General features: G+C 56.4%; 7 protein-coding genes across 9 annotated transcripts; 6 read left to right on the forward strand and 1 right to left on the reverse strand.

The window, feature by feature from the left end:
- Positions 1-8,229: 8,229 nt before the first annotated feature.
- On the reverse strand, positions 8,230-29,465 carry CEND1 (cell cycle exit and neuronal differentiation 1). Of its 3 annotated transcripts, none has more exons than XM_026110682.2 (2): positions 29,329-29,465; positions 8,230-13,080 (listed from the first exon to the last, which is right to left on the reverse strand). In XM_026110682.2, exon 2 carries the CDS (start codon positions 12,902-12,904, stop codon positions 12,500-12,502), a length of 405 nt encoding a protein of 134 aa, XP_025966467.1. In that variant the 5' UTR covers positions 12,905-13,080; positions 29,329-29,465; the 3' UTR covers positions 8,230-12,499. The 3 variants fall into 3 exon arrangements, with proteins under 3 accessions (XP_025966467.1, XP_025966468.1, XP_025966466.1); XM_026110683.2 differs by lacking the exon at positions 29,329-29,465 and adding an exon at positions 29,163-29,264; XM_026110681.2 differs by lacking the exon at positions 29,329-29,465 and adding an exon at positions 27,780-27,906.
- Positions 28,704-47,410, forward strand: LOC112989499 (NACHT, LRR and PYD domains-containing protein 3-like). The gene is given in 8 exon segments (XM_026110684.2): positions 28,704-29,171; positions 40,207-40,509; positions 42,100-43,813; positions 44,460-44,630; positions 45,079-45,251; positions 45,983-46,154; positions 46,998-47,086; positions 47,089-47,410. Coding segments are annotated over 7 exon segments (2,742 nt in total). The 5' UTR covers positions 28,704-29,171; positions 40,207-40,226; the 3' UTR covers positions 47,229-47,410.
- A 6,529-nt stretch (positions 47,411-53,939) lies between these two features.
- LOC135328581 (deleted in malignant brain tumors 1 protein-like) lies at positions 53,940-58,623 on the forward strand. The gene is made up of 9 exons (XM_064513461.1): positions 53,940-54,027; positions 54,674-54,994; positions 55,167-55,481; positions 55,624-55,932; positions 56,160-56,474; positions 56,775-57,092; positions 57,171-57,497; positions 57,765-58,151; positions 58,589-58,623. The coding sequence occupies exons 1-9, from the start codon at positions 53,940-53,942 to the stop codon at positions 58,621-58,623; spliced, it is 2,415 nt and encodes an 804-aa protein (XP_064369531.1).
- A 7,153-nt stretch (positions 58,624-65,776) lies between these two features.
- LOC135328582 (antigen WC1.1-like) lies at positions 65,777-71,934 on the forward strand. Its single transcript, XM_064513462.1, has 13 exons — positions 65,777-65,864; positions 66,512-66,832; positions 67,005-67,319; positions 67,464-67,772; positions 68,000-68,314; positions 68,614-68,931; positions 69,010-69,336; positions 69,604-69,990; positions 70,267-70,404; positions 70,749-70,844; positions 71,105-71,188; positions 71,492-71,620; positions 71,810-71,934. Exons 1-13 carry the CDS (start codon positions 65,777-65,779, stop codon positions 71,932-71,934), a joined length of 2,952 nt encoding a protein of 983 aa, XP_064369532.1.
- A 7,955-nt stretch (positions 71,935-79,889) lies between these two features.
- Positions 79,890-85,863, forward strand: LOC135328583 (scavenger receptor cysteine-rich type 1 protein M130-like; the record flags this gene model as incomplete). The annotated part of the gene is made up of 13 exons (XM_064513463.1): positions 79,890-79,917; positions 80,437-80,757; positions 80,927-81,241; positions 81,386-81,694; positions 81,934-82,248; positions 82,548-82,859; positions 82,938-83,258; positions 83,532-83,918; positions 84,195-84,332; positions 84,678-84,773; positions 85,034-85,117; positions 85,422-85,550; positions 85,739-85,863. Coding segments are annotated over 13 exons (2,880 nt in total), but the record flags the coding sequence as incomplete, so codon positions are not given.
- A 6,989-nt stretch (positions 85,864-92,852) lies between these two features.
- LOC135328584 (antigen WC1.1-like) lies at positions 92,853-101,461 on the forward strand. The gene is made up of 15 exons (XM_064513464.1): positions 92,853-92,919; positions 93,469-93,789; positions 93,960-94,274; positions 94,416-94,724; positions 94,967-95,281; positions 95,581-95,898; positions 95,977-96,309; positions 96,580-96,903; positions 97,143-97,280; positions 97,626-97,705; positions 98,671-98,794; positions 98,984-99,104; positions 99,637-99,767; positions 100,636-100,754; positions 101,234-101,461. The coding sequence occupies exons 1-15, from the start codon at positions 92,853-92,855 to the stop codon at positions 101,459-101,461; spliced, it is 3,243 nt and encodes a 1,080-aa protein (XP_064369534.1).
- A 5,467-nt stretch (positions 101,462-106,928) lies between these two features.
- On the forward strand, positions 106,929-117,605 carry LOC135328585 (scavenger receptor cysteine-rich type 1 protein M130-like; the record flags this gene model as incomplete). Its single annotated transcript, XM_064513466.1, has 16 exons — positions 106,929-106,959; positions 107,511-107,828; positions 107,988-108,302; positions 108,448-108,756; positions 108,974-109,288; positions 109,588-109,905; positions 109,984-110,319; positions 110,588-110,965; positions 111,251-111,388; positions 111,734-111,829; positions 112,506-112,634; positions 112,816-112,936; positions 114,912-114,973; positions 115,670-115,984; positions 116,283-116,669; positions 117,559-117,605. Coding segments are annotated over 16 exons (3,615 nt in total), but the record flags the coding sequence as incomplete, so codon positions are not given.
- Positions 117,606-119,937: the final 2,332 nt, after the last annotated feature.

Below are 119,937 nucleotides of genomic sequence, written 5' to 3' on the forward strand. Positions count from 1 at the left end.
ACAGTCAGAGCCTGTGACACTAGAATGTGCTGGAGAGAATTAGTTGAGGGAGGAGAGTGAAGCAGCATGAGCTAATCTTTCTGCTGAATTTTCTGCCCACCACCTGTCTTTTAAGAGAAATACCATTGGAAAACCTGCCTGAAAGCTTACCCAGGAAAGCAGCTCAGCAGCAAGTGTGATTTCCCTTGGGGCTTTATTTTTACTCCGTTTCTGCTCATGCCCTGCCTGGAGCTTTGTATTTCAGTATACTTCTGGTTCAGGTGACCAGTGCCTATGCCATTCAAATGCTGAGTGTCTCCATGAAGAAAACTACCACCATCTCCAAACTTTATCAGATTCTGCATTCAAAACAGAATGAGAGATGTATGTGGAGACTTTTTTTTTTGCCTGTAACTCAAGTCTGCAATAGCAAAAGACTGTGGAAAATCAAGTGCAAATGACGTGGGAGAGAAAAATGACCTAATGTCCTGCATTAATTGAGTGTTTAAATTGGACACCATTGGATCTCTGTTTTCTACTTTTGCGAGGCTGCAGAGTTTATTCCACTTGCAAATACAGCTGTTAGCCTTAGGAAAGGAGGTTTAGTGGTGAGGACAAAGCTTTGGTTTCCTAAACAATTTGTCTCATATGGGTCTGCACACTTCACCTCAAAAAGTCTGTGAAATTTTTTAGCAAATATTCGTGCCATTCAGAAAACCCACCCTGCTCCAAAAGTAAAATGAAATTGCCCTGCACACAAGGGCTTAAACAGAAGTTTGGAAATACATTCGAGACTTGCACTACAATCTGTAGCTCCTTTTAAGGAGAGTGCTAGGCCAGATGCTAAGCATTGGTCTTACCAAACCCAGGAGAGGTTCGCAGTGGGAGCATGAATATGATTTTAAAGCACCTGTACCCTGTTTCCTCAGGTTACCTGGTACCTGACTGCTTTGAAGACACCACTTAAGAATAGCTTGGGACTTTAAGATGCACAGATGATAATACCCATTACAGCACCTAGGAAGTGACCAGTCATTCCCCTTGTAGCTATTTCAAAGTCTGGGAATGAGGCAATTTGGAACCTGCTTTTCCAGCCTGACACTAACTTAGAAAGTCTCCCTGCTGGGAAAGCCCCTTAGTTAGCCAACTTCTGTGACTGCTAACATGTTTTTTTCATTGCCAGAGAAAGACTGGAGCCAGAGGCTGAGATCTAGCCCTTTGTGAAATGGAAGAGCTTTCTTGTCTAGACGACTGCTGAAGCAAACCAGTTTCTCACCTTCATTGCTACCAGAAGGCCCTGCTGAAATGGAGACTCTTTCAAAATGATCTGTAATACATACAGTGGCTGAGGGCCATTTGCTCTAGAAAGAGGTGTTTTTCCAGCCTTTGCTAGTAGCTGGTCAGCAATCCCAGGAAGCAACATGCTACAGATCTTAGCACGTTGTACTCATTGGCATCAGTCACATCTTTTTAATTTCCAGTTGCTGTGAACAACATTTGGAAAGTTTCACATATGTTATAAGGCCACTACTTTAGATGCTGACAGCAGGGGCTGAGAGCCCCTAACATGGTTAAAAATGAGTTCTCAGCATCTCCTTGACAAAAGTCAGCTGTTGAAAGGAGGACTTCTCTGCCTCAGATGAGTTTGCCCACCCCTTTAGCCAACAGTGAATCATCCCAGCCAGAGAAAACTGTCAGGTGTTCTGTAAAACCAGCTCTACCATAGGCACCTTCAAATTATACAATGCTATAGATTATTAATATCCTGTGTATGGACATGCTTTGCATGTCTGCAAATAAGCTATTGCAGGATTGTACCTACTTATTGGGATATTTGGGACCAAGCAAGAGCATTTCTGATAAATTTTTTCACTCACTGTGTATTTGCCAATAATGTTGCTGCCTTCCTTGGCAGTGAGGAAGCATTTTTGTTTAAAGAAGAAACAATGGGATTCTCCAGGCCATTCTTCCCCCTCTCTGTAGAGCAAGCAGCACTGTTTCATCCCAGACTGAAGAGGACATTTTGGGCAGGTACCTCCACTCATTTCAAACTATGGGGAAGCCTTGCAGATCGGAGCATCGCTTCTCGCTGCACCGTCCCTGCTGCCTTTCCAGTCATGTCTGCATACTGTCTCCTGTTAGGAGAAGTGTGAATCTGTCACTGGAAAGGGGTGAGCTTGCCCCAGCCTAGTAGTTGAAGAGTCTCAGTTCCTTTGAGACAATACTCTCTCCTCACTCGTATAAGGCAGGAGAGATTTCCATCTCCTCCCGCATGGCTCATCCACTTGGTCACATATATGCACTGTTTCACGCACCCCAACTGGGGCAGTGGGGAGAAGCAGGCATCCACCTATACCAGCTTCTCAGGCTCAGGATTTGGACTCAGACAAGAAGAATCTGCTTACTCTGCTTCCATGAATATTAAGACAATCTAAAACTTGAGTCCTTAGCTGAGTTTCTACAGCAAGAATCTCACATATTTAAGGCTTTGGCAACTAAAAGCTGCCCCTTTTTCCTGACCCCGAAGGGGTTTCCAATATTTGTCTTCCCCATTCCTAAGAAATTCATTTCCAGAAGCCTGCAGACTTTGCAGAGACCCCATTCACAGCTGGTACAATGTAACGGCAACTCTTTTACTGTGACATGTGCTGCTGAAATCCTCCTCCCTTCTGTCTGGTCAGAAGGGAATCCTCTGGCTCTCACTGGTGAGCAGAGAATCCTACATTCATCAGTCAGATGCTCAAGGGACTGCTTGCTCCTTGTGAGGATGGACATTCCTGGGCCAGTTAAAAATGAAAGCAAGTAAATCAGAAAGCACTCTAATTTGATGAGTGAGGGGTCATCATTTTATACAACAAATAACCATGCAGCAAAGCCTGGAGACTGGCCTAAAAAATGAGCGATCATTGGGATTAAAAAGGGTTTCCTGTGTGACTCTGGATAAGTCATTTAATTGCTCTACACTTGAGTTCCTCTGTGGGAATAATAATAATCATCCTTGGTCTGCTTTACTTCAGTAAGTTGGAATTTATTTGGGGCAGGGGCTGCTTTTCACTACAGTTCTTACTGGGATCTCTAATACTAGCATGATAGTCAGCCTGCAGGAAACATTTTCATGACTAAGGAGTGAGGGGAAGAATAGCCGTTTTCACTTGCACACCCAAATACACGAAGATGCTTACATGAGGAATTATACAATATATCTATGTGTATATATATATCTATATATAGTTTATTTCTCACAATCCTGGTAAGAGTTACAGGTGTATTGGGAATCATTTACAGTTTCACAGCATATGGAGTGGCCATACAGCTTCTGATGTGAGTAACATACAGTGTGTAGAGAGCACACGTTTCCAACCCATCCACCCACCATTCATACAATGGGTTTTCAAAGCTAATACTAGATTCAGCTACGTAGAAAGCCTGGAAAATGTTAGGGTACAGCGTTGGGTGTCATACAACACTGTCAGTCACAATGGGACAAGCTAAACTACTTTAATTTTCAATCTAGTATTTCTAGTCTACCTGCATTATTGCATTTATACGCTTTTTTTTTTAAATTAAAGTAAATAGAGTACTATATGGGAAAGGAAAAATTCTTGACTATTTTAGGATTTGAGCTGCAGCCCATACAAAGTGTCCATAGAAGCATAGACAAGATTATAAATTCAACAAGGTATAAATTAGCTGTATAGCTTTGTGTGTAGGTAGGTGTCCATTTCCCTCCAGGAAATGTATCTAGCAGCATATTGTTTTTGAAAACAAAAAAAAACAAACCTGTATGTTGAACACAGGTTCAAATATGTGTAAGTGACAAGCAGGTCTGCTTCTACAGGGAAGAAATCAAAGTGTCACTCTGAAATACTATTTATTGGAAAACACGTTCAGGGTCTGATTCAAAACCCACTGATATCAGTGGAAAGATGCCTGTGGCTTAAAACATGGCATCAGGCATTTCCCCCTAATAATATCTGAGCCTTTCCATTTGACTTCCAAAGGGCTTTGGATCGGACCCTGGAAAAGTAATAGAATCAAAGCAAAACAAAAGAAAAAAATCCCCTGTAATCTGACCTTCGAGTTCCCTTTCTACAATTTTACTTTCTCCACAAGTTTGTAAACAACCTGCACCTACCACAAGAAGAGAGTTGATTTTTACTGGAGAGTTGAGACTGCACCTTTAAAAGATTCCAGTTGAAAGAGTCCTAACCAGTGACTCAGGAAAAGGTGCCAGGGTTAAGATAGGCAGCTCAAAAATTAATAAAACCACATGATTTGTTTGTTGTTTTGGTTTTTAATATGGGAAATCTGTATGACATCCTCCTTCTTATCAAATTGCCCCAGAAACTTGACTGCTCGAAGCTCCTATGTCAAAACCAGGGATATGATGCAGGTCTTTACTGTTGCAAATATAACTAAACATTCCTCTCTTCCTGCTGAGAATTTTGGTACTGTAGCATCATCATGCACAGACAGGAACAACCAAGAACCTCTATTGTTGGGATCCTGGCCTGGAGTTTTGCATTATGAGAAACCAAAGGAGAATGGAAATGACTGCAAATTTCAAGGTGGGAGCAACGGAAGAAGAAGTGGGAACAAGAGAAACATGTAAAAATTCTGTTCGTCCAAATCCTATTTAATCCAGATTCTGTTTTTCAGCAAAACCAGATCTAGTTGGTCAGAAGAGCATAGCATCAAACAGCAGAGAGCATGACTCCCAGTGTGCTGCATATCAGGGCATCTGAACAGGATGAACACTTTACAAAATAGCAAGCAGAGCAATAGTGCAGGGTAGAGCCAAACTCATGTATTTGGAAAATCAATGACTATGATCAGTCATATCACCTGCGTGCTTGGAGTATCAACTTATCAGCAAGATTAGTTGAACGAGGCATGGATTTTCATGGCCCAGCAGTCTTGCGTTACTTTACTTTACGGAATGGTAACACTTGAGCAGCCCAGTCAAATGGAAAAATCCTTGCATCTCCCGTGCCCTCGATCCTGCAGCTTATGGGGAATAAAAGAGAGCTGCAGCATGTTCCATGCCCATACGCTGATTCTTTAAGGCCCACTGAAATGCCAGTCATTGATTTCAGCTGAGAGTAAGCCATTAAGTGTTTGAGAATCTCATTTCTGTGTTTGTATGTTTGCTGCTCCAATAACGGGAGGACCAAAGAGGCACTCGTTTCAGCCACATGTACTGTATGCAAGTACTGCATCAGCATCTCTTGAGCAGCCTGGCCAGAATACCTTACACCTGACTGGCAGGCACCCTGCAGGGCTTTGATCTTGAGCAGAGCTTGTGACCTTGCAGTGGTTCACTGATGCGGAAAAGCAAGGACAAGAAAGAGACCTGCCAGCTACAGGTTCAGTGCTCTCAGGTGCTGAGCTTCTGTGGCAGAGGAGAGCACTCAGCATCTTGGAGCCTTCAACCCTCATACTAACTCAAGAGCCTTAGCAATTAGATCAGATGAAAACCACCTATGTTCCCTGGTGCACTACAGTCTCTGCATTCCCCTGGGTGCTCAGCGGCTGAATGTTTGCTCTGTCTTTTGGATGGGGCTACCCAAAATCTACCCCTGCATTGGGGCAGAGTATCTGCCTAGTTGTGGAGAAGCCACATGTGCAAAATTGCCTTAGAAAAAAATAGGGAAAGGAAAGGGAATACAGTTCAGTAGTTGAAGAAGCAATAAGGTGCAAGCAAAGCAATGACTCAAACAGATCTTCAGAAACCAATGGAGCCAGGTAGCTTATACCAGTTGAGGATCTGGTATGGGCAGACAGTCTAGGAATCTGGGCAGAGAAAGGGAAATTGGTCACATGTCTGGACTGTTGATCTAAAATAGAGGAGGAAAAAGTCCTCCTTGTAAAAGCCCTTGCTCAAGGCATGAAAGCACTGGATTAAACTTCCCATTGCCAGTCAACCAAGGCAATGTGAGCTAATCACAGGAAGATGCAGTAAAAGATTATGAAAAATGATGTTGGAACTGCCTTAGCCAAGTCAAACTGAATGGCACAGAGTGCATGTTCCAAGCTAATGTTTCTCAGACAAACTGCAGTACCATCAATAGTACCTGTCATCAGCACTTGTACTGGTGAAATCAAGATATCCTAACCTAACTCAAGGAGAACAACGTTCTGTACACCTACAGTCAGTTTGATGAACCTTAGATTAAGCACCATCTCATTTTTGCCACATGTTCACCATGAGAGCTAAGATGCCTTATTCTGTGCTCTTTGCCCTTAATGCAGCATAAAAAATAAGTTCCCATAATAACATCAAATATTTCAAATAGATGAACTTTGGGAGAGAACTAAATTCCAATCCAAGCTGAGACAGAAGAGGTTTGAAAGAGAGTGAGAAGCCAAAAAGAGCCATTGCAGGACAAGTGCTTAGGGATAGATTACAAACTGAAAACAGAGCAGCAATATTTAATCCACAGTACTAGGCAGACAGTGTTCACATTGTCCTCTTCTGGCTTCTTTGTAATCCACAGAGCATAATTTGTGAAGTGAGCAGTACTGTATACCCTGGCCCAGAAGACTGCTGTACTCCGCAGTGGAATTGTTGTCAAAGGAGCACTGGTCATAAGACCTAAAATGTACGGACAGTCCAGGTCAGCTCTTCAACATCAGTGGATTGCTCCATGAAAGAATAAAGGACCAAATTCCTCTGGTGTAAATGTCAGGAAATGTCCTGATTCTGGGCCTGCAAAACTGAGAACTTAACTGCTAATTTAGATACAGAATTTTGATTATTTATGTCAGAGCCAACCCCCTTCACAGACGGAGATGCCCAACTTCTAAGGCAGAACCATGGTTTTTGTTTTTCATAAAGCCTTTAGCGTTCAGCAGTGCTAACAAAAATGCATTTGGAAAAGCCAGTTAGCAAAGTTTAATGGCTTATAAGGAATTGGTCATTTCTGCTTTTGCCTTAGGAAAAAAATAGAAATGGATAGGATATAAAAACTAATGTGTCCTTAACAAAATTGTTAAGATAATGATGTCATGTATTTTTTCTGCATTTCTTTGCACTGTTTTTCATATCCTCTCAGAAGCACTGAATTGAAGCACTGAGTCAGCTGTAGAGCTGATTCAAATTCTTGGAATTTCATTTTTTGGATATGTTTTTCATTGTCTTCCTTTTTTGTTTGTTTTTTGAAGGATAAATTTTCTCTTAAGTCTTCAGGATTACTTTTGACCAGTTTGAATAGTCAGAAATGTTCAGTGTTCTAAACCTCAGTGTCATTTCCAGAAAAGGAAGGGAATTTTTAAAAGACAAGAATCTTTTCCTCTCACCAACTCCAGTTTTTTTACTTACACTGTTATTTATACACAAATATTAATGTAGGTGTTAGCATGGCTATGAGCATGGCTGTCTCAGTTAATACCCAGAGAAGACTTCGTTTATATACTCAGCAGAAGGACTAAGAAATATTTTTGTCAGTTTAAAAAAACATGCCATTGAAATGGCTTTATATTTTACAGTGACCTGCAATCATATCCCTGGTGCCCATGATGTCTTAAGGCCTGACCATGATATATTGAAACCAATGGAAGAATTCCCCTTGTTTTCAGTAGCCTGTGGATCAGTCCCTAAAACTTTGATTCAGCAAAGACATTAATACATTTTCCATTTATCACTGAACCTAATGAATCTATAAAGTGCTTAACGGTAAGCAATTGTTCAGTGCTTTGTTAAGTTTGAGCCCGAGAGGTGATCAGCACCTACAAGAATGCATTCTTACCCTCTTAAAAATGCTGTTATATTATCCTTTGGCTTCCAGATTCTTCTGGAATATCATATCTTTCTGCAGAACTGTTAAGAATAAGAGGACTTATCCATAGCCTGTTAAATCAGTAGAAAGAGGAAGCAGAAATGTAATCCATTTCAACTTTCTTAGAAGCTTGGAAAACCTCCTACTAAGTTGCCCAAGAGGCCATAACAATGTCTTTGTATTAGATTAAAACTTACAGTTCCTTAAAAACAGATTGAGATCAGGCGTAGTAATTGAACCTATAGTTTTAGTGTTAAGCTGCAATGTCTGTGAAATCAGTTTTTCAAATTTCTAATTTATAGACTTTATCAAAAGAGTAAACTAGCAATCTAGATCTCTTCAAATCCCAAGTGCAGAATCTTATCAATTTTAAGCATTAATTCATTCTCCCGATGGAGATATCACTAAAAGGACTTCATATCACAAACACCACACAAAGAATAACATCAAGCAAATAACGGCATGTGCTCAGTACGAGAAAAGACAACTATTTATTTAGCACAGCGAGTTCAATCATTTAAGCCTTCAATCTCACTTTGATCCTGAGAGAGATGAATTTGCTCTTCTCAGCCTACTTCTCGCTGGACATTTGTTCTCAAAATGAAACCACCACACGGCCTGGCACATCAAGGCATAACAGGAGGTGTCTGCTAAAAACGGGTGTCATTTGCAGGTCAGGACTGAAGTGCATTGTCCCAGCTGCGTGCTTAGGAGCTTGTATGGCATCTATGCTTGATCTACCTGACTCAAATCAACACTAGACCCACACTTCGAAAAGCGCTACAACACAGTCCAGTATAGTTCAGTATAGTCTAAAAGAGGTGCCTTATTTTAAAGCAAGTAGCCCACATGACTATTGAGGGAAGAGAACGGTAATTTTGAGCTTCTAGCACAATGGGGACATTGTACATTCAACAGTTCACTAGCCGTACATTCTTTGCAGTGATAAGAAACCAGGATCAAAAAGAGAACTCAAGTGCTGCATGGCATGAGGTGAATGGCACAAAAAAGACATCACGAATGCTTTGTATGAATGCAGGGGAACAAATGAAGGGTTGTCTCCAGGTCCGTTTTGCTTTTTCCTACAAAGAATGTGGCTTTACCCAGACTGCAGTAGTATAAATATATATATTATATGTATGCATACATACATACATACATATACAGAATAGTCTTGAAGGCAGGGTTGTGTATATACACATACACACACACACACGTAAACACAGGTGTTTTCCAAACCACCAAAAAGCTCGGTTCCAGATAATGACTCTGGACAGCAGACAAAAATGTTAAGTAGTCACAGTAAGTGAAAGATCCCTTATGGGCAGGACATACCATGTTCGCTGCCTAAGGAGATTTAGCATATGGTTACATTCCCAGATGATGAGCTGCAGTCCCATCACCATTCCTATGGTGTGTTTTCAGATGAAATTACTGGCCTTGCATCTGACTGCTCTAAGAAGGGGGTCAGATGTGAACAGAAATAGTTAAGGTCTTGGCCCATGTTGGCTGAGAACTGTTTTTCCCTCTTCTGTTACCAAAGGTTAAAGCAAAGATATAAAAACGCTTTTTAAAAAAAAAGAAAAAAAAGAGACTGAAGTGAAGCAGTGCTTCTCTTTCCTCCCCTTGTCTCTGTCTATGCTGGTCTGTGCAGAGTAGCTAGATGCTACATCTGTAATGTTACCACACACTGCTAGAAAACTCGTACACCAAAGGCTGAGAGGGAGAGAGCAGACAGGGCAGCTAGGAGCATCTCGTGAAGACAGGACTCCCTCTTGAAAACAGAAGTCACTGTCTGAAAATCACCAACCCTACATTGACAAAACATGAATCAGAACAGGGGTAGCTGGATTTCCTCCCTCATGAGCAACATAACCAAAATTCCCCTGTAGCCGAGAGCCTTGTGCTTCAGAGGTCCAAGGGAAGGAGAGCCCAGGAATGGGTCCCTCGTAGCTGGTTGCAAGTACACCTTATGCTGTACCCAGGGGGCACAAGCCTCACAGTTGTATAGACCATGTTCCTGGCTGGACTGCGCTGCAGTTGGCTTCTTGCTTGTGTACCCAGGTTTCCCTTGCGGGGAAACCAGGACACACAGTTCAGGGTGCAAGTATGGCCAGGGCACTGCCAGGGTTTGGAGGCTTTGCAGCACCCCCAGATGCCTTAGTTTAGACGCAGGGAGGTGCAGCGGCCTCACTGTGTCCTCTCTCAAGGCTCCGCTGCAGTCGCAGCCAGGGAGCCATGCTGGGACTGCTTCTGAGCTTCTCTCTTTCACAACTCTGCTTTCCCATCACCTTTCATACTCCCTTTTTATTGTTTGCCCTCTCCCCTCCCAATTAACCTCTGAGCATTTGCAAAACAGGATGAAGGAAAATCAGTTCTTCAGGCAAAAATGACATAGAAACACCCAGCCATGGATCCCTAGTTCAATAACAAGACGTTTTCCAGGCTCTAGATGATACACAGTTACTAGGAGATACATTCAGAATACAGGCCAAAAGTGCTTTAAGCTACCAGGATTTCACCTGTGGCTGCTAGCACTTAGTCCAAAAACAGTGTGAACCCAACATTTGAACCCATTCCCTTTGTCTGTACTGATAAAGGTAGACATAGACCTAAAACTTTAGTTGTGTGCAGTCTGTTGTTCATCTGAAGACAGCATCAGATACTCCCAGAGGCTGCATACCTTTGGGAATATTTTAGGAGCCTTGGGAAAAAGAAGTAGATGACAGATCTCACCACAGGAATGACCAGACTGCATCAAAAGGCTTTGTGTTTTGGGAGGCCATGTGTATCCAACAAACCAAATTTGGAGGTAAATAAGAAAGACATAAGCCAAGAGAAATACTACCAGATTGGGTCGTACACATCCACCATCCTATCCACTAATCTTGCCAGAACCAGATATTGCAGAGGCAATACCTGAGGAATGTACACCTTTTTTTTTGCCTGGTACGCACTGAATATATACATCCAGGCTCAATTAAACACATATCACTTAGGCCCTTTTACTAATCTGTACTGATCTCACTCCCTCCTCTTGCAGCCTCTGCTAAGCATCACTCCCACACCTTGCCTGTTAGCTGGGACTGCTGTTGAGCTCCCAGGACTCATTCTCTGTGGTTCTGACCCCATCCCAGCTCTGACCCTATTTAAAAACAGTACATAAGTTAAAGACTTTTCCTTGCAGTAGCACAACAACTAAAAAAACCTAATATAAACCCTCAGAATAATGAGATCTGCCCACTGTTCTTGGTGTTGTGGGAAGGGCATCAGCCAATGCATTAAACACTCCCTCTTGCCATCTGCCTTCCTTCTCTTCCTCCTCACAAGGTCTGGCTTTAGATCTGAGATACTCACCAATGAAACCAGTCTGTTCCTGAGTGCTGGAAAATTGTTTCCAACTTCAAAGCATGGAAGAGTCACAAATCCCTGCTACTGTCATAGGAAGGAGGACAGAGATCCCTCTAGGATAGATGGATTTCCAGTGCTCTTGAATAGGGTTTCCCTGATGCAAAGCAGGTTTCGTGAGGTCCCAGCTATTCTCATGGGGTCCTAGATCCTGTCTGCCCCTAAAACCAGGTCTTGTCCCTTTTCCCTATCTCGTCATGTACAGAGAGGCCACAGTCTTTAGTGGGAAAACATTCAGATGAAGGGCCTGATCCAAAGCCCCAGGAAATGAACAGAAAGAGTCCAGCTGACTTGGAGTTTGGGCTGAGGTCACAGCATCCTGCAAAGCGCAGCCTAAATTTGGGAAAAACTAGATCCGAAACAAAGCCTCTCCATAGCTGAACGATGCCCATCCAACCTTGGCAAGCCATGAGATACTGAAGGCGGCCTGCCAGCATGCAAGAAACTAAGCAGATAGCAGCTGCTCTCTGTCTGCCAGAAGTCGGCATGGGACTTAGCCAGATATCTCCATGCACTGCTGACTGCGCTGTTGGGCACAGTACGGCCGCCTTTGCTCATTCTCCAGCTGGCAGCTCAGCCAGCAAAAAGACTTCGCGTGATGTCCTGAGATGCATACTCGGCTCTACCATGATGCAATCTCAGCCTCCAGCTACAGCCAGCTTGTGTTCTCTCTGGGGTGGTTTAGAGTTGTTTTTTTTAAAGTTGGGATGATGAGCAGCAGGTACATAAGACGTCTATTAGAGATCACACTTTACTGTTTGGGTCAAATAGCTGCCTTCTCCTGTGATTGCCCAGTGCTTCCCCTGCACTGGGTGGGTGCTGGATGAACACCAGCCCAGCACACAGTGACAGGAGAACCAGGTCTTAGCACTAGGCTCCACCTCCCCTTCCATCTTCTTTACCACAGCCCAACTTAAAAACAAACCATACAGAAACCAAAACACAAAGTGGGGACTCTGGATGGGACGAAGAACACTTTGGAGTTGAAAACAGGGGACTGCAAGAAAGATGGGGGTGTCTCCCAGGGAGGACAGCAGGGGAGGGGAGGGGACACCATCATTTACACTGATCAGGAGAAGCTGTAATCTATACACAGTGGTATAAGCCAAGATATATTACATGAAAGAACACACTGAGTGCATGGAGTTACCCACATTGGGTCAAACTGGCACAGTTGTCCTGAACAAGACTCTTGGATTTGCAGTTGGTGTTGGTTGTTGACCTAGCTAGCTCACTCTATATATATAGATATGTATAGAATTTTCTGCATGCATTTGTCTCAAAAGGAACTGTACAGCTGGGTTGGGTTTCTCAGCCCCACCCTGTCTCCGTCTTCATTTTTTCCGGGCTAGGAACGCCACTCCCACAATCACAGCGAGTGCAGCCACTGCCACTCCTCCAACGATGATCAAGGGCTTCATGTTGTCAAAGATGCTGCCTGGCGACTCCTCACTGCTGTTTCCCTTGTTGTCAGAGTCAGGGGACTGGCCGGTGGCCTCTTGTGTCTCCGTGGCAGCGGGACTGGGTTTCAGGTTGCTGTGGTTGTTCACAATGGCAGCATCCCCACCTGCCTTCTTGGTGGTAGAGGTGGCAGCGGCAGGGGCAGGCTGCTCTTTGGAAGGGGTTTCCTTCTTGTCTGCATTCGTGGCAGGCCCAGGGTTGGGCTTTTCTGCCTTTCCGGAGCTGGGGGCCTTGGCATCAGGTTTGTTTCCGCTTCGGACGTTGCCTTTGGAATCCATCCCTACAAATGCTGTGGACAGCGACCTGACGTCAGATGCTCAGTGCCAGCTCTTTTCCTTTGCCCCGCTGCTGGAGAAGGCCGAGGAGTCACCTCAGGTGGACGACTCAGCCCTTTGGAGCAGTTGCCTTGGGATGATTCCGACTGGTAGTGTCCTACCTGGACATGATACAGCACCTGGAAGAAGAAGCAGAGAAATGAGATGTGAGTGAGGAAGAGACAGGAAGCCAGTACTATTCCACTCAAAGGCAACAGGGGAGGAGAGAAGATAAGACTGGAACTGTTGGCTCTTTCTTTAGGAATTGTGTGCTATGTGTATTCAAAGCATCTACTGCAGTGCCTGCCCTTGAGGGAACAATAAGCAGTTCAGACTGACTGTCATCTTGGGCTGCCCCAACTAGAACCAGCATTGGCAAGCCTGGAGAGTGAATAGTCTAAATCGGTTGTTCACTCTTCAGCTTAGCTTAGTAGGTCTTGGAGTTTCTCTTTGGACCCCACAGTAGGCGCCCTGAATACAGCCCCATATTTTCTTCCTTGGGTATAAAATGTTCAGGGAAATGTGGCTCCTATTCTCACAATGGGACTCTTAAGCACAATTGTAATAAAAGAATAGAGAAAAGGCAGAAGGAAAGAAAGAAAAAGAGCATAACCTGATCAACAGTACATGTTAGCACCTGACCAGTGAAAGCAGGATGGGCCCGCAACCAGCTGTGCCATTGTAAGCAAATCCTGGGGCAGGTGCTTCATCAGGATTTTACAGAGATTTTACACTTTTTAGTCATGACAACAGAACATTCATTGCTAGTTTCAACTAAGGCTAGCTTATAGCCACAGAATAAGGCTAAAACCTTTTTTGAGTGTTGTCGTCACAGTGAGTGTGATACGTAAAAACTACAAGCCTACCCATTGGACCAGGATACTTGGCACGAGCAGTGCCAGCATTTATCAGGCAGACAGTCTCTCCCAGTTGCTCTCTTCTCCCCCCCCCCCCCCCCCCAGTTCTGGCTTGCCTTGGTCTCTGTACCTCTTTTACTGTAGTTCCCTCCCACCTACACAACTCTCCACCCAGTGACAGCTTTCACACTAGAAACAACTCAGTATGGCTGGAAGCCAGGGAATACACTGAACTACAATGGCACTTCTGTAACATCTCCTGTATATCTGCCCTCTACCATGATGTGGGCAAGTTCAGAGTACAGACAGGTTTAGGTGGGGCTTCATTTACCTGATTTTTCATTACCAAAAGGACTCTGCAAATACAAATGTCCACGTACTTTCTGTTCAGTTTGCACGTGGGGTATCCTACTACCCTACCCATATAAGCAATGACATTTGACAGTGACAAGATATACTCATTTCCAACCAAATAAAGCTTAATTTTCATTTGCTCACCACAGCTGCCGTCTTCCTAGGTAAAGGAGAGAATATTTTGTTACATGGAAAAGCAGATCGTTAGCTTCTCCCCTCCTGTAACTCACTGTCTACCCTGTTTGTTTTGCAGCATTATCCCAAGCTAAGTTTAGGGAGTGGTAAATGCATGATCTTGTCTAACAAACATTCGCCATCCAGATGGGTGCTGTAGAAAAAGCAGGGATTAATTCCATGATTACCATAGATATCAGAGCTACAAGGATTGTGGCTGTCAGTGTTTTTGGTGAAGCTACTGGAAAATAAAGCAAAGGCCAGATCCTCCGCTGGTGCAAACTGATATAACTCCAGTGCAACTGCGTGGATTTACCGTAAAGGGGATCTCACAGTGATTGTGCAAGGACTGGCAGCCTCACTCCTCTCTCCTCCTTGCAGTGGTTAGCTGGGCTTGCCTGCGGTGAAGAGCACTGTCAGATGTACCACAGGTGATTAGCTGGAACCATTTTCACCAAGGAACTGATGAATGCAGTTAACAGCATGGATGGATCCAGAGAGTTCAGCAAATGGACAAAGTGGGCTTCAAAGGATTATAAAAGCACAACAAAAACCATCACCGATGCAAGCCCAGCTAGACAGAGTCTGGGCAGGGTAAACTAGGAGATGGAGCTCCCATGGCTACAGTATCACTGCTACCCAGAGGAAGAAGAAGAGAAGTGGCCATAGGGCAGCTTGCTTGTTGGGTCTCCAGCAGCACAGCACCATGTCAACTTAGTGCTTGGAAAATAATGAGTAGACAGGAGGCAGCTGTCAGATCGGAGTGACCTGCTTCATTACCTCCCTGCTGACCTTCAGCATTGCCAGGGGCCTGCCGAGAGCTTTCTGCCTGCTAAATGAAATATGAGTTTATTAAATGTCTGGAATTAGAAATAAAGAGGTTCCTCAGAAACCTCCATAGCCAACCAGCGTCTATGGATAGATGTTTGCTCCAAAATGGCTCACAGGGTCCAGATCACTCCTTTAATGATAGACAGGGAGAAGGTCCCAGGCTTGCAACAATGGTCTGTGTGGCTGCCTCTTCCAGGAAACAAACTAACAAATGTTCTGTGTTTTAATTTCCATCTGGGCAGAAAAGCTGGCCTGGAAGAAACACACTCACAGAAATACAGGGTTTGGGTTCAGAGGGAAATAGAGCAACAGCTTACTGCTTGGTATGAGATAGAAGCTACCCTTTCTCCTGCTGTCGCTTGTGAGCCATTTCTCGTCTGATGGCCACCATCTTCACCAGTGCCAGGCACTGACTGGGGGAACTCCAGTGCCAAAATCGTGGATATCTATAGCTCACACTGCATCAGGCTTGGTGACCATGATACTAGTACATCATATACTTCCTCTGAACAGGAGAAAATTTTCCTGTTCAGGTAAAGCCCTTAGCAGTCCAGATCCCAGTCAAGTCAGCGCCTCTCCATCCTCCTTCCCTTATATAAGAACTGATGTCTTAGCCAACACCAAGAATTTAACCATTAATTTGCAAGGAGGTGTCTCTTCTGCTTGAAGTAAAATTAAAATCCATCTGAAGAATGAAGTTCTCACTTTGTCAAAGGGGGATGCAGAACACACCTTGACCAAGAGATCTCCATTTGCATCTCAGTGGAATTTATTAACATGTGCTAAGCTCTAGGCAACAGTAGCTGGACGGCTTCCAGTACATGAGCCAGCTTGGGTATCCCTGGCAGCAGTCAGACATGTAGACATGCTTAAGCCATGCTGAAGACATCTCCCATATAGGAATCCTAGTGAAACCCCACAGTCCCCTCCTATAGATGTTGAGTCTCCTCTCACTCAGCCATTTGAAAGGTAAGCAATTAGCCTAGGAGAGTAGTCTCATCTCCTTCCGTAGCATGGGGAGAGAACAGGCACTTCCAGAAGGCATTTTATCTGGCCTACCTTAGACACCTCCCTTTAGGCAGATGAATTGTCCAGCCTTTAACTGGATAATATTTGGTGAGATGGAGCCTGAAGTCTCCAAAATGCACTAGATGATCCAAGCTGGCCAGTTTTGAAATAAATCATTGAAAAGTGAGACGCTGATATTCCTCCCCCAGGGTTTCATAGCCAGCTTTAAATAAAATAGTCGCTAGTCTTCTCTTAGATTTTCAATTCAGTTTAGTTCCAGGCTCCTCCTGCTGAGCAACACTTACTTACATTGCTGAGTATGTGGTATTAAATGGTATTCTGAAAAATGAAAGGAGGAAATGATGTTCTCTCCTGCTACTGAAAATCAGAACCTGAAGATCTCCACTTTGAAAACTGAAGTGTCAACACCCTCCTCTCATTCTTCACTGAGGATGGATCATATGATTGGGCATCTTGCACCATTCAGAAATGCAATCCCAGATGCTCACCAAGCTTAACACTTTCTCTGTGGTCTGGGACTTGATAGATAAGCATATGGTCCTGGCGAAGTACAAAAATATTCTTCCCCCCCCATCATTTTGCAATGTTTCTGTAAATACCATCTACCCCACCTTTTCCTTTCTACTGCCTCTGAAGAGCATTCATGATGCTCTGCCTAATAGAAAACTTGCGTACATTCAAGGCCATATTTCTATGTGCTAAGACTGCATGCTGTCACTTGCAGGGCACTGCTGCTCTGATTTGGTAGCAATTTATCCTCATTTTACATCTGGTGTAACAATGACCCAGAACACAAAAAAATGAGTGGGGCTCAAGACAGAAGCAGGCTTAGAGGTTAAAGCAGGGAGAGTCAGATTCATCATATCATAAATATTGAATTACTTGTCTGGTGGCTTTGATATAAATTAGCCAGGCTACTCACACAATCTGTAGTCTTCGTCCAGTTATACTATAAGATCCTAGTGCTAAACTTCCATTGCTTTCCCTAGGAAGGCTACATGTAGCCTAAGGTTGTGTATAGAGGTGGTGGAGTTAAATCATGGAGCAGGCACACTCACCTCTTTGCTGAGATATGGGGACACTGCGTAGCCCAAGGTACCTCAGCTTACCTATATCGTCTCTCCTCTACACCCTTGATTGAACAGATCTGGATACCAGGCTCCTTGAAGCAGAAAAGCTGTGTTGCTGCTCGTGACCTACGCTGCACCATGTGGGCTTGTCCCATGGCTCCACATGGTACTGATGCAAACAGTTCTTTACAAGAATTTCTTGGTTTCTAAGTGAGTGTCACTAAAAGCAATGCAAGCTCCTTATGCAGATTAGAAAAGGTTTTAAAAGATTTGAAAACCAAACTAAGCTAAAATAAATATCTACAGTTCTTAAGTGTCCACATGAAAGGGTTTGCCATCCATGGTTTTCCATCAGTGAAACTAGCCATTAGGAAGGTTTGCCTCCCAGTCCTTGCTTAACTGTCTGCAAATCAACCCATGGGACTTTGCTGCTGCGTTGCCCTTTACATACTTCCAATACCTGCACGTTGATGCTGAGTCTTGTCTAACTGTGAACTTCACTACATTTATTTTGAATTTCTGTCTGTGTCAGCCAAGCCAGGCCGCAAAAGGAGTTTGGTGCATTCTGCAAAACTCGTCCCAAAGTTGTCATTATTTATCTGAGCCATCAATTTCTTCTCTCAGCTTTCCTCCTGCCAGTGAGCTGACTCTCCTTGTCTAGTCTTATCTGCTTGTCCAGCCAGGAGAGTAACACAGTACTGAGCTAACACATATGGCCTCTTGCAATGCATGGGGTGCTGATTTAAAGAAAACCCTTGAGCCTTTCTGAAACCCAGGGAATAAGAAAGAAATCTCATCCTCTCTCACCCTCCCCTATGGCACTTCTAGCTAAGCCTGCACAGAAGATTAAAACCTGAGTCACAGAACTGCCCAGCATCTTTCCAAACCCTGAACTGGGTTCACAGCTGGCGCTGTGAAACTCAGCACCCGAGCAGCTCAAGCACCCTTCCTGCCCACAGCGGCTGCAGCATAGCTAGCAGAGCTACCTGCTGCGGTTAGCGTGCTTGCTTGCAGGTATCTGCGCTGCCTTTCCCCTCCTGGCTCTCAGCAGCGCACTTAACTCTCTTTCATACCTAGTCTGCCAAGCAGAACATCATCTCCTTGAACACCATCTCCTCTTTTCTTGTCGCTCTCCTTCCCCTTTTCAGTCCCATGCTTTGGAGGGCACGAGCACGTGCTTATCTTTAAGCATCTCTGCAGCCCACTTGAGACTGAAAAGAAGGTGCTTTTCTGGCTTTCAGAAACTAAGCCTGTGTATACCGGTGTGAGGCTTTTTCTCCCCAGCCCTTTGTCTCCTCCTCTTCCCTCATTCATTCCATCACAAAGAAAATTTCTCCCTAATGGCCTGTTTCTCCACCTTTGCTCTTTCTTCTTTATAGCTCATTACATCTATTTATTCCTCCCTTCCCTCTCTGCCTCAGCCTCTGCCTGCCTACCCAGTCCTTCCCCTTCCAGCTCCCCCTCTCTGCCTCCCACACAGACAGCAGCACTTGAGAATAAGGTTTTGTGAGAAAGCGGCTTCATTCCCTCCTTCCCCCCATGTTGTTTCTTTGTTTAACAATCTGTGCCTTTTCAGGGAGGTTTTCACTTGCCAGCAGCTAACCAGCTCCTTCCCAGCCTGGGAAGAGGGAGCAGAGATAATGAAACCGGTGATCAAGAAGAAAAAGGAAAAGAAAAGCCCCCCAGATTCCTGCCACTGTGAGAAGCACACAGATACTACAATCCTCCTGGGCTGCTTCTGGCTGCTGCAGCTCTCAAGGTCAGTGCAGTAGGAGCCACCCAGTGCAACTGCTCCACAAGATAGCCCCAGCCAAGGCAACAGGGCCGACGTAAGTAATACAGCTTTCTCTGTCTCCTTGAAGGGCACTTTTCTGCCGCAGCCTCCCCAGCAAATGCATCTATTCCTCCATCTCCTGTGGGTGCAGATGAAAGCTGCATCAGTCCTGCACTGAATGGAACAGATGAGTCATTTCTAGTTTTATTAGGACAGAAGGCCTGTCCTCTTCCCTCTGCAGTGACTGGCCCCATCCCCGAGCCTCATAATCTTCCTGTTACTGTTTCAAGTTAGCAAGAAAAGGCAGCAGCTTTGCAAGATGGAGCAGCAGTACTGAATGTGGGATCTGGGCTGAGGCGGGAAGCTGCATCCCACAGATGTGCACAGGGTCACACACACCCAAAAATAGGGTCCCCCCTGTGAAAAGCAGGTCCTCAGATGCCACGCTGGCAGAGACTGTTGTGTTGTGTCAGCAGGCAAGAATTCGGCCGACACAGTGGGATTGTATATCAAGCCATGGGAAGAAGCACAGTCATCACAGCAAGATTTGGGCTATGCCCTGGGGGGAGTAAGACCTCCTTTCCCCACTCTCTTCTTCTGGGGCCCAGGCATCTCTATCCTTTCCCTGAGCAGGCAGGTAAGGTCCGAGTCCCATCTGGCCCCAAATCTCCCCTGTGCTGCCCAGGCAGGAGTGAAATGTCTTTCATATCAGTGCTATTTACTTATTTATCTGAATTTATACTTGCAACAAAAAAGATCCAGCCACAAATTCCAGGTGTCCTCCACTTGAAAATACCGACCTTAGAAATAGCTACTGGCCAGGTTTGTAGCAATGTCATGTAGTAAGAGCCATAAATTAGCAGAAAAGGCCTTAAAAATCCTCAGGTCATCTTCCTTCATCCCTGCTTCAACTCCCCTACAGTTCTTAATCATTCTCAGCAGTCTGGAGAAGAAATGCCCTAAAGGTTTGTCTTTTTTGACCTAAGAGGAGCATGTTACAAGGACTCAGGCCCCATCATCCTGAGTCAAGTAGTGCGACCTGCATTGGCTTTTGGGCAAGAAATTAAGTGGGTCCCTATTACTAGGCAAGCATTAATGCTTCTTCCTGCCATGTCTCCACTGTCAGCCCCTGGACACTTTGGCCTGAAGCACCTAAACTGTGGGGAAGACCATGCAGCAACTCCGCATTGATTGGCCCAGGGATGGGCAGCAGTCTGTGAAACTCCCACAGGTTGGGGAAAGAGGTCTTCTGCAAAGGAACGACATATGTCACCTAGCCTGCTGACAGTTCCTCTTGAAATTACATAGCTGGAATTCAGTGAGAGTTGAAAGCACTCAGCGGTGTTGGAGGAGACAGCCTGTGCCTCGCAGGACCCAGCCCCCCTTTTCTGAGGCTAAGAGAGGGTTTTGTACCTGAGAACATGACACCCAATGCGGTCCTCATCATATCCTTCAGTCAATTGCTCTTACACCAACAGAGGAAGAGGTTTTCAGCTTCACCAAGGAATAACAGATGCTGAATGCCAATTAATTTCAAGAGCTCCCCAGATCCCTTAGGCAAGTTTTGTAAGTCTCAGCTGACATGCCTGCATTTGGTCACTTAAAATCAAACCAGCTTTCTAAGGCATGGAAAAAGGCCCTCTTTCAAACACACAGCTTCCCTTTGGTGAGTGCAATTTGCACCTGCCAAACTGGCTCACAGGATTGAATTACCGTCACTGATTGAGGCACCGGCTGGTAGGTGAAGAGCAGGTAATTTTAGACTGAAGTCTGCAGATTTTGTTCCTGCAGCAGATTGTGCACATAAACAGGGAAATTGGGATTTGGCCACTTTGAATAGGCTCCTGAAAAGAAATAACTTCCTGAAAAGGAAAAAAGAAAAAAAACAGGAAAAAAGCATTGTTTTGACTACAGCCGATAAGGCAGCTATGAACTGAAAGTGCTGAGGGACCAGGCTGTTAGAAACTAGGGCTGTTAGAGGGGAGAGCCAGTGCTGCCACAGGCTTCCTGTGTGACCTTTGCATGCGTCTTAAGCTTCCTTCTTCAATGCCTCATGAAAATTGAATCAATATGATACAGGAGGCTAAACTCACCAATATGAGACCCTCAGGTGGAAGAAACTATAGACATATGAAGTATTACTGTTGCTAAAGAGGTCTTGTCTGAGGTGGTCAGAGGAAAACTGGAAATCAGCTGGAGCACGTGGGTAAGGCCACTTGCTGATGTGCTGAGGAAGATGCCAAATAAAAAGTAGTCTGTCCTGACAGCTGAAGGCTTCTCCAAAGAGAGCTGAGGACATGGCTGGGCTACACGGCAATGCCGGTTCATTGCCACTTTTGTTTTTGTGGCAGAAGGAAGAAATAGGTTGCAGTCAAGCACATTGCTACAGGTGAGCTGGAGAAGGGATTACTTCAGAGAGCCATGGGAATAGTTTGGTGTGTCACTCCTAAGATCCTGAAGCTCAAGACCATTCTCACCTCCCTTTCTTCTCCCAAAGACAATCCATCAGCAAATCTCCCCATGCACAAGCGTATCCTCCTGAAGGCTTGATCATGGGTAACAGATTGACACATGGCCAACAGCAGGAAGGGTCACGTACAAACTTCTGGCTCTAGGTGGAAAAGGCCAGCCCTGGACTTGTGACCATCAAGAAACAGGAAGATGGAAGGATGTGTTCTGCAGTTCTCTGCTTGCCTATTTTTCACACCATCCTCCCAGTTCCAACCCTCCTTAGCCCTCAGATATCTGGGACATGGTGGTGATCTCCCTGAGGTAAAGACACCATTGAGCTTCATGGCAAATGTGTGCCACTGCTATTTCCATATCACAATAACATGGATGACCACCATGCTGCAGACCTAAGTGCTCTGCAGCAGGCACTCTGTCACCTATAAAGCTGTCCTTTGCACCTCCCTGGGCCCCAAAGACAGCTTGGAAGTGAATGAAGAAAAGAAGGGACTAGAAGCATGGGCTGCACGAGGGAATGTACTCCTGGCCAGCTCAAATGCATGTCACATAAGAAACCATAAAAGCCCCATCTTAAAAATTATGAGCATTTGTCCCTCCACAGCTGCTACCAGAAGACTGGGCCGAAATGTCAGACTTCTGGGAGTTATTTTAGGGTAGGAATTAGAATTAACTTTCTGCCTCATGGCCAAGTTAGCCCTTTTTCCCGTGGACCTTAAAGAGCTCACTGACTTGAACGCAGCACCTCCACTGTCCTCTGAGGACATCTGTTCATCAAATAGTTTGTACCATCCAGCAGTCCATCCTATTGCTTCTGGAAACTGAAGGGGCATCATCAGTCAATTGTGTCTTTTCATTTAAGTAGTTCTGCTTCATTTTAGTAGCTCTACTATCCACCCAAGCTGTTCAGTAGATTAGCATCCTACCATCCCTCTTCCTTCATTTTGTTTGGCCTCGGAAGCCCAGTTTTCCCAGTCTGTGCTCCTGAGATTTGCTCTTCCATTTTCCTGATTACTTCTGCAGCCCTGCCTCTGCCCCTGCTCCAGGCTGAACTCCTCTCCACTGTATGGGCCTGGCCAGACTTGAACTCAGCATTTTAGGTTGAACATCCACCTACCTCTGCCAGAAATAATCTTGCCTGAGATATCCTGGGTTCCCATTTACTTCTTCCACAGAGGCAGCTCATCGTTAGCCTGCAATCAAGCCAGATGGCTGGTGCGGCATTGAGAAGGAATAAACAGAGTGATTGATTTGAGGGAGGCTGAGCTCATGCAGCAGCTGTGCTCAGTGGGAAGCAAGAAGGCTTTATTTTCCATCTTGCCCATTAACCAGTGCTCACAGCAAATAGGCCTTTGCTCTCCTTAAAGAAATACCACTCAGCAGCACAACCAAAGGTGGCTGACCTGTTTCCCTGGCATGGTGGAGGAAGATCCTTCCCCAAGGCTCTGCCCATCCTGCAGGTTACAGCCAACAGTGATCGGTGTTGACCTGTCACTGTGATGCCAACCCTGTAGGGAGGACCAGAGATGCATTGCTCACATCACTGTAAGTCAGCTGAGCTGCGACCTGTATCAAAACAGGGACTCTGGGATCAGCACAGAGCAGTCAGGTCATTATGGCTGGCCACATTAGTGCTGGATCAGTAAGTCCCCAAAAAGGCTTGGATGTGACGTTACTGAAAAAACTGTCAAAGATAGGCATGGCCTAATTCTGTTCCCGCTGAAGTTGAGGCTTACTGATGGCTCCAAGGGGTCACACTTGGACTCTTGACCTTTCTGTCTACTCCCTAAATAATGTAACCTGGAGGACTGTGCACCAGGCTGCTGCCTAGGTGCCTCTTGGAGAGCCCCTCCGGGGTCTGTGCCTCCGCTTCTGCTGCCATACAGAGGAGGAGAGGTTCATCAGGACTGGGAAGACCTGGGTTCTCTTCCCTGCCTCAATCCAGGCTCCTTCTGTAACTCTGAGCAGCTCATTTGGTTCCTCAGTGCCTCAGTTTCCCAGTGTCTGAAAGGGGCAAATAACATTTCCCTCCCTTTCTGAGCTGCTGTGGGAGTAAACGCTTTAAAGGCAGTGAAATGCCATAAAGCATCTAAGAGAAGTGACGGCATAGTGTGACTAAGCCTTCTCCCCATCTTCAAGAGCTGCTGCAGAGACAGATGAGGTAATGCAGCACCTCACAGTATTACCATAGATATTATAACAGCTTTACATAAGGCATTTGTGTTGAGTTCAGCTGCTGTAGGCAACTCCCCAAGGAGATTTTCAGCTACCTCCCGATCTATTTTCCTCTCACCCCCACCTCCTTCTTGCATCCTCCTGACATAATGCACAGTAAATGTGATAAAACACAAAGCCAATGCAACTAGATCAGGAATCTCTTTTCATAGAACCCTTTTAACAGCCCCAGTGCACCGTGATCAGGCTGTGCAGGGAGACGGCTGTGTTTGCCAGCCCTCCCAAAGGGAAGGCTTGGAGACAGCAGCACCAAGCTGCAGCAAATATTGTTGACCCACTTTGCTGTGATGAGCTATTTATGAAGCCCTTTCCCAAGCTCTTGCTTGCACCTCCCCACATTCCTCCTCCCTGGCCCTGCGTTAAGCATTTCCCTCTCAGACAAGCCCTTTGAAGCTTAACAGGGAGAGCGTCAGATAGCTGAAAGTGCTTTCACAGCTGCTTCAAATCACTGCCACGGGGGGAGGCTTGCTGGAGAAGCTGCTGCTGTGCGGCTGCGTCAGTCCCGCTGCTGCACTGAGACCCGGTGCTCTTGTCGCTTGCCTGGCGTCTTTCCTGCTGGCATCTTTCCCGGGGTGGCCAAAGCTGCAGTGATCATCTGCCCATCGTCCCGGAGCATGGCAGCCCTTGCAGGACCCTACCCCTTGCTCCCTGTGCTGCCAAGACACATCACCTCTCCCCCAGTTCAGGGGGAGGCATCAACTGTGTTCAGTGGTTATGTTATATACGGCACCAAGGCTGGAGCCAGGAATACCGTGATCCTGTGTAGCCCTGCAAAACTGGCTTTGCCTTCCGTTGCCACATCGGAAAAGTGAGCGAGGGGCAGCTGCGGCAGTGGGACTCAGAGTCTGGGCACCCCTGTGGGCCAGCAATAGCGAGAGATGGGGCAGAGAGCCCCAGCTTGCGAGGTGCGTGCTACCACCAGCAGTCCTCCCCTGGTGTGGCCCGGCCGCGCTCTCCATGCGGCTGACGCAGCATTTTGGGGCCCAGTGCAGCAGCTAGCACCCTGGCAGGCAGCCCCGATGCGCTGAGCACCAGCGGCTGCCCAGGAGCTGCCTAATGGCCTTTTCTGCCCTGCAAACCCATTTCAGCAGGGGATGAGACCCGAGCTCGCTAAGAGCAAGCCGCGCTTGTCCTGTTCCCGGGGCTTTCTCCAGGGTGGGCAAAGCAGCCATTTTATTCTCGGAGAGATGCCGATTTACATTGCAAAAAGATGCACACCATACTCCTTCCTGAGGCTTTACTTGGTTCTTGGTGCTTTTTTTTTTTTTTTTTTTAATAGTCCAAAATACAGCTCTCTCTAACCTACGCTGTTGAGGTGCTCTGTAGAGTAACGCCACATTTTTTGCTCTGTTATCTTCCCCTTCAAGCCATGGCTCCTTTGAGCCATTCTGTGCAGCAACATGGGCTAAAAAGCGCTTGCAGTTCAGTTCGGCTTCATTCCCACAACCATATTCAAAATATATAGCCTGAAACCAAAAAGATCCCATGAAACCCACTCCTTTACGCCTCCATCACAGTATTCACCACGCAAGGTCCCAAAGGGACAACTAATGGTCCAAGTTTTTCGCTGCCTGGCACCCTGCACTGATACAAATGCAAAAGCGTCATCAACCCCTCTTTCTAAAGGTTTGCCTCAGTCACCCGAGGACATGGTTACCTACGGCAGAAATATGGGAAGTGTTACCAAATCAGCCCAGGGGAGTACAGGGTTTTGTCTCCAGCTCTTCCGTAGTGCAAATTATCTGCTTTGACTGATGTCTGTAGGGGTCAGCACTGAATTACACCAGGTGTGGATCCAGTCTTATGTCGGCTGGTCACACGTGGTGAAGTTACAGAAATTGCACAGTCAGCCAGCCCCTCAAGTGCCATCAGCCCTTTAGATGCAGTTGAGCCTGCTGCTCTCTCAGCCATGCTTCACAGCAAAACCATTTTTAGCATTACAGAGAATCTGCAAATACCTTGCTGGGATTAGGTTTTAAACATCCCTTCTGCTGTAAAGCCTGCCTTTTCAGGATCATAACACTGTGCATGGGCTTCCAAAGAGAGACGGCGATAACTAAAGTCATTTCAGAGCATATCACTTCGTTGTGGTCTGTCTTAGCTTTAATTCTGAATTCTGGAGACGTCCTCAGAAACAGAATCAAATATTCTGTTTCCCACTTGATAGCTCCTTTTTCCTGTTGGTACATGACTGTAACTTTTAGCCCTTCCAAATCACAAGGTGTTAGAACTTAAGCCTTTTCTTGACCCAAGACTGAACGTTGCTCACTCTAAGGCAGAAATTAGGGGAAGCAAAAAAGCAAATATTCAGCGAGGATGACTTTTGTCAGGTGGCAGCTATTTGGCAGGGCGTCACATTGAAGCATTGGGAGTAGATTGGTGATGGGGGCAGTTTTGCTGGGTGAGGAGATGCAGTCACAGAGGCACAACCAGCACGTGAGCTGTGCAGCCATCCCCCCCCGCGCGATGTCTCGCAGGCAGGCACTTGGTTGCATGTTGCAGACACGTTTCTGGCTGGATCCCGTGGAGACTTGCACCTCAGGGCTGTGTAATTGAAGCCTGTGGCCCAGACCTTCCTGCCACCCCCCTGTCCTGCCCTGGGCAGCTCTTAGTGCCTTGGCTTTTTGCCATGCTCTGTTATACTCAGCAGTTTGCAAGCTCATTTTGTTTTGTTTTGTTTTGTTTTAATAATGCTTTTGCAGCTCTCTTGGAGCCAGCAATTTGATGGCGGCAGCTCTTTTACACTTGGGGGGGGGGCGACTTGCTGTGCTGCAGAGAGGGGGCACCTCCCTGCCTGGGGAGCAGGGAGCGACTCCTGCAAGGTCTGTTGTGCGAGCTTCATCTTCATCGTTCAGCACCGGTGCCACCCCCTCCTCCTTTGCTTGCCTGGTCTGCTCAGCCATCCCCCAGAGCGCGGCTTGCTCCAGTAGGGAAGGTTAGCTGCAGAGACCCCAGCACTAAAAGCTCAGGTCTCTGCAAGGAATAGATATATACAGGGCCTTTGCCAAGAGGGCAGAGGCTTCCAAATGGGGATGCTGCTTCTTCACAAGGCAGCAGCTAGAATTCAAATACAATGGGCTCATCTCCTTTCTAACAGCTCACTCAAGTGCATTAGGATCCTCATGGCCTTGCAGCTCTTGTCTGCTTTCTACTTTTTGTGGTATGCAATTTTGCTGGGGGTGGGGGGAGGCAAATTTCCCTTCTAAATGATATTTTTAAGGCCACTTCCAGGCCAGCTAGTGGGTCCTTTCTCTCTCTCAAAAGCAATAGTCACAAGCAAAAAAGAAAAGAAGGGAGGGTCGTCTCTGACACAGTAAAATAGTAGCCCCAACCACTGCACTAAGCAGCAGCAAATTTGACAGCTCTCTTCAGCGTATCGGCATCCTGAAGGACCTCTCCCCTGTGTCTGATCCAGGACGGCACCAGGGTCTCACCATGTCACCAGCAACCCCCAAAGCAGCATGGCTGGGGCAGGCAAAAAGATTACAATGCAAATTTTGCAGGCACAAAGCAAGGTGCCTAATCTTACATCCCGCAGATTTGCAGGCGCCAGCTTTGCAGCTGAAGTGGAAGAAGCCACTGCAGCCAGACAAGGGGCCAATTCAGTGTGAGGCGATGACCTTTCAGAGAGAAAAGCGTGGAGGCCTCCAGCATGCTCCTGGAGAAAGCCCCTTGCTTACCTTGTGCAGCAAACCCTGAGCACTCGCCCTCTCTGCCACGCACAGGAGGTTGGGGAGGATCTGGTAAAGGATGCTCAAGCACCAAAACGTTTGCACGGAGAACTGCCCTGCCCCTATCCGTCCCCCCTGCAATGCCTGCCTGCCCTGAGGCCCAAGCAAAGGTGGGTCCGGTGCACGCTGGAGCTCGCCAGCCCCCAGTCCTGGCAGCCAGCCGGAGGAGGGGTTGGTGGCAGTGGACTAAAGCTGTGCGTTGGGGGAGAATTCTGCATTTTCTCCCTTGTATCGCCACAATATCATGGGGTTAGAGGCTGGCGCTGGGCGCCACGGCTGAGAAAGGAAAGGAAAGAAGGAAAATGCTGAAGGTCAAACCTGTGAAGGTCAGACTTTTAGAGGTCAGTCCTGAGATCCAGCGGAGAGCTCAGTTCGGCATAGTCCATCCTCCCTCTCCCGACAGCATCCTGGCCAAGCCCCACCCAGGAAAATGGGACTGCGGTGGGCAGGGCAGCGCTTCCTCCTATCGCCCCACTGCTGAAGCTTTCCCAGGCTGACCTCCATTCAAGAATAAAAATCCTCTTCCTTCTGCCCTCCCCCCTCAGAAGCCACCAGACGGATCACAGAGCACTGAGGCAGGACCAGATCAACAGGTCATTGCAAACACACAGGGCACAGATGCAAACAGATGTAAACTGGAAGGCAGGAATGTCATCAGACTGAAAAGGCTAAGACATGTTTCCCATGCTTTTCATTCCTGGAAACACCCGCCTCAAAACAGGAGCCCTGGTCTGGTGCCCCCTCCCCATCCTCCCACGCTGTTGGTGCAACTTCTCCTGATAGCTTAAAGGAAGCACTATTGCCTCTGCCGTCTCTCATTCCTCCCCACCCCACGCGCTTCTTTTTGGCAGGTTGCCCTTCATGAATGCCTTTCCAGCACAATGTCAGCTGGGGGAGAGGACAATACCAAAGGATATTCCTTGGATATCAGAGCCCCCTTTCCTACCAGAACAAGCCTCAACTTGGAAAAGGCCAAGAGTAACAAACAGGGCTGCTGGCTAGTCCTAGCTGCGGCTGGTTGCTTAGCTCTTTGCCTCAGAATTGATGGCAATCAGAGACGTAAAACCAGCAAGGCAGAACGAAGGGGAAACAAATAAGACTGTGTAGGCAGATAGGAGAAGAAACTTCACAGCTGGAACCCAAAGCAAAACCTTTCTGGGGGCGGGGGGTGTTCCCATTTTCCTAAAAAGATCAAAATATTTTAGCTAGTGATGCAGTTTATCCCTCCTTCCTCCTGATGGTATCATTTCCGGTATACAGTCAGCTCCGGTTTTATGTAGGCAAAGCCAGTTCTCTGCCTCTACAGCGCTTCTGCAACATGATATTCCCAACCTCCATCCTAGGGCTGATGCCTCCCCCCCCAGCAGCAACCCCAGCTCTGATTAGGCAAGAGCAGCATATCCTGCAAAGGCAGCAGGGGCAAAAAGCCGGTATGCTGAGGGAGGCAGGCGAGCTGGCTCTGTGCCACACGCTTGCACTTGTGACAGTGCCTCCACTGGCTGCCTGACCTTCAGGGAGCAAAGAGGAGAGCTGGGGCGAGAAGGCAACCGCCCCCCGTCCCTGTTCTCGGTGCTTTGGGCAAACAGCACCGGTACCAATCAGCCAAGACAACAGCGTGGCGAGGTGGTCTCGTTCCCGAGCTGGCTGGCCTGTCATCCCCTGTCCTCCATCACATGCAGCTGCAGAGAAGCGGACACTCACCTTGAGCAGGTAGATCGGCAGCTGGCTATATTCCTCGGTTGCCCTGAAGGCGAACGGCGCGCATCTCTCCACTGCTCGCTAGGCAGCCCCGTGCCACTCAGCCCCCCGCGCTCGCCCCGGCCTCCGGTGCGCCCGGAGGTGCAGCCGAGAAAGCGGCAGCCCTTACCTTCGCTTCTCTGGCCCTTCGCACAAGTCCCACCTCGGGAGCCGGCTCTTCTGCAGAGAGGAGGGAGGCTGCGGGGGGCGGGGAGGGAGGATGCAAAAAAACTTGGGAGTTTCCCACAATGCATCAGTGAGGACTGCTGGTGAGCCGGGGAGGGGGAAGAGGGGAGTGGCAGTCCAATCCAGAAAGAAGGGCTGGTGCTCTGGAGCGGGGCAGGCTGCCAAGAGGGGGGCCGCCAGGGCGGTGAAGGCAGGCCGGCCCCGGCGCCCAGTCCCCAGCGCTCCTCAGTGGAGGGTCCGAGTTGTGCTTTGCTGCCTCGGCGATTAGGGACTGTCTGTGCAATGTGGCACCAAGCATCCTGCCTGTCTTTCTTTCTTGCTCCTTCTTCCAAATCTAGCTTGCAGCGCATGCAGCTGCAGAACAGGGAGAGAAATGTGCTGGGGGGTTGGGAGAGAGCCAGCCTGACAAATTGCAATGCTTCTGTGTGTAGACAAGGGGGAAAAAAAAGGAGTGTGGGGCTCCCCTGCTCCAGGATAAAGGATTTCTGAGTACGAAGACCCTAAAGGAGTGGGGTGGCAATTTGTCTTGTGAAGGGAGGGCGCTGCTTGATGGAGGGGGGGAAGCTAAAATGCTGCGTAATGGGGTGGTTTTGTGCCAGCTCTACTTCCTTTCTTCCTAAATCCTCCCTTGGCCCAGCGAGCCAGGCTGCGACTCCACTCCCCAAAATTCCCGCGAGGCCAGTGAGGGACTGCAGGGAGACCGAGGCCGGCTCACAGCCAGGCAAGTGGCCTGGGGCCTGCTGCAGAGCACTGTGTCAGACCGCTGGCAGGGCTGCGTGCAAACACACAGCCTTTCCCTTAGCTGCACCAGCGGTTCACAGCGCGTGAGTTAAAAGCAGACACGTTTCCCTTCACTAGCGCGGCCTCCACCTCCTGCAAAGGGGCAACGTTCTCACAAATGCACAGCACTCAGGTCAAATCTTGCTTTTATCCCAAATTCCTGCCCTGCCCCGTAAAGCGTAGCCAGGCAATGTCTCAGCTGCAAACGTACTTGGTGCAATAGGCCAGACTGCTGGAGGTAAAATCAGTAAAAATGCCCCTTTCTGGTTCTGCTGAATTGCCCTGGCAGGAGAGCCAAGCAAGTGTGTGTCCAGCTATGCCAACATGCTTTAAAAAACACGGAGGCTGTACAGAAAACATTCTAGCCGTGTTTGAAGCAAACACCGCAGGAAACACTGGATGCAGGACCCCAAATCTCCTAGGAAAGGCTGTGCTTGGAGAGGCTGGCACTGCATGCAGCTACCAATACTCCCCTAGAGCAGGGATGAGCAAGGGCATCTTGTCATTCTACTTGGCTTCAGGAGGCTGCTTGGCTCCCTGGAGAAGGTGGCACAGACATAATTAGCTGTGGCTAAGGCTAATGTCATCTCTGCTGCCCCGGTCTGGCACCTAGCCCGAGCCCAGCAGCATGAGTCCTCCCTGCCCTGCCCCATTTCAGGGACTTGTGGCAGGCACAGCCAAGATTGCACAAGGTTCATCCCTTTTCTAATACAGCTGCATCCCTTTTCTGATGCCTTCTGAATCTGCTGATCAGACCCATAGCAGAAGAGATGGAATAAGTTGCTGCAAAGCTTGTGAAAACCTGTGATTTAATATAGGTGAGACAAATCGCTGTCCCTGGGAGATGGGCAAGGGATTGTACAAAATCCTTATGCCACCTTTACATCAAGTACAAGTGTCCCTAGTATCTGCACCCTCCCCACTGTGCTGCAGGAGCAGAGGGAGGGAGTTGCCTGCAAGCGGAAATTGCAAACAGCAGTCCTGTGAGTCTGGGAGAGCTGAGGCCAGGGTTTCTGGCTCTGATTCCCCCATCTTCACGCGCTCTGCCTCTGTCTTAAGAGATAAACTGCCTCACACAGTGCATCCATATGACTCGGACTTCTCCCAGATTTGAAATCAAAAATTATTTTTCTTGGTGTTAAAAAAAATTTAAAAAAGAATCAAAAGAAAGGAGCCATGAAACCAACAGCCCTGACCCCCAATGTCAAACACAAGAGGAGAAGCCAGGCAAGCAATGCTGGAGCAAGCTAGCACACAGAAAAATCCCCTGGCTCTGGCACAAAGCACGGGAAGGGTCTTCCAGCTTGCTCTGTCTCCTGCAGTAAGTGGGTCACGTCATCCCTATCCCGGTGCAGATGAGAGCTGGGTGCCGGCACCTGGCACAGGCACAGTGGGCGCTGCCTGCCACTCACAGGAGGCATCGATTCAGCTCCAGACACAGCAAGGTGAAAACAGCTTCTTCAAGGTCAGCCAGAGCCAGGCATCTCAAACCACACTGCTTCTGCTGCTGGGGCTGGAGGCTGGGTGGCAGTGCTGTCCTGGGCAGGAGCACGGCATGTCCTGGGAGCACTCGCTCCTGGTTGGGCTTTCAGAGGCAAACAGTTGTTCTCATTGCAGCCTGCGCCTCTTTGATTTCCCGCAAGCCCAAGGGATGTGACCATAACAAGCAGTGGTGTGGGCAAAGTTCCCTCCAACCCAAGCAAGGCTCGTTTCCCTCAGTGCCAGCTGCGCCAAACCCGTTAGCCCCTCCACACCTTTTCTTTGCCCTCGTGCCTGATTCAATGGCCAGTCCCACGCTGGGACGCAGCGGGACAGAGGTGCCAGCTCTGGGGTGTTTGCATGGCAGAGGGCCCTTTCGCTGTCGCCATGCACATGCTTTGCACCCCCCCCCCGGACACCTCTGTGCATGACCATGCTCACTGAAGAGCTGGCTGGCAGCCTCCTTGCAGCTTTCCCTTGTGCACAACAGGGTAGCTTATAAAAGCATGAGCAGAGAGTTATAATTAGAGCCCCAACCCCTCCCTCTCTTCCGTTTTTGGGAGGCCTCCCACCAGCTCTGTTCTGCTCCAGGCAGCTGTTGAACAGCTGGCTGGCAGACAGCAAGCCAGTAACATAGCCCTTGGGCCTGCATTCAAGGAGAGGGAGACCACGGTGATCTTTTTGCCTTGCCTTCGCAGAGTTAACACTGGTTGCTGCCAGGGCAGCAGAGGAGAAGGAGAGCACAGTCCTTAAAACTGGAAAACCGATTTACTGCAATCTCATCCCCACCTCAGTGCATCAGGCTACTCAGTGTCCAGCATCAGCTATCCCCAAGGGAGCATCTCTCCTTTCCTCGAGCCTCAGTTGTGAGTCACCCTGGGTCGGGAGAGGGAGGGAAAGGCCATGCTGCAGCAAGCACCTGTGGCCATTTGGGAAGCAGCCATCTCCCTTTACCACCACATTTCCAAGGAAGTAGGATGAAGGACATTTCTCATGGTAGAGCAGCTTGTGATGGCAGCCAAAGCAGGTTTACAGTCACAACAGCTGAAGTGCTGCCTGGCTTGGTATCCTGCACAGAAAATTTCTGCATTTCTCTTGGAGTGAAAATGCAAGCACAGTGCCTTTCTGGTCAAATTTGAGAGTCCCCTGTTACCCCCTCAAGGCAGGCTAATGCTTGTAAGGTCTCTAGGCAGCTTTGGAAGTGCACTTGCCCCCATGAGCTGCAGCAGCAGTGATCTCTGACAGCTCAGTCAAACCTCCTCAAACCATAGCCCTGCTCCCCTGTGCTCTGCCCTATATGTCCATGTCCTCCCTGAGCCACTAACAGGCCTTAATGGCCCTGATCAACCTCACCCGGGGCCTCTGCCCAAACCCTCTGCCCAGGGGCTCCATTTAAGCTCAGCCCCAGGCCTTCAGTCCCTATCTGGGCTATGGTGTAGGAGTACTGGTCTCCGGCCCTGTCTTACGCTACCTCCTGTATGGCCCTTATACTTATATTGCAGGTAGTTTGTCTCCTGGTTGGACCTCTTAGAGGTGTTTTGCTGCTAGTCTTCACCCCTGCTTGGGGATGGACCTTGGACCTATGCTGTAGGTAGCATGACTCCAGTTGCATATTGGGGGATGGACCTTAGACCTACACCATAGTCTTGTCTCTAGTGTGTTTTTGGCCTTGTATGGACCTTGGACCTTTTGTAGCCTTGTTTCCAGTCCTATCTCTGGCTTTATCTCCTGCTATTTTTGGCTGAGCCCCCGGCATGGCCCCTGGACCTGTCTTCCCCCCTCACCCTATCAGGGACTCCTGAGATTATTATCCTGTCCTCTGCACCCAGAGCAGACCTTGTGGGATGGTGCCTGCTAGAAAGGGCACTGCCTCCAGTGGGGCCCTCCTTGCTCGCTGCTCACACATAACCTCTTTGGCCTCTGCTTTCCAGTGACTGTTTCTCCATCCACATCTGCAGGTACCTACAGTGCTTGTTCACATGTACTTACCCAGAAGAGGCTTTTCTGACATCTCTCCTCATGTCAAAACTATGTTGTATTTATGGTATTGTTAATTTCTATTCATAGTTTACATAATCACTAGTATTTCATTAGCTCTGTAATCATATTTACTTATGAGCATTTTAGCTCTATAGGATATTATAATTATCATAATTAAAAAAACCATATATGCAAATACAATTAACCATGCAGCAAGCTTCGTTAAGAGGTGCAGAATAGTATTTCCCTTAAGCTCCTTCCTTCACAAAGCAGGCACATCTTACAACACTGTTTTGTTATTAGAAAACCTGATATCATTGCCAATGTATCCCAGGTATACAAATAGTGCTATTCCCAGGCATCATTGAAAAAAGTAATGTTTAATGGCTTGATCTTGCCCAAAGTCTTCAGCTAGCCTCTCCCTGCTTTTGCCCTGCTGCCTCTCCACGCAGGCTGAGCCTTGTGTCCTCGGGACAGGAGAGCTGAACAGCGAGGAGGAGGAGGCAGTGGGGTGAGGGCTAGCAGGGGGATTATTCACATTATCAGTAGTTACATTTAGGTATAGACTTTTACCATTCTTTTTCCTTCTTATTCTTCGAGCATTGCTGGGCTTACTGATTGAGTATTGGTTATTGGACAGATATAAGTATCCTCTATTACCCGTCCATACTGTCTTCCTTCAATGTTACTTCTATTCATGACTTGGTCATGGTATTTCATTATTCTTTATCCCCTCTCAGGCCTTCATATTATATATATACACACATTTAACCCACAGTTAATTCTCTCTCATTCAAGTACTGGTAGCACTTAGTTTCCCCTCTGTTTCAAAGCTTCCCTTCTCTTTCCTTTCTTCTGCAATTTCCCATCCCCCCTCATCCTCCACTGCCTCCTACATTTATACACTGGCTTAGGAGACCGTTACTGAATTCAGCAAATCTCACTAGGTCTAGCTGTGTCTCTTCAAATTGTTGTCACTTGGAGGATTATCCTGTAAATGAATAAAACCACCAAGGTCATTAGGTTATTATCATTCTAGAGCATTTTTGCAAAGCTTTAACTATGATTCCACACACCAGCATAATTCTCAATGCTCCCTTGAGAGCTGTAACAATTTTTATTCTAGGATCCTGAGTTATTATTATGTTAAGTAGTTAGACCAAACTGAATAAGACAACAGCAGGCCACAGGCTAAATATCTAATAATGAAAAAAAAATGTAGGAATTATTGTTTACTCCAGTTAAACATACCAAAACAAGGAAAACAAAGCTGCAGACAGGCAAAATCTGACCACCGAGGCCTGTATAGTTACCTTAATACAAAACTTTTGGGCTGGTTAGCAATAGTAATGCCATGAACAGATAGCTGTTCCCTTTCTCCTTTGGTCAGCTGCAAATCCCAGGTTATTACTCACAAATCCAACAAGGATGCTGCAAACCCTCCTGTGACTCAAGACTGCAGCTACTAAACTGAGTCAGCTGATCTCCTTGCTCATTAAACTGTCTCTTAGTATTGTTTTCAGTCTTCCTGTGTGTTTTAACATGCATTGCATATATTTTATTTCCACTCTCTTTCTGAGCTTGTATAATAAATCCCTGGTTTTCTTCATCTTTCATCATAAGCTTTCCATCCCTCTTTCTCCAACCATACCTCCAGTATTTTATTCCATTATGAATGTGGTCAGTATCCTTAAAGAGATGTAATGGGTCCTGTTTAGATAGATATAATTCAAAGACTTAAACTATGATAGGCTGTGCTCCTGCTATTTGGGGCGATCCTTTTTTAGTTTCCCCGCTATTTGCCATCCTATTCCATTAATAGCTATATAGAGGACTATATTTTTCCTTGCTCATATCCTTGAATTAATGAAACATACCTTCAGTTTATGACTGGGTTCCTTAAAAAGGACACCCATACCAATTTCGGTTTTCCTTCACAACTGGTTTTTGTTCTCAGCAGTGATCCATACCTTGTTAACCTTGGTATTTCTGCAAAATCACACCATAAAAATCTAATAAGAGTCCATGCTCCATCATCCAATCACTTCCTAAAATAAGGAGATCTTCCTAAAAATAAGGGGATCTTTGCTATTATGTCCAAAGCTCGCTGCCCTATTATGAGATTCACAGTACAATATTTAGAGGCTTTTTCTTCCTTCCTCCTAAGAAGCTACCTTCACATCTCCTTGATGAATGCATTCCTTAAGGAAACTTCTAAACATCCCAATTGATGTTCCTGTGTCCAGGAGGATGCTATGCGTCTCTTCTCCGCTTTGTACAAAACCTCAGGGTCACCCCCCAGGATCTCAATGTATTTGCCACACAGGCACCTATCTGTTTGGGTAATGCCAGGGCAAAGCACACCACCTTACGTGTGCCTTTCATGATCCAGAGGTGCTGGAGGTGCACTCACTGTGGAGTGTGGGAGTTCCCATAACTCATCTACTGTGCCTCACCAGCAGTGGATTGTTGGTACATAATATTATATGTAATATCTGAACAATTCCATGCTCATTCATAAAACATCATCCATCTGCTCCTGGCTTATGGCTTGATGTTGGTGCTGCCAGCTGCTTTTTTTTCCTTACCTGTTGGGCAGTCTGACCTAAAGCACTCACTAAGGAGGTCATACACTGATCCTTTAGTGCCCAATGCACAATCTGAGTAAAAGCTGGTATAGCACAAGCTCTAAGCAGCTTACATATTTTGTCTCAATTTAATTCAAATTTTGAAGCCATTTCTACAAGAGCCAGTCCACAATCAAGCTTTCTTCTGTGACCCAAAACCTGCAGCTCGCAGTGTCCACTGGCATCACTTCTGTTATTGTAGCAGAAGCAGTTTGCTCTGCTGCTTCTCCCCACCTCAGCAAGGCGGCCCTAACATGTTGTATATGCTGCTGTACCCTGTTCCTCTTTCCTTACCCTTTCATACATATCATCCCAATAATCATCTTCCTATGACAGCTCCCAGTCTAATTCTCCATCACTTCCTGCAGCTATAGCAGCTAATTTTAATTTCCCCATCCTAATCTGCTTTTGTGAGCATCTAATTTTAGTTTCACATTTCCTGCTATCAGGTCCCCTTGGAGGTCTCCCTTGCTCTAGGGCGAACACTACAGTAGATATTAATCCCTCTGCTGGCTTCTGCAGGTTTTTTTTTTTTTTTTTCTTCCTCAGTTCACCTGAATCTAATTCCAGCTGGATCTCCTTACTATGTTTCTGAGCCACTAGGTGGTACTCTTCTAAAGACAAATTTGTTTCACAGTTCTTAGATTTCCTTTAAGACATGGATGGGGTAGAGAGAAAGATGGAGCTAGACACTTCTGGGAAGTGCACAGTGATTTAGCAAGGGGCATCAGACACAAACTGCATGAGAGAAAATTCCAGTTAAATATAAGAAAAAATACCTATGGGGGTGGCCAAACACTGGAACTGGGGCTTGGGAATCTGCATCCTTGGAGATATTGGAAATTCAGTTGGATGCAACCCTGAGCAACCTGTTCCACTGGGCCCTGCTTTGAGCAGGAGTTTGGACTGGAGACCACCAGACATCCTTTCCCAGCTGCATCCTTCTGCAATTTGGTGAAGAGGAGAACTGGAAATGGGGGTGAGAATAAAGAGTGCTGGGAGAAATAAGGAGTTCCCAAAGCAGGAAGAGAGGAGACAACCTGACACTTCTTACAAGAACACATCTATCAAAAGGCTTGGGGAGTCAGAGCAAAGTGAAGGTACTTTGGCAGAGTGACGAAGTGGAAGTTTCTTCACCTTCTGGCTTGACCTGGGAGCTACCTCACTGCTATGGACTTGCCTGGTGATCTGGGCTCTTTGCTGACTCCTGTCTCTGTTAGTGGGCCTGCTCTGCCTGGGTACCGTGGGGCTGTGCCCCGTCAGCGAGGCCATTGCCCTGCCATCAGCCTGGCTGCCATCGGGGCGGCAGCTCCTGCAGCTCCTCGGCACTTCGTTGCCAAGAGTTAACATTGCGAGCTCAGGGCGCCGGGGAGGCAAGAGGAAACCGCAGCGCCTGTGAGGGCGAGTGCACATTCACACACAATGCAGCATGTTTCCTGTGGGATTATTGCTGGGAGTCCTTTAGCTATTAAATCATCCATCCAGGTGCCTTTCTCCTCGCCCCTCAGGCAAAGAAAACTTCCGCAGAGGAAGCATGAATCCTTCCCCGTGTGGCCACTGCATGCAGCGTTTGTCCCAGTCCGAGTACCCCACCGCCACCCTGCTGCAGGACCCCGGGGGGCTGGCAAAGAGGCCGCGAGCTGAGCCACGCGGGGAGGCTGAGCCCTGCGGCAGGCCAAGGAGGAAGGAGGAAGGGTGGGCCGGATGTGGAGCCTCATTTCAAAACGGAAACGCTGCCCGTGCGGGGAACTGGGACTTCGAGCAGCCCACCAGCACCTTCTGCAGTGCCTCACGTAGCCCCCCACCCCGCTCAGCTGATGCCAGAGCACTGCAGGGTGAGTGTGTGGCTGCATGGCTGCCCAGCATCCACGTCCAGCACGGCATGGCACAGCTGGGGGGTGCAGGGCTTGGGCCCCGTGCTGCCCCAGGCCGTGCTCCTCCCTGGGTCTGGGGCCATGCGGGACAGGGAGCTGGCCAGGTGAGTCCCTGGGGGTCCAGCCATCCCCAGGGCCAGGCAGGCTGCGGGGTCCGAGAGGGCTGCGATTGCAGGGCCGGACTCTGCCCCATCAGTTTAGAAATCCCCAGGCTGACCATCAAGGCCCCTATTTTTTCTGGTGCTTCCCTCCCTTCCGTGTCAGGCAGGAAGGTGCTGGGCAAGAAAACCTGCTAACTCTGCTATCCTGGGGGTAAAGACTGGAAGACCCTTGAGATGACAGAGGATACCCCCTCCCCCACCCATCTCTGTTAGCAGAGTAAATATCTGGGTGGTATAACCCAAATGACAGAAGCAGTGCCCCTTGCAAGCCCAGCACCCTGTCCCCTCCGGATATGGCAGGGGAGGTGCACAGTGCCCACACGCCTGCTGCTTCCCCTTCATTTCCTCCCTCCTTTCAATTCCTGCCCCAGCTGTTGCTGTGCCTCTTGGAATCCCCCTGTCTGGGCACCTGTGGAAGGAGTGCAAGGAGAATGTCTGCAAAGTATAAAGCAATTATTTATTGGCTGACAAGCAGTCAAGTCAGCTAGGACTTAATGGGCTCCTAGGCTAAGTACTAGTCTGCTCGCCACTTTGCTAAGGCACCTGCAGAGTGGTGAGCACCTTGCTGGCCAGGCAGTCACCAGTCCGGCGCGGACTGCGGGATCGACCTCTGCGGGAATGATCCTCTGTGTTGCTCTGTGGCAATGGTGGCATTGGCTGACTGCCCCCCTGCCCCGGTTAGGATTTTATGCCTTTTGGTGTTGGTATTCTTCCTCTTGAATCTTTGAGCTACTAGTAACCCCCATCTCAGCAACCCTCCCTGCACCTGTAACTTGACCTGCCTGGTAACTCCTGCTGTGAACGAAGTTTGCACCCACACCCCTCACCTGGCATTTTCTGAAGCACTGCTTGCCGCTGTAAAGGCCATTAACAGGCTTTAATTTTAAATTATACTTTCCTTTAAAAGGCAGCCATGCAGAATGAGCTGTTTCCTGGTGCTGTTGTGAGCCCCACAGGGATCAGCAGGAGGAGGGTCTCATGCTGCCCAGCTCCAGGCGCTAGTGGAATAGGTGCAGCAGTATGAGGCTGTTGCCCACTATGGACAGCCATTACTGCAGCAGGCTGAGGCATGTGCACACCTTGCCAGAGGCTTTTCGGGCTGATTGCTAGGTAGGAAATGGGGCTGAAGCTCAGGACTGGTGAAAGGATTGTCCCCAAGCAGGATTTCCTGGCTGCCAGCTTGGGAATAGCCTGGCCCCAAAAAAGGCCATCCCCCTGCTGCGAGCCCTGGCATGACAGTGGCTCTCAGAAGGTGCAATGGCAGGGGACATGCAGCTTGGCCCCTGCTCGCCCTGCATGGAGCAGGCTCAGGCGAGGGAGAGGACAGCAGAGCACTAGCCAGACTGCCGGTGCATGCTGTAGCACACTTGCAGCAGGCAGGAGTTCTGTGTTGGTTTGTTACAAAGCTCAACCAAGCTTTGCTCAGCCATAGGAGAGCTGGGAAATTTACCTTTTGCTTGGCAAATGTATGCAGATGTGGGAAAAGATGCATGTTCATGCTGAGGCCCTCCACTGAGTTATGGTAGCTCAGCAAAAAGTCATGGTCTTAACAAGGCATCTTTCCCTGTGTAACCTTCCCTGGAAGAAAAAAACAATTTGTGGTCAATCTTGCCCAAACTATCACACTTGGCAAATCTCTTTCCTGTGCAGTTTCTATCTAAAAGGTGGCAAAATGCAAACTGCCAACAAAGTGTGACGTGGGGAGGTGTTGGGCAGCTTGATCTTTGTGCTCTGCCATCTGAACTACATGCAAACAAACACTGGCACCTATGTCATTGTAACCCCATCAAGTATTGTTGTGTATAAGACTGTGTGAGCCCTAAATACCATACTTGTTGGACTTTGCTGTGTTGTTTGTGTGTTCCCAGGGATTTCCTGTAATGATAGTAGGAGAAATTTCATTCTTCTTTGATATTTTCAGGTGACTTTTCATATCCTGTGATGGCAGGAGAAAATTGTGCAATAGATGTCCTCTTACAAGCACTGCAAGACCTTTTACCTGAGGATTTTCTAAAGTTTAAGAATAAATTATCATACATTAGTTACAAAGAAAGATGGAATATCCCCAAGAATTCATTGGAAAAAGCCAGCCATGCTTACACACTTGTCAACTGCATGAAAGAGCACTATGGAGAAGACATTGCAATGGAGATAGCAACTGGTGTGTTTGAAGAGATGAACCGGAGAGACCTCGCTGATAAAATCCAAGATGAGAAAGTCAAAGGTAGGAAGCTGGACTAAATTTTAATTTTCTTAGTCTCTTTTCCCTTGAATGTTCCTAGAGATAGGTGAAAGTCAGTAAAAAAGCATATTTCAGCTCCCGGGAGAGACTGGAAACATGAATATGTCCCACTGTGATCCTGTTAGCATGGGAGGCTAGCAGTGACATCTCCTCTTGTTCTTCCCATTTATGTACTGCCAGGCTTGCTATTCTCTCTGGAGATTTCCCTTGCTGTAAGGGAGGCCTGCAGCCCAACCATCCTGGGTGCTGTCTCCCTCTGCCCTCCCAGCTCTGTACCTGCACCCGGGCTTACTGGTACTTGCTGGCAGCAGGATCTGGCAGCTCAGCAGTGGTGTAGCTCACCTAAGGGCAATGCTGCACAGTGTAAAGAAGCCCTTTGTCTCATTGCAGCCTTGAAGGCTTTGAATTAGCCAGAGCTTTCCAGATCCTTTTTTCTCATGGTGAGGATTAGGTACACCTCCACAGGGCCAACAGTGTTGCATGACTGACTCTGCCCTGCCTTGTGCCTTGTGTTTGCTAGTGCGTGTAGAACACCTACCTGGGGATATCGTATTTGTCAGATTTGTGTGGCAGTGCAGAGGTCTTGTTTGGCAACCCTTTGCACCTGGAGGCAGGAGCCCAAGGACGGTGCCTTTGGCCGCAGGAGCAGAGGGGGATGAAGACTACAGGCACCCCTGGACAATTGCATTTGCTTTGTCCAGTCTTAGGCAGAGGACTCAGCAAGAGGGTGATGGGCCAGGGATTAACAGCAGGCAGGAGATGTGAGAAGGTAACCAGAACAGCTGAAGGGTGAAGAATTTTTCATCAGCCATTTTCCCAAACTCTCCTCTGGATTCACCATCAGGTGGTACTTCTGGGGCTGCAGGGCAGGGCATCCTCCATTTTCCCAGGGTGAGTGAAGAGGCCTGAGGATTGGAGAGTAGCTAAAATGGGTGCTGATGGATCAGTGGGAGGTAGGGGCCTGGGAGAGATGTAGGACTCCGTAGCTGACCACAGGCCCCATGAATTTCTGCAGGCACCATCCTTCTCAATTGCCCTAGTCTTTAGCTCTGTGAGACGAAAGAAAGCCCTGAGCCCTTCAGGAAATCACTGATGCTGAGCTTCCCCTTCTCCAGGGGACTGTGTCACACTCCTATGATAATACTCATGTTCAGTTCTTGGTTTACTTCAGGGTTCAGCTCAGGTTTGGGCCATTTAAAGAGAAACAGAAACAGAGCACAGCTGAGCAGTTATTGCAGCCATGAGACCAGGGTTCACAGACCTCTGCCTACCAGGAGGATGCAAGGGACAGCTTGGGCATGATCCTGGCAGAGCCTGAAAGAAGAAGGTGGACTTGATGGGTGACATGGAGGATACAAGCTCCTAAGGAGCAGCTGGTTGTCCCACTTTGCCTCTTAAAAGGCTAGAGAAGGCTATTTCCTGAGCTTGGCTGCATGGGTTTTGGGAGTTCTCCTTAACAATGGTGTGAAACAGATGTCATGTAGCATTGGAGAGCTGTAAGAGGAGTTGTACTGATGAGGAGCTCCTAAGAAATCTAGCTTTATTTGGAATTGACTTTTCTTCTTGGTTTAGAGTACAAACAGAAATACAGAGCGCACGTGATAAGAGAGTTCCTTGCGTATAAAGAGGTAAATGCTTGTCTCGGTGAGAACCTGACCATAAGTAGCCGATACACCAACCTGATGATTGTTATAAAGCTTCACACCAAAAGGGAAGAACAGGAAACCAGTGGTGTAAGCCAGAGACATGCAGACACCAGCAAAGAGCAAGCTAACACTGCTGTTACTGTGGCACAACTGTTTCAACCTGATGAAGAAGGACAAGCACCACACACCATTGTGCTGGTGGGAGCTGCAGGGATGGGAAAGACAATGACAATGAGGAAGACTATGGTGGAGTGGGCAGAAGGAGTCCTTTATACACAGTTTGAGTATGTTTTCTACCTCAACTGTAAAGAAATTAGTCTGACTAAAGGAATGAGTGCTGCAGACTTTATTTCAAAATGCTGTCCCCATAGAAGTACACCAATTGGAAAGATTCTGAATAGCCAAAAAAAGGTCCTGCTCCTTATTGATGGCTTGGAATACCTGAGATTTTCTTTGCTTCAGCCAGAAGATGACCTGAGCTGTGATCCCAGGGAAGAGAAGCCACTGGAAACCACTCTGACCAGTTTATTTAAGAAAATTATTCTCCCTGAATCCTCCTTGCTGATCACTACGAGGCCAACGGCCCTCCAGACTCTGGGGCGGTGCTTAGAGGGCAAGCATTATGCAGAAATATTGGGCTTCTCAGCAGCTGCAAGGGAGGAATATTTCCACAGGTTTTTTGACACTGATGATAAAGCAGATACAGCCTTGAGGTTTGTCAAAGGAAACAAAATACTTTTCACCATGTGCCTTGTCCCCATCATGAGTTGGACTGTCTGCACTGTGCTGAAACAAGAACTTTAGAAGAAGAAAAATCTTACAGCAAGTTCTAAAACAACCACAAGAATGTATGTGTTTTACCTTTCCAGATTACTGAAGAGCAGAGCAGGTGACAGCAAACAGGACCTGCAGCAGTTCCTGCGCAAACTTTGCTGCTTGGCTGCTGATGGGATGTGGATACACAAGGTGCTGTTTGAGGAAAAGGAAATCAAGGAGCGGGGCTTAGATCAGCCAGACCTTCTCTCCCTCTTCCTCAATGAGAACATTTTAAAGAAAGGCACAGACCACGGGAATGTCTACAGCTTCATTCACTTGCACCTCCAGGAGTTCTTCGCAGCAATGTTTTACGTCCTAGAGGATGAGGAGGAGACAGTAGGCAACTCGGGGACTCATGCGAAGGACATAAAAATCTTACTTGAAAACTATAGCAAATCTAGAAAGGATTTGATGTTAACAATGAGTTTCTTGTTTGGTCTGGTAAATGGAAAATCCATAGAATACATGGACCAAAAATTTGGGTGTAGACTTTCACCAAAATTTAAGGAAGCTATGCTGAGATCAATTCAAACAAGGCCTAGAGGAATTTCACCTCCAGGTAAAGGGACAACAAAGATTGAGGAGTTGGCTATTTTTCACTGTTTGTTTGAGATTTACAAAGAAGACTTTGTGAAGCGTGCCTTGAATTGTTTCACTGGGATAGACTTGCATGACATCAAGCTGACTCCATATGATCAAATGGCTCTTTCGTTCTGCATCAAGCAGTGGACTGGACTGGACTCAGTGACTTTCAAAGGGTGCTCCTTTGAACAGCAAGATTTCGAGGAAAAGTTAGTCACAGGCGCCACACCAGAGTTATATTGGTAAGTACTGCCCTGCCCCCCACTTTAGTAGGTGAAAGTGATGGAAATATTTACCATGCTAAAACCTTAATGAACTAGTGCTATGATGTGCATTCTTCGCCACAAAGGATGTTTTTAAAGGCATTTGCACTCCCAGCTCCCTTTCATCCAAGCCGTTCTTTCCACTAGCAGTTACACTCAGCTGCTCAGCAGAGGATTTTACTTAGGCTTCAGGAGAACTGTAGAATGAGGGTTGTGCAGGCTCCTCCATCTGCTGTGTACAGGAAGTTCGAAGGAGATATAGCATCTTCAGCTTAACTTGCCGGGTGTTACAGGGCAGCTTCCCCTTGTTCAGGGCTAGAGGAGCAGCACACCAGCAGCAAAGTAAAGGTGCTCAGGTAAGATTGGTCCCTGAGGAAGGGTGGCAGGGCTGTGGGGAGCCCCTCCCCTTGCACCCCATTGGCTGCAGTGGCCCTGTGCCGCCAAAGCTCCTTTTGGTCTGTCCTGCCAGGGGATTGGCTGAGGGTGAGGCTGGGCTCCTCATTGGCCCATGAGTGGGTGTGGTCCCTCCATGCTCATTGGCTGTGCTGCAGGCAATTGGGTTGGGCAGAGCGGGGACAGGAGTGGGTGTGATGAACCTGTCATTCTCTGCTGCTGTCTCCCACAGGTTGCACTGGTGCGGCCTCACAGAGGGCTGCTGCGAGGACCTCGCCAGGCTGCTGGCCATGCACCCCAGCCTGGACCAGCTGGAGCTAGGTGACAGCAAGCTGGGTGACAGCAGTGTGCGGCTGCTGTGCGAGGGGCTGCGGCAGCCCGCCTGCCGGCTGCGGGCCCTGCGGTGAGTGACGCCAGGCCATCCCCGGCTCCTCATGGGGACTTTTTCTCAGTGGTCCTCTGGCATCTCCTGCTGCTGCAGTTTCAGTTATTCAAAGGCCAAAAGGTGCAAGGTGGAGCAGAGTGCTTGGGATGGATGGGAAAAAGTCCTTCCAGGGCATGATCATCCCTTTGTCCCACCTTCTCAGGGATGCGCCATCCCCTGCGAGCGTCAGCTCTTCCTGACACAGAGGCGCCCAGGGCGAATAGCTTAAAGGCAGGAACCCCCTGCAGTGCCAGTGGTGTGGAGACTGTCACCTGCTAAGGTGCAGGGTGGTTGTGTGGGTGGCATGGTGTAGCATTTCTGCTCCTGATTGTTGCTGGGTGGCCAGGAATGGGACTGGCCCACGGGACTTCAAGTTGGAAGAGCTGTGATGAGCCCTGAAGGTCTTTTCTGCACATTTCTTCTGCAGGCTGTGGTACTTCTGCTTCACAAGTGCCTGCTGTGAGGATCTTGCCACTGTACTCAGCACCAGCCGGCACCTGATGGAACTGGATTTGTCCTGTAATGATGAGCTGAGAGATGCGGGCGTGCAGCTGCTGTGTGAAGGGCTCCAGCATCCCGCCTGCCAGCTGCAGACACTGAGGTAAGGGCCACAGGGCTGGGCAGTGCCCCATGAGACAAGCTGACCTATTACAGTGAAGACTGGGGCCAAAAGAAAAAGAATTGAAATACTGAGGAATCTTGATATTTTCTTTTGTGGATCCTCTAAAGAGAAAAACTCAACTCAGTCATCACAAGTCCACGAGTGTGCATTTCCCACACTGTGGATGGCAGTGCCCCAGGTGGCCGTGGCTTGTTCTGTAGCAGGGTCTTGGGGAGGCCTTGTGCTTCTCAGCAGGGCACTGGGAGCCAGGGTGAGCTTGAGAATGGGAACAGCAGGATTTGGGACTCTCAGAGCAACAGCCTGGCCTGTTCTGCCTGCTTTCCTATAGAGCGGGAAGGTAGTACTGCAGAAGTTAGGAGGCCTGCAAAAGGGTGCCTAGACCCAGTGGAACAAGCAGGGCCTTGCATGACTAAAATGGCCAGCTCTGCCAGCCCAGCCCAGTCACACCCTGGGAAGAAAGAGGAGACTGTAAAGTCGTGGCCCCTCCAGGAGCCCTCTGCCCTCTCTGCTCTGGGGCCAGATGTGCCAGGTAAATGGCAGGGAAGGCAGCACTTGTGGCTGCTCTGGACAGGTGGGTGACCCCAACCATGCTATTTCTCTCCCTGCACAGCCATTTCTGCATTTCTAAATGTGGCACCATGATCCCTCACTCCCATCTTGATAATCTGCCAGTAGAGCCCTATTGCTTTGTCTTTGCTTTGGTCACATGGATTGGGGAGCTGTCGCCTCACTGGCACGTGCTGTGGGGACTTGGCTGCTCTGCTCTTTGTCAACCAGAGCTTGACCTGCCTGGATCTGAGTGATAACGAGCTTGGAGGTGCTGGGGTGCAGCAGCTCTGCCAGCTACTGAAGTATCCTGCCTGCCAGCTGCAGAGAGTGGGGTAAGGGATATGGGGCTCCTCTGTTCATTCCCCCCCTTGGCCTGCCATTGGGCCCTAAGGAAAAGCCCCTACTTGGACTCTTCCATCTGGGCTGGACCAGAAGTGCCTCTGCCTGGAGCCAGCATTGCAGTCGCTCCCCTGGCCTTCACGGTCTGGGTGGTTTTTTCCAGGCACAGCCCACATGGAGCCATAAGCCACCTGGGCCCTGCATGGCCAATGCCTTTTGCTCAGACAGCAAGCAGGCCCTGCAGCGTCCTAGTGGGATGCAAGTACGGAGTTGTGCTCTCCAGACTTGTGCAACCCCGACTTTAAGAGAAACCTGAAACGAGAGCTCAAGGCCCCTGTGACCTGCTGCCCCAACAAGAGCCGGCACAGAGCCTGGCTTGGGTCAGAGTGGTTTGGGAGGGCCCTGTGGGACTCCTCCCATGTGCTTAACCCTGGCTCCCGTTCCCTGATTCAGAGCTGGAAAGCACTGAACCACAGATGTGGTTCACCTGAGCAGACACTGAGACAGGACAACCACAGTGTCCCTCTCTCGCTCACGCTGCTCTGGGTGCACCATGGCTGCTTGGAGGCCAGTTTGGCAAATCCCATGAGCTGCAAGGCTCTGAGCCCCTTCTGCTCCCTGTCACCCTTCCCCCAGCAGCCCCAGGACAGTGAAAGCCATGGGCAGGGAGTGGGCATGGCAGCAAGGCTGTGGCTGTGCAGGCTCCCTGAGGTCGGATGCTGTGGGGCTGGGACAGTGTGTCACCATCGAGGTCAACCATGCCCTGTGGTCTCAGGCAGCAGTGAATACCTGGGGTCGTTTTAGCAGTTCTTCTCTTTTTCTTGCTCTATTGAAAGATTGAACACATCTGGACTAAAGGAAGAAACACAGCAGGAGCTGGTTGCGCTCAAGAGAATAAAGCCCAACCTGAAGATAGGGTATTTTTTTAGCAAGATGCCCTGCAGCCAAGGCGTATGGCCCAGTTGCCCTCTCACCGGGGAGTCCTGTTAGGCAGAGGTGGAGGAAGGGCCGGGAAGCTGTTTCCTTCTTTTATGGGAGATCCTTTTTACAACAGGAATAGTTTCTAGCATGTATTGTAGGGATTTGATCAGTGCTCCTGAAAAGGATGGGAGATGTCCCTGGGATTTGAATCTTGTCGTGCATGATGGAAGCTGCAACATGGTCCTGTGTGGATCTGCTGGGGATTTGGGGCAGAGCAACTATGCAGGGGATAAGGCCATGGATGAGAATGCAGGTGAGTCCGGCGGCTTTCTCCTTTCAGTCTGCTGGGGCAATGCAGGGGTGAGTTGGGGGGGGGGGGGGAAATAGGCCTTTGGATCCAGCTCACAAGATTTATATACTCATGTATTTCATCCATTCACTGGGATTTTTGTATTTCTGAAGGCTTCTATAGTTATTCCTGATTCCACAGTTAGTGGGAGTGTCCTTTCTCTCTCCCTTTTGACCATGCACTTACCTGTGAGTATTTGTGTTAGTCTGCTGAGGCCCAATAAAGGCTCTGGGTCCTGCCCCAGAAATCCTGCAGTGCTGTGGTCTTTCCATTCCTTCTTGCCATTGCCTTGGGATGCCCTTACAGGGCTCTCCATGCCCAGAGCCTCCAGGAAGGTTTTCCATGAGTGCACCTCCCACTCTGTAATGCCCAAAGGAGGATCTGACTGGGCTGCAGAAGGATGGGACTTGCCGGCTGTGGAGCCTTGCTTGCTCGGGAAGGGGATGAAGGGCTGCTGGAGCCAGGAGTGCAGGGCAGCATGAGCAGAAGACCTGGGCACAGGTCCTGGGAGAGGAGCCTGTGGGAGCCACCAATGGAGGGAGTGGGGGAGTGAGATACGGCTAACGGAGCAGGCAGCAGAAGGAGAGCAGCATGCAGAAACCACTTGTGCCAGCAGGTCACATCACCCTCAGTGGGCCTCAAAGCCAATGAAAGAGGTGAGGCTTAAACATCCTACTGTTGCTGGAGGGGAAAGCAGGCAGTGGCCTACCAGCAGCCTCTCCCCTCCAGGGGAAAAAACCTGGGCTTTGCTTTGATCGTAGTTATGGTTCAGCAATTAGTTTCCAGCTGGGGCTGCTCTTTTCTCCCTTTCTTACGGAGCCCGAGCAGACTGTAAATCAGCCATGCAATCTCCTCCATGCCAGGGCCATCGCTTTGGCATGGAAGCCTCGCTTGTGCATGGAAACCACTAAGGCAGCACTGAGGTGAGCCTGGCTTCAGCCTCCCTGGGGCATTTGCTGAGGGCCCTGGCCCCTTGCAGGGGCCTACAGGCAGATGGAGGTGATGCCCAGCTGCCTGCAGGTGTGTGCCCCACAGCCCACAAGGCCCCATGGCAGTTGCGCTCACTCCCGGCAGCAGAGCTGAGGCAGGAAGGAGGTGGTTTCCACCCAGCGCACCAGCCCCTGGGAGGAAGCGGCTGTGGCAGCCCGGGTGCTGGTTTGGGGCAGTGCAAGGTGCAGCCCCTGTACTGCTGCCCCAGCACACGTGTCTGCTGGGCCCACCAAACAGCCAGCATCTCACCACCTGCTTCTGCTCAGCCAGCTGCATTTCAGACTGCTGTAATGACTTCTCAAGTCAGCCCATTCTGGATCCTCATGCACTACTGGATGCTCCTCTCCTGCCTGAGCCCTTTCCCTAAATGCAGTAGCCTGGGAGACCTTGTTGGCAAAGCTCCTCCTCCCTTCCTCCTCCTGTACATGCCCTTTTTCACTGGAGCTCAAGCCAGCTTAGCCAGGCCACCCTCCTGAGGCATCAGCTCATCTCCTGAGCCTTGGGACAGACCGTTCCTGTGTTCGGCAGAGGCTGTCCTTCATGCCGTGCTGGCTGTCCTGCACTTCAGCAGATGCTGGAGAGGTTAAATGTGACAACGACAAAGAAGCAGCCCTACCAGTGACACCACCCACACAGAGCAGTGTTAACCCAAAGGATATCCCTAGTCCTTCCTGAACAGTCCACTTGACCAGCAGGCTCAAGGGTACCACCACTGGTGTCCTGTGTCCCTCAGATTTATCCCCAGGGCTCCTGGATTGCTCTGGATTTGCTCCAGGCCTTTGGAATATCTCCAAGGATGGAGCCTCCAAAACATCTCTGGGCAATCTGCTCGAGGGCAGCATCACCTTCACAGGAAAGAAGTTTTGCCTTCTGTTCAGATTGAACTTCCTGTGTTTCAGTTTATGCCTGTTGTCCTGTCCCTGGGCACCAGTGAAAAGAGTCTGGCCCCATCCTCTTCACACACTCCCTTCACATATTTGTACCCATCAACCTTCCCCCCCCCCCCCCCGGCTTCTCTTCTCCACAGTTCCCTTCTCCACAGGCCCAGCTCTCTCAGCCTTTCCTCACATGACATATGCTCCCGTCTCTTAAGCATCTTGGGAGCCCTTTGCTGCACTCACTCCAGGAGCTCCATGTCTCTCTCATCTTGAGGAGCCCAGAACTGCACACAGCACTCCAGACGTGGCCTCCCCAGGGCTCAGCAGAGGCACAGGATCACCTCCCTCCACCTGCTGACAACACTCTGCCTAATGCAGCCCAGCATACCCTTGGCCTTCTTGGCCACAAGGGCACATTGCTGGCTCACGGTCAGCTTGCTGTCCACCAGGCCTCCCAGGTCCTTCTCTGCACGGCTGCTTTCCAGCAGGTCAGCCACCACCCTCTACTGCTGCAGCGGGTATTCCTCCCCAGGGGCAGGCCTCTGCACTTCCATTTATCCAGCTTCACTCTGTCCCTTCATCCACATCACTGAGGAAGAAGATGAACAGTACTGCACCCAGCAGGGACCCCTGGCAGACACCGCCAGCTACAGGCCTCCAACGAGACTTTGTGCTGCTCATCACAATCCTCTGAGCTCTGCCAGACAGCCAGTTTTCAAGCCACCTCACTGCCCATCTAACCCACACTTCCTCAGCTTGCCTGTGAGGATGTGATGGGAGACAGTGTCCAAAGCCTTGCTCAAGTGAAGGGAGACAACTTGCCCTGCTCTCCCCTTATCTACCCAGCCAGGCGTCCCATCCTAGAAGGCTCTCACGTTGGTTAAGCACCCTGCACCCTGCTTCTTGCCCTCTTGGAAGACTGGAGTGGCACTGGCTTTCTTCCAGGCCTCAGGCACCTCTCCTGATCTCCAGCACCTTCCAAAGAGGACTGAGAGGGGCCTAGCAAGAACCTTGGCCAGGTCGTCAACACTCCTGGTGGCATGCCATGAGGGTGCATGCACCTGTGGATGTCCAGTTTGCTTCAGTGATCCCTAAGTCCATCCTCCTCCACTGAGGAAAAGTCGTCCTCTCTTAAGGCTTTCTCCCTGCTCTCCAGGGCCTGGGATGTGCAGAGGGCCAGTCTTCATGGGAAAGACTGCAGCAAAGCAGCATTCAGGATCTCTGCCTTTTCCGTATGCTTTGTCACCAGGGCCCCTGCCCCAGTCAGCAGTGAGCGCACACTTTCCCTTCTCTTGCTCTGGTTATCGATAGATTTAAAGAAGCCCTGCTTGCTGTACTTCACATCCGTCAACACATTAAACTCCAAAACACAGAAGGTCTACATGGTCGACGGTTACGCTACATGAGTCCTGTATGCTGCTCTTGTCTCTCTGCAAGGCCTGCCAGCATTTGTATGCAGCCCATACCGGAATGCTGAGGTCTGACAAGCCCCTGCCGCTAGTCCACTTCCCGACAGCTTCTGTTGCTGTGACCTGCTACTCTTTCAACTAGGGAAGCAAGTGGCTATGCACTGAGCTTTGCAGCCAAGGTAGGATGTGTCCTGCGAGAGCCCTGACTCAGTTGCTGGTCTGCACCTCGTCCCTGGTGTCTGTACACAGTGGGAAAATCCCCACGCTGGGGCACTGGAGCTGTCTGTTGTGCTGCAGCTGGGGAAAAATGTCCCCACATGGCAGCTGAGCTTGCCTGGGCAGAGAATGATTCCCCCAGCTGTGAAGCAACTGTGGGCAGGTGCTGGCCACCCTCGTCCCTGCCTTGGAAGGGGGTTCCGGGATGTTGGATGGAGGGTGCATTCCGAGGTGGAGCGAGGTGCTGGGAACTGCCCTGCCCTTGGGTGGGTGCTGCTGCCACAGCTTAGAGGTGGCCCGAGAGACCTGCAAGGCATTGCTGGGCTGAACTGCTTTGCTGGTACAGCCAGCCACGAGCATAGGTCCCCTTGACAACCAAATCCACCTAGCTACCTACTGCAGACGCTGAAGCAGCCACCCTTCCAGGCGTTGTGTGGGAGGGAAACAAGGGGGCAGGGCTGGGGCCGTGCCTGATTCACTGGACCTGAAAAGGGTACAGACTGGAAGTGGCATCCTCCCATGTTCCCACTGCAGTCAGTGGGGAGAAACAGGCCGTACGGGGAGGGGGGGAATGCAGGTGCAGGCTGGACTGAACCATCCCAGGCACTGTCTCCCTCTGCCCTCCCAGTTCTGCACCAGCACCTGCACTAGCAGGGAGCAGGGCCTGGCAGCTCGGCAGTGGCATTACAACCTCAGGCCAATACCACACAGGGTAAAAAAGCCCTTTGTGTCAGGAAGGCCTTGAAGTGGCCAGAGCTTTCCAGATCCTTTTGCCTTGGGGTGACGTTTCAGTGCATCTGCACAGGGCCGACAGCGTGGCACGACTGAAGCTGCCCTGCGCTCTGCCTTGTGTTCACAGAAGCACAGAAGCACACAACGGCAGAGGTTGGAAGGGACCTCTGGAGATCATCGCGGCCAATGCCCCTGTCCATGAGGGTCATCTAAAGCCCATCGCCCAGGACCCTATCCAGACGCCTCTGCAATGCCTCCAAGGACGGAGACTCCACGACCTCCCCAGGAAACCTGTTCCCGGGCTCTGTCACACTCACAGGAAAGAAGCTTTTCCTGCTGGGCAGACGGAACTTCCTGGGTTTCAGGTTGTGCCCATTGCCTCTCATCCTATTGCTGGGCACCACTGAAAAGCTCTTGTCACCCTCCCTTCAGATATTTATGCCCACTGATAAAGGTCTCCCCACAGGCTTCCCTTCTCCACCATGAACAGGCCCAGTTCTCTCAGCCTTTCCGCGTGTGACAGATGCTCCCATCTCTTAAGCATCGTAGGAGCCAAATGGGCTTTGACATTCCGAGCCCCATCCTTGCCTGATTGGACAACATCCCTCCATTTCTCCCACATTTCCTGAGGCTGGCTCCACACCAGCCCTTCCTCAGCTTTTGGCAGTTCTCCTTAACCATGGTGTCAAACAGGTGTCACACAGCATTGGAGTGCTGTTAGAGTAGCCCTACTGATGAGGAGCTCCTAAGAAATCTGGCTCCGTTTCGAAATGACTTTGTTGCTTCTTCGTTTAGAGTGGAAACAGACATGCAGAGCACATATGACAAGAGAGTTCCTGCAGGCAGTCATGATGCTCATGCACTGCTGGACCCTCCTCTCCTGCCTGAGCCCTTTCCCTAAGCACAGTGGCCTGGGAGACCTTGTTGGCAAAGCTCCTGCTCCCTTCCTCCTCCTCTATGTGCCCTTTTTCACTGGAGTTCGGGTCAGCTTATCCAGGCCACCCTCCTGAGACATCAGCTCATCTCCTGAGCCTCACGACAGACCACTCTTGTGCTCGGCGGAGGCTCTCCTTCATTCCCTGCTTGCTGCTCTGCACTCAGGCAGATGCTGGGGAGGTTAAATGTGATGATCACAAAGGCAAAGCCCTGCCAGGGATACCACCCATGCAGAGCAATGTTAACCTGGGGGAGGTCTCCACTCCTGGCCAGACTGTCCCCTTGACCAGCAGGCTCAAAGGAACCAACACCGGTCTCCCATGACCCTCAGATTTGTCCCCAGAGCCCCTCGGATGCTCTGGATTTGCTCCAGGTCTCTGTGGCAGTGGCACTGCAAAGAGATACTGATACACAGAAGCCTAGCGTTATCGTACTCTGAAATGCAGCTGGCTGAGCAGAAACAGAAGCAGGTGGTGAGATGCTGGCTGTTCAGCAGGCCCAGCAGATGCCTGTGCTCTGACACAGAGCAGCACTCAGGCTGCCGCTGCTGCTTCCCCGTGGGGGCTGGTGTGCAGTGGGGGAACCACCTCCTTCCTGCCTTAGGGCTGTGTCGAGTGAGTGTGGCTGTGTGGGGGCTCACAGGCTGAAGGGCACAGACCTACAGGCAACTGGGCAGTGCCTCCATCCACCCACAGGCTGCTGCGAGGGGCCCAGGAGGGGCCCAGTCCCTCCTGCCAATGTGCCATGGAGCCTGGGGCTGGGCTTGACTTGGTGCCACGCTGGAGCTTTCTAGCCCAGGGCCAGCCCCAGTGCCTGCCCCATGTGGAGGGCTGCAGTGCGGAGGGACCTGGTGCCAGAGGTCAGCCCCACAGCAGCAAGGAGGCTGCAGCAGATGCTGCCCCCAGCAGAGGACAGTCCCTGTCAAGGGAGGGCTCTTGCCGGGCCCCCTGGCATAGCGTGCCACACTCAGATCCACACAGGCTCAGGCACAGGGAGGGCCCGCACACCCTGCACCCACTGCAGCACCCAGGTGCGGAGTCCTGCTCAGATCATCATCAGGCTCCCCACGGGGACAGCCAGGCAGGCACCCACCCACTGGTGGGGAGCGCGTTTTGCCAGAAGTGGAGCCGAGACGCATATATGGGCATGCACGGGGATGGAGAAGGTTATTGGAGGCTGGGGCTCCGTCAAATGGGAGATAACCCTCCTGATAATGTCTCAAAAGGTGCCTGACGCCGTTGATTGGCTCCCCTGGCAGTGGGGCCTGCACCTCTGCCTATATATTGCCCTCCCCACCGCAGCAGTCTCTGGTGGCCCAGGAGGAGAGCGGGTGCTGGAGATTGCAGCATGGGGCAGGAGGTGTTTGGGATGGCCACTACCAGCCAGCTCCTTGCCAGCGCACTGGGGCTGCTGCTGTGCGTGCAGCTCTGCAGGGGTGAGTGCCTGCGGGCTCCCCGGGACTGGAGCTGCCTGCCCTCATGCCGAGAGTGGGAGGCAGCCCTGGGGATGGGGAAGCCACAATGGGCCTGGGGTGGCCACCATGGGTCTGTGTGTGACCTGCTGGGCGAGCTTCCCAAGCAACCAGCAGAGACACCCTGCCTGGGCAGCCCTTGGGGACTCGCCGTGCCTGTGTTGCGCTGGGGACAGGGCTTTTGCCAGTGGGGCCAGACACTGAGCACATGTGGCAGGACATGTCCTCGGCCACCTCCACCTTGCATCGGGTGCCGGATATTCAGGGTCTGTATACGGCCCTGCTTTTCTTCACATCTGAGCATATGTGGCAGGATGCATGCCCCGCAGTTTTCCCCTTGCGCCAGGTGCTGGACATTGAGGGGCTGGATATGGCCTTGCCTTTCTTCACAGCTCGCATCCTGCAGTGCCCCCAGGGCTTTTCCAGACACACGGCCGTACAGTGGGACCCAAAAGCCAGGCCCACAGTGGGGAGTGGAGGCCATCAGGGCAGGGAACAGCTGTGGGACAGAGTCCCCCAGCCAGCCTGGTAGGGCAGGCTGTGCCAGGTGCCCGTGGCACCATGCTGGGACTCCATGTCCTCCTTTGTGGTCCCACATGGGCACCCACAGGCACCGGGGAGCTGCGACTGGTTAACGGAGGCAGCCGCTGCGCCGGTCGGGTGGAGGTGAAGCACGAGGGCCAGTGGGGCACCGTGTGCAGCTATGACTTCGACTGGGATGTCCGTGGGGCCTCCGTGGTCTGCAGGCAGCTGGGATGTGGCACCATGGCCAGGGCCTCCCCATACATGCCGTTCGGAGCAGGGGCTGGCCGGATTTGGCTGCAGCCCTTCTTCTGCCGTGGCACCGAGACAGCACTCCACAACTGCCCCCACTTTGGCTGGGGCCAGCACTACTGTGACCACAACTGGGATGTTGGGGTGACATGCTCAGGTGAGGTTTTGGGTTACCGTGCTGGGGGGGGCAGCCCCTTGGCTGCACGCAGTTGGGAGCCAGCATGGGTATGCCCACGGCCTCCCCACCGGCGGCTCCTCGGGCACACACGGAGTGCAGGAGTGGGGCTGCAGTGCACCACTCTCATGCCCTGAGGGCACCTCTAATGCAGATGCCGTGGAGCTGAGGCTGGTGAATGGAGGTGGTCCCTGCGCAGGCAGAGTGGAGGTGAAGCTGCGGGGCCAGTGGGGAACGGTGGCAGACAACAGCTGGGAAATGGAGGACGCCGAGGTGGTGTGTCAGCAGCTGGGCTGTGGCTCGGCCAAAAGCGCACACGGCTCAACTCGCTTTGGGAAAGGGTCTGGACCAATCCATCTGGCTCTGGTGGACTGTCGTGGGGACGAGTCTGCCATCTGGGAATGCACTGTGCAAGGGTGGGGGCCATACACTGGCCGCCATGACTGGGATGTTGGCGTGGTCTGCCAAGGTAAGAGCTGTGGTGGTCACGGCCCAGGCTTTCTCGCAATTGGGGCCGTCTGTGCCAGCACCATGGCTCTGGTGGCAGCCCCTCCACAACCCCCCAGCGTGTCCCAGGGACCCCCAAGAGATCCCAGACTCTCCTCCGGCAGGGTTTGTGCGGCTGGTTGGCGGAGACGGTGCCTGCTTGGGCCGCGTGGAGGTCAGGCAGGGCCGAGCCTGGGCCACCCTCTGTGAAGCCCACGTGGACCTCAACACCGCCCATGTCATCTGCAAGGAGCTGGGCTGTGGAGCAGCTCTGGCCATCACTGGGGCGGCACGCTTTGGGGCAGGAGCCGGGCCCATCTGGGACGGGGGCTTTGAGTGTGCAGGCAACGAATCCCTCCTGTCTGCCTGTGCCCGCAGGCTGCCCCATGGCCAGGGCTGCACCCACACCAGCGATGCCGGTGTCATCTGCTCCCGTAAGAGCGTGGGGTGCGGGGCAGAGGTTGCAGCAGGGGGCGCAGGAAACGGGCAGAGGAGACAGGGATGACCTGGGCAGGGACGGGGCAGGGAGGCTGCGGGCTGGCTTGTGGCAGCCCCCAGGGGTGCGGGAAGGCAGCAGGGTGTGGGAGGCAGAGGGCTGCCATGCCTGCATGCCCCCACCATTGCAGAGCAGGGGACATGAGCACCCTTTTCTCCCTCCCAGCCTACACGGGCTTCAGGCTGGTGAACGGCAGCACAGAGTGCACAGGGCGGGTGGAGCTGGAGGCACGCGGCACCTGGGGCTCCCTCTGCGACGCCGGCTGGGACATGCCCGACGCCCAGGTGCTCTGCCACCACCTTGGCTGCGGCTTTGCAGCCTCCGTGCCCCGTGGAGGGTATTTTGGGACAGGGAGTGGCCCGCTGTGGCGGGACACGTTTCACTGCAGCGGGACCGAGTCCCACCTGGGAGAGTGCCCTGCCATGGCGCTGGGGACCCCTGCCTGCTCGCTGGGCCACGCTGCCGCAGTCAATTGCTCAGGTGCGTGTGGGGCAGGTGGCGTCAGACAGGAGGGCCTCCTGGGGAGGGGGGACCCGGCACCCCAAAAAAGAGGGGTGCCCCTCCCTCCCACTGCCAGCAGGAGCTGTGGGGCACAGGGCCCATGTGGGGAAGCAGGGCCATGTCAGGGCAGGAGGAGGGCTGAGCCCAGGCACAGGGCAGCAGGCACATGGGCAGGAGGAGGGCAGTGGGGCCGTGCTGTCCCCCAGCATCCTGTGGGACTCCTTGGCACCCCGCGGTCCCCACAGTGCCTCAGGACATCTCGCCTCTGTGCGGGGACAGGTGGTGCTGAACCCCTGCGGCTGGTGGACGGGGAGAGCCGCTGCGATGGCCGCCTGGAAGTGGCCCTGGGTGGGGCCTGGGGCCGAGTCCTGCCACAGCAGTGGGACGTCAGCAGTGCCAGCGTGGTGTGCCGGCAGCTCCGGTGCGGCACGGTGCAGAAGGCCTACACCGCCCCAGTGCTGCAGCCAGGCTCGAGTCCCCTGGGGCTGAGCGGGCTCCGGTGCACGGGCACAGAGGCTCGCCTGGCCCAGTGCAATGCCACCCTGCACAGCACCATGCCACCGGGCCACACCGAGGAAGCAGTGGTTGTGTGTTCGGGTGAGTGTGCCGGGAAGGGCCCCGGTGCGCCGCGGGGGACCGAGCGGCTGCCCCATCCCGGGCTGTCTCTGGCTGCAGGGAGCCGGCGGGTGCGGCTGGCGAGCGGCCCTGGGCGCTGTGCTGGGAGAGTGGAGGTCTACGTGCAGGGGACCTGGAGCCACGTCTGCGAGGACGCCTGGGACCTCTGGGACGCCACCGTCGTCTGCCGCCAGCTGGGCTGCGGCGAGGCCCTGGCAGTGCCCGGCTCGGCCCACTATGGCCGGGGCTCGGGGCCAGTGTGGCTGGGCACCGGCAGGTGCTCCGGGGCTGAGGCAACGCTCTGGGACTGCCCGGCCCCGGCCCCGGTCCTGGCCCTGGGGCAGCGTGGTTGCAAACAGGGTGCTGGCGCAGCAGCCGTTTGCTCAGGTCAGCGGCATGCTCCACCGGGGCCAGGGAGAGCGGGGCTGTGGGACCGGCCGTGGTGCCAGCCCTCCCCACCGGCCTCCCTGACCAGCTCCCCACACCCTGGGCAGTACGGGAAGCGAGACGGCACATTTGCCCCACTGCCCCAGCGTGTCCACTGCTTGGGGTGCTTCTCCTGGTGCCCCGGGGAGGTGGGCAGAGTGGCCAGGACAGTGGGGGTGTCTGCCCACGCCTGCCTGAGCTGTGCTTCCCCATTCTGACCCCTTGCAGAGCTCACAGTCCTGCGGCTGGCGGGTGGCAGCGGCTGCACTGGGCGCCTGGAGGTCTTCTACAATGGGACATGGGGCAGCGTGTGCGCCAATGGCACCAGCCCCGCCACAGCCGCCGTGGTGTGCCAGCAGCTGGGCTGTGGAGCCACGGGACGGCTGGCATCTGCTCCGGCAACCACACAGGGCTCAGGCCCTGCGTGGCTGGCTTGGGTGCAGTGCGAACTGGGGACCGACTCCCTCTGGCACTGCCCCTCGGCACCCTGGCACCTGCAGCCCTGTGACTCCCCTGGCGATACCCACATCACGTGCGACGGGGACCCTGGCGGCACCAGAGTGACTCCCACGCCAGCCAGGGCAACTGGATGCCCAGACGGCACAGCTTGCACAGGTAGCTTTGCCAGCGCAGTGGCCCCAGGGACCCTCCAGCTCGGGCTGGCGCAGCCCAGTGGAGGGGGAGCAGCTCTGCCAAGGAGACCCCAGCTGCCCGGGCACTGTCACCCCTCGGCTTCATGCAGGGGTTGGCCCTTTGGCCCAGGGGTGCCCTCCTTGGCCTCCCTGTCCTGCCAGCCACTCCCCTGCATCCCCCCATGCATCCACAGTGATGCAGGACGGGACAGGGTCCCCAGCCTCCCTCCAGCTCTGCCGTGTTTTGGTAGCTCTGCCTGCGCAGGGCAGCGTGGTGGCCCCAGGGATCCTCCAGCTGGCGCAGCCCAGTGGAGGGGGAGCAGCTCTGTCAAGGAGACCCCAGATGCCGAGCACTGCCCTTAGCTGCACGCAGTCCCCCCAGGCACAGGGGTGCCCTCCTTGGCCTCCCTGTCCCTCAAGCTGCTCCCCTGCATCCTCTCGTGGGTCCACAGTGATGCAGGATGGGACAGGGTTCCCGACATCCCTCCAGCTCTGCCGTGTTTTGGTGTCCTCACAGGTGCCCACAGGAGCCCCGCGGGGGGTGCTGGGGCCATGTCGGTGCCCACCATCCTCTGCATCGTCCTGGGCACTCTGCTCTGCCTGGCCCTGGGGGCCCTCGCCATGCAGGCATGGCGCGCCATGGCTCGGCACAGAGGTGGGTCGCACCGGGGTTCTCCGGGGCTGAATCTACCAGGATGAGGGCCAGGGCAGAGCCAGTCAGGGCTGGGGCTTCTGATGGCTCCCGGGACTGCCTGGCCATGGGGCCGCCCAGCTGCACAGGCTGGGGACAGGCACAGCATTGGAGGCCAGGAGGCCAGTGCCAAGCGAGGGTAGGACCCGGCGAAGCACGAGGGCCAGGCAGGGGCACCAGAGCCACTCGGCAGATGGGGCACAGCAGTGGAGCTGGGCCACAGGGATATCGGGGGCACAGCTGGTGACCCCCACCATCCCACGTGCTGTGCCCATGGCCTGGGGTTATGGCTGCCCTTGCTTTCCAGGCCCTGGCAGAGCTGGGGACACAATCTCTGAGGCCGTCTATGAGGAGCTTGACTACACCCTGACGCCGGAGTACCAGGAGGTGCCCAGTGGCTCAGGTGTGTGCACCCTGACTCCCGTGCTCGGGTCAGCCCAGCCCGGCACCTCTTCCCGGGAAAGGAGGTCTCTGCGCTGAGGCCCCCACACACCCGCTGCAGCAGCTGTGCTGGGAGCCTGGCCTTGTGCTGGCCACGGGCAGCTGGAGTGCAGGGCTGTATCCTGGCCCCTCACAGTCCCCGCTGTGCGGTGAGGCTGTCCTGCCCAGGGTGCTGGCTAGGCCGTGGGACTGGGCAGCCTCTCCTAACGCCCCATCCCCCAGGCTCTCCATCGGAAGGCTCAGCTACAAAGCTGCCGTATTACACCAGTGACAGCGTGGAGGTCAGCAGCCCCGCGACAGCAGCAGGTACGGGGCCGGAGTGCAGGGCCGTGCTGCAACACGCCCAGAGGTGCAGCCCTCGTGCCGCAGCCAGTGCCAGCAGGGGCCTCACATGGTGCCTGTGCAGCATGGCCACGTGGCCCGCGGTTATTTTCTGGGCCAACACTCATGGCTGGGGATGAGCCTCTGGGCTGCTGGCTCCATCCGAGAGCTGGCAGCCCCATGCAGCAGGCCTGGCCCCCATGTCGGCACCCGCAGCTCCGTGGCCAGTGGGGGCTGGCACAACACGTCCCTGCCCTGGCCTTCGTTTCACTGCCCTGTCTGTTGCAGACACCCCTGCCCTGCCCAGGCATGGCCCCCCGGACGGGTATGATGATGCTGAGGCTGTCCTGCACCCAGGAGAGGCCGCTTCTCCAGGGTCAAGCAACGGAGATGTTTCTGAGGTTGCAGTGCTGGAAGGTAAGAGGTGCCGCAGCCTGCACAGCAGCACTGGCATTCCCAGCACTGTGCCATCCCGCCGGGAGAGGTGGCTCCCCCGTGCTCTACTGCGGCGGTGGGTGGTGCCTGGGCATGGCGGGGACCACTGGCCTGGACCTGGCAGCCGGGGGATGAAATGCCCCCTAGAGGCACCGGCCATGCTGTCTGCAGCGGGGAGCCGGCCCTCGCTGAGCCACCCGGAGCTGCCAGGAGCCACGACAGATGCACCAGCTTCAGCGCCCCAAGACATGGGCTACGACGACGTTGGTGTCAGCGGCCCTGGGACCTCGCTGTGAGCACGGCAGAGCCGCACTGCGGCAGTCCCTGAGGACACACACGGTGCCATGGGGCTCTGGCCCCACGAGTCACAGGCCAACCACAGCAGGCATCGTCTGTCTCATTAACGGCCCACTCGGGCTGGCCAGGGACTATGGGCACCATGGAGATGTGCCTCCATCATCCCTCCCGCGCAGCCCTCCAGGCGCTGCCTGAGTTTGTGCTTCCACTGTGCATTTCTCTCTCTTCTATTAAAAAAAATTAAAAAATGTTTGGAGCCTCGGCCCCAAGGTGAGGCCTTTGGGCACACTGCTGTATCCTCAGGGGTGGATGGGGAGGACAAGGAGCACGTCCTGCTCAGAGTGAGCTCTGTTGCACATAGCCAGTAACTCTCCTGCTGGCCTGGCACAACTCCAGTTAATCGCTGTTGCTGCTGCAGGTCTTTCGCCCGCACTGTCCTACACTGGGATGTCACCACGCACGGCACCCTGACTACTGTGGCCCTCATCCACCCCAGAGCAGCTCTGCACCAGGTCGACATTTGCCATCGCTGGTGGTGCACACTGCCCATGGCAGGGACTGCAGTGGAGCAAGCGCTGCTCTATAGAAAGAGCCAAGCATGGGCAGCGCTGCCCGATGCAGCAGTGGTGGAGCAGCTGGCAGGCTTCCTCTCCTCACTGGAGGTTTCCCTTGCTGTAAGGCAGGCCTGCAGCCCAAACACAAGGGCAGGACAATAGTGTGACAAGTGGAGATGTCTTGGAGGGAGGCTATGGTCTGCCTTCCTGCCTGCCACCTAGTAAAAGCCCCCATCTGGGAGAGCAGGGCAGATGCTTTGTCTCCTTGATTGGGGGCATCATTGGGGACCACTGAAAGCAGTCTGGCCCCATCCTCTTCACACACTCCCTTCACATATTTATACCCATCAGTACAGACCCCCCGCCCTCAGGCTTCTCTCCTCCACCATGAACAGGCCTAGCTCTCTCAGCTTTTCCTTGTATGATACATATTCCCATTCCTTCAGCATCTTAGGAGCCCTTTACTGCACTTGCTCCAGGAGCTCCGTGTCTCTCTTGTCTTGGGGAGCTCAGAACTGCACATAGCACTCCAGACGTGGCCTCCCCAGGGCTCAGTAGAGGCACAGGATCACCTCCCTCCACCTGCTGACAACACTCTGCCTAATGCAGCCCAGCATACCCTTGGCCTTCTTGGCCACAAGGGCACATTGCTGGCTCACGGTCAGCTTGCTGTCCACCAGGCCTCCCAGGTCCTTCTCTGCACGGCTGCTTTCCAGCAGGTCAGCCACCACCCTCTACTGCTGCAGCGGGTATTCCTCCCCAGGGGCAGGCCTCTGCACTTCCATTTATCCAGCTTCACTCTGTCCCTTCATTCACGTCACTGAGGAAGAAGATGAACAATACTGGACCCAGCATGGACCCCCGGCAGACACCGCTAGCTACAGGCCTCCAACGAGACTTTGTGCTGCTCATCACAACCCTCTGAGCTCTGCCAGACAGCCAGTTTTAAGCCACCTCACTGTCTGCCCATCTAACCCACACTTCCTCAGCTTGCCTGTGAGGATGTGATGGGAGACAGTGTCCAAAGCCTTGCTCAAGTGAAGGGAGACAACTTGCCCTGCTCTCCCCTTATCTACCCAGCCAGGCGTCCCATCCTAGAAGGCTCTCACGTTGGTTAAGCACCCTGCACCCTGCTTCTTGCCCTCTTGGAAGACTGGAGTGGCACTGGCTTTCTTCCAGGCCTCAGGCACCTCTCCTGATCTCCAGCACCTTCCAAAGAGGACTGAGAGGGGCCTAGCAAGAACCTTGGCCAGGTCGTCAGCACTCCTGGTGGCATGCCATGAGGGTGCATGCACCTGTGGATGTCCAGTTTGCTTCAGTGATCCCTAAGTCCATCCTCCTCCACTGAGGAAAAGTCGTCCTCTCTTAAGGCTTTCTCCCTGCTCTCCAGGGCCTGGGATGTGCAGAGGGCCAGTCTTCATGGGAAAGACTGCAGCAAAGCAGCATTCAGGATCTCTGCCTTTTCCGTATGCTTTGTCACCAGGGCCCCTGCCCCAGTCAGCAGTGAGCGCACACTTTCCCTTCTCTTGCTCTGGTTATCGATAGATTTAAAGAAGCCCTGCTTGCTGTACTTCACATCCGTCAACACATTAAACTCCAAAACACAGAAGGTCTACATGGTCGACGGTTACGCTACATGAGTCCTGTATGCTGCTCTTGTCTCTCTGCAAGGCCTGCCAGCATTTGTATGCAGCCCATACCGGAATGCTGAGGTCTGACAAGCCCCTGCCACTAGTCCACTTCCCGACAGCTTCTGTTGCTGTGACCTGCTACTCTTTCAACTAGGGAAGCAAGTGGCTATGCACTGAGCTTTGCAGCCAAGGTAGGATGTGTCCTGCGAGAGCCCTGACTCAGTTGCTGGTCTGCACCTCGTCCCTGGTGTCTGTACACAGTGGGAAAATCCCCACGCTGGGGCACTGGAGCTGTCTGTTGTGCTGCAGCTGGGGAAAAATGTCCCCACATGGCAGCTGAGCTTGCCTGGGCAGAGAATGATTCCCCCAGCTGTGACACAACTGTGGGCAGGTGCTGGCCACCCTCGTCCCTGCCTTGGAAGGGGGTTCCGGGATGTTGGATGGAGGGTGCATTCCGAGGTGGAGCGAGGTGCTGGGAACTGCCCTGCCCTTGGGTGGGTGCTGCTGCCACAGCTTAGAGGTGGCCCGAGAGACCTGCAAGGCATTGCTGGGCTGAACTGCTTTGCTGGTACAGCCAGCCACGAGCACAGGTCCCCTTGACAACCAAATCCACCTAGCTACCTACTGCAGACGCTGAAGCAGCCACCCTTCCAGGCGTTGTGTGGGAGGGAAACAAGGGGGCAGGGCTGGGGCCGTGCCTGATTCACTGGACCTGAAAAGGGTACAGACTGGAAGTGGCATCCTCCCATGTTCCCACTGCAGTCAGTGGGGAGAAACAGGCCGTAAAAGGGAGAATGCAGGTGCAGGCTGGACTGAACCATCCCGGGCGCTGTCTCCCTCTGCCCTCCCAGTTCTGCACCAGCACCTGCACTAGCAGGGAGCAGGGCCTGGCAGCTCGGCAGTGGCATTACAACCTCAGGCCAATACCACACAGGGTAAAAAAGCCCTTTGTGTCAGGAAGGCCTTGAAGTGGCCAGAGCTTTCCAGATCCTTTTGCCTTGGGGTGACGTTTCAGTGCATCTGCACAGGGCCGACAGCGTGGCACGACTGAAGCTGCCCTGCGCTCTGCCTTGTGTTCACGGAAGCACAGAAGCACACAACGGCAGAGGTTGGAAGGGACCTCTGGAGATCATCGCGGCCAATGCCCCTGTCCATGAGGGTCATCTAAAGCCCATCGCCCAGGACCCTATCCAGACGCCTCTGCAATGCCTCCAAGGACGGAGACTCCACGACCTCCCCAGGAAACCTGTTCCCGGGCTCTGTCACACTCACAGGAAAGAAGCTTTTCCTGCTGGGCAGACGGAACTTCCTGGGTTTCAGGTTGTGCCCATTGCCTCTCATCCTATTGCTGGGCACCACTGAAAAGCTCTTGTCACCCTCCCTTCAGATATTTATGCCCACTGATAAAGGTCTCCCCACAGGCTTCCCTTCTCCACCATGAACAGGCCCAGTTCTCTCAGCCTTTCCGCGTGTGACAGATGCTCCCATCTCTTAAGCATCGTAGGAGCCAAATGGGCTTTGACATTCCGAGCCCCATCCTTGCCTGCTTGGACAACATCCCTCCATTTCTCCCACATTTCCTGAGGCTGGCTCCACACCAGCCCTTCCTCAGCTTTTGGCAGTTCTCCTTAACCATGGTGTCAAACAGATGTCACACAGCATTGGAGTGCTGTTAGAGTAGTCCTATTGATGAGGAGCTCCTAAGAAATCTGGCTCTGTTTCGAAATGACTTTGTTGCTTCTTCGTTTAGAGTGGAAACAGACATGCAGAGCACATATGACAAGAGAGTTCCTGCAGGCAGTCATGATGCTCATGCACTGCTGGACCCTCCTCTCCTGCCTGAGCCCTTTCCCTAAGCACAGTGGCCTGGGAGACCTTGTTGGCAAAGCTCCTGCTCCCTTCCTCCTCCTCTATGTGCCCTTTTTCACTGGAGTTCGGGTCAGCTTATCCAGGCCACCCTCCTGAGACATCAGCTCATCTCCTGAGCCTCACGACAGACCACTCTTGTGCTCGGCGGAGGCTCTCCTTCATTTCCTGCTTGCTGCTCTGCACTCAGGCAGATGCTGGGGAGGTTAAATGTGATGACCACAAAGGCAAAGCCCTGCCAGGGATACCACCCATGCAGAGCAATGTTGACGTGGGGGAGGTCTCCACTCCTGGCCAGACTGTCCCCTTGACCAGCAGGCTCAAAGGAACCAACACCGGTCTCCCATGACCCTCAGATTTGTCCCCAGAGCCCCTCGGATGCTCTGGATTTGCTCCAGGTCTCTGTGGCAGTGGCACTGCAAAGAGATACTGATACACAGAAGCCTAGCGTTATCGTACTCTGAAATGCAGCTGGCTGAGCAGAAACAGAAGCAGGTGGTGAGATGCTGGCTGTTCAGCAGCCCTGGCAGATGCGTGTGCTCTGACACAGAGCAGCACTCGGGCTGCCGCTGCTGCTTCCCCGTGGGGGCTGGTGTGCAGTGGGGGAACCACCTCCTTCCTGCCTTAGGGCTGTGTCGAGTGAGTGTGGCTGTGTGGGGGCTCACAGGCTGAAGGGCACAGACCTACAGGCAACTGGGCAGTGCCTCCATCCACCCACAGGCTGCTGCGAGGGGCCCAGGAGGGGCCCAGTCCCTCCTGCCAATGTGCCATGGAGCCTGGGGCTGGGCTTGACTTGGTGCCACGCTGGAGCTTTCTAGCCCAGGGCCAGCCCCAGTGCCTGCCCCATGTGGAGGGCTGCAGTGCGGTGGGACCTGGTGCCAGAGGTCAGCCCCACAGCAGCAAGGAGGCTGCAGCAGATGCTGCCCCCAGCAGAGGACAGTCCCTGTCAAGGGAGGGCTCTTGCCGGGCCCCCTGGCACAGTGTGACACACCCAGACCCATGCGGGATCAGGCACAGGGAGGGCCCACACACCCTGCACCCGCTGCAGCACCCAGGCAGGGAGCCCTGCTCAGATCATCATCAGGCTCCCCACGGGGACAGCCAGGCAGGCACCCACCCACTGGTGGGGAGCGCGTTTTGCCAGAAGTGGAGCCGAGACGCATATATGGGCATGCACGGGGATGGAGAAGGTTATTGGAGGCTGGTGCTCCGTCAAATGGGAGATAACCCTCCTGATAACGTCTCAAAAGGTGCCTGACGCCGTTGATTGGCTCCCCTGGCAGTGGGGCCTGCACCTCTGCCTATATATTGCCCTCCCCACCGCAGCAGTCTCTGGTGGCCCAGGAGGAGAGCGGGTGCTGGAGATTGCAGCATGGGGCAGGAGATGTTTGGGATGGCCACTACCAGCCAGCTCCTTGCCAGCGCACTGGGGCTGCTGCTGTGCGTGCAGCTCTGCAGGGGTGAGTGCCTGCGGGCTCCCCGGGGCTGGAGCTGCCTGCCCCCATGCTGAGAGTGGGAGGCAGCCCTGGGGATGGGGAAGCCACAATGGGCCTGGGGTGGCCACCATGGGTCTGTGTGTGACCTGCTGGGCGAGCTTCCCAAGCAACCAGCAGAGACACCCTGCCTGGGCAGCCCTTGGGGACTCGCCGTGCCTGTGTTGCGCTGGGGACAGGGCTTTTGCCAGTGGGGCCAAACACTGAGCACATGTGGCAGGACATGTCCTCGGCCACCTCCACCTTGCATCGGGTGCCGGATATTCAGGGTCTGTATACGGCCCTGCTTTTCTTCACATCTGAGCATATGTGGCAGGATGCATGCCCCGCAGTTTTCCCCTTGCGCCAGGTGCTGGACATTGAGGGGCTGGATATGGCCTTGCCTTTCTTCACAGCTCGCATCCTGCAGTGCCCCCAGGGCTTTTCCAGACACACGGCCATACAGTGGGACCCAAAAGCCAGGCCCACAGTGGGGAGTGGAGGCCATCAGGGCAGGGAACAGCTGTGGGACATAGTGCGCCGGGCCAGCCTGGCAGGGTAGGCTGTGCCAGGTGCCCGTGGCACCATGCTGGGACTCCATGTCCTCCTTTGTGGTCCCACATGGGCACCCACAGGCACCGGGGAGCTGCGACTGGTTAACGGAGGCAGCCGCTGCGCCGGTCGGGTGGAGGTGAAGCACGAGGGCCAGTGGGGCACCGTGTGCAGCTATGACTTCGACTGGGATGTCCGTGGGGCCTCCGTGGTCTGCAGGCAGCTGGGATGTGGCACCATGGCCAGGGCCTCCCCATACATGCCGTTCGGAGCAGGGGCTGGCCGGATTTGGCTGCAGCCCTTCTTCTGCCGTGGCACCGAGACAGCACTCCACAACTGCCCCCACTTTGGCTGGGGCCAGCACTACTGTGACCACAACTGGGATGTTGGGGTGACATGCTCAGGTGAGGTTTTGGGTTACCGTGCTGGGGGGGGCAGCCCCTTGGCTGCACGCAGTTGGGAGCCAGCATGGGTATGCCCACGGCCTCCCCACCGGCGGCTCCTCGGGCACACACGGAGTGCAGGAGTGGGGCTGCAGTGCACCACTCTCATGCCCTGAGGGCACCTCTAATGCAGATGCCGTGGAGCTGAGGCTGGTGAATGGAGGTGGTCCCTGTGCAGGCAGAGTGGAGGTGAAGCTGCGGGGCCAGTGGGGAACAGTGTCAGACGACAGATGGGAAATGGAGGATGCCGAGGTGGTGTGTCAGCAGCTGGGCTGTGGCTCGGCCAAAAGCGCACACGGCTCAACTCGCTTTGGGAAAGGGTCTGGACCAATCCATCTGGCTCTGGTGGACTGTCGTGGGGACGAGTCTGCCGTCTGGGAATGCACTGTCCAAGGGTGGGGGCCATACACTGGCCGCCATGACTGGGATGTTGGCGTGGTCTGCCAAGGTAAGAGCTGTGGTGGTCACGGCCCAGGCTTTCTCGCAATTGGGGCCATCTGTGCCAGCACCATGGCTCTGGTGGCAGCCCCTCCACAACCCCCCAGTGTGTCCCAGGGACCCCCAAGAGATCCCAGACTCTCTCCTCCGGCAGGGTTTGTGCGGCTGGTTGGCGGAGACAGTGCCTGCTTGGGCCGCGTGGAGGTCAGGCAGGGCCGAGCCTGGGCCACCCTCTGTGAAGCCCACGTGGACCTCAACACCGCCCATGTCATCTGCAAGGAGCTGGGCTGTGGAGCAGCTCTGGCCATCACTGGGGCGGCACGCTTTGGGGCAGGAGCCGGGCCCATCTGGGACGGGGGCTTTGAGTGTGCAGGCAACGAATCCCTCCTGTCTGCCTGTGCCCGCAGGCTGCCCCATGGCCAGGGCTGCACCCACGCCAGCGATGCCGGTGTCATCTGCTCCCGTAAGAGCGTGGGGTGCGGGGCAGAGGTTGCAGCAGGGGGCGCAGGAAACGGGCAGAGGAGACAGGGATGACCTGGGCAGGGACAGGGTAGGGAGGCTGCGGGCTGGCTTGTGGCAGCCCCCAGGGGTGCGGGAAGGCAGCAGGGTGTGGGAGGCAGAGGGCTGCCATGCCTGCATGCCCCCACCATTGCAGAGCAGGGGACATGAGCACCCTTTTCTCCCTCCCAGCCTACACGGGCTTCAGGCTGGTGAACGGCAGCACAGAGTGCACAGGGCGGGTGGAGCTGGAGGCACGCGGCACCTGGGGCTCCCTCTGCGACGCCGGCTGGGACATGCCCGACGCCCAGGTGCTCTGCCACCACCTTGGCTGCGGCTTTGCAGCCTCCGTGCCCCGTGGAGGGTATTTTGGGACAGGGAGTGGCCCGCTGTGGCGGGACACGTTTCACTGCAGCGGGACCGAGTCCCACCTGGGAGAGTGCCCTGCCACGGCGCTGGGGACCCCTGCCTGCTCGCTGGGCCACACTGCTGCAGTCAATTGCTCAGGTGCGTGCGGGGAGGTGGCGTCAGACAGGAGGGCTTCCTGGGGAGGGGGGACCCGGCACCCCAAAAAAGAGGGGTGCCCCTCCCTCCCACTGCCAGCAGGAGCTGTGGGGCACAGGGCCCATGTGGGGAAGCAGGGCCATGTCAGGGCAGGAGGAGGGCTGAGCCCAGGCACAGGGCAGCAGGCACATGGGCAGGAGGAGGACAGTGGGGCCGTGCTGTCCCCCAGCATCCTGTGGGACTCCTTGGCACCCCGCGGTCCCCACAGTGCCTCAGGACATCTCGCCTCTGTGCGGGGACAGGTGGTGCTGAACCCCTGCGGCTGGTGGACGGGGAGAGCCGCTGTGATGGCCGCCTGGAAGTGGCCCTGGGTGGGGCCTGGGGCCGAGTCCTGCCACAGCAGTGGGACGTCAGCAGTGCCAGCGTGGTGTGCCGGCAGCTCCGGTGCGGCACAGTGCAGAAGGCCTATGCTGCCCCAGTGCTGCAGCCAGGCTCGAGTCCCCTGGGGCTGAGCGGGCTCCGGTGCACGGGCACAGAGGCTTGCCTGGCCCAGTGCAATGCCACCCTGCACAGCACCATGCCACCGGGCCACACCGAGGAAGCAGTGGTTGTGTGTTCGGGTGAGTGTGCCGGGAAGGGCCCCGGTGCGCCGCGGGGGACCGAGCGGCTGCCCCATCCCGGGCTGTCTCTGGCTGCAGGGAGCCGGCGGGTGCGGCTGGCAAGCGGCCCTGGGCGCTGTGCTGGGAGAGTGGAGGTCTACGTGCAGGGGACCTGGAGCCAGGTCTGCGAGGATGCCTGGGACCTCTGGGACGCCACCGTCGTCTGCCGCCAGCTGGGCTGCGGCGAGGCCCTGGCAGTGCCCGGCTCGGCCCACTATGGCCGGGGCTCGGGGCCAGTGTGGCTGGGCACCGGCAGGTGCTCCGGGGCTGAGGCAACGCTCTGGGACTGCCCGGCCCCGGCCCCGGTCCTGGCCCTGGGGCAGCGTGGTTGCAAGCAGGGTGCTGGCGCAGCAGCCGTTTGCTCAGGTCAGCGGCATGCTCCACCGGGGCCAGGGAGAGCGGGGCTGTGGGACCGGCCGTGGTGCCAGCCCTCCCCACCGGCCTCCCTGACCAGCTCCCCACACCCTGGGCAGTACGGGAAGCGAGACGGCACATTTGCCCCACTGCCCCAGCGTGTCCACTGCTTGGGGTGCTTCTCCTGGTGCCCCGGGGAGGTGGGCGGAGTGGCCAGGACAGTGGGGGTGTCTGCCCACGCCTGCCTGAGCTGTGCTTCCCCATTCTGACCCCTTGCAGAGCTCACAGTCCTGCGGCTGGCGGGTAGCAGTGGCTGCACCGGGCGCCTGGAGGTCTTCTACAATGGGACGTGGGGCAGCGTGTGCGCCAATGGCACCAGCCCCGCCACAGCCGCCGTGGTGTGCCAGCAGCTGGGCTGCGGGGCCACGGGCCGACTGGCATCTGCTCCGGCAACCACACAGGGCTCAGGCCCCGCGTGGCTGGCCTGGGTGCAGTGCGAGCTGGGGACCGACTCCCTCTGGCACTGCCCCTCGGCACCCTGGCACCTGCAGCCCTGTGACTCCCCTGGCGATACCCACATCACGTGCGACGGGGACCCTGGCGGCACCAGAGTGACTCCCACGCCAGCCAGGGCAACTGGATGCCCAGACGGCACAGCTTGCACAGGTAGCTTTGCCAGCGCAGTGGCCCCAGGGACCCTCCAGCTCGGGCTGGCGCAGCCCAGTGGAGGGGGAGCAGCTCTGCCAAGGAGACCCCAGCTGCCCGGGCACTGTCACCCCTCGGCTTCATGCAGGGGTTGGCCCTTTGGCCCAGGGGTGCCCTTCTTGGCCTCGCTGTCCTGCCAGCCACTCCCCTGCATCCCCCCATGCATCCACAGTGATGCAGGATGGGACAGGGTCCCCAGCCTCCCTCCAGCTCTGCCGTGTTTTGGTGTCCTCACAGGTGCCCACAGGAGCCCCGCGGGGGGTGCTGGGGCCATGCCGGTGCCCACCATCCTCTGCATCGTCCTGGGTACTCTGCTCTGCCTGGCCCTGGGGGCTCTCGCCATGCAGGCATGGCGCGCCATGGCTCGGCACAGAGGTGGGTCGCACCGGGATTCTCTGGGGCTGAATCTACCAGGATGAGGGCCAGGGCAGAGCCAGTCAGGGCTGGGGGCCACTGATGGCTCCCGGGACTGCCTGGCCATGGGGCGGCCCGGCTGCACAGGCTGGGGACAGGCACAGCATTGGAGGCCAGGAGGCCAGTGCCAAGCGAGGGCAGGACCCGGCGAAGCACGAGGGCCAGGCAGGGGCACCAGAGCCACTCAGCAGATGGGGCACAGCAGTGGAGCTGGGCCACAGGGATATCGGGGGCACAGCTGGTGACCCCCACCATCCCACGTGCTGTGCTCATGGCCTGGGGTTATGGCTGCCCTTGCTTTCCAGGCCCTGGCAGAGCTGGGGACACAATCTCTGAGGCCGTCTATGAGGAGCTTGACTACACCCTGACGCCGGAGTACCAGGAGGTGCCCAGTGGCTCAGGTGCGTACACCCTGACTCCCGTGCTCGGGTCAGCCCAGCCCGGCACCTCTCCCTGGGGAAGGAGGTCTCTGCGCTGAGGCCCCCACGCACCCGCTGCAGCAGCTGTGCTGGGGGCCTGGCCATGGGCTGACCACGGGGAGGTGCAGTGCAGGGCCGTATCCTGGCCCCTCACAGCCCCCGCTGTGCGGTGAGGCTGTCCTGCCCAGGGTGCTGGCTAGGCCGTGGGACTGGGCAGCCTCTCCTAATGCCCCATCCCCCAGGCTCTCCATCAGAAGGCTCAGCTACAAAGCTGCCGTATTACACCAGTGACAGTGTGGAGGTCAGCAGCCCCGCGACAGCAGCAGGTACGGGGCTGGAGTGCAGGGCCGTGCTGCAACATGCCCAGAGGTGCAGCCCTCGTGCCGCAGCCAGTGCCAGCAGGGGCCTCACATGGTGCCTGTGCAGCATGGCCACGTGGCCCTCGGTTATTTTCTGGGCCAACACTCATGGCTGGGGATGAGCCTCTGGGCTGCTGGCTCCATCCGAGAGCTGGCAGCCCCATGCAGCAGGCCTGGCCCCCATGTCGGCACCCGCAGCTCCTTGGCCAGTGGTGGCTGGCACAACACGTCCCTGCCCTGGCCTTCGTTTCACTGCCCTGTCTGTTGCAGACACCCCTGCCCTGCCCAGGCATGGCCCCCCGGACGGGTATGATGATGCCGCGGCCGTGCTGCACCCGGGAGAGGCCGCTTCTCCAGGGTCAAGCAACGGAGATGTTTCTGAGGTTGCAGTGCTGGAAGGTAAGAGGTGCTGCAGCCTGCACAGCAGCACTGGCATTCCCAGCACTGTGCCATCCCGCCGGGAGAGGTGGCTCCCCCGTGCTCTACTGCGGCGGTGGGTGGTGCCTGGGCATGGCGGGGACCACTGGCCTGGACCTGGCAGCCGGGGGATGAAATGCCCCCTAGAGGCACCGGCCATGCTGTCCGCAGCGGGGAGCCGGCCCTCGCTGAGCCACCCGGAGCTGCCAGGAGCCACGACAGATGCACCAGCTTCAGCGCCCCAAGACATGGGCTACGACGACGTTGGTGTCAGCGGCCCTGGGACCTCGCTGTGAGCACGGCAGAGCCGCACTGCGGCAGTCCCTGAGGACACACACGGTGCCATGGGGCTCTGGCCCCACGAGTCACAGGCCAACCACAGCAGGCATCGTCTGTCTCATTAACGGCCCACTCGGGCTGGCCAGGGACTATGGGCACCATGGAGATGTGCCTCCATCATCCCTCCCGCGCAGCCCTCCAGGCGCTGCCTGAGTTTGTGCTTCCACTGTGCATTTCTCTCTCTTCTATTAAAAAAATAAAAAAATGTTTGGAGCCTCGGCCCCAAGGTGAGGACTTTGGGCACACTGCTGTATCCTCAGGGGTGGATGGGGAGGACAAGGAGCACGTCCTGCTCAGAGTGAGCTCTGTTGCACATAGCCAGTAACTCTCCTGCTGGCCTGGCACAACTCCAGTTAATCGCTGTTGCTGCTGCAGGTCTTTCGCCCGCACTGTCCTACACTGGGATGTCACCACGCACGGCGCTCTGACCACTGTGGCCCTCACCCGCCCCAGAGCAGCTCTGCACCAGGTCGACATTTGCCATCGCTGGTGGTGCACACTGCCCATGGCAGGGACTGCAGTGGAGCAAGCGCTGCTCTATAGAAAGAGCCAAGCATGGGCAGCGCTGCCCGATGCAGCAGTGGTGGAGCAGCTGGCAGGCTTCCTCTCCTCACTGGAGGTTTCCCTTGCTGTAAGGCAGGCCTGCAGCCCAAACACAAGGGCAGGACAATAGTGTGACAATTGGAGATGTCTTGGAGGGAGGCTATGGTCTGCCTTCCTGCCTGCCACCTAGTAAAAGCCCCCATCTGGGAGAGCAGGGCAGATGCTTTGTCTCCTTGATTGGAGGCATCACTGGGCACCAGTGAAAAGAGTCTGGCCCCATCCTCTTCACACACTCCCTTCACATATTTATACCCATCAGTACAGACCCCCCGCCCTCAGGCTTCTCTCCTCCACCATGAACAGGCCTAGCTCTCTCAGCTTTTCCTTGTATGATACATATTCCCATTCCTTCAGCATCTTAGGAGCCCTTTACTGCACTCACTCCAGGAGCTCCATGTCTCTCTCATCTTGAGGAGCCCAGAACTGCACATAGCACTCCAGACGTGGCCTCCCCAGGGCTCAGTAGAGGCACAGGATCACCTCCCTCCACCTGCTGACAACACTCTGCCTAATGCAGCCCAGCATACCCTTGGCCTTCTTGGCCACAAGGGCACATTGCTGGCTCACGGTCAGCTTGTTGTCCACCAGGCCTCCCAGGTCCTTCTCTGCACAGCTGCTTTCCAGCAGGTCAGCCTGTGGCGGACAGATGAGTGAACTTTTGCCTTAAACATTTCTTGGTACATAAGATGCAAGCAAACCATATCCCCAAACAAGCCACCTGTTCCCAGCGGAAACAGGACTGAGCTGCTGCGACCCCCGAAATGGTCTCCCTGCGACCACCCAGGACACACCAAGCCTGCGCTGAACCAGGGCACGATCGGGCAGAGACTTTGGGACCTGGACTGCAAATTACTGCTGCTTAACACAACTTTTATAAAACTTGCTTAGCCGCACTCCCTAGTTCAGTGAGAAAGGGCCCCAGAGCTGGTGCAGACTGGAAAGATAAGGGAGTTACAAGCAGTTTGCATTCCTATGCTTCACACTCTGGGAGGGAGGATGTCAAGGCTTTGAAATAAGGCCTGCTTGGGCGCCAGGACCCTGGGAAACAAAGCCTCCCCTCACTGCTGAAACAGTGTTAATTAGGGGGGGTCTGGATTATATCCTCCTCGTCAGGACCTTGGAAGATAACACCTACTGTCACTGCTGGGGCAGTGCTAATTGCTGGAACAACACCTGTTTGTCAGGGCCCTGAGAAAGAAGGGCAGAACCCGAGGAATCAACACATTTGTCAGCAGAAACCGCAACAGTAAAGATAAGGGAGAAAAGCAGCCTGCCTGGGAACAACGATGAGACCCAATAGGGAGCAGGAGACCCCAGACCCAAAAATTACTATTGGTCTGAACTACCGCGTGAGGGGTGGGAAACTTAATTTGAAAAAGCTATAATTGCCCAGGGATTTCTTTGTTCAGGGTCCCTCTTTGGAGGCACCCAACTCGAGCTGTAACTACTGCACGCGTGTCATTCCAAACTTTTCAGCGGGAACCTAGGGTCGGACCCTGCTCGAGTTGTAATTACTGCACGCGCATCGCTAAAATTTACACCCAGGGTGAAGAGGACCAACGGGACGCCGCTGGATCCACGGGTGGTGATATCTCTTTCTCTCTCCCCCTTTTCTCTCTCTCTCTTTCTCTTTCTCCTCCCCTTCGCCTTCTCCCCCCACCTTTTCTCCCCACTCTGTGGAAAATAAAGTTAAAAGGTTGTACGCTATTTGACCGGTTTTAGCGTCTTAATCTCGTCTTTGGGATCATAACGAACCCCCCCCCCGATATTGGATCGGGACACAGCCACCACCCTTTACTGCTGCAGCGGGTATTCCTCCCCAGGGGCAGGCCTCTGCACTTCCCTTGATTCAGCTTCATGAGGTTCCCCTCTGCCCATCTCCCCAGACTGTCGAGCTCCCTCGGAAGGGCAGCACAGCCCTCTGGGCTATCAGCCACTCCTCCTGGTTTTCGATCATCAGCACACTTGCTGTGGGTGCACTCTGTCCCCTCATCCACGTCACTGAGGAAGAAGATGAACAGTATTGCACCCAGCATGGACCCCTGGCAGACACTGCCAGCTACAGGCTTGCAACGAGACTTTGTGCTGCTCATCACAATCCTCTGAGCTCTGCCAGACAGCCAGTTTTAAGCCACCTCACTGTCTGCCCATCTAACCCACACTTCCTCAGCTTGCCTGTGAGGATGTGATGGGAGACAGCGTCCAAAGCCTTGCTCAAGTCAAGGGAGACAACTTGCCCTGCTCTCCCCTCATCTACCCAGCCAGGCGTCCCATCCTAGAAGGCTCTCACGTTGGTTAAGCATGATTTCCCCCTTTGGGAATCCATGCTCGCTACTCTGGATCACTTTCTTAGCCTCCACATGCTTGCCAATGGTGTCCAGGATGAGCTGCTCCACCACCTTGGCAGGGATCGAGGTGAGGCTGCCCAGCGTGTATTTCCCTGCACCCTGCTTCTTGCCCTCGTGGAAGACTGGAGTGGCATTGGCTCTCTTCCAGGCCTCAGGCACCTCTCCTGATCTCCAGCAGCTTCCAAAGAGGACTGAGAGGGGCCTAGCAAGGACCTTGGCCAGCTCGTCACCACCCCTGGGGGCATGCCATGAGGGTGCATGGACTTGTGGATGTCCAGTTTGCTTCAGTGATCCCTAAGTCCATCCTCCTCCACCGAGGAAAAGTCATCCTCTCTTGAGGCTTTCTCCCAGCTCTCCAGGGCCTGGGATGTGGGGAGGGCCAGTCTTCATGGGAAAGACTGCAGCAAAGCAGCATTCAGGATCTCTGCCTTTTCCGTATGCTTTGTCACCAGGGCCCTTTCCCCGGTCAGCAGTGAGCCCACAACTTCCCTTCTCCTCCTTTGGTTATTGATGGATTTAAAGAAGCCCTGCTTGCTCTCCTTCACATCCCTCAACACATTAAACTCCAAAGGGGCCTCAGAGTAGGCCTTCTGAGCCCCAGCTCTGCCTACTCGGGCAACATCCCTCTATTCCTCCCATGTTTCCTGAGGCTGGCTCCACACAAGCCCTGCTTCAGCTCTTGGCAGTTCTCCTTAAGCATGGTGTCAAACAGATGTCCCCTGGCATTGCAGTACTCTAAGAGTAGTTCAGGAAACCACAAGTGTAAGCCAGACACATGCAGCCTCAGGCAACAAGCAAGCTAACGCTGCTGTTACTGTGGCACGGCTGTTTCAACCTCATGAAGAAGGACAAGCGCCACACACCACTGTGCTGCTGGGAGCTGCAGGGATGGGAAAGACAATGACAAGGAGGAAGATCACCGTGGAGTGGGCAGGAGCAGTATAAAGATACACGGTTTGACTATGTTTTCTACCTCAACTGGAAAGAAATCAGCCCCACTACAGCAGGGAGTGCAGCACACTTGATTTCCAAGCTCTGTCATTGCCCCTGCTTGGACTCTTCCATCTGGGCTGGACCAGAAGTGCCTCTGCATGGAGCCAGCACTTGCACTCGCCCCTCTGGCCTTCACGGTCTGGGTGGTATTTTTTGACAGGCACAGCCCACATGGAGCCATGAGCCACCTGGGCCCTGCATGGCCAATGCCTTTTGCTCAGACAGCAAGCAGGCCCTGCGGTGTCCTAGTGGGATGCAAGTACGGAGTTGCACTCTCTGGACTTGTGCACCCCCGAGCTAAAGAGAAACCTGAAACGAGAGCTCAAGGCCCCTGTGACCTTCTGCCCAAACAAGAGCTGGCACAGAGCCTGGCTTTGATCAGAGTGGTTCAGGTGGGCCCTGTGGGACTCCTGCCACGTGCTTAACCCTGGCTCCCGTTCCCTGATTCAGAGCTGGAAAGCACTGAAACACAGACATGGTTCACCTGAGCAGACACTGAGACAGAACAACCAAAGTCTCCCCCGTCACCTGCACTGCCCTGGGTGCACCATGGCTGCTTGGAGGCCAGTGTGGCAAACCCCGTGAGCTGTGAGGCTTTGGATACCTTCTGCCTCTTTTCCCCAGAAGCACCAGGGCAGTGAAAGCCATGGGCAGGGAGTGGGCATGGCAGCAAGGCTGTGGCCGTGCAGGCCCCCTGAGGTCAGATGCTGTGGGGCCGGGACAGTGTGTTGCCATCGAGGTGGACCATGCCGTGTGGTCTCAGGTGGCAGTGAATACCTGGGGTCATTTTAGCAGTTCCTCTCCTTTTCCAGCTTGATTGAAAGATTGAACACATTGGGATTAAAGGAAGAAACGCAGCAGCAGTTGGCTGCACTCAAGGGAAGAAGGGAATTTTGCTGCTGTCATACCGGTGGGGGAGGACGGTGTCGTTATGGATGGGGGTGCTTTGAATCTCCACGCTCAGGCACACTAGATGCCTGTTGTGCTGCAGCTGGGAAAAATGTCCCCACCTGGCAGCGGGGCTGTCTGGGCAGGGAAGGATTCCCACCAGCTGTGAAGCAACTGTGAGCAGGTGCTGGCCACCTTCGTTCCTGCCCTGGCAGAGGGCTCCCGGATGTCGGATGGAGGGTGCATTCCGAGGCGGAGCGAGGTGCTGGGAATTCCCCTGCCCTTGGGTGAGGGCTGCTGCCACAACTTAGAGGAGGCCCGAGAGACCTGCAAGGCATTGCTGGGCTGAACTGCTTTGCTGGTACAGCCAGCCACGAGCACAGGTCCCCTTGACCCCCCCAGTCCACCTAGCTACCTACTGCAGATGCTGAAGCAGCCACCCTTCCAGGCGTTGTGCGGGAGGGAAACAAGGGGGCAGGGCTGGGGCCATGCCTGATTCACTGGACCTGAAAAGGACAGAGACCAGAAGTGCATCCTCCTATGTCCCCAGTGACTGCAGGGGGAGAAACAAGCCATACAGGGCGGGGATTGCAAGTGCAGGCTGGACTGAACCATCCTGGGGGCTGTCTCCCTCTGCCCTCCCAGTTCTGCACCAGCACCTGCACTAGCGGGGAGCAGGGCCTGATAGCTCAGCAGTGGCAGTGCCACCTCAGGCCAATGCCGCACAGGGTAAAGAAGCCCTTTGTGTCAGGAAGGCCTTGAAGTGGCCAGAGCTTTCCAGATCCTTTTGCCTTGGGGTGACGTTTCAGTGCATCTGCACAGGGCCGATAGCGTGGCACAACTGACTCTGCCCTCCACCCTGCCTTGTGTTCACAGAAGCACAGAAGCACACAACGGCAGAGATTGGAAGGGACCTCTGGAGATCATCGAGGCCAATGCCCCTGTCCATGAGGGTCATCTAAAGCCCATCGCCCAGGACCCTATCCAGACGCCTCTGCAATGCCTCCAAAGATGGAGACTCCACAACCTCCCCGGGCAACCTGTTCCCGGGCTCTGTCACCCTCACAGGAAAGAAGCTTATCCTGCTGGGCAGACGGAACTTCCTGGGTTTCAGGTTGTGCCCGTTGCCTCTTGTCCTATCGCTGGGCACCACTGAAAAGCTCTTGACACCCTCCCTTCAGATATTTATGCCCACTGATAAAGATTCCCCCACAGGCTTCCCTTCTCCACCAAGAACAGGCCCAGTTCTCTCAGCCTTTCCGCGTGTGACAGATGCTCCCATCTCTTAAGCATCGTAGGAGCCAAATGGGCCTTGACATTCCGAGCCCCATCCTTGCCTGCTTGGACAACATCCCTCCATTTCTCCCACATTTCCTGAGGCTGGCTCCACACCAGCCCTTCCTCAGCTTTTGGCAGTTCTCCTTAACCATGGTGTCAAACAAGTGTCACATAGCATTGGTGTGCTGTTAGAGTAGCCCTACTGATGAGGAGCTCCTAAGAAATCGAGCTCCATTTCAAGCTGACTGTGCTTCCTCTTGCCTTAGAGTACAAACAGAAATACAGAGCACACATGATAAGAGAGTTCTTGCAGGCAGTCTTGATTCTAATGCACTGCTGGACCCTCCTCTCCTGCCTGAGCCCTTTCCCTAAGCACAGCAGCCTGGGAGACCTCATTGGCAAAGCTCCTCCTCCCTTCCTCCTCCTCTATGTGCCCTTTTTCACTGGAGTTCGGGTCAGCTTATCCAGGCCATCCTCCTGAGACATCAGCTCATCTCCTGAGCCTCACGACAGACCACTCTTGTGCTCGGCGGAGGCTCTCCTTCATTCCCTGCTTGCTGCTCTGCCCTCGGGCAGATGCTGGGGAGGTTAAATGTGATGACCACAAAGGCAAGGCCCTGCCAGGGACACCACCCATGCAGAGCAATCTTAACCTGGGGGATGTCCCCACTCCTACCCAGAACGTCTCCTTGACCAGCAGGCTCAAGGGAACCAACACCGGTCTCCCATGACCCTCAGATTTGTCCCAGAGCACCTCGGATGCTCTGGATTTGCTCCAGGTCTCTGTGGCACTGGCACTGCAAAGAGATACTGATACACAGAAGCCTAGCGTTATCATACTCTGAAATGCAGCTGGCTGAGCAGAAACAGAAGCAGGTGGTGAGATGCTGGCTGTTCAGCAGGCCCAGCAGGTGCGTGTGCTCTGACACACAGCAGCACTCAGGCTGCTGCTGCTGCTTCCCCGTGGGGGCTGGTGTGCAGTGGGGGAACCGTCTCCTTCCTACTTCAGCGCTGTATGGGGCGAGCGTGGCTGTGTGGGGGCTCACAGGCTGAAGGGCACACACCTGCAGGCAACTGGGCAGCGCCTCCATCTGCCCACAGGCCACTGTGAGGGGCCCAGGCCCTCCTGCCAATGTGCCATGGAGCCTGGGGCTGGGCTTGACTTGGTGCCACCCTGGAGCTTTCTAGCCCAGAGCCAGCCCCAGTGCCTGCCCCATGTGGAGGGCTGCAGTGCGGAGGGACCTGGTGCCAGAGGTCAGCCCCACAGCAGCAAGGAGGCTGCAGCAGATGCTGCCCGCAGCACAGGACAGTCCCTGTCAAGGAAGGGCTCTTGTCATGCTCCCTGGCACAGTGTGACACACCCAGACCCATGCGGGATCAGGCATAGGAAGGGCCCGCACACCCTGCACCCGCTGCAGCACCCAGGCAGGGAGCCCTGCTCAGATCATCATCAGGCTCCCCACGGGGACAGCCAGGCAGGCACCCACCCACTGGTGGGGAGCGCATGATGCCAGAAGTGGAGCCGAGACGCATATATGGGCATGCACGGGGATGGAGAAGGTTATTGGAGGCTGGGGCTCCGTCAGATGGGAGATAACCCTCCTGATAACGTCTCAAAAGGTGCCTAATGCCGTTGATTGGCTGCCCTGGCAGCGGGGCCTGCGCTTCTGCCTATATATTGCCCCCCCCACCACAGCAGTCTCTGGTGGCCCAGGAGGCGAGCGGGTGCTGGGGGCTGCACTGTGGGGCAGGAGGTGTTTGGGATGGCCACCATCAGCCAGCTCCTTGCCAGCGCACTGGGGCTGCTGCTGTGCGTGCAGCTCTGCAGGGGTGAGTGCCTGTGGGCTCCCCGGGGCTGGAGCTGCCTGCCCTCATGCCGAGAGTGGGAGGCAGCCCTGGGGTTGGGGAGGCCACCGTGGGGCTGGGGTGGCCACCATGGGTCTGTGCGTGACCTGCTGGGAGGGCTTCCTAGGGACACCAGTGGAGACACCCCACCCAGGCAGCCCTCGGGGACTCGCAGTGCCTGCGCTGCGCTGGGGACAGGGCTTATGCCAGTGGGGCCAAACACTGAGCACATGTGGCAGGACATGTCCTCTGCTGTGTTCACCTTGCATCGGGTGCCGGACATTCAGGAGAATGTCCTGCAGTGCGCCGAGGCTTTCCCCCCCAACAGCCATACATCGGGACCCAAAAGCCAGGCCCGCAGTGGGGAGTGGAGGCCATCAGGGCAGGGAACAGCTGTGGGACAGAGTCCCCCAGCCAGCCTGGTAGGGCAGGCTGTGCCAGGTGCCCGTGGCACCATGCTGGGACTCCATGTCCTCCTTTGTGGTCCCACATGGGCACCCACAGGCACCGGGGAGCTGCGACTGGTTAACGGAGGCAGCCGCTGCGCCGGTCGGGTGGAGATGAAGCACGAGGGCCAGTGGGGCACCGTGTGCAGCTATGACTTCGACTGGGATGTCCGTGGGGCCTCCGTGGTCTGCAGGCAGCTGGGATGCGGCACCGTGGCCAGGGCCTCCCCGTACACCCCATTTGGGGCTGGGACTGGCCGGATTTGGCTGCAACCCTTCTTATGCCGTGGCACTGAGACAGCGCTCCACAACTGCCCCCACTTCGGCTGGGGCCAGCACTACTGTGGCCATGACACAGATGTTGGGGTGACGTGCTCAGGTGAGGGTTTGGGTGACCGTACTGTGGTGCAGCCCCTTGGCTGCTCACGGTTGGGAGCTGGCATGGCCATTACCAGGGACTTCCCAATGGGGACTGCCTGGGCACAGATGGGGTGCAGGAGTGGGCTGCAGTGCACCACACTCATGCCCTGAGGGCACCTCTAATGCAGATGCCGTGGAGCTGAGGCTGGTGAATGGAGGTGGTCCCTGTGCAGGCAGAGTGGAGGTGAAGCTGCGGGGCCAGTGGGGGACGGTGGCAGATGATGGATGGGACATGGAAGATGCCGAGGTGGTGTGTCAGCAGCTGGGCTGTGGCTCGGCCAAAAGCACACATGGCTGGACCTACTTTGGGAAAGCATCTGGACCAATTCATCTGGTTCGAGTTGACTGTCACGGGGATGAATCTGCCCTCTGGGAATGCACTGTCCAGGGGTGGGGGCCATACACTGGCCCCCATGACTGGGATGTTGGCGTGGTCTGCCAAGGTAAGAGCTGTGGTGGTCACGGCCCAGGCTTTCTCGCAATTGGGGCCATCTGTGCCAGCACCATGGCTCTGGTGGCAGCCCCTCCACAACCCCCCAGCGTGTCCCAGGGACCCCCAAGAGATCCCAGACTCTCTCCTCCGGCAGGGTTTGTGCGGCTGGTTGGCGGAGACAGTGCCTGCTTGGGCCGCGTGGAGGTCAGGCAGGGCCGAGGCTGGGCCACCCTCTGCAAGGCCCACGTGGACCTCAACACCGCCCATGTCATCTGCAAGGAGCTGGGCTGTGGAGCAGCTCTGGCCATCACTGGGGCGGCACGCTTTGGGGCAGGAGCCGGGCCCATCTGGGACGGGGGCTTTGAGTGTGCAGGCAACGAATCCCTCCTGTCTGCCTGTGCCCGCAGGCTGCCCCATGGCCAGGGCTGCACCCACACCAGTGACGCTGCCATCATCTGCTCCCGTAAGAGAGCAAGGCATGGGACAGAGGCTGCAGCGGGAGGCGGGGGAGACAGACAGCAGGGACAGGGGTGCCCTGGGCAGGGACAGGGCAGGGAGGCTGCGGGCTGGCTTGTGGCAGTCCCTAGGGGCACGAAAAGGCAGCGGGGTGTGGGAGGCAGAGGGCTGCCATGCCTGCATGCCCCCACCATTGCAGAGCAGGGGACATGAGCCTTCATCTCCAGCGTCTTTTCTCCCTCCCAGCCTACACAGGCTTCAGGCTGGTGAACGGCAGCACAGAGTGCACAGGGCGGGTGGAGCTGGAGGCACGCGGCACCTGGGGCTCCCTCTGCGACGCCGGCTGGGACATGCCCGACGCCCAGGTGCTCTGCCACCACCTCGGCTGCGGCTTTGCAGCCTCTGTGCCTCGCAGAGTGTATTTTGGGACAGGGAGCGGCCCACTGTGGCAGGACACATTTCACTGCAGCGGGACCGAGTCCCACCTGGGAGAGTGCCCTGCCATGGCGCTGGGGACCCCCGCCTGCTCACTGGGCCACGCTGCCGCAGTCAATTGCTCAGGTGCGTGTGGGGCAGGTGGCGTCAGACAGGAGGGCCTGCTGTGGGGAGGGGACCCAGCACCCCAAATGGAGGGGTGCCCCTCCTTCTCACTGCCAGCAGGAGCTGTGGGGCACAGGGCCCATGTGGGGAAGCAGGGCCATGTCAGGGCAGGAGGAGGGCTGAGCCCACACACAGGGCAGCAGGCACATGGGCAGGAGGAGGGCAGTGGGGCCGTGCTGTCCCCCGGCAAGCCGTGGGGCTTCTTGGCACCCGACGGTCCCCACAGCGTCTCAGGACATCTCCCCTCTGTGTGGGGCCAGGTGGAACTGAACCCCTGCGGCTGGTGGACGGGGAGAGCCGCTGTGACGGGCGCCTGGAGGTGGCCCTGGGTGGGGCCTGGGGCCGAGTCCAGCAGTGGGACGACAGCGGTGCCAGCGTGGTGTGCCGGCAGCTCCGGTGCGGCACGGTGCAGAAGGCCTACACCGCCCCAGTGCTGCAGCCAGGCTCGAGTCCCCTGGGGCTGAGCGGGCTCTGGTGTGCAGGCACGGAGACCCACCTGGCCCAGTGCAATGCCACGCTGCCCAGCGCCGTGCCATCGGGCCACACTGAGGAGGCGGTGGTTGTGTGCTCAGGTGAGTGTGCCAGGAAGGGCCCCAGGGTGCCGCAGGGGCCTGAGTGGCTGCCCCATCCCGGGCTGTCTCTGGCTGCAGGGAGCCGGCGGGTGCGGCTGGCAAGCGGCCCTGGGCGCTGTGCTGGGAGAGTGGAGGTCTACGTGCAGGGGACCTGGAGCCATGTCTGTGAGGATGCCTGGGACCTCTGGGATGCCACCGTCGTCTGCCGCCAGCTGGGCTGCGGCAAGGCCCTGGCAGTGCCCGGCTCAGCCCGCTACGGCCGGGGCTCGGGGCCAGTGTGGCTGGGCGCTGGCGGGTGCTCTGGGGCCGAGGCGACACTCTGGGACTGCCCGGCCCCGGCCCCGGTTCCAGGGCAGCGTGGTTGCAAGCAGGGTGCTGGCGCAGCAGCCGTTTGCTCAGGTCAGTGGCATCCTCCACCGGGGCCAGAGGTAGCAGGGCTGTGGGACTGGCCGTGGTGCCAGCCCTCCCCACCGGCCTCCCTGACCAGCTCCCCACACCCTGGGCAGTCCCGGGGAGCGAGATGGTGCCTTTGCCCCACTGCCCCAGCGTGTCCGCTGCTTGGGGTGCTTCTCCTGGTGCCTCGGGGAGGTGGGTGGCGTGGTCGTAAGAGTGGGGGTGTTGCCCAGCCCTGGCTCAGCTGTGCCCCGCCCCGCTCATGCTATCCCCTTGCAGAGCTCACAGTCCTGCGGCTGGCGGGTGGCAGCAGCTGCACCGGGCGCCTGGAGGTCTTCTACAATGGGACGTGGGGCAGCGTGTGCGCCAATGGCACCAGCCCCGCCACAGCCGCCGTGGTGTGCCAGCAGCTGGGCTGCGGGGCCACGGGCCGACTGGCATCTGCCCCAGCAACCACACAGGGCTCAGGCCCTGCGTGGCTGGCCTGGGTGCAGTGCGAGCTGGGGACCGACTCCCTCTGGCACTGCCCCTCGGCACCCTGGCACCTGCAGCCCTGCGACTTCCCTGGGGACACCCACATCACATGTGACAGGGACCCTGGCGGCACCAGAGTGACTCCCACGCCAGCCAGGGCAACTGGATGCCCAGACGGCACAGCTTGCACAGGTAGCTTTGCCAGCGCAGTGGCCCCAGGGACCCTCCAGCTCGGGCTGGCGCAGCCCAGTGGAGGGGGAGCAGCTCTGGCAAGGAGACCCCAGCTGCCCGGGCACTGTCACCCCTCGGCTTCATGCAGGGGTTGGCCCTTTGGCCCAGGGGTGCCCTCCTTGGCCTCGCTGTCCTGCCAGCCACTCCCCTGCATCCCCCCATGCATCCACAGTGATGCAGGATGGGACAGGGTCCCCAGCCTCCCTCCAGCTCTGCCGTGTTTTGGTGTCCTCACAGGTGCCCACAGGAGCCCCGCGGGGGGTGCTGGGGCCATGCCAGTGCCCACCATCCTCTGCATCATCCTGGGGACCCTGCTCTGCCTGGCCCTGGGGGCTCTCGCCATGCAGGCATGGCGCACCATGGCTCAGCACAGAGGTGGGTCATGCCGGGGTTCTCCGGGGCTGAATCTACCAGGACGAGGCACCAGGGCAGAGCCAGTCAGGGCTGGGGGCCACTGATGGCTCCCGGGACTGCCTGGCCATGGCACGGCCCGGCTGCACAGGCTGGGGGCAGGCGTGGCGGTGGAGGCCAGGAGGCCAGTGCTGAAAGAGGGCAGGACGCGGCGCAGCACAAGGGCCAGGCAGGGGCACCAGAGCCACTCGGCAGATGGGGCACAGCAGTGGAGCTGGGCCACAGGGATATCGGGGGCACAGCTGGGGACCCCCACCATCCCATGTGCTGTGCCCATGGCCTGGGGTTATGGCTGCCCTTGCTTTCCAGGCCCTGGCAGAGCTGGGGACACAATCTCTGAGGCCGTCTATGAGGAGCTTGACTACACCCTGACGCCGGAGTACCAGGAGGTGCCCAGTGGCTCAGGTGCGTACACCCTGACTCCCGTGCTCGGGCCAGCCCAGCCCGGCGCCTCTTCCCGGGGAAGGAGGTCTCTGCGCTGAGGCCCCCACGCACCCGCTGCAGCAGCTGTGCTGGGAGCCCAGCCATGTGCTGGCCACGGGCAGCTGCAGTGCAGGTCTGTATCCTGGCCCCTCACAGTCCCCGCTGTGCGGTGAGGCTGTCCTGCCCAGGGTGCTGGCCAGGCCGTGGGACTGGGCAGCCTCTCCTAACGCCCCATCCTCCAGGCTCTCCATCAGAAGGCTCAGCAGCAAAGCTGCCGTATTACACCAGTGACAGTGTGGAGGTCAGCAGCCCCGCGACAGCAGCAGGTACGGGGCCGGAGTGCAGGGCCGTGCTGCAACGCGCCCAGAGGTGCAGCCGTCATGCCACAGCCAGTGCCAGCAGGGGCCTCACATGGTGCCTGTGCAGCATGGCCACGTGGCCCTTGGTTATTTTCTGGGCCGACACTCATGGCTACGAATGAGCCTCTGGGCTGCTGGCTCCATCCGAGAGCTGGCAGCCCCATGCAGCAGGCCTGGCCCCCATGTCGGCACCCGCAGCTCCTTGGCCAGTGGGGGCTGGCACAACGCGACCCCTGCCCTGGCCTTCATTTCACTGCCCTGTCTGTTGCAGACACCCCTGCCCTGCCCAGGCATGGCCCCCCGGATGGGTATGATGATGCCGCGGCTGTCCTGCACCCAGGAGAGGCCGCTTCTCCAGGGTCGAGCGACGGAGATGTCTCCGAGGTCACGGTGCTGGAAGGTAAGAGGCACCACAGCCCATACAGCAGCACTGCCATTCCCAGCGCTGTGCCATCCCGCCGGGAGAGGTGGCTCCCCGTGCTCTATTGCGGCGGTGGGTGGTGCCTGGGCATGGCGGGGACCACTGGCCTGGACCTGGCAGCCGGGGGATGAAATGCCCCCTAGAGGCACCGGCCATGCTGTCCGCAGCGGGGAGCCGGCCCTCGCTGAGCCACCCGGAGCTGCCAGGAGCCACGACAGATGCACCAGCTTCAGCGCCCCGAGACATGGGCTACGACGATGTTGGTGTCAGTGGCCCCAGGACATCACTGTGAGCATGGTGGGGCCGCGCTGTGGCAGTCCCTGAGGACACACACGGTGCCATGGGGCTCTGCCCCCATGAGCCACAGGCCAACCACAGCAGGCATCGTCTGTCTCACTAATGGCCCACTCGGGCTGGCCAGGGACTATGGGCACCATGGAGATGTGCCTCCATCATCCCTGCTGCGCAGCCCTCCAGGCGCTGCATGAGTTTGTGCTTCCACTGTGCATTTCTCTCTCTTCTATTAAAAAAAATTAAAAAATGTTTGGAGCCTCGGCCCCAAGGTGAGGCCTTTGGGCACACTGCTGTATCCTCAGGGGTGGCTGGGGCGGACAAGGAGCATGTCCTGCTCAGAGTGAGCTCTGTTGCACATAGCCAGTAACTCTCCTGCCGGCCTCACACGGCTCCAGTTAATCGCTGTTGCTGCTGCAGGTCTTTCGCCCGCACTGTCATACACTGGGATGTTACCATGCACGGCACCCTGACTACTGTGGCCCTCACCCGCCCCAGAGCAGCGCTGCACCAGGTCGACATTTGCCATTGCTGGTGGTGCACACTGCCCATGGCAGGGACTGCAGTGGAGCAAGCGTTGCTCTATAGAAAGAGCCAAGCATGGGCAGCGCCGCCTGATGCAGCAGTGGTGGAGCAGCTGGCAGGCTTCCTCTCCTCGCTGGAGGTTTCCCTTGCTGTAAGGCAGGCCTGCAGCCCAAACACAAGGGCAGGACAACAGTGTGACAATTGGAGATGTCTTGGAGGGAGGCTATGGTCTGCCTTCCTGCCTGCCACCTAGTAAAAGACCCCATCTGGGAGAGCAGGGCAGATGCTTTGTCTCCTTGATTGCAGGCATCACTGGGCACCAGTGAAAAGAGGCTGGCCCCATCCTCTTCACAAATTCCCTTCACATAGTTATACCCATCAATAGAGACCCCCCCGCCCTCAGGCTTCTCTCCTCCTCCATGAACAGGCCCAGCTCTCTCAGCTTTTCCTTGTATGATACATATTCCCATTCCTTCAGCATCATAGGAGCCCTTTGCTGCACTCGCTCCAGGAGCTCCGTGTCTCTCTTGTCTTGGGGAGTCCAGAACTGCACACAGCACTCCAGACGTGGCCTCCCCAGGGCTCAGTAGAGGCAAAGGATCACCTCCCTCCACCTGCTGACAACACTCTGCCTAATGCAGCCCAGCATACCCTTGGCCTTCTTGGCCACAAGGGCACGGTGCTGGCTCACGGTCAGCTTGTTGTCCACCAGGCCTCCCAGGTCCTTCTCTGCACGGCTGCTTTCCAGCAGGTCAGCCACCACCCTCTACTGCTGCAGTGGGTATTCCTCCCCAGGGGCAGGCCTCTGCACTTCACCTGATTCAGCTTCATGAGGTTCCCCTCTGCCCATCTCCCCATACTGTCGAGCTACCTCAGAAGGGCAGCACAGCCCTCTGGGGTATCTGCCACTCCTCTCAGGATCACCCTTGGATCATCAGCACACTTGCTGCAGGTGCACTCTGTCCCCTCATCCACGTCACTGAGGAAGAAGATGAACAGTACTGCACCCAGCATGGACCCCTGGCAGACACCGCCAGCTACAGGCCTCCAACGAGACTTTGTGCTGCTCATCACAATCCTCTGAGCTCTGCCAGACAGCCAGTTTTCAAGCCACCTCACTGTCTGCCCATCTAACCCACACTTCCTCAGCTTGCCTGTGAGGATGTGATGGGAGACAGCGTCCAAAGCCTTGCTCAAGTCAAGGGAGACAACTTGCCCTGCTCTCCCCTCATCTACCCAGCCAGGCGTCCCATCCTAGAAGGCTCTCACGTTGGTTAAGCATGATTTCCCCCTTTGGGAATCCACACTTGCTACTCTGGATCTGGAAAAGTCAGCCTCTCTTGAGGCTTTCTCCCTGCTCTCCAGGGCCTGGGATATGCGGAGGGCCCGTCTTTGCAGGAAAGACTGCAGCAAAGCAGCATTTAGGATCTCTGCCTTTCCAACATGCTTTGTCACCAGGGCCCTTTCCCCGGTCAGCAGTGAGCCCACAACTTCCCTTCTCCTCCTTTGGTTATTGATGGATTTAAAGAAGCCCTGCTTGCTTCACATCCCTCAACACATTAAACTCCAAAGGGGCCGGGGTCTCGGCCTGGACCTTTTGAGCCACATCCTTCCTACTCGGACAACATCCCTCTATTCCTCCCATGTTTCCTGAGGCTGGCTCCACACAAGCCCTGCCTCAGCTTTTGGCAGTTCTCCTTAAGCATGGTGTCAAACAGATGTCCCCTGGCATTGTAGTACTCTAAGAGTAGTTCAGGAAACCACAAGTGTAAGCCACACACATGCAGCCACAGGCAACAAGCAAGCCAACGCTGCTGTTACTGTGACACGGCTGTTTCAACCTCATGAAGAAGGACAAGCGCCACACACCACTGTGCTGCTGGGAGCTGCAGGGATGGGAAAGACAATGACAAGGAGGAAGATCACCATGGAGTGGGCAGGAGCAGTCCTTTATACACAGTTTGACTATGTTTTCTACCTCAACTGGAAAGAAATCAGCCCCACTACAGCAGGGAGTGCAGCACACTTGATTTCCAAGCTCTGTCATTGCCCCTACTTGGACTCTTCCATCTGGGCTGGACCAGAAGTGCCTGGAGCCTGCACTTGCACTCACTCCCCTGGCCTTCACAGTCTGGGTGGTTTTTTCCAGGCACAGCCCACATGGACTCACGAGCCACCTGGGCCCTGCATGGCCAATGCCTTTTGCTCAGACAGCAAGCAGGTCCTGCAGCGTCCTAGTGGGATGCAAGTACGGAGTTGAACTCTCTGGACTTGTGCACCCCCGAGCTAAAGAGAAACCTGAAACGAGAGCTCAAGGCCCCTGTGACCTTCTGCCCAACAAGAGCCGGCACAGAGCCTGGCTTGGGTCAGAATGGTTTGGGCTGGCCCTGTGGGACTCCTGCCACGTGCTTAACCCTGGCTCCCGTTCCCTGATTCAGAGCTGGAAAGCACTGAAACACAGATATGGTTCACCTGAGCAGACACTGAGACAGGACAACCACAGTGTCCCTCTCTCGCCTGCACAGCCCTGGGTGCACCAGGGCTGCTTGGAGGCCAGTGTGGCAAACCCCATGAGCTGTGAGACTTTGGATACCTTCTGCCTCTTTTCCCCAGAAGCACCAGGGCAGTGAAAGCCATGGGCAGGGAGTGGGCATGGCAGCAGGGCTGTGGCCGTGCAGGCCCCCTGAGGTCGGATGCTGTGGGGCCGGGACAGTGTATCGCCATCGAGGTGGACCATGCCGTGTGGTCTCCGGTGGCAGTTCTTCTCTTTTTCTTGTTCGATTGAAAGACTGAACACATTGGGAGTAAAGGAAGAAACGTAGCAGGAGTTGGCTGCGCTCAAGGGAAGAAGGGAATTTTGCTACTGTCATACCGGTGGGGGAGGACGGTGGCATTATGGGTAGGCGTGCCTCAAAGGGAGGCCACGGCCTGTCTTCCTGCCTGCCACCAAGCGTTGGCCCCATCCGAGACAGCAAGGCACACACTTTATGTCCGTGATTGGAGGCATCACCCACAAGGGGTACAAAGGAGGGTTGGGAAGAAAGCTGAAGGCATGTCTCTCAATGCTAAATATCCCTCTCTGGCTTCCCAACTGCTGCACTTTCATCTCTATAATCAGCTCACAGCTTTGGTACCTCCCTTGAATGTTCCGCCAGTTAAACACAGAAGGTCTACATGCTCAATGGTTACGCTGCATTAGTTTTCTATGCTGCTCTTTCCTCTCTATGTGGTCAGTGCATATGCTGCATGAGCTTTCTATGCCACTCTGGTCTCTCTGCAAGGCCTGCCGGCATTTGTACGCAGCCCATACCGGAATGCTGAGGTCTGACAAGCCCCTGCCGCTAGTCCACTTCCCGACGGCTTCTGTTGCTGTGACCTGCTACTCTTTCAACTAGGGAAGCAAGTAGCTATGCACTGAGCTTTGCAGCCAAGGTAGGATGTGTCCTGCGAGAGCCCTGACTCAGTTGCTGGTCTGCACCTCGTCCCTGGTGTCTGTACACAGTGGGAAAATCCCCACGCTGGGGCACTGGAGCTGTCTGTTGCACTGCAGCTGCAAAAAATGTCCCCACGTGGCAGCTGAGCTTGCCTGGGCAGAGGAGGATTCCCACCAGCTGTGACGCAACTGTGGGCAGGTGCTGGCCACCCTCATCCCTGCCTTGGAAGGGGGTTCCGGGATGTTGGATGGAGGGTGCATTCCAAGGTGGAGCGAGGTGCTGGGAACTGCCCTGCCCTTGGGTGGGTGCTGCTGCCACAGCTTAGAGGAGGCCTGAGAGACCTGCAAGGCATTGCTGGGCTGAACTGCTTTGCTGGTACAGCCAGCCACGAGCACAGGTCCCCTTGACAACCAAATCCACCTAGCTACCTACTGCAGATGCTGAAGCAGCCACCCTTCCAGGCGTTGTGTGGGAGGGAAACAAGGGGGCAGGGCTGGGGCCGTGCCTGATTCACTGGACCTGAAAAGGGCACAGACTGGAAGTGGCATCCTCCCATGTTCCCACTGCAGTCGGTGGGGAGAAACAGGCCATACAGGGGGGGAATGCAGGTGCAGGCTGGACTGAACCATCCCGGGCGCTGTCTCCCTCTGCCCTCCCAGTTCTGCACCAGCACCTGCACTAGCAGGGAGCAGGGCCTGGCAGCTCGGCAGTGGCAGTGCAACCTCAGGCCAATGCCGCACAGGGTAAAGAAGCTCTTTGTGTCAGGAAGGCCTTGAAGTGGCCAGAGCTTTCCAGATCCTTTTGCCTTGGACTGAGGATTAAGTGCATCTGCACAGGGCTGACAGCATGACACGACTGAAGCTGCCCTCCACTCTGCCTTGTGTTCACGGAAGCACAGAAGCACGCAACGGCAGAGGTTGGAAGGGACCTCTGGAGATCATTGTGGTCAATGCCCCTGCCCATGAGGGTCATCTAAAGCCCATCGCCCAGAACCCTATCCAGATGCCTCTGCAATGTCTCCTAGGACGGAGACCCCACAATCTCCCCAGGAAACCTGTTCCCGGGCTCTGTCACACTCACAGGAAAGTTTTTCCCTCTGGGCAGACGGAACTTCCTGGGTTTCAGGTTGTACCCGTTGCCTCTCGTCCTATCGCTAGGCACCACTGAAAAGCTCTTGACACCCTCCCTTCAGATATTTATGCCCACTGATAAAGATCCCCCCACAGGCTTCCCTTCTCCACCATGAACAGGCCCAGTTCTCTCAGCCTTTCCGCGTGTGACAGATGCTCCCATCTCTTAAGCATCGTAGGAGCCAAATGGGCCTTGACATTCCGAGCCCCATCCTTGCCTGCTTGGACAACATCCCTCCATTCCTCCCACATTTCCTGAGGCTGGCTCCACACCAGCCCTTCCTCAACCTTTCGCACTTCTCCTTAACCATGGTGTCAAACAGGTGTCACACAGCATTGGTGTGCTGTTAGAGTAGCCCTACTGATGAGGAGCTCCTAAGAAATCGAGCTCCCTTTCAAGCTGACTGTGCTTCCTCTTCGTTTAGATTACAAACAAAAATACAAAGCGCACATGACAAGACAGTTCCTGCAGGCAGTTATGATTCTAATGCACTGCTGGACCCTCCTCTCCTGCCTGAGCCCTTTCCCTAAGCACAGCAGCCTGGGAGACCTTGTTGGCAAAGCTCCTCCTCCCTTCCTCCTCCTCTATGTGCCCTTTTTCACTGGAGTTCGGGCCAGCTTATCCAGGCCATCCTCCTGAGACATCAGCTCATCTCCTGAGCCTCACGACAGACCACTCTTGTGCTCGGCGGAGGCTCTCCTTCATTCCCTGCTGGCTGTGCTGCACTTAGGCAGATGCTGGGGAGGCAAAGCCCTACCAGTGACAACACCCATGCAGAGCGATATTCACCTGGGGGATGTCCCCACTCCTACCCAAAATGTCCCAAATGACCAGCAGGCTCAAGGGAACCAACACCGGTCTCCCATATCCCTCAGATTTGTCCAAGAGCCTCTCAGTTGCTCTGGATTTGCTCCAGGTCTCTGTGGCACTGGCACTGCAAAGAGATACTGATACACAGAAGCCTAGCGTTATCATACTCTGAAATGCAGCTGGCTGAGCAGAAACAGAAGCAGGTGGTGAGATGCTGGCTGTTCAGCAGGCCCAGCAGATGCCTGTGCTCTGACACACAGCAGCACTCGGGCTGCTGCAGCTGCTTCCCCTTGGGGGCTGGTGTGCAGTGGGGGAACCACCTCCTTCCTGCCTCAGAACTGTGTGGGGTGAGTGTGGCAGTGTGGGAACTGTGGGGCTGAGGGGCACAGGCCTGCAGGCAACTGGATAGCACCTCCATCTGCCCGCAAGCTGCTGTGAGGGGCCCAGGCCCTCCTGCCAATGTGCCATGGAGCCTGGGGCTGGGCTTGACTTGGTGCCACCCTGGAGCTTTCTAGCCCAGAGCCAGCCCCAGTGCCTGCCCCATGTGGAGGGCTGCAGTGCGGAGGGACCTGGTGCCAGAGGTCAGCCCCACAGCAGCAAGGAGGCTGCAGCAGATGCTGACCCCTGCAGAGGACAGTCCCTGTCAAGGAAGGGCTCTTGCCACACTCCCTGGCACAGTGTGACACACCCAGACCCATGCGGGCTCAGGCATAGGGAGGGCCCGCACACCCTGCACCCACTGCAGCACCCAGGCAGGGAGTCCTGCTCAGATCATCATCAGGCTCCCCACGGGGACAGCCAGGCAGGCACCCACCCACTGGTGGGGAGCGCGTGATGGCAGAAGTGGAGCCGAGACGCATATATGGGCATGCACGGGGATGGAGAAGGTTGTTGGAGGCTGGGGCTCTGTCAGATGGGAGATAACCCTCCTGATAACATCTCAAAAGGTGCCTAATGCCGTTGATTGGCTGCCCCGGCAGCGGGGCCTGCGCTTCTGCCTATATATTGCCCCCCCCACCACAGCAGCCTCTGGTGGCCCAGGAGGCAAGCAGGAGCTGGGGACTGCAGCATTGGGCAGGAGGTGTTTGGGATGGCCACCATCAGCCAGCTCCTTGCCAGCGCACTGGGGCTGCTGCTGTGCGTGCAGCTCTGCAGGGGTGAGTGCCTGTGGGCTCCCCGGGGCTGGAGCTGCCTGCCCTCATGCCGAGAGTGGGAGGCAGCCCTGGGGTTGGGGAGGCCACCGTGGGGCTGGGGTGGCCTCCATGGGTCTGTGTGTGACCTTCTGGGTGGGCTTCTCAGAGGCACCAGTGGAGGCACACCACCTGGGCAGCCCTCGGGGCCCACGGTGCCTGCACTGTGCTGGGGACAGGGTTTTTGCAGTGGGGCCGAACACTGAGCACATGTGGCAGGACATGTCCTCTGCTGTGTTCACCTTGCATTGGGTGCTGGACATTCAGGGGCTGGATATGGCCCTACCTTTCTTCACACCTGGTGTCCTGCAGTGCACCCAAGGCTTTTCCACCCACACAGCCATATGCCAGGGTCCAAAAGCCAGGCCCGCAGTGGGGAGTGGAGGCCATCAGGGCAGGGAACAGCTGTGGGACAGAGCTCCCTGGCCAGCCTGGCAGGGCATGCTACACCAGACAACACTGACACCATGCTGGGACTCCATGTCCTCCTTTGTGGTCCCACATGGGCACCCACAGGCACCGGGGAGCTGCGACTGGTTGACGGAGGCAGCCGCTGTGCCGGCCGGGTGGAGGTGAAGCACGAGGGCCAGTGGGGCACCGTGTGCAGCTATGACTTCATCTGGGATGTCCGTGGGGCCTCCGTGGTCTGCAGGCAGCTGGGATGTGGCACCGTGGCAAGGACTTCCCCATACATGCCGTTCGGGGCAGGGGCTGGCCGGATTTGGCTGCAACCTTTTCTATGTCGTGGCAGTGAGACAGCACTCCACCACTGTCCCCACTACGGCTGGGGCCAGCACTACTGTGGCCATGACACAGATGTTGGGGTGACGTGCTCAGGTGAGGGATCAGGATACTCTGCCAGGGAGCAGACCCTTGGCTGTGCGCAGTTTGGAGATGGCATGGCTATGCCCAGGGACTTCCCAATGGGGACTGCCTGGGCACAGATGGGGTGCAGGAGTGGGGCTGCAGTGCACCACACTCACGCCCTGAGGGCACCTCTAATACAGATGCTGTGGAGCTCAGGCTGGTGAATGGAGGTGGTCCCTGTGCAGGCAGAGTGGAGGTGAAGCTGCGGGGCCAGTGGGGAACGGTGGCAGATGACGTATGGGACATGGAGGATGCCGAGGTGGTGTGTCAGCAGCTGGGCTGTGGCTCGGCCAAAAGCGCCCATGACTCGACCCACTTTGGGGGAGGGTCTGGACCTACTCAACTGGCTCTTGTGGACTGTCGCGGGGATGAGTCTGCACTCTGGGAATGCACTGTCCCGGGATGGGGGCCATACCCTGGCCCCCATGACTGGGATGTTGGTGTGGTCTGCCAAGGTAAGAGCCATGGGGTCCCTCCAGGCTGCCTCGCACTCAGGCCCCGCTATGCCAGCACCATGGTTATGGGGGCAGCCCCCCTGCAAGCCCCCAGCGTGTTCCAGGGACCCCCAAGAGACCCCAGACTCTCTCCTCCGGCAGGGTTTGTGCGGCTGGTTGGCGGGGACTGCACCTGCTTGGGCCGCGTGGAGGTCAGGCAGGGCCGAGCCTGGGCCACCCTCTGCAAGGCCCACGTGGACCTCAACACCGCCCATGTCATCTGCAAGGAGCTGGGTTGCGGAGCAGCTCTGGCCATCACTGGGGCAGCACGCTTTGGGGCAGGAGCTGGGCCCATCTGGGACGGGGGCTTTGAGTGTGCAGGCAACGAATCCCTCCTGTCTGCCTGCACCCGAAGGCTGCCCCATGGCCAGGGCTGCACCCACGCCAGCGATGCTGCCGTCATCTGCTCCTGTAAGAGAGCAGGGTACGGGGCAGAAGCTGCAGTGGGAGGTGCGGGGAGACGGGCAGCAGGGACAGGGGTGCCCAGGGCAGGGACAGGGTAGGGAGGCTGCGGGCTGGCTTGTGGCAGCCCCCAGGGGTGTGGGAAGGCAGCGGGGTGTGGGAGGCAGAGGGCTGCCATGCCTGCATGCCCCCACCATTGCAGAGCAGGGGACATGAGGCCTTCATCTCCAGCGCCCTTTTCTCCCTCCCAGCCTACACGGGCTTCAGGCTGGTGAACGGCAGCACAGAGTGCACAGGGCAGGTGGAGCTGGAGGCACGCGGCACCTGGGGCTCCCTCTGCGATGCCGGCTGGGACATGCCCGACGCCCAGGTGCTCTGCCACCACCTCGGCTGCGGCTTTGCCACCTCCGTGCCCCGTGGAGGGTGTTTTGGGACAGGGAGCGGCCCGCTGTGGCAGGACACATTTCACTGCAGTGGGACCAAGTCCCACCTGGGAGAGTGCCCTGCCACGGTGCTGGGGATCCCTGCCTGCTCACCGGACCACGCTGCCGCAGTCAATTGCTCAGGTGCGTGTGGGGCAGGTGGCGTCAGACAGGAGGGCCTGCTGTGGGGAGGGGACCCAGCACCCCAAAAAGGAAGGGTACCCCACTCCCCCTACTGCCACCAGGAGCTGTGGGGCACAGGGCCCATCTGGGGAAGCAGGGCCATGTCAGGGCAGGAGGAGGGCTGAGCCCAGACACGGCAGCAGGCACATGGGCAGGAGGAGGGCAGTGGGGCCGTGCTGTCCCCCAGCATCCTGTGGGACTCCTTGGCACCCCACGGTCCCCAAAGAGCCTCAGGACATCTGCCCTCTGTGCGGGGACAGGTGGCACTGAACCCCTGTGGCTGGTGGATGGGGAGAGCCGCTGCGACGGACACCTGGAGGTGGCCCTCGGTGGGGCCTGGGGCCGAGTCCTGCCACAGCAGTGGGATGCCAGCAGTGCAAGCGTGGTGTGCCGGCAGCTCCAGTGCGGCATGGTGCAGAAGGCCTATGCTGCCCCAGTGCTGGGGCCAGGCTCGAGCCCCCTGGGGCTGAGCGGGCTCCGGTGTGTGGGCACGGAGGCTCGCCTGGCCCAGTGCAACTCCACGCTGCCCAGCGCCGCGCCGCCGGACCACGCCGAGGAAGCGGCAGTTGTGTGCTCAGGTGAGTGTGCCGGGAAGGGCCCCGGAACACTGTGGGGGCCCGAGCGGCTGCCCCAACCCAAGCTGTCTCTGGCTGCAGGGAGCCAGCGCGTGCGGCTGGTGAGTGGCCCTGGGCGCTGTGCTGGGAGAGTGGAGGTCTACGTGCAGGGGACCTGGAGCCGCGTCTGCGAGGACACCTGGGACCTGTGGGACGCCGCTGTCGTCTGCCACCAGTTGGGCTGCGGCGAGGTCCTGGCAGTGCCCGGCTCGGCCCGCTACGGCCGGGGCTCGGGGCCGGTGTGGCTGGGTGCTGGCGCCTGCTCCGGGGCCGAGGCGACACTCTGGGACTGCCCAGCCCCGGCACCAGCCCCAGCCCTGGCCCCAGGGCAGCGTGGCTGTAAGGAGGGTGCTGGTGCGGCAGCCATCTGCTCAGGTCAGCACCGCGCTCCACCAGGGCCAGGGCCAGCGGGGCTGTGGGACCGGTTGTGGCATCAGCCCTCCCGACCGGCCTCCCTGCCCACCTCCCCACACCCTGGGCAGTCCGGGGAGTGAGACGGCACCTTCGCCCCACTGCCCTGCCGTGTCCACTCCTTAGGATGCTTCTCATGGTGACCCGGGGAGGTGGGCGGAGTGGCCGGGACAGCAGGGGTGTCGCCCAGCCCCGCCTGAGCTGTGCCTACGCCCCCATGCTACCCCCTTGCAGAGCTCACAGCCCTGCGGCTGGCAGGCGGCAGCAGCTGCACCGGGCGCCTGGAGGTCTTCTACAACGGGACGTGGGGCAGTGTGTGCGCCAACGGCACCAGCCCTGCCACAGCCGCTGTGGTGTGCCAGCAGCTGGGCTGTGGGGCTGGGGGCCGGCTGTCACCTACACCCACAACCACACAGGGCTCAGGCCCCGCGTGGCTGGCCTGGGTGCAGTGCGAGCTGGGGGCCGACTCCCTCTGGCACTGCCCCTCGGCACCCTGGCAGCTGCAGCCCTGTGACTCCCCTGGGGACACCCACATCTTGTGCGACGGGGAGCCTGGAGGTACCAGAGCAACTCCCACATCAGCCACGGCAACCAGCTGTCCAGATGGCACATCCTGCACAGGTAGCTCTGCCTGCACAGGGCAGCGCGGTGGCCCCAGGGATCCTCCAGCTCGGGGTGGTGCAGCCTCTCTGTCCCACCAGCCACTCCCCTGCATCCCGCTGTGTGTCCACAGTGATGCAGCATGGGATATGGCCAGACTCCCTCCAGCCGTGCAGCTCGTGTCGGTGTCGTCGCAGGTGCTCACAGGACCCACACGGCAGGGGCTGGATCCATGCCAGTGCCCACCATGCTCTGCATCGTCCTGGGCACCCTGCTCTGCCTGGCCGCGGGGACCCTCACTGTGCAGGCATGGCGTGCCATGGCTCAGCACAGAGGTGGGTTGTGCCGGTGGTCTCTGGGGCTGAAGCTACTAGGACGAGGCGTCAGGGCAGAGCCAGTCAGGGCTGGGGGCTGCTGATGGCTCCGGGGACTGCCTGGCCATGGGGCGGCCCAGCTGCACAGGCTGGAGTTGGGTGTGGCAGTAGAGGCCCGGAGGCCAGCGCTGAGCGAAGGCAGGACCCGGCGCAGGACAGAGGCCAGGCAGGGGTGCCAGAGCCACTCAGAGGATGGGGCAGAGCAGTGGAGCTGGGCCACAGGGTTATCGCGGGCACAGCTGGTGACCCCCTCCATCCCACATTCTGTGCCCACGGCCTGGGGTTACGGCTGCCCTTGCTTTCTAGGCCCTGGCAGAGCCACGGATGCAATCTCTGAGGCCGTCTATGAGGAGCTCGACTACACCCTGACACCGGAGTACCAGGAGGTGCCCAGTGTCTCAGGTGCATGCACCCTGGGACAGGAGCTTCAAGTGTTCAGGCAACGAATCTCTCCTGTCTGCCTGCACCCACAGACTGCCCCATGGCCAGGGCCACACACTCGCACCGATGCCAGTGTTGTCTGCTCTCATAAGAGCACGGAGCACGGGGAAAAGGCTGCAGAGGGAGGCACTGGGAGACGGGCAGTGGGGACAGGGGTGCCCTGGGCAGGGACGGGGCATGGAGGCTGTGGGCTGGCTTGTGGCACCCCCCAGGGGTGTGGGGAGGCAGAGGGATGCGGGAGGCAGAGGGCTGCAATGGCCTGGCAGGCCATGACTCCCAACAGCCCCTCCCTGGCCAGCCCGGCTCAGCCCAGTGCCTCTCCGTGGGGAGGGAGGTCCCTGTACTGAGGCCCCCACGCACCCGCTGCAGCAGCTGGGCTGGGAGCCCGGCCACGTGCAGGCCATGGGGAGCTGCAGCGCAGAGGCATCTCCTGGCCCTCCACAGTCACCGCTGTGTGGCAAGGCTGTCCTGCCCAGGGTGCTGGCCAGGCCATGGGTCCAGGCAGCCTCCCCTAACGCCCCATCCTCCAGGCTCCCCGTCGGAGGGCTCAGTGATGAAGCTGCCATATTGCACCTTCCACAATGTGGAGGCCACCAGCCCCGGGACAGCAGCAGGTACGGGGCCGGGGCGCAGGACTGTGCTGCGGTGTGCCCAGAGCTGCAGCCCTCTGAGGCAGCTGGTGCCAGCAGGGGCCTCACATGGTGCCTTGGCAGCATGGCCATGTGGCCCTCGGTTATTTTCTGGCCTGGCACTTGTGGCTGGGGACAAGTCTTGGGCTGCTGGCTCCATTCGAGAGCTGGCAGCCCCATGCAGCAGGCCCTAACATTGGCACCCCCAGTTCCACAGCCAGTGGGGGCTGGCACAACGCGGCCCCTGCCCCCGCCTTTGTTTCACTGACCATCTGTCGCAGACAACCCTGCCCAGGCACGACCTCCCAGATGGGTACAATGATGCCGCGGCCACGCTGCGCCCTGGAGTGGCCCCTGCTCAGGGGCCGAGCAAGGAAGGTGTCTCCGAGGCAGTGGGGCTGGGAGGTAAGAGGCACCACAGCCTGCGTGGCAGTGCTGCTGTTCCCAGCACCGTGCCATCCCACCAGGAGAGGCAGCTTCCCCGCGCTGTGCCGCAGTGGTGGGCAGCGTGTGGGCATGGGGGGGATCCCCAGGCGGGTCCTGGCAGCCAGGGGATGAAACAGCCGCTACAGAAACTGGCCTTGCTGACCCCAGTGGGGAGCCCACCCTCGCTGAGCCACCTGGAGCTGCCGGGAGCTGTGACAAACGCCCTAGCCTCAGCGCCTGGGGACATGGGCTACGGCGACGTTGGCGTCAGCAGCCCCGGGACATCGCTGTGAGCACGATGGGGCCACGCTGCAGCAGTCCCTGGGGATGCACGTGGTGCCATGGGGCTCTGCCCCCACGCAGCCACGGCCCAGCCTCAGAGGGCGTTGGCTGCCTGATTGACCACCCACTCAGGCCTGCCAGGGCCTACGGGCACTGTGGAGATCTGCCTCCATCATCCCGCCAACACAGCCCTCTGGCCATGCCAGACTTTGTGTGTCCTTCCACTGTGCATTTCTCTCTTTTCTATTGTTCTCATGGCCGGGGCACAGGGCCATGCTGCCACGTGCCCGGAGGTGCAGCCCTCTGATGCAGCTGGTGGTCTCACGTGGTGCCTGGGCAGCATGGCCATGTGGCCCTCGGTTATTTTCTGGCCTGGCATTCATGGCTGAGGACTAGCCTCAGGGCTGCTGGCTCCATCCGAGAGCTGGCAGCCCCACACAGTGGGCCCCAACATCGGCAGCCCCAGGTCCATGGCCAGTGGGGGCTGGCACAACGCAACGCCTGCCCCAGCCTGGGTTTCACTGTCCTGTCTGTTGCAGACACCCCTGCACTGCTCTGGCACAACCCTCCCCAAACGGGTACGGTGATGCTGCGGCCGTGGTGTACTCAGGAGAGGCCACTGCTCCGGGACTGAGCAACGGAGATGTCTCCGAGCCGGCGGCACTGGGAGGTAAGAGGCGCCGCAGCCCACACAGCAGCGCTGCTGTTCCCAGCACTGTGCTGTCTGGCCGGGAGAGGTGGCTCCCCCGTGCACTTCCGCGGCAGTGTGCAGTGCCTGGGCACAAGTGGAGCCCCGGGCCTGGACCTGGCAGACGGGGGATAAAACGGCCCCTAGAGGTACCAGCCATGCTGTCTGCAGAGGGGAGCCGGCCCTCGCTGAGCCACCCAGAGCTGCCGGGAGCCGCGACAGATGCACCAGCTTCAGCGCCCCAAGACATGGGCTACGACGATGTTGGTGTCAGCGGCCCCGGGACGTTGCTATGAGGATGGCAGGGCCACACTGCAGCAGTCCCTGAGGACACGCGTGGTGCCATGGGGATCTGCCCCCACGCAGCCACAGGCCAGCCACAGCGGGCATCGCCTGTCTCATTAACCGCCCACTTGGGCCAGCCAGGGACTATGGGCACCATGGAGATGGGCCTCCATCATCCCTCCTGCGCAGCCCTCCAGGCGCTGCCTGAGTTTGTGCTTCCACTGTGCATTTCTCTCTCTTCTATTAAAAAAATAAAAAAATGTTTGGAGCCTCGGCCCCAAGGTGAGGCCTTTGGGCACATTGCCGTATCCCGGGGGTGGCTGGGGTGGACACGGAGCACGTTCTGCTCAGCGTGAGCTCTGTTGCACGGACCAGTAACTCTCCTGCCGGCCTCACACGGCTCCAGTTAATCGCTGTTGCTGCTGCGGGTGTTTTGTCCGCACTGTCCTAAGCTGAGACGCCTCCCTACATGGCACCCTGGCTGCTGTGGCCTGCACCCGCCCCAGAGCAGCGCTGCACCAGGTCGACATTCTCCATCGCTGCTGGTGCACACTGCCCACGTCAGAGACTGCCACAGAGCAAGTGCTGCTCTGCGGAAAGAGCCAAGCATTGGCAGTGAGGCCCGATGCAGCACTGGTGGAGCAGCTGATAGGCTTCCTCTCCTCGCTGGAGGTTTCCCTTGCTGTAAGGCAGGCCTGCAGCCCAAACACAAGGGCAGGACAATAGTGTGACAAGTGGAGATGTCTTGGAGGGAGGTTATGACACATATTCCTGTCCCTTCAGCATCTTAGGAGCCCTTTACTGCACTCACTCCAGGAGCTCCATGTCTCTCTTGTCTTGAGGAGCCCAGAACTGCACACAGCACTCCAGACGAGGCCTCCCCAGGGCTCAGCAGAGGCACAGGATCACCTCCCTCCACCTGCTGACAACACTCTGCCTAATGCAGCCCAGCATACCCTTGGCCTTCTTGGCCACAAGGGCACGGTGCTGGCTCACGGTCAGCTTGTTGTCCACCAGGCCTCCCAGGTCCTTCTCTGCACGGCTGCTTTCCAGCAGGTCAGCCACCACCCTCTACTGCTGCAGTGGGTATTCCTCCCCAGGGGCAGGCCTCTGCACTTCCCTTGATTCAGCTTCATGAGGTTCCCCTCTGCCCATCTCCCCAGACTGTCGAGCTCCCTCGGAAGGGCAGCACAGCACTCTGGGGTATCAGCCACTCCTCCTGGTTTTTGATCATCAGCACACTTGCTGTGGGTGCACTCTGTCCCTTCGTCCACGTCACTGAGGAAGAAGATGAACAGTACTGCACCCAGCAGGGACCCCTGGCAGACACCGCTAGCTTGCTAGCTACAGGCCTCCAACGAGACTTTGTGCTGCTCATCACAACTCTCTGAGCTCTGCCAGACAGCCAGTTTTAAGCCACCTCACTGTCTGCTCCTCTAACCCACACTTCCTCAGCTTGCCTGTGAGGATGTGATGGGAGACAGTGTCAAAAGCCTTGCTCAAGTCAAGGGAGACAACTTGCCCTGCTCTCCCCTCATCTATCCAGCCAGGCATCCCATCCTAGAAGGCTGTCATGCTGCTTAATCCCTGCTTGCTGTCTTTCACATCCCTCAACACATTAAACTCCAAATGGGCCTTGACCTTTCGACAAGCACCACACACCACTGTGCTACTGGGAGCTATGGAGATGGGAAAGACAATGACAAGGAGGAAGATCACCGTGGAGTGGGCAGGAGCAGTCCTTTATACACAGTTTGACTATGTTTTCTACCTCAACTGGAAAGAAATCAGCCCCACTACAGCAGGGAGTGCAGCACACTTGATTTCCAAGCTCTGTCATTGCCCCTACTTGGACTCTTCCATCTGGGCTGGACCAGAAGCACCTCTGCCTGGAGCCAGCACTTGCATTCACTCCCCTGGCCTTCACAGTCTGGGTGGGTTTTTCCAGGCACAGCCCACATGGACTCACGAGCCACCTGGGCCCCTGCATGGCCAATGCCTTTTGCTCAGACAGCAAGCAGGTCCTGCGGTGTCCTACGGGACGCAGGTATGGAGTTGTGCTCTCTAGACTTGTGCGCCCCCAAGCTAAAGAGAAACCTGAAACAATAGCTCAAGGCCCCTGTGACCTGCTGCCCCAACAAGAGCCGGCACAGAGCCTGGCTTGGGTCAGAGTGGTTCAGGTGGGCCCTGTGGGACTCCTGCCATGTGCTAGCCATGGCTCCCGTTCCCTGACTCGGAACTGGAAAGCACTGAACCACAGATGCAGTTCACCTGAGCAGACAGACAGGACAACCACAGTCTCCCTCTCTCGCCTGCACTGCCCTGGGTGCACCAGGGCTGCTTTGAGGCCAGTGTGGCAAATCCCAAAGTGAGCTGCGTGGCTCTGAGCCCCTTCTGATCTCTGTCACCTTTCCGCCGGCAGCCCCAGGACAGTAAAAGCCATGGGCAGGGAGTGGGCATGGCAGTAAGGCTGTGGCCGTGCAGGCTCCCTGAGGTCGGATGCTGTGGGCCTGGGTCAGTGTGTCACCATCGAGGTGGACCATGCCCTGCAGTCTTAGGTGGCAGTGAATACCTGGGGTCATTTTAGCAGTTCTTCTTTTCTTGCACTATTGAAAGATTGAACATATCGGGATTAAAGGAAGAAACACAGCAGGAGCTGGCTGCACTCAAAGGAAGAAAGGAATTTTGCTGCTGTCATACCGGTGGGGGAGGACGATGGCATTATGGATGGGGGTGCCTCAAAGGGAGGCTACGGCCTGCCTTCCTGCCTGCCACCAAGCGTTGGCCCCATCCGAGACAGCAAGGCACATGCTTTGTGTCTGTGATTGCAGGCATCACCCACAAGGTGCACAAAGTGGGCCTGGGAAGAAAACTGAATGCACATCTCTCAATGCTAAATATCCCTCTCTGGCTTCCCAACTGCTGCACTTCCATCTCCATAATCAGCTCACAGCTTTGATACCTCCCATGATTGTCCCACCAGTTAAACACAGAAGGTCTATGTGGTCAGTGCATATGCTGCATGAGCTTTCTATGCCACTCTTGTCTCTCTGCAAGGCCTGCCAGCATTTGTACGCAGCCCATACTGGAATGCTGAGGTCTGACAAGCCCCTGCCACTAGTCCACTTCCCGACAGCTTCTGTTGCTGTGACCTGCTACTCTTTCAACTAGGGAAGCAAGTGGCTATGCACTGAGGTTTGCAGCCAAGGTAGGATGTGTTCTGTGAGAGCCCTGACTCAGTTGCTGGTCTGCACCTCGTCCCTGCTGTCTGTACACAGTGGGAAAATCCCCACACTGGGGCACTGGAGCTGTCTGTTGTGCTGCAGCTGCAAAATATGTCCCCACGTGGCAGCTGAGCTTGCCTGGGCAGGGAGGGATTCCCACCAGCTGTGAAGCGACTGTGGGCAGGTGCTAGCCACCCTCGTCCCTGCCCTGACAGAGGGCTCCCGGATGTTGGATGGAGGGCGCATTCTGAGGTGGAGCGAGGTGCTGGGAACTGCCCTGCCCTTGGGTGGGTGCTGCTGCCACAACTTAGAGGTGGCCCGAGAGACCTGCAAGGCACTGCTGGGCTGAACTGCTTTGCTGGTACAGCCAGCCACGAGCACAGGTCCCCTTGACCCCCCAGTCCACCTAGCTACCTACTGCAGATGCTGAAGCAGCCACCCTTCCAGGCATTGTGTGGGAGGGAAACAAGGGGGCAGGGCTGGGGCTGTGCCTGATTCACTGGACCTGAAAAGGGCACAGACCGGAAGTGGCATCGTCCCATGTTCCCACTGCAGTCGGTGGGGAGAAACAGGCCGTAAAAGGGAGAATGCAGGTGCAGGCTGGGCTGAACCATCCCGGGCGCTGTCTCCCTCTGCCCTCCCAGTTCTGCACCAGCACCTGCACTAGCAGGGAGTAGGGCCTGGCAGCTCGGCAGTGACATTACAACCTGAGGCCAATGCCGCACAGGGTAAAGAAGCTCTTTGTGTCAGGAAGGCCTTGAAGTGGCCAGAGCTTTCCAGATCCTTTTGCCTTGGGGTGACGTTTCAGTGCATCTGCACAGGGCCGACAGCGTGGCACGACTGAAGCTGCCCTGCGCTCTGCCTTGTGTTCACGGAAGCACAGACGCACACAACGGCAGAGATTGGAAGGGACTTCTGGAGATCATCGAGGCCAATGCCCCTGTCCATGAGGGTCATCTAAAGCCCATCGCCCAGGACCCTATCCAGATGCCTCTGCAATGCCTCCAAAGACGGAGACTCCACAGCCTCCCCGGGCAACCTGTTCCCGGGCTCCGTCACCCTCACAGGAAAGAAGCTTTTCCTTCTGGGCAGACGGAACTTCCTGGGTTTCAGGTTGTGCCCGTTGCCTCTCATCCTATCGCTGGGCACCACTGAAAAGCTCTTGACACCCTCCCTTCAGATATTTATGCCCACTGATAAAGATCTCCCCACAGGCTTCCCTTCTCCACCATGAACAGGCCCAGTTCTCTCAGCCTTTCCGCGTGTGACAGATGCTCCCATCCCTTAAGCATCATACGAGCCAAATGGGCCTTGACATTCCGAGCCCCATCCTTGCCTGCTTGGACAACATCCCTCCATTCCTCCCACATTTCCTGAGGCTGGCTCCAAACCGGCCCTTCCTCAGCTTTTCACAGTTCTCCTTAACCGTGGTGTCAAACAAGTGTCGCATAGGATTGGTGTGCTGTTGGAGTGGCCCTACTGATGAGGAGCTCCTAAGAAATAAGGCTCCCTTTCAAGCTGACTGTGCTTCCTCTTGCTTTAGAGTACAAACAGAAATGCAGAGCACACACGATAAGAGAGTTCTTGCAGGCAAGCTTGATTCTCATGCACTGCTGGACCCTCCTCTCCTGCCTGAGCCCTTTCCCTAAGCACAGTGGCCTGGGAGACCTCACGGGCAAAGCTCCTCCTCCCTTCCTCCTCTTGTATGTGCCCTTTTTCACTGGAGTTCGGGTCAGCTTATCCAGGCCACCCTCCTGAGGCATTAGCTCATCTCCTGAGCCTCGCGACAGAGGCTTGTGCTTGCTGGAGGCTGTCCTTCATTCCCTGCATGGGAATGCCCTATCCAGACGCTTCTGCAATTTCTCCAAGAACAGAGATTCCACAACCTCCCCGGGCAACCTGTTCCAGGGCTTCCTCACAGGAAAGAAATTTTTCCTTCTGGGCAGACAGAACTTCCTGGCTCTTGATACCCTCCCTTCAAATATTTATACCCACTGATAAAGATCCACCCCCCCAGGCTTTTCTTCTCCACCATGAACAGGCCAAGCTCTCCCAACCTTTCCTCATGTGACTGATGTTCTCATCCCTTAAGCACCTTAGGAGCCAAATGGGCCTTGACCTTCCAAGCCCCATCCCTGCCTACTCGGATAAAATCCTGATCCTCTTGCACTACTGGACCCTCCTCTCCTGCCTGAGCCCTTTCCCTAAGCACAGCAACCAGGGAGACCTTGTTGGCAAAGCTCCTCCTCCCTTCCTCCTCCTCTATGTGCCCTTTTTCACTAGAGCTCAGGCCAGTTTATCCAGGCCACCCTCCTGAGGAATCAGCTCATCTCCTGAGCCTCGCAACAGAGGCTTGTGCTTGCTGGAGGCTCTCCTTCATTCCCTGCTGGCTGTCCTACACTCAGGTAGGTGCTGGGGAGGTTAAATGTGATGATCACAAAGGCAAAGCCCTGACAGTGATGCCACCCACACAGAGCGATATTAAGCTGGGGGAGGTCTCCACTCCTGGCCAGACCGTCCCCTTGACCAGCAGGCTCAAGGGAACCAACACTGGTCTCCCATATCCCTCAGATTTGTCTGAAGAGGCCCTCAATCACTCTGGATTTGCTCCAGGTCTCTGTGGCACTGGCACTGCAAAGAGATACTGATACACAGAAGCCTAGCGTTATCGTACTCTGAAATGCAGCTGGCTGAGCAGAAACAGAAGCAGGTGGTGAGATGCTGGCTGTTCAGCAGGCCCAGCAGATGCCTGTGCTCTGACACAGAGCAGCACTCAGGCTGCTGCTGCTGCTTCCCCTTGGGGGCTGGTGTGCAGTGGGGGAACCAACTCCTTCATGCCTCGGCACTGCATGCGGCAAGCGTGGCTGCCATGGGGACTGTGGGGCTGAGGGGCACAGGCCTGCAGGCAGCTGGGCAGCACCTCCATCCGCCTGCAAGCTGCTGTGAGGGGCCCAGGCCCTCCTGCCAATGTGCCATGGAGCCTGGGGCTGGGCTTGACTTGGTGCCACGCTGGAGCTTTCTAGCCCAGAGCCAGCCCCAGTGCCTGGCCCATGTGGAGGGCTGCAGTGCGGAGGGACCTGGTGCCAGAGGTCAGCCCCACAGCAGCAAGGAGGCTGCAGCAGATGCTGCCCCCAGCACAGGACAGTCCCTGTCAAGGAAGGGCTCTTGCCACGCTCCCTGGCACAGTGTGACACACCCAGACCCATGCGGGATCAGGCATAGGAAGGGCCCACACACCCTGCACCCACTGCAGCACCCAGGTGCGGAGTTCTGCTCAGATCATCATCAGGCTCCCCACGGGGACAGCCAGGCAGGCACCCACCCACTGGTGCGGTGCGTGTGATGCCAGAAGTGGAGCCGAGACGCATATATGGGCATGCACGGGGATGGAGAAGGTTATTGGAGGCTGGGGCTCCGTCAGATGGGAGATAACCCTCCTGATAACGTCTCAAAAGGTGCCTGATGCTGTTGATTGGCTCCCCTGGCAGCGAGGCCTGCACCTCTGCCTATATATTGCCCTCCCCACCACAGCAGTCTCTGGTGGTCCAGGAGGCAAGCAGGAGCTGGGGGCTGCACCATGGGGCAGGAGGTGTTTGGGATGGCCACCACCAGCCAGCTCCTTGCCAGCACACTGGGACTGCTGCTGTGCGTGCAGCTCTGCAGGGGTGAGTGCCTGCGGGCTCCCCGGGGCTGGAGCTGCCTGCCTTCATGTCGAGAGTGGGAGGCAGCCCTGGGGTTGGGGAAGACACGATGGGGCTGGGGTGGCCCCCATGGGCCTGTGTGTGACCTGCTGGGCAGGCTTCCCAAGGACACCAGTGGAGACACCCCACCTGGGCAGCTCTCGGACACTCGCGGTGCCTGGGGTGTGCTGGGGACAGGGTTTTTGCAGTGGGGCCAAACACTGAGCACATGTGGCAGTATGCATGCCCCACAGTTTTCCCCTTGCGTCAGGTGCTGGACATTCAGGGGCTGGATATGGCCCTGCCTTTCTTCACAGCTTGCATCCTGCAGTGCCCCCAGGGCTTTTCCACATACACGGCCATATGCCAGGGCCCAAGAGCCAGCCCCACAGTGGGGAGTGGAGGCCATCAGGGCAGGGAACAGCTGTGGGACATAGCCCCCTGGGCCAACCTGGCAGGGCAGGCTGCACCAGGCACCCGTGGCATCATGCGGGGGCTCCACATCCTCCTTTGTGGTCCCACATGGGCACCCACAGGCACCGGGGAGCTGCGACTGGTTGACGGAGGCAGCCGCTGCGCCGGCCGGGTGGAGGTGAAGCACGAGGGCCAGTGGGGCACCGTGTGCAGCTATGACTTCATCTGGGATGTCCGCGGGGCCTCCGTGGTCTGCAGGCAGCTGGGATGTGGCACCGTGGCCAGGACTTCCCCATACACCCCATTTGGGGCAGGGGCTGGCCGGATTTGGCTGCAACCCTTCTGCCGTGGCACCGAGACAGCGCTCCACTACTGCCCCCACTATGGCTGGGGCCAGCACTACTGCGGACATGACTGGGACGTGGGGGTGACATGCTCAGGCAAGGGATTAGGTGACTGTGCTGGGGGGCAGCCCTTTGGCTGCGCGCGGTTGGGAGCCATTATGGCCATGCCCAGGGCCTCCCCACCAGGGACTCCCCGGGTGTGGGAGTGGCGCTGGAGGGCAGCACTCTCATGCCCTGAGGGCACCTCTAATGCAGATGCCGTGGAGCTGAGGCTGGTGAATGGAGGTGGTCCCTGTGCCGGCAGAGTGGAGGTGAAGCTGCGGGGCCAGTGGGGGACGGTGGCAGATAATGAATGGGACATGGAAGATGCCGAGGTGGTGTGTCAGCAGCTGGGCTGTGGCTCAGCCAAAAGCGCCCATGCCTGGACCCGCTTTGGGAAAGGGTCTGGACCAATTCATCTGGCTGTCGTTGACTGTCGCGGGGATGAGTCCGCCCTCTGGGAATGTACTATCAAGGGATGGGAGCTGTACAATGGAAGCCATGGCTGGGATGTTGGCGTGGTCTGCCAAGGTAAGAGCTGTGGCAGGCACGGCCCAGGCTGTCTCGCCCCCAGGGGCCACCTGTGCCAGCACCAAAGCTCTGGTGGCAGCCCCTCCACAACCCCCCAACATATCCCAGGGACCTCCAGGCGACCCCACACTCTCTTCCCCGGCAGGGTTTGTGCAGCTGGTCGGTGGGGACAGTGCCTGCTCGGGTCGTGTGGAGGTCAGGCAGGGCCGAGGCTGGGCAACCCTCTGCAAGGCCCACGTGGACCTCAACGCTGCCCATGTCATCTGCAAGGAGCTGGGCTGTGGAGCAGCTCTGGCCGTCACCGGGGCAGCACACTTTGGGGCAGGAGCTGGGCCCATCTGGGACGGGGGCTTTGAGTGTGCAGGCAACGAATCCCTCCTGTCTGCCTGCACCCGCAGGCTGCCCCATGGCCAGGGCTGCACGCACACCAGTGACGCTGCCATCATCTGCTCCCGTAAGAGCGTGGGGTGTGGGGCAGAGGCTGCAGCGGGGGGCATGGGGAGACGGGCAGCGGGGACAGGGGTGCCCTGGGCAGGGACGGGGCAGGGAGGCTGCGGGCTGGCTTGTGGCAGCCCCCAGGGCATGGGGAGGCAGAGGGCTGCCATGCCTGTGTGCCCCCACCATTGTAGCTGCACAGGGCCTTTGTCTCCAGCACCCTTTCTCTCTCCCAGCCTACACGGGCTTCAGACTGGTGAATGGCAGCACAGATTGCACAGGGCGGGTGGAGCTGGAGGCACGCGGCACCTGGGGCTCCCTCTGCGACGCTGGCTGGGACGTGCCCGATGCCCAGGTGCTCTGCCACCACCTCGGCTGCGGCTTTGCCGCCTCTGTGCCCCGTGGAGGGTATTTTGGGACAGGGAGCGGCCCGCTGTGGCAGGACACTTTTCACTGCAGCGGGACCGAGTCCCACCTGGGAGAGTGCCCTGCCATGGCGCTGGGGACCCCCGCCTGCTCACCACGCCACGCTGCCGCAGTCAATTGCTCAGGTGCGTGTGGGGCAGGTGGCGTCAGACAGGAGGGCCTGCTGTGGGGAGGGGACCCAGCACCCCAAATGGAGGGGTGCCCCTCCTTCTCACTGCCAGCAGGAGCTGTGGGGCACAGGGCCCGTCTGGGGAAGCAGGGCCATGTCAGGGCAGGAGGAGGGCTGAGCCCAGGCATAGGGCAGCAGGCACACGGGCAGGAGGAGGGCAGTGGGGCCATGCTGTCACCCGGGATCCCATGGTGCTCCTTGGCACCCTGCGGTCCCCGCAGCACCTCAGGACATCTTCCCTCTCTGCGGGGACAGGTGGTGCTGAACCCCTGCGGCTGGTGGACGGGGAGAGCCGCTGCGATGGCCGCCTGGAGGTGGCCCTGGGTGGGGCCTGGGGCCGAGTCCTGCCACAGCAGTGGGATGCCAGCAGTGCCAGTGTGGTGTGCCGGCAGCTCCGGTGCGGCACAGTGCAGAAGGCCTACACCACCCCAGTGCTGGGGCCAGGCTCGAGCCCCCTGGTGCTGGGCGGGCTCCGGTGTGCGGGCACGGAGGCTCACCTGGCCCAGTGCAACGCCACGCTGCACAGCACCGTGCCACCGGGCCACGTCAAGGAGGCAGCGGTTGTGTGTTCGGGTGAGTGTGCCGGGAAGGGCCCCGGGGCGCCGCGGGGGCCCAAGCAGCTGCCCCGACCCGAGTGGTCTCTGGCTGCAGGGAGCCAGCAGGTGCGGCTGGCGAGCGGCCCTGGGCGCTGTGCTGGGAGAGTGGAGATCTACGTCCAGGGGACCTGGAGTCACGTCTGCGAGGATGCCTGGGACCTCCGGGATGCCGCCGTCGTCTGCCGCCAGCTGGGCTGCGGAGAGGCCCTGGCAGCGCCCGGCTCGGCCCACTACGGCCGGGGCTTGGGGCCAGTGTGGCTGGGCGCCGGCGGCTGCTCCGGAGCTGAGGCAATGCTCTGGGACTGCCCAGCCCCATCCCCGGCCCCAGCCCTGGGGCAGCGTGGTTGCAAGCAGGGCGCCAGTGTGGCAGCCATCTGCTCAGGTCAGTGCTGTGCTCCACCAGGGACGAGTGCAGCGTGGCTGTGGGACCGGCAGTAGCGCCAGCCCTCCCCACCAGACTCCCTGACCACCTCCCCACACCCTGGGCAGTCCCAGGGAGCAAGATGCCGCCTTCACCCCACTGCCCCAGCGTGTCCGTTTCTTGGCGTGCTTCTCTTGGAGCCCTAGGGAGGTGGGCGGGGTGACCGGGACAGCAGGGGTGTCTGCCCACGCCCGCCTGAGCTGTGGCCCCCCATTCTGCCCCCTTGCAGAGCTCACAGCCCTGCGGCTGGCGGGCGGCAGCAGCTGCACCGGGCGCCTGGAGGTCTTCTACAATGGGACGTGGGGCAGCGTGTGCGCCAATGGCACCAGCCCCGCCACAGCCGCCGTGGTGTGCCGGCAGCTGGGCTGCGGAGCCACGGGACGGCTGGCATCTGCACCGGCAACCACACAGGGCTCAGGCCCCGCGTGGCTGGCCTGGGTGCAGTGTGAGCTGGGGGCCGACTCCCTCTGGCACTGCCCCTCAGCACCCTGGCAGCTGCAGCCCTGTGACTTCCCTGGAGACACCCACATCACATGTGACGGGGACCCTGGCAGCACCAGAGTGACTCCCACGCCAGCCATGGCAACTGGATGCCCAGACGGCGCAGCCTGCACAGGTAGCTCTGCCTGCGCAGAGCAGCACGGTGGCCCCAGGGATCCTCCAGCTCCGACCAGCACAGCCCAGTGGAGGGGGAGCAGCTCTGGCAAGGAGACCCCAGCTGCTGAGCACTGCCACCCCTCGGCCTCATGCAGGGGTTGGCTCCCGGGCACAGGGGTGCCCTCCTTGGCCTCCCTGTCCCGCCAGCCGCTCCCCTGCACCCCCCCATGCATCCACAGTGATGCAGGACGGGACAGGGTCCCCAGCCTCCCTCCAGCTCCGCCGCATGTTGGTGTCCTCACAGGTGCCCACAGGAGCCCCACAGCGGGTGCTGGGGCCATGCCAGTGCCCACCATCCTCTGCATCATCCTGGGGACCCTGCTCTGCCTGGCCCTGGGGGCTCTCGCCATGCAGGCATGGCGCACCATGGCTCAGCACAGAGGTGGGTCGCACCGGGGTTCTCCGGGGCTGAATCTACCAGGACGAGGCACCAGGGCAGAGCCAGTCAGGGCTGGGGGCCACTGATGGCTCCCGGGACTGCCCGGCCATGGGGCGGCCCGGCTGCACAGGCTGGGGGCAGGCGCAGCAGCGGAGGCCAGGAGGCCAGTGCCGAGCAGGGGCAGGACCCGGCGCAGCATGGGGGCCAGGCAGGGGCACCAGAGCCACTCAGCGGATGGGGCACAGCAGTGGAGCTGGGCCACAGGGATATCGGGGGCACAGCTGGTGACCCCCACCATCCCACGTGCTGTGCCCATGGCCTGGGGTTATGGCTGCCCTTGCTTTCCAGGCCCTGGCAGAGCTGGAGACACAATCTCTGAGGCCGTCTATGAGGAGCTCGACTATACTCTGACGCCGGATTACCAGGAGGTGCACAGTGGCTCAGGTGTGTGCACCCTGGGCCTGGCAGGCTGTGACTCCCAACGGCCCCTTGCTGGCCCAGCCTGGCCCGGCCTGGCACCTCTTTCTGGAGAGGGAGGTCTCTGCACTGAGGCCCCCACGCACCCATTGCTGCAGCAGCTGGGCTTGAAGCCTGGCCACCTGCTGACCATGGGGAGCTGCAGCAGGGGGGTATCTCCTTGCCCTCCACAGTCCCCACTGTATGGCGAGGCTGTCCTGCCCAGGGTGCTGGCCAGGCCATGGGGCTGGGCAGCCTCCACTAACACCACATCCTCCAGACTCACCGTCAGAGGGCTCAGCAACGAAGCTGCCGTATTACACCGACAACAGTGTGGAGGCCAGCAGCCCTGTGACAGCAGCAGGTACAGGGCCGGGGTGCAGGGTCATGCTACCATGTGCCCAGAGATGCAGCCCTTGCACCACAGCTGGTGCCAGCAGGGGCCACACGCAGTACCTGGAGCAGCATGGCCGTGTGGCCCTTGGTTATTTTCTGGGCCAGCACTCATGGCCAGGGTCGAGCCTCCAGGCTGCAGCCTCCATCCCAGAGTTGGCAGCCCCACGCAGCGGGCCCCCATGTCAGCACCCCCAGCTCCGTGGCTGGTGGCAGCTGGCACAATGCAACCCCTGCCCCAGCCTTCGTTTCACTGCCCCGTCTGTCACAGACACCCCTGCCCTGTCCAAGCATGACCCCCCGGATGGGTACGATGATGCCGTGGCCATGCAGCACCCGAGAGAGGCCGCTGCTCTGGGGCTGAGAGACGGAGATTTCTCTGAGGCAGCGGCGCAGGCAGGTAAGAGGCACTGCAGCCCGCGCAGCAGCCCTACCATACCCAGCGTCGTGCTGTCCCACCGGGTGAGGCTGCTCCCCTGCACTCTGCCGCAGTGGTGGGCCCCACGGTGGGGAGCCCCAGCCCAGGCCTGGCAGCCAGGGCATGAAACAGCCCCTACAGGCACCGGCCTTCCTGTCCCCAGTGGGGAGCCGGCCCTCACTGAACCACCCGGAGCCGCCGGGAGCCACAACAGACGCCCCAGCCTCAGTGCCCAAGGACGTGGGCTACGATGATGTTGGTGTCAGCGGCCCCAGGACGTCACTGTGAGCATGGTGGGGTCACGCTGCAGCAGTCCCTGAGGACATGCGTGGTGCCGTGTGACTCTGCCCCCACAGAGCCACAGCCTGGCCACAGAGGAAATCGTCTGCCTGATTGACCGCCTGCTTGGGCCTGCTGGGGACTACGGGCACTGTGGAGAACTGCCTCCATCATCCCTTCCATGAAGCCCTCCATGCAGCCTTCCATGTGTGTGCTTCCACTGTGCATTTTCTATTAAAAAAACCAAGAATTTTTGAGCCTTGGCCCCAGGGTCGGTGCTTTGGGCACGTTGCCATCTCCCAGGGGTGGCTGGGGCAGACACGAAGCACGTCCTGCTCAGCATGAGCCTTCTCGCGCAGAGCCAGTAACTCTCCAGCTGCCCTCACCCAGCTCTGGTTAATCACAGTCGCTGCTGCCGGTGTTTCGTCCACGATGCCCTACACCGGGATGCCTCCCCGCATGGTGCCCCAGCTGCTGTGGCCCACACCTGCCGTAGGGCAGTGCTGTACCAGGCTGACATTTGCCATCGCAGGTGGGGCACACTGTCCATGGCAGGGGCTGCCATGGAGTGAGCACGTCATTGTGGAAAGAGCCGAGCATCAACAGCGCTGCCCGATGCGGCCATGGTGGAGCAGCTGGCAGGCTTCCTCTCCTCACTGGAGGTTTCCCTTGCTGTAAGGCAGGCCTGCAGCCCAAACACAAAGGCAGGACAGTAGTGTTACAGGGGCAGACGTCCGAGAGGGAGGCTACAGTCTGCCCTCCTGCCTGCCAACAAGCACATGCCCCATATAGGAGAGGAAGGCACACACTTTGTCTCCTTCATTGCGGGCATCATTGGGTACCACTGAAAAGAGTCTGGCCCCATCCTCTTCACACACTCCCTTCACATAGTTATACTAATCAATAAAAATCCCCCCACTCAGGCTTCTCTCCTCCACCATGAACAGGCCCAGCTCTCTCAGCCTTTCCTCGCATGACACATGCTCCCGTCCCTTCAGCATCTTAGGAGCCCTTTGCTGCACTCGCTCCAGGAGCTCCATGTCTCTATTGTCTCGGGGAGCCCAGAACTGCACACAGCACTCCAGACGTGGCCTCCCCAGGGCTCAGTAGAGGCAAAGGATCACCTCCCTCCACCTGCTGACAACACTCTGCCTAATGCAGCCCAGCATACCCTTGGCCTTCTTGGCCACAAGGGCACAGTGCTGGCTCACGGTCAGCTTGTTGTCCACCAGGCCTCCCAGGTCCTTCTCTGCACGGCTGCTTTCCAGCAGGTCAGCCACCACCCTCTACTGCTGCAGGGGCAGGCCTCTGCACTTCCCTTGATTCAGCTTCATGAGGTTCCCCTCTGCCCATCTCTCCAGACTGTTGTGTCCACCAGGCCTCCCAGGTCCTTCTCTGCACGGCTGCTTTCCAGCAGGTCAGCCACCACCCTCTACTGCTGCAGGGGCAGGCCTCTGCACTTCCCTTGATTCAGCTTCATGAGGTTCCCCTCTGCCCATCTCTCCAGACTGTTGAGCTCCCTCGGAAGGGCAGCACAGCACTCTGGGGTATCAGCCACTCCTCTCAGGATCATCCTTGGATCATCAGCACACTTGCTGTGGGTGCACTCTGTCCCTTCATCCACATCACTGAGGAAGAAGATGAACAATACTGCACCCAGCAGGGACCCCTGGCAGACATCGCTAGCTACAGGCCTCCAACGAGACTTTGTGCTGCTCATCACAACCCTCTGAGCTCTGCCAGACAGCCAGTTTTAAGCCACCTCACTGTCTGCCCATCTAACCCACACTTCCTCAGCTTGCCTGTGAGGACGTGATGGGAGACAGTGTCCAAAGCCTTGCTCAAGTCAAGGGAGACAACTTGCCCTGCTCTCCCCTCATCTACCCAGCCAGGTGTCCCATCCTAGAAGGCTCTCACGTTGGTTAAGCATGATTTCCCCCTTTGGGAATCCACGCTCACTACTCTGGATCACTTTCTTAGCCACCACATGCTTGCCAGTGGTGTCCAGGATGAGCTGCTCCATCACCTTGGCAGGGATCGAGGTGAGGCTGCCCGGCGTGTACTTCCCTGCACCCTCCTTCTTGCCCTCGTGGAAGACTGGAGTGGCATTGGCTCTCTTCCAGGCCTCAGGCACCTCTCCTGATCTCCAGCACCTTTCAAAGAGGACTGAGAGGGGCCTAGCAAGGACCTTGGCCAGCTCGTCAGCACCCCTGGGGGCATGCCATGAGGGTGCATGGACTTGTGGATGTCCAGTTTGCTTCAGTGATCCCTAAGCCCATCCTCCTCCACCAAGGAAATGTCTTCCTCTCTTGAGGCTTTCTCCCTGCTCTCCAGGGCCTGGGATATGCGGAGGGCCAGTGTTCATGGGAATGACTGCAGCAAAGCAGCATTCAGGATCTCTGCCTTTTCCGTATGCTTTGTCACCAGGGCCCCTGCCCCAGTCAGCAGTGAGCGCACACTTTCCCTTCTCTTGCTCTGGTTATCGATAGATTTAAAGAAGCCCTGCTTGCTGTCCTTCACATCCCTCAACACATTAAACTCCAAAGGGGCCATTAACTTCCAAGACCCACTGCTGCCTACTCAGACAACATCCCTCTATTCCACCAGGTTTGCTGTGGGCTGGCTTGCGGCAGCACCCAGGGCGTGGGGAGGCAGAGGGCTGCCATGCCTGCATGCCCCCATCATTGCAGAGCAGGGGACATGAGGACTTCGTCTCCAGCACCCTTTCTCCCTCCCAGCCTACACGGGCTTCAGACTGGTGAACGGCAGCACAGAGTGCACAGGGCAGGTGGAGCTGGAGGCGCACAGCACCTGGGGCTCCCTCTGCGATGCCGGCTGGGACATGCCTGACACGCAGGTGCTCTGCCACCACCTCGGCTGTGGCTTTGCCACCTCCGTGTCCCACGGAGGGTGTTTCGGGACAAGGAGCGGCCCGCTGTGGCGGGACACTTTTCACTGCTGTGGGACCGAGTCCCACCTGGGAGAGTGCCCTGCCATGGCGCTGGGGACCCCTGCCTGCTCGCTCGGCCATGTTGCCGCAGTCAATTGCTCAGGTGCGTGTGGGGCAGGTGGCGTCAGACAGGAGGGCCTCCTGGGGAGGGGGCCCAGCACCCCAAAAAGGAGGAGTGCCCCTCCCTCCCACTGCCAGCAGGAGCTGTGGGGCACAGAGCCCGTCTGGGGAAGCAGGACCATGTCAGGGCAGGAGGAGGGCTGAGCCCACACACAGGGCAGCAGGCACATGGGCAGGAGGAGGGCAGTGGGGCCGTGCTGTCCCCCGGCAAGCTGTGGGGCTCCTTGGCACCCTGCGGTCCCTGCAGCACCTCAGGACATCTCCCCTCTGTGTGGGGCCAGGTGGTGCTGAACCCCTGAGGCTGGTGGATGGGGAGAGCCGCTGTGACGGGCGCCTGGAGGTGGCCCTGGGTGGGGCCTGGGACCAAGGCCTGGCCCAGTGCAATGCCACACTGCACAGCTCTGTGCCACCAGGCCGCACCCAGGAGACGGCGGTTGTGTGCTCAGGCGCGTGTGCCGGGAAGGGCCCCAGGGCACCACAGGGGCCCGAGCAGCTGCCCCAGCCTGGGCTGTCTCTGGCTGCAGGGAGACGACAGGTGCGGCTGGTGAGCGGCCCCAGGTTCTGCCCCAGCAGAGTGGAGGTCTATGTCCAGGGGGCCTGGAGCTGCATCTGCAAGGACACCTGGGACCTCTGGGACGCCGCCGTCGTCTGCCACCAGCTGGGCTGCGGTGAGGCCTTGGCAGTGCCCGGCTTGGCCCACTATGGCCAGGGCTCTGGACCAGTGTGGCTGGGCACCGGCAGCTGCTCTACAGGGCCTGGGATGTGGGGAGGGCCAGTCTTCACAGGAAAGACTGCAGCAAAGCAGCATTCAGGATCTCTGCCTTTTCTACATGCTTTGTCACCAGGGCCCCTGCCCCAGTCGGCAGCGGGCCCACAATTTCCATTCTCCTCCTCAATTACCAGTGGATTTAAGGAAGGCCTGCTTGCTGTCCTTCACATCCTTCAACATATTAAACTCCAAAGGGACCTCGGCCTGGACATTCCAAGCCTCATCCTTGCCTGCTTGGACAACATCCCTCTATTCCTCCCACGTTTCCTGAGGCTGGCTCCACACAAGCCCTGTCTCGGTTTTTGGCAGTTCTCCTTAAGCATGGTGTCAAACAGATGTCCCCTGGCATTGGAGTGCTCTAAGAGTAGTTCAGGAAACCACAAGTGTAAGTCAGAGACTTGCAGCCATGGGCTGGAGGTTTCCCTTGCTGTAAGGGAGACCTGCAGCCAAAACACAAGATGGAGATGTCTCAGAGGAAGGCTATGGCCTGCCTTCCTGCCTGCCACCAAGCGTTGGCCCCATCCAAGACAGCAAGGCACGCGGTTTGTGTCCGTGATTGGAGGCATCACCCACAAGGGGTACAAAGCGGGCCTGGGAAGAAAGCTGAATGCACGTCTCTCAATACTAAATATCCCTCTCTGGCTTCCCAACTGCTGCACTTCCATCTCTATAATCAGCTCACAGCTTTGATACCTCCCGTGATTGTCCCACCAGTTAAACACAGAAGGTCTATGTGGTCAGTGCATATGCTGCATGAGCTTTCTATGCCACTCTTGTCTCTCTGCAAGGCCTGCTGGCATTTGTATGCAGCCCATACCGGAATGCTGAGGTCTGACAAGCCCCTGCCACTAGTCCACTTCCCGACAGCTTCTGTTGCTGTGACCTGCTACTCTTTCAACTAGGGAAGCAAGTGGCTATGCACTGAGGTTTGCAGCCAAGGTAGGATGTGTCCTGCGAGAGCCCTGACTCAGTTGCTGGTCTGCACCTCATCCCTGCTGTCTGTACACAGTGGGAAAATCCCCACACTGGGGCACTGGAGCTGTCTGTTGTGCTGCAGCTGGGAAAAATGTCCCCACGTGGCAGCTGAGCTTGCCTGGGCAGAGAGGGATTCCCACCAGCTGTGATGCAACTGTGGACAGGTGCTGGCCACCCTCATCCCTGCCCTGGCAGAAGACTCCAGGATGTTGGATGGAGGGTCCATTCTGAGGTGGAGCAAGGTGCTGGGAATTCCCCTGCCCTTGGGTGGGTGCTGCTGCCACAGCTTAGAGGAGGCCTGAGAGACCTGCAAGGCATTGCTGGGCTGAACTGCTTTGCTGGTACAGCCAGCCACGAGCACAGGTCCCCTTGAGTCCCCAGTCCACCTAGCTACCTACTGCAGATGCTGAAGCAGCCACCCTTCCAGGCATTGTGTGGGAGGGAAACAAGGGGGCAGGGCTGGGGCTGTGCCTGATTCACCGGACCTGAAAAGGGCACAGACCAGAAGTGGCATCATCTCATGTTCCCACTGCAGTCAGTGGGGAGAAACAGGCCGTACGGGGAGAGGGGGGAACACAGGTGCAGGCTGGACTGAACCATCCCAGGCACTGTCTCCCTCTGCCCTCCCAGCTCTGTAGCAGCACCTGCACTAGCGGGGAGCAGGGCCTGATAGCTCAGCAGTGGCATTACAACCTCAGGCCAATACCACACAGGGTAAAGAAACCCTTTGTGTCAGGAAGGCCTTGAAGTGGCCAGAGCTTTCCAGATCCTTTTGCCTTGGGGTGACAATTAAGCGCATCGGCACAAGGCCGACAGCGTGGCACGACTGAAGCTGCCCTGCGCTCTGCCTTGTGTTCACGGAAGCACAGAAGCACACAACGGCAGAGATTGGAAGGGACCTCTGGAGATCATCGCGGCCAATGCCCCTGCCCATGAGGGTCATCTAAAGCCCATCGCCCAGGACCCTATCCAGACGCCTCTGCAATGCCTCCAAAGATGGAGACTCCACAATCTCCCCAGGAAACCTGTTCCCGGGCTCTGTCACCCTCACAGGAAAGAAGCTTATCCTGCTGGGCAGACGGAACTTCCTGGGTTTCAGGTTGTGCCCGTTGCCTCTCATCCTATCGCTGGGCACCACTGAAAAGCTCTTGACACCCTCCCTGCAGATATTTATGCCCACTGATAAAGATTCCCCCACAGGCTTCCCTTCTCCACCATGAACAGGCCCAGTTCTCCCAGCCTTTCCGCGTGTGACGTGCTTCCATCCCTTAAGCATCGTAGGAGCCAAATGGGCCTTGACATTCCGAGCCCCATCCTTGCCTGCTTGGACAACATCCCTCCATTCCTCCCACATTTCCTGAGGCTGGCTCCACACCAGCCCTTCCTCAGCTTTTGGCAGTTCTCCTTAACCATGGTGTCAAACAGGTGTCACACAGCATTGGAGTGCTGTTAGAGTAGTCCTATTGATGAGGAGTTCCTAAGAAATCGAGCTCCATTTCAAGCTGACTGTGCTTCCTCTTGCTTCAGAGTACAAACAGAAATACAGAGCACACATGATAAGAGAGTTCTTGCAGGCAAGCTTGATTCTCATGCACTGCTGGACCCTCCTCTCCTGCCTGAGCCCTTTCCCTAAGCACAGTGGCCTGGGAGACCTCACGGGCAAAGCTCCTCCTCCCTTCCTCCTCCTCTATGTGCCCTTTTTCACTGGAGCTCAGGCCAGCTTAGCCGGGCCACCCTCCTGAGGAATCAGCTCATCTCCTGAGCCTCGCAACAGAGGCTTGTGCTTGCTGGAGGCTCTCCTTCATTCCCTGCTGGCTGCCCTACACTCAGGTAGGTGCTGGGGAGGTTAAATGTGATGATCACAAAGGCAAAGCCCTGACAGTGATGCCACCCACACAGAGCGATATTAAGCTGGGGGAGGTCTCCACTCCTACCCAAAATGTCCCCTTGACTAGCAGGCTCAAGGGAACCAACACCAGTCTCCCATATCCCTCAGATTTGTCTGAAGAGGCCCTCAGTCACTCTGGATTTGCTCCAGGTCTCTGTGGCAGTGGCACTGCAAACAGATACTGATACACAGAAGCCTAGCGTTATCATACTCTGAAATGCAGCTGGCTGAGCAGAAACAGAAGCAGGTGCTGAGATGCTGGCTGTTCAGCAGGCCCAGTAGATGCCTGTGCTCTGACACAGAG

The sequence above is a fragment of the Dromaius novaehollandiae genome, chromosome 5 (genome assembly GCF_036370855.1).
Source record: "Dromaius novaehollandiae isolate bDroNov1 chromosome 5, bDroNov1.hap1, whole genome shotgun sequence".
Taxonomy (NCBI): domain Eukaryota; kingdom Metazoa; phylum Chordata; class Aves; order Casuariiformes; family Dromaiidae; genus Dromaius; species Dromaius novaehollandiae.

Coding starts and splice junctions, on each gene's coding strand:
- LOC135328582 (XM_064513462.1), top strand. CDS start 65,777: ATGGGGCAGGAGATGTTTGGGATGGCCACTACCAGCCAGCTCCTTGCC. Junction 68,315..68,613: donor TGCTGCAGTCAATTGCTCAG/GTGCGTGCGGGG, acceptor GTGCGGGGACAG/GTGGTGCTGAACCCCTGCGG. Junction 70,405..70,748: donor CGCCATGGCTCGGCACAGAG/GTGGGTCGCACC, acceptor CTTGCTTTCCAG/GCCCTGGCAGAGCTGGGGAC.
- CEND1 (XM_026110682.2), bottom strand. CDS start 12,904: ATGGATTCCAAAGGCAACGTCCGAAGCGGAAACAAACCTGATGCCAAG.
- LOC135328584 (XM_064513464.1), top strand. CDS start 92,853: ATGGCCACCATCAGCCAGCTCCTTGCCAGCGCACTGGGGCTGCTGCTG. Junction 93,790..93,959: donor TGTTGGGGTGACGTGCTCAG/GTGAGGGATCAG, acceptor CCTCTAATACAG/ATGCTGTGGAGCTCAGGCTG. Junction 96,310..96,579: donor TGCGGCAGCCATCTGCTCAG/GTCAGCACCGCG, acceptor ACCCCCTTGCAG/AGCTCACAGCCCTGCGGCTG.
- LOC135328581 (XM_064513461.1), top strand. CDS start 53,940: ATGGGGCAGGAGGTGTTTGGGATGGCCACTACCAGCCAGCTCCTTGCC. Junction 54,028..54,673: donor GTGCGTGCAGCTCTGCAGGG/GTGAGTGCCTGC, acceptor GGGCACCCACAG/GCACCGGGGAGCTGCGACTG. Junction 57,093..57,170: donor AGCAGTGGTTGTGTGTTCGG/GTGAGTGTGCCG, acceptor CTCTGGCTGCAG/GGAGCCGGCGGGTGCGGCTG.